Source organism: Ammospiza nelsoni, chromosome 5 (assembly GCF_027579445.1).
Source record: "Ammospiza nelsoni isolate bAmmNel1 chromosome 5, bAmmNel1.pri, whole genome shotgun sequence".
NCBI lineage: Eukaryota > Metazoa > Chordata > Aves > Passeriformes > Passerellidae > Ammospiza > Ammospiza nelsoni.
The window spans coordinates 60,827,075-60,964,999 of record NC_080637.1 but is presented as its reverse complement, the minus strand read 5'-3'; the positions used below and the strand labels follow the sequence as shown (position 1 = coordinate 60,964,999).

At 42.8% G+C, this 137,925-nt stretch overlaps 1 protein-coding gene across 1 annotated transcript; it reads right to left on the bottom strand.

Annotated features, from left to right (window-relative positions):
* Positions 1-35,173: 35,173 nt before the first annotated feature.
* AKR1D1 (aldo-keto reductase family 1 member D1) lies at positions 35,174-69,892 on the bottom strand. The gene is made up of 9 exons (XM_059472093.1): positions 69,664-69,892; positions 53,421-53,588; positions 48,943-49,059; positions 44,477-44,554; positions 42,006-42,128; positions 40,171-40,280; positions 39,530-39,695; positions 38,672-38,754; positions 35,174-35,335 (listed from the first exon to the last, which is right to left on the bottom strand). The coding sequence occupies exons 1-9, from the start codon at positions 69,754-69,756 to the stop codon at positions 35,293-35,295; spliced, it is 981 nt and encodes a 326-aa protein (XP_059328076.1). The 5' UTR covers positions 69,757-69,892; the 3' UTR covers positions 35,174-35,292.
* Positions 69,893-137,925: the final 68,033 nt, after the last annotated feature.

Sequence of the window (137,925 nt, the reverse complement as noted above, 5' to 3'; positions counted from 1 at the left end):
TTTAAAAATTCCCTTTTTGTTTGTTTATTTTGTGGTGTTTTCTGGTCAGTTGGTTGGTTTGGTTGGGTTTTTTTTTCACTGAGCAAGTCAAATTTCTTACTAACAGACTGTCTTCTGTACATTTCCCTAGAAATGTGATTAGTTTTACTGTAGGCTACTAACGAGACCTGAACTTTGAGAAAATAGTTTTCCTATCAGGATCTTCTCCACCTGCTGCTATGCCTAAACAGTCTGAGTAACTCAAGGACATGTCTTGATCACTGGCTTTTCTTTTCCTTCCCAGACTGACCTTTGGATGGTTTTTCTTTTCTTCCCCTCAACTTACAGTTCTATTTTTCCTGTAAACATGTGGCATCTAGGCAGTTTCCTGAGCTGAAACATAATTAATGACACTCATAAGTAAAAAAGCTGCATTACATAACTGGGAAGACAACTTGCAGGACTCTTCTCTATCTAAATGCCATCAAGCAACATAAAAATTAACATAATCCTCTAATGACTGTTAGTTCAAGATGATTGTGAAAGTTGTTGTTCATCAAGAGAAGCAGCTCTTTGCAGTGGCATGAGCTACATGGATTGGATAGCCAGGTGATCTATTCCCACACTTGTGGAGGTTTAATTGGGAAACTTATAAATAAAAACTTGCCTTTTTCATTAGGCAAATTCAGAAATATTGACTTCTACAGGCAAAACATGGATAACAAGCAAATAATACTATTGTTAAGTAACCAAGCTCGGGTGTCAGCTCAGTGCATGTTCTGTGGGCTGGCACACTCAGAGGGCAGAAAATGGCATGCCTGGGTTTGAGCACAGGCAAAAAGAAAATCCAAACCTTTTAGGACTTGTTTTCTTCCCTGAGGATTTGGAGGATGGACAGATTTTGGGTTTCCCTCTCAAGACTACCGTTAAGCAAGTTGCCAGAAGCTGATAAACTTTTTCTTCTCACTCCCTGTCTGTGTGCTCTCTGCAGGTCTTGTGCCTTGCCTCAGATTCTCCCTACATGCATTTTGATGTATTCTGCAGCGTCTCATATTTTTACTTATATCACTCATGAGGGGACCTTCAGAGGCTGAGGCCTGAATGTTATTTATTTTCTTAACCAAACCAGAGCATTCCAAATTTATTTTATTATTTTTTAATATGTGTGCATCTATGAGGAGAGTGTAAATCCTAACTTACAGCAGAAAACAGTGCCAGAAAGCTCTCCTGTGTACTGACAATTGGATCATTTGGAGACCATTTTGAGAGCTGTGGTGATGTTCTCTAACCCTCTCTGGAAGGGCTGAGGAGAAAGCAGCAAGCAGCACAGACTGCAGAGATGGATGGGACTCTGGGGAGGCACCACCCCACCAGTCCCCAGCCATGTGTGCTGTGATGGGAGGTGGGGTTCAGCTGGAATGCACTGGGAAACTCCAAGTTGTAGGCAATCGCATCTGGTTAGCAAATAAAATGCTGTTCTGCAGGTCCTTTAAGCTAATTGTTTTTCTGATTGATTATTTTATTTTATTTTATTTTATTTTATTTTATTTTATTTTATTTTATTTTATTTTATTTTATTTTATTTTATTTTATTTTATTTCTAACTCTCCAAACTACTGTGCTCCTACTTTAACCTCTTCACAGTCAGAGAAGGTATTTCAGGCTGACCAGACTGGCACTCTCCAGTTTCAAGCAAATTATTGGAAGTAGGAAATCAACTTCAAAGGTGAAGCATCTGTTTACTTGATCTCTGATGCAGGTGGGATGTGACTGGTGCTGCAATGTAGCACGTCCTGCACAGGCAAGGCTTGCAGGCCAGGACATAAGAGGAGTGAAAAGCTCTTCATTGATTTTAAGCAGTCAGTGCTACAGCAGCATGGAGGGGAGTGTGGAAAGAAGGGGATTCTCTGCTAAGCAGGCACAAGGATAAATGCAGATGTTGGTGCAAGGAAGGATACAGCCCAAGCAGAGAGAGATGTACAGGATGGGAGCTGAGGGTGGTTTTAGGAAGCCCCTGACCATGGCTGCAGGACTGACTGTGCCGGGTCCCTTACCTTTTGGTCTGGGTATCTCCAAGAAGCAAACAGCTCCTTGAAACAGAGCAAAACAAGGCGACGATCTGTTCTTCGGCTGTCAGACAGGTCTTGATGTGTGCGTTCAGAGTCATCGCGATCGACACTGAAAGTGGAGATGGCACATGACAAAAGGAGAATTTAAGCGTGCCCCAAAAAGGTGAGCCGAATTTCCCTGCATTTCCGCCGGTGCCGGGCGGAGAAGGAGCCCCTGGAGCGCTGTCCGGGACCATTCCCGGGGCCCTGTCCCTAGGTGGCGGTGCCCGCCCAGCCCGGAGCCGCCGCCGGGCGGACAGGCCGGAGGAGCCGGCCCAGCTCCGGCGCCCTGCGGCGGGGCCGGCTGAGGGCGAACTGAGAGCAGGGCAGCATTTTCGGGGTCCCGTCCCTCACGGGCATCTCCCCGGAAGGTCCCGCTTTAATCGCTGCTGCTGAGCACCAGGTGCGGATTCGTGCGGAGCGGGGCCCTCAGCGGGCAGAGCTGCCAGAGGGTCTGTGAGGGAGGGCGCTCTGCAGAGCGCACCGGAGGGCTGCCGGCTTACTGCCAAGGCTTTTGGCACTGCCAGAACAGCATCTGCCTCTGTCATTGCCCGTGCCCATCGTTCTGCACTTCTTTCATTGCCCATGCCCATCGTTCTGCACTATCGGCCCATCTCTGACGGCCCTCTGTGTGGGCAGGATGGAAAGCTGCCCGATGGGCACAGCCACTGGGTTGAATACAGAGAGCAAGTGAACATCTCCCTCTCACACCCAGCACCCACTTTCCTTTCCTCCTCTTCTTACCCCACAATGTAGGAAAGACTGTCTCACATCAGGACAAGAGGTGTACCAGAGCCTGTCCCTATCACTGGATTACAGAGGTGCCCAAACAAAATTAGAAGCTCAAGGCAGACTTGTAGCAATCCTTTCCAAACTGCTCTGCCTGCCTGAGGCAAATTTTGGCTTGGAGATCTCTTGCACCAGAGTTGGTATCTATATATGTAATAACTCTGGATGTGTCTTTGTTTCAGTGATTATTCCATAATTTTTTAAATTGATATAAAATTTTACCTTCTGCAACATCTTGTAGCAAATATTCCCACAGCTGAACGGGATATTGCTTGAGGGAGCCTCTCCTTTGCCTTGCTTTGAACTTAGCACCTGCCAGCTTTGTTTAATAAAAGGGGTGCCGATATTCTCCCAGTGCTTTTTCATCACCTCACACATTTTTGCTTTTTTTAAAAATTTTCCTCAATGCTCCCAGGAAGCACAGCTCTGAGAACAGGCTGCCTTTACAGATGGCTTGGGAATTTGCTGAAAACTCATTTTAATTTGAAAGTTCTGGTGTGTGAGAAGAGCTCACTTTCTGCATACTTCTGCTGAAAAACAAATCCCAGAAAATCACCTGCTTTTCCCATCAAAACTATCAAACCAGGAGCCATAACCATCTATAAGCTGACTTGGAAATAGCTCCAGAGCCTCTATTCCACCTCTGAGAGCAGTCAGAGGAGAGTGAAGGGCATCAGGGAGCAAAGAGGGTGGCACTGCAGGGGTGAAGGGAGGTGATATGCACAAGTAATCACATGGCACTGCAGCCACAAGTGGTCCTTGGTTGGGGGACACAGAGAGAAGAGATGGACACTCCAACCTGCTTTAAACTGAAAGAGGGTAAGCCAAAATTAGATGTTAGGAAGAGATTCTTTCCTGTGATGGTGGGGAGGCACAGGTTGCCCAGGGAAACTGTGGATGCCCCATCCCTGGAAGTGCTCAAGGCCAGATTGAGCAGAGCTTTGAGCAGTCTGTGGAAGGTGTTTCTGCTCACCGCAGGAGGACTGGAACTAGATGATCTTTGTGGTCCCTTCCAACTCAAACTATTCTAAAATAGTTTCTAAAATTCTATTCTATTCTAAATATTTCTAAAGTTCCATGAAACACATCAGAGGAACCCTGACACAGCTAAGAGACAAGCCCATGATCTGACTGGTTTAAATCACTGGTTCTCCCTGTAACTTGTGTAGATACTAAATCCAAGATGCTGTCTGTGACACCTCTGTGGCCCAAAGCCAACTGCTAACAAATATCTCTCTTCTTTGTCCAGAACAAGGTGCTGCCCCTATAACTTCTGCAGATGTGGTGCCATGGTTTCAGGTTCATCTGCACACTTTTGAATTTCAAGTGGATTCACAGAAATACGAGAGACTTCAGGTAAAAAAAAAATGGTAAAAAAAAATCTGTGTACTTACCTCTTGACATACTTATGGGAGAACTAACTTTCATGCAGCTTCTTTTCCAAAATGCCATTGAAAATCTTTTTGTGCTTGAATGTGAAAGCAATGAGGGAACATTTCATCTATTAACACTGGAAGAAGGGAAGGAGAAGGAAGTGAAACATAAAGAGAATGGAAGCAGTTTTTGTGAACTCATCAAAACTGGTGGCTCTGTTTAAAGTGGAGACTTTTTAAAGTAATGTCTCTGTCTCCTCGATATTATGATAGGCTGAGCTAAGATTGTAAATATGGGAGCCTTCCTTATATGTTTGTAATTAGGACATAAAGGGCTGAAATAAGGATACAAGTATGTTGAAGGGAATGAAACTGGATAATCCAAGATGGATACGGTGTCCCTCTTGTGCACACATGTTGTGGGTGGTTGTTGGCTCCACTGTAATTTGACTTTCTATATGAATTCATTTTGTCCTGGCGCACAGTGAGCATGACATGCTGGTGACTCTGCCTTCCCTTGAGTGTGACTGTACCATGCAGATAGGCCTTTTCCAAGCAGAAACCTTCTCTCCTCCTCCCCCCACCCCAAACTGCTGTGACCATTGCAGCCAGGGAGAGGAACAGGGAAGGAAAAAGTTCAGGGGCATAGTAGCTTAAGCCAATTATGAGATGTATTTGAGTTTCTCTGGTACATACACATCCTGTGCAGAGCTTAAAGAGAAGTTGTGTGCAGTGATGGTTGCTCATGGTATGTTATATTTGAAGGAGGCTGTAAGCTGTGGAAGGAAGCCTTGATTAAAACATTAAAAAGTGTGTATGTCATTCACATCTAGAGGAGATGGTGTGCATTGCCCTGTAGTATCTCCCAAAACCAGTCCAAGGGAGCAAGAGGTAGGTAGGATGTCTCTTCCTCAGGTCTGGAGCTGGAAGAAGCACGTGGCTTCTCTGGTGGCCTTGTTCAGCAGCTGGAAATAAAGAGAAGTTTATTACAGCAAGTGAGCTGTAAGCAGAGCAGGGAATCAATGCTCAGACAGTGACCAAGCACTACCTCAGCAGCTCCTTCTGGCTTTTATCTTCTCACAGCTCTGCTCCATCACTGTGCTCTTGTACATGAGTGTGTGGAGTTCTTATCCTTACATCTTCCCTGGTGCTAAAGCTGAGCCTGAGTCATCCAGCATAATCTGGGCACATCACTGCATGGGAGCTGGTGAGTCTGGCATTCACTGGAGAGACTGCCAGGCCTCTGCAGGCTCTGGGCTTCCCCAGCCTCTGAGGCATCATCTGGTGCTGCTGTCTGGTGGGCAGCACCAGCTGCCAGGTTGTGAGGAGAGGCAGGAATTTTCCTGAGCATCTTTGGCAAGCAGCAAAGCAGTGAGAGCACCTGGGAGGAGGACTGAAACACGAGGTGCTATGTCTCATCAGTGGAAAACAGAAAAGATGTAGTGTGAGTAAGGCAGAGGCTAGAGGCCTGGAGAGGGGTTCTGCAGCTCAAAGAGGTCTGGTTTTGTCATAGGCATTTACACCACTATGAAGGGATCCAAATGTTTGCTCTGTATCACCACTTGGAGTGAGGCACAGTTAAAAAGACGCCCACAATCCTCCCCAAAACTTTCACAGGCAGCACTTCAGGTAGTCAGTGAGTGTTTTTTCCTGTGCTACCATCACAAGATCACAAAAGAGAGGGTCTCTTCTTTCAACACCACAAGAAGAGCTTGTGCTGGTTGGAAGTCAGGTCAGAAACCCTCTAAGGCTTGGTGGCTTTGGAGACAGATTCCATGTGAAGGGAAGAAAACATGAAGTTGGGATAATCAGCTCCTCAGGCAGTCAGCACAGCAGGAGAAGGCTGCACAGATACCTCCTTACTGACCTGAAGCAGGAGCAGCAGGGAGCAGAGGAGGGGCTGGATGTAGGAGCAGCACAGGAGGCTAATCCCCCTGTGTTTCACAATGACATCTGCTCTCCTGGGAAGCATTCCCAGGGAACAAAAACCTCCTTTCTCATTCACAGTGCATTTATCTTCTCTTTCAAAAAATGGTCCAGACACCTGAATCTTCATTCTGTGATAAAAACCTGCAGAAGTCCTAGCACTAAGCCCATGCAGTAAGTGGCAGTAGGAAACAGAACAAGAAAAGGTATGGGGTGTTATGCTCATTATTTTCCTGACTGTGGAAAATAATGTGTGTTTATTGAGTCCTCTCCTGCTTCAGGGTGACTCATGGATCTGCTGATGTAGCCTGGGTGCAGGTAGGCTGGGTGGTGGGTTTGACAGCGTTGGCAGGCTGTCACTGTGGCAGGCATGCTGCGAGGGGAGTGCACTGAGGAGACATCCCAGCGGCCTGGGGACTGCCAGGGCAGCTTCCCACTTTCTGCTGATGACAAGTTACGTGGCTGGGGTTGATCAAAAAAGTCGGCTGGAGATGGAAAAACACCATAATGGCATTTCTAGAGTTGTGGTTTATATTCTTCTGTTAAGGCTGGTGCTGGTGACAAGGTAGAAGGGCAGGTCCAGCTGAGGCAGCCTGCTGGTCAGCTGGGAAGATCAGGGAATAATGCTGACATCCTGTTTTTTGAATGCTGTAGCCTAGAGCAAGCAGAAGAGTGGGACTGGAAAAGCAGACATATCAGGAAGGGGGAATTTTTGCAGAGTTGTTGGAACAGGAAGAGTCAAGAAAAGTAAAAGAGAAGAAAATGAGTCTTCCAGTGGGAGCAAAAGCAGATGTTGATAATCTGTTGTGGTTTAGGTGATCTTTTCCTTCTCTGACTCCTCTCCCAGTTCAGGAAAGGGATAGTTTTAATAATTTCTTAGGGTCTCAGCAGGTGTTGTGTGAACAATTTGTGCCACATTTTCTTTTTAATCTTTTGGCCTGAAGAGGCCAGTATGGCCTGGCTGTGGTTAGGGGAGGTAATGCAGGGATCATGCTTGAAGAGCTGTTGGTAATTTCTTCCTAGATAGGTCTAGGTTATGATATTGTTAGGCATATTTAAAAGCACATAGCCAAGCAAAGAAGGAAAAGCTGACACTTAGCTGAAAGCCCAATGTGATGCCTCTTGCTGCAGAGCTGCACTATAACAATGGACATTTACTTGTAGCTTGTAAAAGAGAACAGTCTATACAGAATATAAAGACAGAAGTTTTCTGAGGCAGTCCCCGAAACATGACCAGGAGCTCTCTTGTGGAAATCCCTTGAGTTTTTTAGTCTTGGTCAAACTTGTTTCAAACAGTCAATCAGATGCTCCCTCACACAAGTTTCCTTCAGACTGGGACCATCCAGCACTGCCTGAAATAGGATATGAGGTACATAAATATCTCTTCACATCTGCACACTAGGTTGGGAAAAGTTGTAGTTCGTAACAGCTTGCATCAAGTAAATTTAAAATACATGCCTGGGTCCAGGAACTGGTTTTGTTAGTTTGCAAAACTGTTACTCCAAAATCTGCAGCTACAAGAGGGACAAGGATGGTTGAGCAGAAGAGCTTTGTAGGGGACACAGTTTTGTCCATTCACACCATGGTAATGTGTATCTAAACAACCAGTGCACAGAAATGTTTGTTTATCCATTGTACCTTTAGTTTGACCTAAATGACAGCTGATGATCTGATCTGGAGGTTGAGCCTCAGTGCTCACTATTCACAGGACTGTTTCTCCTTTAAAACTCTGTGTCATGCTCTTGAATTTCAAATCAAAGCATGAGCTTTGGGAGACCATCAACTCATTTAGTATTGCTATAATAAGGTTTAGGTCTTGTGTGTTTTTGAAACATCAGGCAGAGTGATTATAAATAAAGTTGCTTTGATGACTCACTACAGTAACACCAGGGCTTGTCTATGAGGATGAGTCAGTGCACAAGAAAGATAAATGTGCACTTGATAAAGAACAACAATTTCACCTTCTCTTTTCCAGCTGGACACCTGTTCTTAAATCCCAGTGTCACAGCACAGCTTTGCTTCAGCTTGCTTAGGACTGTAGATGTTCTCTGGGCAGAAGAAATTTGCTCCTCAGAATCCAATAGCTCCTTCATATTAATGGAAAGCTCTCAGAGGAGGAGTTTAGAGTGTGCTGGGACACGGGGGGAGGACCGTGAAAAAGTGAGAGGGCTCTGAAAAATCCAGGCCACGATTGCATCCCCAGTGGGTGTTGGCCAGGTCCTTTGGGAGTGACCAGGGAGGTACAACCAAAAGTGTTGTAACACCTTGGTCTGTGTTGCATTCAGGTTTTTTTTTCCCAGCCAGTAGCAAATTGAGGCATATTGAAGCCCTACTTCAGCAGACAAGGATTACAGAATCCGCAGGCTCTGGAGGACCCTGACACTTCGGCAACATTTCCAGCTGTTTGTGTCCGCTTTACCTCACTCCCCTGGGCGGCAGCGGAGCCATTGGGATGCTGGCTGGCCCCCGTGCCGCTCCTGCAGCGTGTGGGTGGCTCCCCCTTGGCAGAAGGCAAACCCTCCGCGGCGCAGCCCCGATCCCAGGCGCATTCCTCGGGAGCCGGCCGCTCCGACTCCCTGATTTACGATGGAAAGAAAGAGAACCAAATCCAAAAGTGGGAGGGGACATGAAGTAAAAGGGTTGGGGCCCTGTGGAATTACATCTCGGTTTATAGAAAATTTATGTTTTAATTAGGAAAACCCAGCAACTGGGAAGATTTTTATTATAATGATGGCTATTATAAACCTGGGGTTTATGCTTGGGATGTATTCAAATTTCGTTTTGTAAGTCTGGTTTTATATAAGCTGTTTTTAAAACTATCGGATTCTGTGACCTTTTTTAGGAAAAAACCAGCAAACCATTTTAAGTTCAAGTTGTACATACACTCCTTGTTGGTAGAACAACATGAGTTGGGGGAATGTTTTCTTTGCTGTTTGGCTTCTTGCAACTGTAATGTTCTCATTCACAATGGTGAAGGCCAATTTTTTTTTTTTTCATGAAATCTGAGAGGTTGATTAACCACAACCAGAGGGAGTGAGTGGACTGTTTCCCTAGGGTATGGAAGACCTAGATTTAATCATGTCCTTGAACTGAACCTAAAGCTGCCTGTTTTGGGTACCTACCACTATAATTTCACAAATGGAGAGAGAGAACAGGACAGGATCACTTGGGCTCAAGGGAAGTAACTAGAGATGCCAGTCCAGATATGAAGTTTTCCAAGGAACAAAACAGCACCAAAACAGAATGTTCCTGGAAAAAAATAAGTGGTTCCAGTTGGCATGAGCATTGTCTACAAATTCAGAAAAAGCATTTAGTCAAAACCCTGGTGGGTTAGCTCTTTGTTTTGAAGGTGTAATGTGTGGTTTACACATTTCCTTCTGTCTGACTTGGTCGCAATTGAACAGACCATGAGAAATTAGTAGATAGGTTTGATTTAAAGGCCAGTGATGGAATGGGTATAACTGATTAAATTAATTTTACCCCTCTGATAGAGAGGAACTGCGAATGTTTCAATACATCTAAACAAGTGACCCCTTCAGTTCTTCTCTGAAAACAAATATACTGCATTTGTAGAAAATGTGGTCTGCTTGCTGGCCAGTGTTTTGTCAGAAAAAACCTGCAGTCTGAGACTAAACCTTAGTGTTATTGCTATTGAGACTTAGAGTTCAGGGCTGCAGAAGAGCATGAGAGAGCAATATTTGACTTGTGATCTATTTTCTTTATCCCTGGATGAGATGTGACTACCATCTAGCATATCCTTTTAATTCTCTTCTTCCACATCAAGACAATCTTGTATTTTTGCATTAGGTCCTATTGTGCTAGCAAAGTTTTGGTTAAATCTGTTTGAAACATGGTGTTTTCATGTATGTAGAAAGAGCACATGGAAAAGAGGTGCCTGGGCAGGAGGTGAATGAGTGCTTCCTGTTCTACAGTGTGAATCTATCTGATATGTCTGCTGTCTGCAAGCAGCATTTTGACTGAAGGATCTCTGTGGGACTCATGGGAGACTATGGAAAAGCTACAAGGGTGTAGGATGTGTCTGCATCAAAATCCCTGGGGGGTTTCCAGAGTGCAGGGAAAATGCTGTGCTTCCTACTGGGTCTGATCCTAGATCTTTTGTAAGCAATAAAGCAACAAAAATCAGTGATGGAAGCTGCTAGATCAGCTCCATGTGTTGGTGCCTTAAAACAAGCTCAAGCAGAAGCACCTGGCAAGGATGGTTTTGGAGCTACCTGGGAAGGAAAGAGAAGAAGGTGCCTGTGGAGGAGTTGGCTGTCAAAAGGCTGATAATGGATATTTGTTGCTTTAGTTAGGTGCTTTCTTACCCAAGTTTTTAAATGATTCTTAGGAAGCTGCTTTGCTAGAGATGCCACTTTTTCACATCAATGCTGTCCATCCAGCACAGACCACCACAGCATGTTTGTAAGTGAAGTTCTTGTTGGAGATTTTGTTCAGGGAAACCATGACAACTATTGCCTTCCAACCAGACCTGAAACTTCAGACTTTTGAACAGCTGTGTAGATAATGGAAGAAATCGTTCCATCTTTGTCATCTTTGAGAAGAACCAGATTTACCTGGCATATATCTTGGAGGATACACGTTCATCCTGATAAAGGTGATGCCAGAGGTAACAATGTCTTGCCTGAAAATAGCACTTCAAGGTTCACGTTTTTGGAACTCTCTTGCATATAAGAACCACAGATTCAGCTATACTGCAGCTGTTTCACTTACAGGAAGGAAACTTAAGTATAACTTATGGAATGGCTGGGTCCACTATGAGAGTTGTTTTCCTTCTAAACAGGCTGGTAGCAGTTAAATCATAATAAATAATGTAACCATCACAACGTGGTGATGATTTGGATACAAGTGCAATATAAATTTAAATGTGCCTTGTGGTTAATTTCTAAAGCTAATTGCTTCCATGTAAGGTAAGGTACATAAGTAGATGTTTTTTAGGACATACTTGGGGAAATTTATATAGAAATGGGGGAAATAGAGTACAAAAAGCATGTTTGAGGGGTGACTCTCTGGACTTGTTTTTTCCATGGAGAGAAGATCCATCAGCATTTGTCAGTGTAAGAAAAGTAGACAATAGGCTCTGAGCTGTTTTTGTCCTGTGGTTTGGCTGCCTTGAATTTTGTGGCAAGAAAAGGCTTTTAGATCATATCCTAAAGGACTGTTACATCATGTTTCCCTAATTTCTCTGCTGGTCCCATTTGGTTATCTTGCAATAAGAATCATAAGGGCTTTAATTCATATGGAAAAAAAAATATTCCTGGATAACAAAGAAGCAAATGACTCCTTGGTCTTCTTCAGTTTACCTTGGCTATTGATCGTGTCCTGAAGCCAGAATGATGAGATCCTTCTTCACATAACATGTCTGAGAGAACAGGGAGATGCCACAGACTGTAATGGGGTCCAGTCATACCACAAATCAAAACAACAGTCATCTCCTGCTCTTCTAGGAAAGAGTGAAGTTATTTTGAGCTGTCAGTGCCCTCCTGATCCCAGGCTGGGCTGGGATCATGCCTTAAGGTGCTTAGACAAGCTCCCTCTCAAAATTTGAAGGATGACTGCAAAACCTTCCTTGGATTCACAGCAGGATATTCAAGTGGAGTTCTGCCTGGTGTTGCCACACAGGTGTGCAGCAGCTGCTGTGTGCCTGGCCCTCCCGTGTAGTGGGCAGTGTTGGGATGTTAAAGTGGATCTGCTGGGGAGCAGGGGTGTGGCATTGCAGGCAACTGCTGCTCAGCTTTTGCTCACAGTTAGGGAAGAGGAAATAATTTAGGACTGAGGTAACAGAGAGTTCTCCTGTGCTTGCCTGAGGATTGGTCATGGGCCAGCTCCCTAAAGTTCTGCCCTGGTGCCAGCCTGTATGCTCAGCCATCCCCCATGGGCAGCCCTGGCCCTGTGGGTGTAGGAGCACTTCAGCAGGGCACCACAGCTGCTTTGGGTCATGATCACTTTGACTTCAGCAGCTGCCATATCCCTGCTGGGAATGAGGTCTCCCACTCTTGCCCAGAGCTGAGTTTGGGGTCCTAATGCTGGAAACACCTGAGTGTTGGTGGCCCCATCGTGGCTGGCCACTGGGAAACACTGAGGAGTTCTGCAGCCTCTGCCAGTGGGAAACCCTGGGAATATAGGAAATTGATACTAGAAAACATCATGGGAAGCCCATAACTAATGCTGGGGATGGAGTTTGCTTTATTTCCTGATTGCTCTCAGGACTTCTCACCCTGTTTTACTGTATGAAGTCTGCCTTGTCCCAGTGGTGACACTCAGTCCCAGAACAGAGTTTCCCTGGGCTTAGGTCAGGAAAAGCAGAGATATGGCAGCTGCTGAAGTCAGATCCCCACCATGCCATTTGGGAAGTCCATGGTGAGCTGAATAATGGCCCACAGCAGTGTCCCACCAGGGCTGCAGAGCCAGCTCCTGCAGCAGTGAGCAGTGAGACACAGGGGCTTTGTGAGGGCATGGCCACCTCCTTGCCACCCTGCAGGCTGGCACTGGTGGTGGCTGTTCTGGATTACCCTGCTGCTGCTGCCTAAAACTTCTCTGGGGGATGGAGAAGTGCCCCAGTGGTGTGGGCTGCAACTGGGTTGGATGAGAGGTTTTTCTGCCATCTGAACTTTAAGCTCTTTTCAGATATTCTGTAGGAAATCCCCAAAGTCAGTTAGCCCCTGGACTGCACTGTTGCATTTTGTTTAATTCCGTTGTCTTATATTTTTGAGGGGAGTTGGGGAGATTTGAGCAGAAACTGAAAGTTTTTCTTATGCCAACTTGTGAGCTCATTGGGAGCTTTGTGTACAGAATGGATGTGGATCTTGTTTGCCATGCTTAAGGACAGGGCTTTTTTGAAATCTGTAGGTAAAGATGCATTGGAAGGGGTGATATTTACTAGACAACTCTTCCAGTTGTTGGTAGGATTGTTCTTTTAACTTTCCAATAGTTATCATGCCAAATCCAAATCTGTTCTTGCTCCTCTAGCCCACCTGTCCTGCTTGGTGATGTTGGGGTTTGCTGGCGTGTAGGTGCTTTGTGTTGCACTGTTATCAAACCTGCTGTTCCTCCCCATGAAGTGCTCCTGTCTGTTTGGCTAGCCAGGATTTCAGTTCTGTGCAGTGACAGCCTGAGCACCCCATGTCACTGAGTAGTTTCTGACCGAGGGCTGGAGCTGCCTGTGTGGGTGTCTGAGATGGACTCATGCCATTACTGGGTACAAATATTTTCTCTGCAACACAGAACACCCCTAAGGGTTTTAGTTAACTGCTTCCTGTCACTGACTGTGCACACACACACATGAGGGTCTGCTGGTAAGTTTTTTATGGAAGTAACTTTTCAGATTTCCAGTTTAACAGAAACACCCAACTTTGACAGGCTTGTAACAGGGCAAACACTGTTAGTGAAAGCACATGTATGCAAACAACTCCCTTCCTTCCTGCTCCGTTGTTAAACCTGGTAACTCAAAATCCAGCCCCCTCATTTCAAGCTTTTCTGAAGGTGAGGAGGGAGGTGACTGTACTTTAATTTCCCCAAATGTTATTGTGCAGAGCATTTTGCATCTTTGAATGTTTGAACACTTCTTTGCTAATGAAGTGCTGGAGGACTGAATGTAATATCTTGCTGTTTGCATCTTCCTTGCTGTCTGATAAACTTTCACATCAGGGGTATCACACCACTAGAGCACACTGTCCCTTCACATGGTCAAGTCCCAAAGGCACTGTTATAAATTTACTGTTGTGTATTGATTCAATTATTGTGTGACAAAGATTAAAAGTGACTTCTGTTCTTTGTGGTGGAGAAGGAAGTGAAGGAGGTGGACATGGACCATAAGAGGGGAATGAATACCTGCTGGGCATGCATAGATGGCACAGCTGGCTGCAGTGTATTTACTGAGAGAGGATTTGGTGTCTGACAAGTAGGTAAGATGTTGTTTAACTACCAGGAAAGCTCCATGTGTCCTACAATGATTACTTATTTACCCAGCCCACAATTAACTCACAGTGTCCCTATACACAAAGAAATTACTGTGATTAATGTAACTGTTCTCACTGCATGGGATTTGCAACTCTTATGGGAAAAAATAAGAGTTGGTTCGTGTGAGTCTAAGTAAGCTTTCTTCAGGTTTAGGTAACGTTCATAGAAAATGGTCCAGTTTAGTACTGGGGTCTCATATCATGGTGTTCCTTTTCTGGCATGAAGTATGGATTGAAAATTCAAAAAACCTTTGAACAATTAAAATTTCCCTTGAAATATTTCTGGGGAAAAAAAAAAAAGAAGAAAAGAAAGATACTTAACCAGAAAGCAAAGCAGAAAGAGAAAGAAAACCAGTGGCCTTTATGTGGATTTCAGAATCCCCTTTTCATTTTTTGAATTGACTTAATTTTTTTTTCTAAAGCATGCCTTGATCTCAAAGCCACATAATCAAGAGTCCTCCATCATCTTTTATAGTGAAGTGTCAGTCATAGCAAGATTAAGGTAGTTTATGTTATCCCTTTTTAATTTGATCACTATTCATTATCAAATATTCTGTTGTTTAAAACAGAATGGTAGCTCTGATCCATATTTTTCTCTTGAATGGGGTTAACTGTTCAGGGTGAAATTAAGCCCCACTGGTTGATAGTTTTGTACTTTACATTACAACAGGAAAGAGCATCACTAAATCCCCTCAAACTTTTGCCCTCTCAAAATTGCTGGCAGGTTAGACAGCTGACTCAAATGTTGAGTTTGATCCAGAAAGCTGACTCAGGTGGAATTGCTGAAGGTCAAAGCCTTTGCCAGGATGCCACCTGCATGAACAGCACCAATTAGATGTTCTGTCTTGTGTGAATTACTCAACTCATTTGCTGGTATTAAAATGTAGATGTGGAGATGGCTATCACTGATACCACCATCGTGGGAAGATCATTGAATATAAAGGCTGGATCTGCAAAATTGGAATTTACAGCAGCAAATTTTACATTTCCAACAACCCTCCCTAGTTTTCAGGAAATAAGGAATCAAGTTTTTTAAAGCTGAAATTTAGTAGGAAAAAAGTTCTTATGAAGCAGCCAGGAGCATTTATTTGTGTGGCTCCTTGACACTTATTATTTACAGCTGGTCCCCTCCAAAGCAGCTTGGAGACAGCAGATACCTAAATGTGAGCTGGGCTCTGAGGTACATCAAGCACATTCATAATTATGTCATTGTGACTGTTTTCTATGAGTTTGTTTCACCATCAGGTACTGTAATATGATCACAAAACACCACTTATATTCAGAAGGTACAGGGTGTGTGAAGGCAAGCACCTAAGATAAGCAAGACAATCTAAATGTCAATATTTAGAAAATGCATCTCCATCAAATACACCAACATAATATTGTTCTTTAAAGTGCACCTCTCAGTCTCTACTGTTGTTCAGCTTGGTTCATTGTTCAGAAATCCTTGAATATTCCACAGACCAGAGCCTGAGATTCCACTGACCATTGCACAGAAAGGAGTGCAGGGTCTAGATAAATCTCAAATGCAAGGATCTAATCATGCTTTGTTTCCTTTAGTACATACTGGAAATTTTCTTTCCCATCTCACTGGTTCCAGTATTCCTCTCTGTTCTTGGTGTGAATATTCTCTGTACCCTGTTTATTTCTTTACACAACTTTTACTGCATCAGAGTTGTTATGAGAGGAAGGATATTTCAACACACACTAAAAAAAGAGTTGGGTTTTTTTCAAATTTGAACATATTGCAAAGACACTGCAATTTACTAAATTACTAGGAGTTAATTCTAAAAAAAAATTATTTGAAGAAATTCTGGAACTACTTTAGTTTTATAGTAGCATACTATGAACACTGAGTACATAAGCATGTGAAATTCTTCAGCCCTGACAGGACAACCCCTTTAGCTGAAGAAATTGATCGTTCTATTTTTATTTTTTTCCCCACTCTTCTTACTAAGCATTTAACAACATGCAGACCTTAATAAATGATAGAGACAAACATCTGTCCTTAAATAGCAGCAATTTCTTCTGCCAGTAAAACTGGTTTTCTTCCCCTGCATTGAGCCATGAGTTGGCAACACAAGGGCTGGGCAAGCAGAAGACAGCACACAGAGAGACCCCCATTTATTGAGGCTGGGGATTACCATCTGGTTTTCTGCTCCTGCCACAAAATGAGTCCTAATAATAGTAGGGCTGGGGTGGGGGGTGTGCTCAAAACACAGAAAGAACACAATGTCCTTTCTCCAGCTGATCAGGTCTTGTAATTTTTTTTTAATAGTATTTTTAAATACTCAATCCCTTTTTAGGAGGATGTATGTTCTATGCCTCTTTAATTGCTCTTATTTTGCAATGTTGAGTGAGAACAAGTCCTATGGCTTAGGTCACACTCATCTGGATATTATTTCTTAATGCTTCTGACAAAAAAATTAGGGAGTGCCCCCCTAGCAAACGAATTAACGAGGATTCCCAGTTCACTAGGCATTTATTGAATTAATGTCTATGTTTGGTTTGGGTTTCTTAGTTTGAACAAGGCTTTCTAAAGTGATACTACTGATCTGAATTCTGTGTGCCATTGAAGTGATGGCTCTGGCCACTTCACTTGCCAGTTGTTTCAGCTGCTTAGCAACTGTGACCATGGTCCATTAGATCCTTGGTGTCTCTGAAGGGTTTTGAAACCATAGTGGTTCATGCCTGTCAGCCATACCAGACATGCTTTAGTACCTGCTGGTCTTTCTAGTTTAATATCCTTTAAAAGCACACAAGAGATTATCTTTGTGTTTCCAAAAGCCTAGCCTGTAGTGCACCTAGTCTGTCTTCCATAGGCATGTTTTGGATTTTAGCATCTTAGCAGAGAACTCTTCCTTTTATTTTAGCTCCTCTCTAATCTCTACAATTTGTCACATTCTTACCTGTTGTCCTCCCTCCATTCCACTCACCACTGTTTTATTTTCTATATTTTATGACCACTGAAAATGCCAGTTTTATTAGATTAATTCTAAGACTTTGTGTGCAATGATAGGTAGTTTTCTTTCCGAACAGTTTTGAGTAAACTTGTATTAGGTAAGTACACATGTGATGTGAATGTTAGTATATATTAACACAAACTTTTCTCCAAATGAAGCCTGATCAATTTTGATTTGCAGTTTTATCAGTGAAAAATACATTTACTGATAGGCTGTTATGATTTTACCTTTCTGTGTGAATGAACCTGAGAGTACGTTAGAACTTAGGATAAATCTTGAGATACAGGCATAAGTCAGAGCATATTTCCTTTAAAGCCTAGAAGGGGTTGATGAATATCCTAACATGAGTAAGGGGACTGTGACATACTTGGCCTGGTTTGGGAAACAGGTGGGTTTTGCTTATAGCTCAGGATCATCAAAAGCATATTTTCCATCCAAGCCTTCCTTGTGCTCTGTTATCTTTCCCAGAGAATGGTGGGGGAAGAAATTTGCATTGTAACTGGGGACCAGCTCCTACAGTGCAGCTACATCATCTAATTTTCTTGGTCAGAGCCAGAGCCAAACCCATTGCTCCCTTCCTCAGTGGGGCAGGAACTCTGTTTGCTGCCATCCCTATCCATAGCAGTCTGGTAGTAGCAACATTTTTCCGGGGAAACCTCTGTGGTGCAAGCAGGGCTGTCCAAGTGGAAACAAGGCTGCCCAGCCATGAGGTGTGGAGCTGGGTGCAGGGAACCAACCCTTCAGGCCTGGGGGCTGTGTTAATGAAATAGCCAAGGAGGGCATACAGAAAACACCTTTCTCAGTGCTTCTTTCTGTACTACCTCCCCAGGGCTGGCATCCTGGAAGCAGCAGGAAAGGGTACACCAAGGGATTGTCCTGCTGTAGTGTGTTTTGTAGGAAAAGAAGGATAAGACAAAACAGACAACAATAATTGCAAAATATCCTCACTCTGAAATGAGGCAAAGTGCCAGAGAGCTCTTATGCAAAAAAAAAAAAAAAAAAAAAAAAATCTGGAGATTCAGCTGTCCCACATAAACAGCTTCCTTTCAAAGTCAGAGTCCAGGCTGAACAGGCCCACAATTCATATACATTCTGCTCCCTGCTGCTCTTGCCCAGAAGCCTTTAGAAATCAAGTATGTGCCACTCAATCAGTGTCAACATAATTTCTATCATAACCACCACCAAACAGTGCAAACTTGAAATTTAGCAGAATTCAGCACAACCTGTTTGCTTTGAGTAATTAGTTACTCTTCCCTGGTTCTGCCTTCCCATGCAGGAGGGAAGGAATTGTTATCAGAAGGTGATGCTTGCCAGAACACAGGGTGCCCTCTGAAAAGCAGGACTTCAGCTCCATTAAACATCCCCACGCCCTCTGAACAGAAAACTCAGTGTTCTGTATTCTTATGGCTTGGAACAAGTAAATATTTCCTCACAAGCAAATATTTCCTCCTGTACATTTCTAAAGCGATCTCTCTTGCACAACAGCAGTATGCGTTCAGGCGGTTCACTCTAATTATCGCTTTGTAACATTTTGCATCGGCTTCTGTGAAGTCACTGAAGTTGCTAGTATGTTTTCTTGAGTTTTTTAAATTTTTAAACAACTTGTTTCTGTGTCTGTCTGTCAACAGCTGTACTCTTCATTTTATGCACTTTGAATGCATTTCTAGATACTGCAGCTGTCTTGATACTGCAGCTCAGCTCCAAGCTGGAACCCACAGCAATCCTTTGACAGGCTGTCTGTTAGGCTTTCAGGTCATCCCTAATTTCAGGTTTTCTTCCAGACTCATAGATTTTATTGTTAAATAACAAATAATACAATTTAAGCTGTCACAGAAGTGTAAGAGCTGCTAGTTCTATTCTCTCCAGCTGCAGCCAGAAGCAGGCTGGAACACATGGGTGAGATGTTTGGATCCTTGGAGTTGGCTGGTGTCACCCACTCCATCAAGGTGGGTGTCAGTCTCTCCTCCCAGGTAATAAGCAATAGCACGAGAGGAAAGGACCACAAGTTGTACCAGGGGAGGTTTAAATTGGATATTAGGAAAAATTTCTTCACTGAAAGGGTGGTCAAGCACTGCAACAGGCTGCCTGGGGAAGTGGAGGCATTTAAGAGTTGGGTAGATCTGGCACTCAGGGATGTGGTTTAGAGGTAGACTTAGCACTGCTGCTTTAACAGTTGGACTCAGTGGTCTCAGAGGTTGTTTCCAACCTTAATGATTCTCTTGTGGGTTCCATCCCATTTGTAGTAAAATAATGGAATTCAAAAAAACCCTCAGAATAAAAGTATAGTACTTTAAAAAGTGTATTTTAAGTTTGTTTTTATAGTTCCAAATTAAATGCATTTTCTATTAAATGTTTAAGTCACTTTAAAAAATAACAGATTTTTATCCAGTGGAAAAACTGTTGTCTAATATAACTGTGAGGCAATCTCTCTTGGAAACAGTCTACTGCAAAATTATAGATGTTTGTGTTCATAGATCTCGTCCCGATTTTTTTCTTTCTGTGGTTCATCAGTGCATTTTCTGAAGTGTGAATTTGTTAGATTTAGTGAGTTCTTTCCTTTCTAAGTTGTACCAGTTACAATCTCAGATGGTGCTACACTGCCACAAGCCCAGGCAGACTGGCAAGCAGTAGCAGTGGCGTGCTGAGACTGGTTGAGGTGCACAAATGGATGAGGACACCTGTACATTCCATTATTCTTCTCTTGGTGTTTGAGAACATTCAAGTCACCAATTAAGCAATTAGATGCATATCAGTGTTTGCTTGGCCTTATCTTCCTCATAAAATACCTGGGCAGCACCAGTTTGGACAGAACTCAGGGATTAAGTAGCTCAGGTGAAAAAGCTGAAGTTGGTATAACTGAGGCAGTGACGTTCTTTCAGGTTGCTCTGTGTGGCTGTGTTATTGCTGATGGCAGCAGCCAGCACTGTTACTGTGCTCCAAGCAGTAAGGCACACTAAGCAAAACTTCAGTGATGTTACTGTGCTTCATAATTTTCTGCCACAAGCAGGACATACCTTAATTTTAAGATTGAGCTTTGGTAAAGTATGACTTTGAGACTGCTAAACAGCAAACGTGTGAGTTGCCATGTATTGGTGGGATTCCATACTCTTCATGACCAGGGAGTGACAAAACTTGCCCTGTCCCTGACAGGTGGTGTGCCCAGGCTGTGTCTCTGGGGCAGAGAGGGTTAAACCACTTTGAACAAAGGCTTGATTCATGTCTTTCTTTCCTTGAAGGGAATGAGAGAAAGAAACAAAAGCAAGATAGAGAAAAAGCTGTTGTGAAACAAGCCCATTGCTGTTCTCTGGAAAACAAGTATGTGAGGATTCATTTTTTGAGGCATGCTGAAGCAGCGGGGCACCGGAGGGTGGCCACAGCCACTCTTCCTCCAGGGGCTGTCACTGCCCTGCCAGTGCCAAGGACTAAAATTGTCTGGCTTCTTAGAAGAGGACATGGTCCTGACTGTGTGCCACAAAAAATGTCTGCTGTACAAAACCACAAGATATTTCCCACTCCAGAGCAAAATCTTTAGTCGTAGCTGTTGCTGCTGTAGTTGGGGGATGGCTGCTGTGTGAAGAGGACTCCTTTCTGTCAGCATATCAAGGGGCTGGGAGGTGTCTGCCATCTCACACAGGTGTTTGCCTGTGTAAACGAACATTCTTTTCGTGGCCAACTGAAAGGTCAATTTTCAGCTGACAATTGAAAAGTTTAAATAAGCACATGCATCTAGGGAAAACAGCTAATTATATGGTTCATAGCAGTGTTGGCAAATTTTACCACAGAAAATGAGTCTATTGATTCTGCACTCCTTGACCATCAAGAAAGTAGTTATTACAGAAAATTTTTTGCATTGATTTATTAAGGGATGGTTATTTAGTGTTTGGACATCCAGAAAAGCAAGGGACTGCACTTCCTGAAGCAGGAGGAATGGTATGAAACTGCAGTGTGTGGCTCTCACATGGTTGCCAGTGTGTGCATCTTAGCACCCAGCTCCAGCAGCTCATTGCAAATACACCAGAGCATGCTCCTAAATGGAAGTCTAGAAATAGTAATTACAGATCTCAAATGTTCCCAGGTAAGACCACTAAAAAGAATTTGGGACATAGGGAGCTGTGGACTTTTATGTTTCCTTGTATGTAGATATAGATATGTATTTTTAAAACTATTAAATGTAATCACACTCCATTAGGCAAATTCTCTGAGAATACAGAGGAATATATGTCTTTGAAAATATGTGTTTGTGAGCTTGATACATCACAGCATTTTAAATTACTTTTATTCTGAAAGTGCTAAACCCTATAAACTTTAAATGAGACTTTTCAAAACAGGATTAAACCTTTTCAATCCAATTGCAACACATTTTATTTGAATACACAAACTGAAACATAAAATGATGACAACAATTATTCCTGGAAGGTATTAAAAAGTTGATCTGTATGCATAAATTGAATTATGGCTCTGGCAAGCGTGCTCTATAAGCAAACAGACACAGTATAAACACTTCATACTCCTCTAACATCTACTGCCAAGGTCCTCTAATCATTTTAAATCAGTTCAGACTGTTGCTGTGAGATAGCCTGCCTGTACTCGATTACATATGCACAAAATAGGAAGATTAAAGAAAATATCATGGGGACAAAAGAAATTTCTTCAAAAACTTAGGGAGGGAAGGCCGGAAATGAAGGTAGTGAAGATGGCACCATCTGCAGTCTCGAGGACTGGTTGTTCAAATTCCTGAGTGATACAGAGAAACCATAGGGGAGCCCAGCTGCCAAGAACTCTAAAGGCATTTCAACAGCACATTTGTGAAGTGCAATTTTGCAAAAGACTTATAAACTGACCACACTGGGCAGATTTTCCTGGGATTAGGAAAAAACATGGTCTTGCCATGAAAACCACTGCTCTGCCAGACCTGATGTTCTGCTACAAAGTGTAGTTTTCCTCATGGAATTGATGTTATAGTGTTCCTTGGATATTAGCGTTGTTAAATAACAACAATAACCACAAGGAAGCAGCTCTCCTACATGGAAAATTTCAATATTTGCACAATATTTGCTTGCTGCAGTGAAAATCAGTGTTAGAATACCAGGGATGAAGCAACCCAGCAATAGTGTGTGTTGTGTCCTCCAGCCACCCCAGGGACAGAGGAGTACGTGTTTTGTTGCTTTGCCAGCTAAAAGTCAGCACTGACAACTCATTGCCTATCCACAACTGTGTGCTTCTAGTAAGTAACAACAATTTAAAAAACTAATGGGAAGGTGTGTCATAAAGTGGGGTTGCTGTTTTGACCCAGATGAATGCTCTGGGGATAAATGCACTCAAGACTTGGAGATGCATCCATCTTGCAGTAATGAGGAACCACCCAACCTAGTGGCCTGGATTGTTAAAGCCTCTTTGCTTCTGTAAAAGTTACTGTGTCATGTAACTCAGTGTTGATCTTGTTGCTGAACTCCAGGACTTGATCAGAAAATAGGGACTATTGCCCAGACATTGAATTTTAATAGCATTGTTAAGAATAAGGCAAATGACCTAACACAACTTTTCACCTTCAGTCTGTATGAGGTTTGCCCAGGGTCCCTGTGTTGGCCGCAAAGGTAGGATGCACTGTGAAGGTCCTGAGCTGGGGAAGAGGTTTTAGCTCCATTTTCTCCTATGTCTTTGGAGGCTTTTTCTCTAGGACATCTTCCACAAACCCTGTCCAGAGTGCTTGCTATATTTAAAAGAAGGGAGATCCTTGGAAACCATGTGCAGATAGCCTAAACCAAGCTAAAAGTGCAGAGAAAGAACAGACAGCCTGGGTAGGTGATGAAGCATATGTTCTACAAACCCAGACTGCCTTAAGCTAAAGCAAACAAAGCAAGCTGGGGAAAGTTATAATGGCTTAGATTTCCTAAGTACAACAATTTTTATTTTATTTTGAAACAATTTTCCCTTAAGGAATGTCCTTTCATTTTAAGTTGGAGAAGGCTGACAACTCATCCTATGATTTTTTTTCCTTTTGCTGGAAAGAATTAATTTTTTTTGGCTAAACCAAAACATAATTTTCCCCCCTGATGTTCATCACCCACCTTTCAGTATGACTCCCTCACCATTTCAGCCCAGTACTTGCTGGTTACTTAGAAAAAAAGTAGATTTTCCATAATAGTTCTCTTATTATTTTTGCTAAATAACCTGATGTGACAGTTTGTATGCTTTAGAATTACAACTTTCTCAAGTACTCAGGTGGCATGAAATGGAAATGATGCCAAACTTAAGCTACTCATTGCCAAAACATGATGCTGGACAGAGAATGGGCATCCCCTTGAGACCTAACCCCCCTGTGCTAGTAAGGTGTAAATGTCCAGTTCAAGAGTCTGCACTCCAACAGCTCAGAAAGCTTCCCAATGGCCCCAAGAAAACCTGGAGGTCCGTGGTAAAACACTTGGTACCTTTGTGTGTTATTTGATGGGAAGAGGAGAGAGTGAGTGCATCCTGACTTGGAGAGTCGTGTCCCTGTTGGTCAGAGCAGGAGGCAGAGACTGTGATGGGCAGTAAAAGAAGATTTGCTTTACACTTGGGTGAAATGTTTTGTGCTAATAAGGACAATTCAGCCTTGCTACAGATTGCTGGAGAGTGAGGATCCCATTCAGAAAAGTCTTTATGAATACCTGTCAAAATGGTATGGCTGCTTCATCCTGGGGTTGGATGTCTTTCTCTGGTCCTGTCCAGATTGTTCTCTGTATTTTTTCTATGATTCATAAAATATTTGTTGGCTGTTTTGTTCTCTTCTGCCATGACTTATCTACAGTGGTAAAATTCAGATTCACTTCTGAAGCAATTTTCCACTATTTCTTTGGAAACAGCATTCCCTGCCTGTTAGCACTCTAAGCCCCTAATCAGAGGAAAAAATAACAGCTGGAAAATTACCTATCTAAGATCATATCCACAGGCAGAGGAAATCCTCAGAAGTAATAAGCACCTTGGGGATCTCCTGAAACTATGGCTTTCAAAGAGTTTAGCAGAACCATGTCTTCACACCTCTTTGTAACCTTCCCAAATTAGCCTGTGCGCCACCTTTTCCATTTCTGGGAGCACATCTGTTCCAGCCATGCTCAAACCGATCCCACTATCCACACACAGAGTCTCCAGAACCTTCCATTGATTAGTAATTCTCATGAAGGTGGAAACTCCCTGTGATGCTTGATCCAGGAGTTTGCTGGTGGACATCAGGTCAATGCACAGGGACTCATGAGTGCCAGTGACACAGAAGTGACTCCAAGAGGATTTGGACATCCACATGGTGGTGGAGGTCAGTGCAGGCAGGGCCACAACATTGGCTGCAGCTTTGAGAGGGACATTAGAGTATTTTGCTCTTCTGACACCAGCAAAATGAATCACTGTGGTAAAGTTTGAGATCCATTTGTGCCTATTGCTGGGAACAGGAAGAGGAGCAAGTAAATAAGACTGGATGTGTTATGGCTAGCTGTCTTTCGTTCTGTTTGATCATTTGAAAAGACAGATGACTGCTTACTTTAGGCTATTAGGCATGTTTGTTATACATAAGGATTCATGAACTTTCAGTTATGCTTTTTTAAAAAAAAAACTTGCTAGAATTACAGTGAGTATTAATTAAATTTCTGTGACTGTTCTGAATGAAGATAGCAGTAAGTATCGAGGCACTGGGTAAATGCACTGCTCTCTACATTGTGCTAGTAAAATGTTTCCTTATCTTAAAAGACAGCACAAATTCACAGAGGAGAAATGTGGGTAAATAACATGTTAATCAGTGACAAATTTATGCATAGACACATACATAAATAAAATTTCATAACTTTATGATGATTTATTACCAAAGCCAAAATATTTCCAGAGGAGTAGTTTTCCACTGGAGGAGAAAATTCTGTGAAGCTAGGAACATAGTGACAACTTCTACATATTGTTTGGAAGAGGAAAATTTTATTAAAACATGAAAGGCCAAGTAATTTTATTTTGTGAACTACTAGAAATCCAGAAAACAATTAACTGTGGGCAAATCCTAAGGAATTACTTGTCTCTGAACTTGTTTAGAGAAATTTATTCACAGACAGTTCACATTGAACATCACCCTCAGTAACCAGCAAAATACATTGTTTAATGGTGATCACTTATGGCATAGAAAAAGAAACCAGTAAAAAAAAATGTTGCTTTGCAAAATCTGTTTTGTGTAGCTCCTTCTGTCAAAACCTTTGTGGGTAGACTGATCCCAGCAGGAAAGCAATCTTCTGGAAATTACAGCAAAGTGGAGTGTTTCCCAGATGGGTGGAAAGTTCCATCTTAATGCGTAATAGTAGCTCCAAATAGGTGAGAGCCATGCTTGTGGGATCCTGGGAGTGTTCTTGGGGTCTTCTGCTATAAACAGTAGGCAATAAAGACAAGCAAAGTTTAACTTTCCTCATAAACTGAAGGCTGCAAGAGTTCTCTGGCAGAGGCTGTTGTCATTTGTCTGAACTGTATAAAGTGAAAAAGCTGTGAAAGCACTGGTTGAACAGAGCTCCTGAAACCTTGTGCTAGGACACCTCCTCCAAAAATGTCAAGGAGAGCAGATATTTTAAGTTTAAAAAAGGGTGGAAACTGAGACGTTCTAGAGTCTTGCTTAATGCTCTGCTCTGCTTATTGACTAGAGAAGTGATTTGGTTAAAAGGCGGTGGAATTTCTTTTTGTTCTTCTCACTGAGGTTCTGAAAGGCCAAATACTTAGCCTGTGGATTTTTAGAGGGAAAACCTTAATGTTTTTCTCAAGAAGCAAAGTAAATTGGAAATAGGAGCCTTCCTACAACCAAAACATGAATGTTTAATTCACTCTGAAAGTCGGCTGAGCCTTACAGCTCTCTGAACTTTCTTCTGACAGCTGTGCCCTTTGAGGACTCTTTGAGGTCCTGCTGCCCACCACAGTCCCAGATGCAATCTTAGACAGTCACAAACCTGTGGGATCAAATGTCAGCCCTGCAATGGTTGGTTCTACAACATCCAAGGCCCTCACCCTGCAAATAGAGATTGTAACAGATCTCCTTCCACCTACTGCTCTCCTGCATTGGGGAGGATAACTCACAAAACTGTGTGTGAACAGCCCAGTGCAGAGCATGGATTTGAGCCCCCTGGGACCCACATGTAGGAGGAATTTGGAGTGTTAAATGTCATTTATCTCAAGCTTCTCTTTTTGCTTTTCCTTGCCTGCCTGCTTTAATTTTCAAGGTATGAGGAAACTGTATATGTAGACATCCCAGCCCAGAGGCAGGGGATCTGTGTGAGGTGCTCCTGTAGTGTGCAGCCCTTACAGGATGAATTCTCCCACTGTCTCCTGGTTCAGTGTGGGCATATCCAGGCCCCTGCCCAGGTGTTGGGGGTGCCACTGCCCATGAGCACGAGCTGCTCCTGAAGGCAGGGGCAGCAGAGCTGTGCACAGTTTGCTTTCCTGCAAAGCTGCCTTGGTGACCCAGTCCCTGACCCCGGCACACTCACAGCTATGGGCTTCAGCTTCCTCTGCTTGGGAAATACAGGAAAGGCAAGGGGGGAGGGAGGGAGTTCACAGCAATTCCTGCAAGACTGTGATTCAGTTATTTGTTCTTCTACGAACACCTTAGCCAGATGACTAAGGCAGATCTGCTGACCCAGAAACAGTCAAGCTAAATTTCACATGTGGTGGAAAGGCAAAGTGAGTTAAAAGCCATATACAGACTGTTATCTTCCTACTTTCAGTGGTTTACCTCCCAGTACAAGCCCCGGCCTACACCAAAGATATAACACAGAAATTTGCTCAGGGGCTTTTCTCTTTTTTTCTACCTCTTCCTCATCTCAGGAATCTGGGCTATCTGAGGTTACCTACACCTGTGATTTTTGAATTAGCAGCACATAAGCTCACCACAGCTGTTGGGTCTCTCAGATGGGAGGGTTGGGGTGGCCTATTTCCTTTTTTGTTGACGTTCAAGCTGCTGGGATAGGGGCTGCTGGGTCTACTGCACCTTTTCTTTCCCTTAGGTAAGACATTTTTCCTTGCAGGGCAGGTGGAAAGGAGAAGGAAGAGTGTCAAGTGTAATAAATCTGTTCTGGTAGCTTGGGCTGCTGAGCTCCTGCTGGGGAGGCAGGAACCTGTCTCTGCCTTATCAAAGCATGGGTCTGTGAGATTTCTGAGGAATTGAAGATAGACAGGATAAATTTAGGGGGGAAAGTGCTTCCTGTTTTTGCTTCAGATGTCTGTTTGTGAAAGACCTTTCTGCAAACAGAAAGCATCAACCTACTCTGCAAAGTGGGTGTGAAACAGTCTACTGCAGACAAACTGGTTAAACCATGCCTAATATCAACCTCGTGCTGAGACAATGCAAAGGGCTTAAGTATTTTGTTTGAATTTTTACATTTCTTTTGACGGCAGTGATATTTCCTGGGAGGTTGTCTCTGGTGCCACTGCTTGGTTTGGGCTGTTGGGTTGCTCTCAACCTGTGATTCCTTAGTGCCAGAGAAGCGTTGTACTTCTTGGGGTGCTCTGGGTGCCTATGGAACCTGATGTGCCTCATCCCAGCACCTGCTTGTGGGAACATGTGGCAGGACTCTGTAGAGGGCAGGATTCCCAACCTGTGTGTGGGCATAACTGTAGGAGCCTGCAATCATAAATACATTGAAACTCTTGGCTGAAAATCTCCAAATATATCTGTTTTCTGGTCTTCCTTTTGGAACACTAGCTTTTTTTTTAAAGGTACTTTAATAAAATACAACTTGAAAGTATTAAGCCCCAAGCAGCACATGACCCCAGCACTGCAGAAATCCCTTTAGAGTCCTCGGTCATGTAATCCTGTGTGCAGCATGCAGGGCAAGATGGGAAAGTTATTCTCTTGTCATCACGTTCCTCTGTCCAGGTGACTAGGCAGCATCTGACATGGAGGTGGTGTGCACTGGCCATTACAGGAGCCACTACCTTCAAACCCCAATACTCTTTAATAAGTGTAGCCATGATTTCCAGAAAGTGGCCCTGCATGGTTAAAAATTAATTCAAAAGATGAATATTTATGAAAACACTATTACCTTTGATTTCTTCAATTTTTTTGAATATTTTGTCAAATATATGAATACTTTCTCATTCCTATACCATGATATAATCTATAAATGTAGAGGCTAGTGCAGCTCCCTTTGCAAAAGGAGAATATTTGTTGCTCTCCATACCACACTAAACAGGTCAGTCTCCACAATCCATCAGCTGGCTTCCTCACCACCATTTTAACCCTTTTCCTGTCTTGATTCTGCCAGAGAATGAATTCTGTTGGGCATGTCAGACTTTTATTCCACACCCAGTTAATAAACCTTCACAGGGTCAAAATTACTAAAAAGTAGTCTTTTCCATGTGTTTCCTTGTGCTTTTTCTCTCCTGATTACTTTTGGTTTGTAATTTCTCATGGTTAGCACAGCATGTCCACACTTCCATCGTAAATGCTACTGGAAAGATGTACTTCACACTCAATACTGTTTTTAAATGCTGGGTTTTCCTAGACCTGGGAAATACCTTAGGTGAGTAACCTTTCCCTGGAGGTGGGCCATGTCAAGGCCTCTTTCCTCAATGAAAGGAAGAATCCAGAAAAATGAAGGCAAGCATCCGAGTAATCTTTGCAGGGAGTGAGAGTGTGTGAAGCGAACCCTCACTCAGCAGCCAAGTTTGATTTAGTTGTTCATTCATGTGGCAAAAGGAAACTTGTGAAAGGGGAGAGAACAAGAATGGATGTGTTTAGCTGCAAAGAAGGTCAAGGAATAAGATTTGGAGGCAGCAAAGAAAGTCACAGAAGGTCAATCACTAATGCCTGTGGAGTGCTGGAGCTATTGGGTGAGAAAGAGGTGCAAATCAATTCAGTTGTTTCTGTAGTATCTCTGCAGCCTGCTAGGGCATGTGTTTCCTTGAGGGATGCTGCAGGGCTTGCTGTCACTGTGGTAATAAATGCCAGAAAATTTGCAGTGAAATTCACATTTACTCATATTGTGATGGAATTGGTACTCATATCATCCGTTCCAGCTCAGAGGATCCTCTCTGATGACATAACTGGTGTTGAGTCCAAAAGAAACAGCAAAGAGAGCAACTTGCATAGTACTGGGATGAGCCATAGTACAAAGGGGGAAAGGTTTGGTCCCTGTTTTGTGTTTTCCCATCACCAGTGACCAGGGTGAGGTCTGGACTGTGAGTGCCCTCCTTCCCAAGAAAGTACATTATGTTTCTCAGCTATTTCCCCCTTTTACCCTGATGAGTGGCTCATGCAAAGTTGAAAAGTTCAGTGTAGGTGGAGCCAGATGCCTTCCATGAGACTGTAGGGCTTGGTAACTGGATAAGGTGAGGTATGTTGGTTAAAACCCCCATAAGGATTTGAAGCTGACTTCCTGTGGCACTTCTCAGTGTTCTGAGTGCTGAGGAAAGGGAACTGCAGTGCCCCCCTTTCTCCTACCATGCACTCTGAAATTGCTCTTACAGCCTCAAACTCTTGCACACTCAAAGACTAATTCTGGAAGCACAGGGCTGTGAGCCAAGAAACTTGGTGGGCTTGGGCCTGGAGAGGTGTAGATTGCTGAGGAAATTCATGACTCGTGGTGTGCTCTAAATGCCATGATTAGAAAAAAACTAGTAGAAATCCTAAATCAGTGCTTAACTTTTCTGCTTTTCTCTCCTGCTTTGTTCTGGAAGGACTGTGCTTCACAGGGGACCAGAGAGATAGTATGTTGGATTTCTGATCCACAGAGAAGAACCTTTCTCAATGTTGGAGGTTCCTCTTTGAAGTGCCTCAAGCTGAAATCAATATGGCTAACACCTGGTAAAGGCAATCTTCTCATAATCCTGTAGAAAGAAAAAAGCAGGACTGCAGTCTCCCCACAGTGGAAAGGCAGGGATTGACTGCAAGGGATGCTGCCAAACAGCTGGTTTGGGCTGTTCTGGACTGTCTGAATCCACTGCTGAACGTGTGGGATGGTGGGATCACTTTTCTGGGAAACCTCCCTGTTTCACACGCAGGGCAGGGTGTCACCCTATAGATGGAAGCTGAGGTAGTGGCATGAGGAGCAAAATAGTTTTCTCAAGAGGTCACAAAGCAAAATACCCTTGGCTAGCTTTCCCAAGGGGCTGTCCTGGCTTGGCAGAACAACCCTGGTCTGGTTAATTGGGGGAAGAGAAAACTTGGGATGAGTTTCCTTGCAGTGAGGACATGGGGCCTCTGGTTTGTGCATCTGTACCTTGTGTCAGCAGAGTCACTCCTGATCTTTATGTGCTCCAATGTCAGCAGGATCCTACCCAAAGTCCTCAGCACCCTGCCCTAGCACGGACTTTTGTTATGTGCAGGGGTTCTCTGAGACATATTCTGGGTCAGCATGAGCTCTCATTTATCTTTAATTGAGTGTACATTTGTCCTGATGCAAAATTTTGTCTTTGCTGCGTTCAGTGATCTTGGACTGATCTGAGCCCTCCACCCAGGTAGCTTTGCAGTCTACAGAGCAGGAATTGAGCAGCTTCCTCCAGTGGTGCCCCTGGTGTCCATGTGTAAGTGTTTATACACACGTGTTGTCTTCCTTTCCAGCTCCTTCTTTCTGTCCTCTTTTTCCATTTGGTTCTGCTTTGCATTTTATTTGCAATGTGTTGTCCTGTTGTGAGTATTGCTCATGCATGTTGAGTTAGGGTTCCCCAAGGAGTCTGTCTGGCATTGGAAAATTAAGTTTTTTTGGCTTTTGCACTCTCAAAGCCCTTTATTATAAGCTGGGGGTTTTGCTCTGGGGTAGTAGGATGTTGGGAAGAGCTGAAATATGGCACTGCTGAGAATCAATTAGTGTAAAAACTGCTCTAGTACCCAACTACGTGCTGATTACTCTACCCCCAAAGGCAAATGTGTTTGCAGTTTAGGTCACAAGTGAAATAAGCCTGCTGAATCTCATTCTAACATGTCACTCTCTTATGGACTTTCTTTTCCACCCCAGTGCTTACCTCTAGACATGTGAATTTTCTTGTTGAGGGCTGGGAAAAATGTTCTGGAACAGCAGATCCCTTCCTTCTTCTTCCCCCAGAAAATAAGGAAATCATCTTGCAAATACGAAACTGATTTATTTCAAAGTGTTTTGGTCTGGCAGATAGCAACAGAGACACTGGTTTTAGTCAGAGTAGAAAGGTTGTCATCTCATCTTAAACCTTCAAATTTGACTTGCTCTACACAAGGGATCTGAGTTTGTCCTCACTGCTTGCTGTGGGGATTTGAGATATGTCTTGCACATCCCAGGCATGTGATTTCTTTTCCTTCAAGACTCCCTGTAACACTGGCTTTGCTTCCACACTTAAACAATTCACACACCAAATTGACACATCAACTCTGATTCTAGTTCCAAGATGATCTTAATTAGCTAAGGAATGTACCAGCCTCTCTGCTGTTGAATACCTTTGCACTTCCCAAGAAAGTGGTAATGGTTAAATATTCTGCCAGTCTGATGGTGAGCAGCTTTTGGGCTTTGTTTGATACCAGAAAAGAATGAAATGAAGTGTTATTAAATGAGGATCCTCCTGCATGCAGCCAAAGGCATGACCTTTTGTGGTCACCCATCCTCTCTGACTGTTTGCCAAACTCACTATCTGCCCTCAGTTATCATTACACTTTGACCAGGAGAAGAGATCTCATTGTTGCACCCAGGCCTTACTGGCAGGCAACAGGTGAAAAAATACAGTACTACAGGTACTTCCTTCCTTTCCCTGTGTCCATTTCTGTCTACCCAAAATTGCATCCTAATTGTGGCTCATGGCTTGATATGGCTATTTGCATTTTCCTCCACACTCTTGTAAGTCTCTTGGCAGCTTTGTGGTATGAAAATATGATATAAATCCAAGGGGCATTCTTCAATGTAAGACTGTCAAAATGTACGGCGCCCATCCCACTTTGCCTCTTACTATTTTCCCTATTTCTCTCGCACAACTTTAGGGAAAATTGGATGCATGTCCTTTCTGAAACAGACTCCTATTCCACATGCTTAGTCTTGGGGGAGAGGAAGCTCTGCCTGCCCGTGGGGGAACAAATTCCTGTCCCTGTGCAGTGCAGGGTGGGGTGGCTGCACGATGGCTGTGCCAGTGCTTTCCTGTTGCTTCACCTGCTGAACGTGAGCATGCTCATGCTGCATCCAAAGCCCTGAGCTTGTTTAACAGCAGGGAATGCCAGGTAAGCCCGGGCTCTAATCAACTGCTGTGGTAGCTGCTATGCTGCTAGGGATGTTAGCACATCACCTGGGTTCCTGCTGACCCCACCAGCTCTTAGCCTGTTGAAAGAATCTGAAGTGCTGCATAGTTTGTTCTCTTTGCTGTAAAGTAACTTGTGCGTAGCTGATGCAAATATCTTTTGGATTTCAGTTTGCTTTACAGCTATACAAGAAGTCACAAGCAATTCAGGTTATTTACCATAAAAGTGAGTAAATTTTCCAGTACATGATTTGGTCTATTCTTGTCATGTGTCAGTCCTGTCAGAGCAGGAGGTGCTGAAGGCCCCTCTGTCCACGCTGGACCCTTCCAGTTGGAGCATTCCGTTGGAGCATTCCGTTGGAGCATGTATGTGACCATTCCAAGTGATGTGTTTCATACCAGGCAGTGGGGCCAGTAAGACTCTAGAATGTGCTAGATGGAAGCAAATCATACTTGGAGCTGCAGTTTGGGCTTTCCTCTCTCCTTGTCCAGCTGCTGGTAGAATGGGTTTCCCAAGCTCCCACCTGCAGGCCCATTTATATTCCTCATCTAAACCTTTATTGGGCAAGTTGGGGAGCAATGGTCTGAAAGCAATGGTCTGAAACTGAGCAGAGTTGGGGGAAGCAGTTTCATAACTGATGGAAACCAGTATGGGAGCATTTGCCCCTGGGAAGAGACTGAATCTTTTTTCATCAGATACAAATGAGGCAATGCAAAGGAGGAGGAGGAGGATTCTATTAAAATGAGAGGGGGGAGGAATTTGATGGCATGACTTGGGCAGGATGAACTCTCACAATCTGTCCTGCATTATTTAATCAGTATAGGTTATTTGATTATATGGTATTCCCTGTTAGAGAGGTTTCACTGTATTGTCTTCCTTACTCAAAAAGTACAAGGTCACCTGCTTAACTAGAATTGCCAGTGCTGCCTGACCTCAGGGAGGAGGATGCCTGGAAAGAGTAGTGAGCTGTAAAAGGGACCGGTGTGAGCATTTAAGCTAAGCACTAGTTGACATTTGCAGTTGTAGACAACAAGAGCTTTGCCAAACCTGGCCTGAATGTTGGCTGTGATTGGAGAATGGCACCTGGTCAAGTTACAGTGCAAAAATTTGTACAGTGCTACTGTTAAGCAGTTGAGCCTTGTGAGCTCTATTTAGGGCTTGTACTTATGAAGCAACTGGAATAACATGTTGGGTATGGTGGTAACTCCTCCTCTCTGGCACTTGAATTTAGACTTGGATTTTATTCAGTTTTTTGACCAGGACCTCAGCTGTTTGCAAAGGGGCAAAGCAGGACTTGTGACAGTGGTTCTGAACACCCCTGGGTGCAGAGTTCCACCTGACCTTGGGATTGTCCTTAGATCTACACCAGGAGATATCTAATGTATCTGAGGAGAAAGAAGAGACATCTGCCCCACTTCTGGTTTTTATATTCCCCTCTGGTCTCAGTGGGTAATAGAATAAAATGGGAATTGCCCTTGGGTAACTGCCAGGAAGCAGAATTCTTCTTTGTTGGCATAGATTTATGAATGGATTTATAAATGCTACGTGAAGGCCACCCCTGCTGAAGGGGCCTGACTTCTCCAGTGGTGCCCACTGAGTTCATCCAGGGATGCATTTGCACTTGACCCTGTTGGGAGCCTTCCCTGCTGCTCCTGTGAAGTGCTCATCCCTGTCCCTGTTTGTCTCAGCTCTGAGGAGCCCACCATGACCATACAGAAGAGTTTCCGTGAAATGTACGCTCTGGCATTTTCCTGCTCCAGTCACTCCAGGGATAATAAATAGCAATGGTAATAAATGTATGACACATTTTCCAATGTACATACATTCTGGTACATGAAGTAGTCTCTCTCTATGAGTGTATGGTTTCATTTCTTCTCTGATACCTCCCCAGTGTACTCCTTCAGTGGCAGGAAACTGGGGTTCTTGGGCTCAGGAGGGAGGCAAAGCAGCCCTCTGCAGGTGTGGGTAAGGGCAGGTGCACCTATAGGCTGCAAACAAGTGGTCTGAAAAAGAAGTTCATGCTGAAGGAGTTGGTCTTCCTTACCCCGGTGTACATGCTTCTGCCTTCATGCTTGTAAGAATTTTTAAGTGAACAGAAATTTTCTTGGTTTAGTATCAGTTAGGGGAGCATGAAAGAAGTTTAAGGGATTTTTAATCTCATGAGATGAGGACCTCCCTAGTTGTAGCTGCAGGTTATGTATGCAATGCTAGCTAATGCCACCCTTGAATAACGAGTACAGTGCAATACAAGTGTCATACACTGACTTGTGTTTTACTGAGGTCCTCAGCTGAGGGGGTGTGTGTGTGTGGGAATGCAAACGTGCTTGTAATGCTCTAGGGCTTGAACTAGTTCCATGTGGAACCAGCTGGGATGTACCTATGGAATAAAGCTCAATTTGTGAGCTGCATTGTGAGCTTTAATGTGCGGCTGCAGAACACTCTGGTCAGAGTTAAATGTGAAGCAATGCACATATCTAGGTCATATCAGCAAAAATATGTGCATATATATCAGATTCAGTTAGTTCACCACTCCTGATTTTCTCTTACTCAAGCTGCAAGAGAAAATGGTACTGGTTTGGACTACACGACCCCTCTGTGGCCTCTTCAAACTTTGCCCATTCTGTAATTCTGATTCTGCCTCACACCTACTGAAGTGGAAGGTTTTATTTCAGATTAAGTGGAGAATATTCCATTAAGTGAAACTGATTTGGCTTGAACTAGTGAGGTTGTTTTTAGGAGAAATCTTCAGTTTCATCAGCAGTCAGTCTTGAATGTTCTGTGTTCAGCATTAAAGCCTGATATGCCAAAACCAGAAATTCAATTAATTAAATAGATTTGGTCACCAATAACAAGAAGAGACTGACAAGACAAAAAGAAATAAATGTCATGTTTTTAATGCTGGTTTGAACAGCCTTACATGAAGACAAAGCACCAGACGTTGAGTGTCTCTCAGCAAAGCCTGACAGCATTGGTTGGCTGTCCAGAGCCACCTCTTTTTCAGTACTCATCATTGAAGGGGTACTCTGGATGGTCACGCCACCTGTGGAAAGGTCAGATTGGACAAGTGAGCTCCTTGGGTGAAGCAAGACATCAAATCACTGCAATCGACCTGTGCCCAGCAAACCTCTTCCTTGCAATATATGTGTGGCCTTCATGGAAGGCTCTCCTGCTTATCCACAAGCTGTTGTGCTCTGAATGACTGACCCTGCAGAGTTGGAAGCAAGCCTGTGTATTTAAGTAGAGGACAGTGAAGGACCATTTTTCAGGCCTACAGACTGCATATCTTAAGGAGAGATGAGGGAAATCAACAGGACTCTGGATGTCAACTATTCCCACTATTTAACTCAGGTGAGTAGAAGTGTTTTAGGAAAGGGGGCTGGTTTCACCATGTGTGCTGTACTGTGGAAGGGGAAATCTTTGTTCAGATGTCTAGAAAGACACCTAGAAATAAGGGCTATGTGTGAAGAAGAGGTAGAGACACCAGACTGTTCTGCTTTGCTTTATGCCCTTAGAGCTGGCATGAACAGGTCTGGGTCTAGGGTGGTGCTTTCCCCAAGCAGCTGCCATACCTAAACTAGGTCTGGCTGTCCTGTAGCTTTGCCTACACATAGATATTCTGCCAGTATCTACTGTGGCAGAGAATTTACAAATAAGATTTGGGAATGACCCTGTTCAGGGGAGAAAGGGATGGTCATGGGTGCACCCTAACAAAGAGACATTTCAGGCTTTGTTTTAGAAACTGCATCTCAGGGAAGATGCACAATTCAGGATCATTGTAAAAGGCAAGAAGAAAATTCCCAGGGTCAACTTCAGGTGAAAAAAATAACGCTGTGTTTGCCCATTATTGGCAGACTTGAGAGAGAGGTAGCTGTTTTCTGTTGTGGGTTTTCTTGTTTGTTTGAGAAGCTGATGCTAAATCACAAGCCCTGGCTTGACAAACACTTTCCATTAGCTAAATGAAAAATTTCTGAAGAGCATTCTCAGGTGCACCATGACAGCTGGCTGCCTTGCCTTACAGCACAGCACAATAAATACTGGCATTTACCCAGCTGTGAACCGTTCCAGTCTGGGAAGGACACATTTCACAATATTGAAGGTAACTAACTGGAAGGCATCAAACATTTTGAATTGGTTGTGTCAAAACATTTCATTCCGATATTCAGCCAAGATCAAGTGTTTACACATTAACAGATTGAGTTGGTTGAAAAAAAATCCCAAAAAACAAAACAAGCCACAACACTTTGGCTTGTTTGACTTCAGTATAATTTAATGATGTCTGAGTTGCCAGTATCATTATCTCTACTTTTCATCTATTGAGCATGCTTGCTAATCAGATCTCACATATTCAAAAGTCTGAGTCCTTTGAGTGAAAATGATTCACTTGGAGAAGTCAGTGCAGCTTGGCATAGCTGGTAGGGAAAAACATCCATAGCAGAGAATGGGAGCATAAGATAAATCAAGCAGATACATTAATATAAAACTTGCCCTGCACAATGCTTCCAGATTTCTCCAAGAGGAGAAGAAACAACTTCAGATTAAGATTTCCTGAAGTACTCATATTTTTATAAAACCTCCATTTTCTTCTCAGATGCTCAACTTGCTAATTCATTCCACTGATTGCGTTATCCTGTTTGCATGGGCTTACTCATACCATCGGAACAACAGGTTTGCACACAGTACCCTTTATGGTAGCTGATAAGGGGAAAAACCAGAGAAAAGCTGGATTTTTCCATTCCTGCTGGCATGTGTATCACAGCAGTCAAAGGTTTTGCATGAAATTGACTAACCAAAAGTCTTTCTGTAGTGTGGTTTGACTTTTTCAGCTACAGATTGCTGGATGAAATAAGAAATGTATTTAGGCTGGTAATTTGTCTGATGCAGTGTCAATTCCAGACACTTCAGTGTGGTAACGCAGAGTAGGCATATATATCTATATATATCAATCTATATATCTGCTCCTTACGTGGCAACATCACTTTTCCAATAAGGCTTTTTTCATAGCTGAGATCAGATTGTACTTAAACATTTTTCCCCAAACACGGAGCTCTTGTGAAAACTAGAGCTGCAATGCCCCTCCTATGCATCCTGTTTTCCTTATATCCTTGGAGGCCTCCTATGACCAAATTCAGTCTAATAAAGCAAAGCATTTAACTTATTAGTTTTTTAGATTGGTAGCTTAGAAAGTTCTTCCCCTGTGGGCATTTGCAGCCTTTGACTTTGATTCTGGGAAAGGCTCTTGACTTTGCACCAAGGTTACATTTGGTGTATATAATCTTCAAGATTTAAATGATGCTATAACTCAATTTTGCTATATAAAACCAAACTGTGTCAGATACCCAAACACACTTAAGAATCTCCGAGGCCATTTGCGAGAAGCCTTCTGGATCTAAGTACTGCTAATTGATGGAAGGCTATTTTAAGTTTTAAGAAACAAAAGCTTCAGAGCACCTGGCTGAGCTTAAATGTGAAAAATGAACTCCATTATGATGCTTTTAACTCAGTGCATATTTTTGATCATATTTATGCAGCACAGTAAGTGGTTTGTTTGTTTCTTTGCAACATTTCCCTGTATCTTTTGAGCAATGGTCAACATTTTAGAGTGCTATTGATGCTGTTATCAATGCTTTTCATTTCACGCTACAATTTAGCAGGACACAGATAATCTAAGGTAAAAGGAGAAATGCATGGAAATTAATCTCTAGCATTTGGCTACTTACTGAGTGCCCTGAAAAGGGGAAAACAAAGTTTGGCCATAAGCTGTAGATGCTTTTGAGGTGAAGGATAAACAAACAGCCTCATCCTCTGGAAGAGAGGTGTTTTTGGCTAGGTCAGAGCTTTCGGGTGAAGCAAGAATATACTGGGTGGTGACAAGCTTTAGGTGACAAGCAGCAAGAGATCAAGCCGGGATAGGTCTCAGAAGAGATAGTTAGGAAGTGGTCTAGCAGTCAAACAAGCTTTCTGTTCTTCTGTTTTTCTTAGAAGAAGATAAAATTCAATTTTATTTGAATTTCCGCTCCAATATCCACACCTCTAGACAGGGATGATGCTATGCCTTATCAGTGTCTGAGACGCCCATTCACCACATAGCAGAAGGAGTTAAAGAAATGGAGGAGAGATGGAATATTAATATACACTAACTTTCTACTGGGTGGGCTTTGAGAACCTGAGCTGCAGGCAAATATTGTACACTTATTTTTGCAATGGGTCCAGGAGCATATTCAGGCTGCATTAAAAGTCTCTCATGTTCAAGCCTTACCTTAGAATAGGGTTGTTTATGCAAAAGTTAATATTAAAAGGAAGTGATGTTTTTTTCCTTTATGATTCTCTGAAAGAACAGGAATGCCCTATGAGGATCTAGGATTTCTTCTGTACTTACATTAACAGTTCCACATAACGAACATTTTTGTTCAGGGCTTCAATTTCTTTCATCTCTTGCTCAGTGAGGGAGAAGTCAAAGATCTAATGGAAGAGATGTTAGGAATGTGTTAGTTAGCATTTCTTCTCATGATCAACCTTCATATGTTCCAGATTCCAGAAATTCAATCCCTCCTTCTCCCTGTATCTCTCCCACAAACCCATGCTTACTTGCATTTTCAGGAGTCTCGAGGACATGAATAAGCCCAGTCACATTTGCCTACACCTGTTTTGCAAAATGTGGAAGGTAGTCTGGCAATACTGAGACACCAGCTTTGAAAGCAATGTATTTCCAGGGGAAGCTGGGAGCAGTGTGAGTACTGAGTGCTGCAAGGGATGCAAGAACAAAATAATCTTATTTTTGGGTGGTAGTCAAACCAAATGTTTTCTGGTGGCGTGGTTGTGAACCTTTCTGTCACACTTGTGTGCAGCTATCCTTCCCTAGCAGAGCTGTCCCATACCTGAAGACTGGGCAGAACAATCAGTCCTTCCTGAGTTCTTGCAGCCTTGGGCTGCTCAGCTACTGAGTTGCCTCATCTTGCTTGTCCTGCTCACTGCAGCAGCAGCTGCTCTGGGACACACCACCAGCTGGAGCTTTAGCTGCTCCAGAGAGTAAAAAGGCACCAAAATTTCCTCTATGCCCTGTTATTGTCATACCTTGTTACCATTTAGTGGTGGGGACAAGAAGCATCAAATGTGGCAAAGTTTGCCACTGATCAAGCCTTACATATGTCTACAGAAAAAACAGGAATATTACCTTATATAGGGGCTAAGCCAATGTAAGTGGATTTGTCCATGTACTACTGGGGTATGAATTTACCTGGAAATTCTCTCTGATGCGTTGTGGATTGAAACTTTTTGGAATCACCACCACCCCTCGCTGGACGTTGAAACGCAAAGCGATCTGTGCCGCAGTCTTGTTGTACTTCTTGCCAATGGCATTCAGCACAGGATCCTTCAGTAAAGGAGGGGAGGACACATTTACCCTGGAAAAAAAGTGGGAAAAAAAAGAAAACCTCCTCATCTTTAATGTCAAAACATAGGGGCATCTACTTGTTTGTGGACAGAACACTGCACCTTTTGACAAATAGGGTGAAAGACAGGAGAAAAGCTTTGGCTCTTAGGTTGGCGCATTGTCAAAGGCAACTTCCTGTGTGATGTCCTAACCTTGACTTTGTTTCTCCTTCCTCACCTAAGCCCCACACCTTCCCCATTCCAAACACTTGCCTGTTGTTAGAGGAGACCTTAGGCAACCTCCTATGCGGACACCTAGCGTTCTGTTTATGACAGCATGCAGCAGGAGTGTTGAAAGTTTACACTCACAACAGTAATATTTAGACACTGAGGTTCAAAACCACTTTAAAAAATGGGGGCAGAGGTATTTTGCACAGAGATCCAGCAGTGGAGAACTATGTTTCCCTGAATATTACTCCTCTATTTGAAAGTAATATGGGGACTTACCATGATTCATCCCTTGAGGTTCCCAATGGGCTGTACCCAACAATAACGATGTCATGTTGTCTGCAAAATTCTAGGAGTTTGGGTTGGGTGAAGTAGGGATGGCATTCTACCTGCAAGTGTAGCACAGAAAGGATGACTAATCAACAGGACCAGACACAGAGGCAGATATTCCAATATCTGTGAGAGCTACAGACCAGGTGATGCTTTCAGGAGGGGATAGATGTAAGTTAAGGAATAGGGAGAAACACCATCTGCGGCTACTATTCTGATTGTACATTGCTGGGTGATTGATTTTTTTATTAATTTTTTTTGGAGGACAGCAGATTAACATCTGCAACCATAATTTGGCTGCAGGGAATTTTTATTGGCCTGCAGTGGAAAGGTGGCAATAAGTGGGGATTCTGGAGGTGAGGCAAGCTCACTAGACAAGTAGACCGAGAAGAAAACCCATCTCATGTGGGTCAGCTCTCCCTTTCTCTGCCTCTTGCATTCAGGATGACCAATCTGATGTTGTTTTTAGGGAAGTGGTGGCATAAAGTGTTCCAGTTAGAAAGGTGGGGGGAGTATTCAAAAGGTGAGATTATGACCTTGTTGCGAGCTGTGCCCTCCCACGTTGCAAACACTGTTCCCTCACAGGCATGGATATTCTGGCTGTGATCTCAGACTCTGGGAAATGGTTGTCTCAAAGGTGACAGAGCAGCCACTGTTTGCAGTGGTTGCTATCTGGCAAGTCTGAAGCTATCTGGCACTTCTCTGCTTGCTGGCCAGCTGCCCTAAGCTGAGCTTAATCTTTTGCCTGGTTTTCCTCGACCCCAGGAAGCATCAGCAATGCTCAGTGCAGTCTTAGGGGCACGCCAGAAACAGCAATTGCATTTTGCACCCGCTGGGCATGTTAATACCAGGGAAGGGTGCTGGAATTTCCTATTCTCGCAGGCAGCCTTTTCCTCCAGGCCAAGTACAGAAATGAAAGCCGTGGCCTGCCTCTTTGCCCTGCCTCATGGCCATTCCAGCCCTCCAGGCCACGCGCTGGGAGTGGGAAGTTGGTCCTGGTTGGTCCCTGGCCTCATCTCGATTACTGCTAATGTGGATATTTGTGCCAGACTAGTCAGAAGGGCTTCCCAGAGATTTCTAGGAAATGCAGAGACCTGCCAAATGCAAGAGCCAAAGGTACTGGGCACTCAGATGGGTCGCTGCCACTTGTCACCTTCTCAGAGTCCCGCTGCTGTAATTTAACTCGGATGTGCCTGTCATCTTCACGGGATTGTTCCACTAGGGCCAGTCACGTAACAGGGTCTCCTTTAATTAAACATTTTCTCTATCTCTTACAAATGTCTTATAGGAAAAGTACAAGAGAGGCAAGTACAGGGAATTTAAGAGTTGTTTCTAATGGCTTTTACCCTTGAGAAGCCTGGAGTGACTCAGGGCCTGTAGCGTTGTGCTGGTGTTAACTAAGGTAGACATGGCTTCACTGAGCACTGGTTAGCTCTGAATGGCTTTCTTGGGAATTTTTGGACTTGAAGTAAGGTACATGGCAGAAATCTAAGATCTGCTTTGACTCAGCATTCAATCTTGTTATGGAGCTTTGGCACAGAGGCACCGGTTTTATAGTCCTGGAGCAGAAACTGAGGAAAGCGATTGCTCCAGAGCCTTCAAATATTGATCTTTAGCCTAGATAGGAAGAGTAATATTTTCAAGCTAGAAATGGAAGCATGGAGGGCAGCATCTGTGGCAAAGTACACATCACCTTTGTGTACATGGAGGCTTAGGCTGTGTGTTTGCATTCCCCAAAGGGCAGTGGCACCGTGGCAGGCACTGCCCTTGGCTTGCAGTCATACCTGGTTGCTGACAGGTTTGTACTTAAGTCCTGGCTTGTTCATGATCATCTCCAGTTGCCTGCGGTTGAAATTGGATACTCCAATAGACTTTGCCAAGCCAGCATCTTTGCATGCCTCCAGAGCCTATAAAGAAAGCAAAGACAAGAGGAATCCCACAGGTTGGCTTGATTTCTTGGAGCATTTTAGAGAGAGGTGGAAGATAGACCATTATTGAGAACCTTTGCTGCAGCAGAGCTAACAGCTCTATTACCATGAGGGGTGGTGTTGTCCAGACAAACCAAACTCTATTCCTGTGTTGACCTTCTTTCCAGACCAAGCCCTAATGTTTTTACCTCCTGTGAGGGTAGAAATTGTCTGGAGAGCAGAAAGATTTAACCTGAGATATAGATACTTAAGTGTCAGGGAACTGCTTTTAGAGAGTTTTGCTTACTTTATGCTGCTTTAGCAGTGCCTCAAAGCTGGAGAGGGCAAAGCGAACAAAACAGATTCCTTTCCTGATAAGTCATTTCACTCCTTTTGATTGTAAGACAGTTTTTCATATGAAGTCTTTATCCAGTGAAATCCCCAAAATATCTGGCAAGGCACATCACAAAACCTGCACAGAAAACTTCAGTACAATATCAAGCAGGAAAAAAAATTGTGGATGGGAGAGAGGCATTCTGGATATTTTGTGCTTTAGACAAACCCTAGTAGCTGAGAAACTCTTATGAATACTGGACATTAATATATTTGCTTCATTTGCTTCATTTGCTTCATCTGCTGGGTTGTTAAGGGGAAAGGGGGTCCTTTCCTATAGTCTTCCCCTTTTCTGCCTGAAACTCTGCACACAAACAATTCAGTGACTGTTTGAGGCAGAGCAGACCCCACCATGGAGCTGGATGCCCTTCTGGGTTTTGTTATTCTTTCTGTCTTACAGGAGCTGAAAGCAGGGAGGTAAGAGGCACTCTGTTTGATGACCTCTAGTTGGCCTCATATGCCTTCTATCACTCAGTGACAAGTCAGCAAATACAGTCATCTGAATTAATTTTTGCCAGCTAGCTTTATTTCACTGAGAGAGTGAAATTATCTGGATTGAGTTGAGCCATTTTAATTCAGATTAATGCTGCTATTTGCAGGCACTCCCCTGCACCTATTTTTCTCTTGGCTTATCAGCTGAAGAGAGTGGCCTGCTATAGAATAACCTTTATATTAAACACCACTCAAAGATAAAAATATAGCAGTGCTGGGTGAGCTATTGCTTTTAATATCTGAGCAACCATTCTGTGAAAAGAGGGGAATGAACTGCATCAGCCAAATTCAAATGTAACATAAACAGCCAACAGGGAAGTCCCCCTTCCCTCTGAGACCCAGCCTGGATGGCTCAGCTGCCAAGGGAAAGTTCAGGCCCCCTCTGGGCTCTCTCCCCCTTCAAAATTTCACTCAGAATTTCACCATTCTTCATCTTTATCTGCTGTACCTCAAGTAGAGCTAAACTGGGACATGACTGTCCAGATCTGGACAGTGCAAGCTGAAGTGGAGCACGTAGTAGCACCTCTTATCTGTCTTGGTGTGAACTGGATGTAATTAGTGATGCTATTTCATCAGGCCTGGTGCAGAGGGAGAGCTGAGAACTAAAGAGGTGTCCATGGCTTTGAGAGGCAGAAATGTGAGGAGATTGCTAGTCTATTTTCTCTCTCACCCGAGATCCTGAAGCCAAGTGACACTAGGCTTAGTGAGACATCTGCCTAAAGGGGTAGAGAACATCACAAACAAATCTAGGGTGCAATCTTTCAGGCAAATGCTACTTCCCTCCAAGTTTTCTTACCACAAAAATCTTCTGTTCCCATCTGATAAGTAAATTTAGAAGTGAGTGAACTTGTTCTCATGGCAAGTGATGGCAAGGTCTTGGGTTTTGGTTTTTTGGGGGGGGTGTTGGGGTTTGAGTGGGGAGATGTTGGTTCTTTTTTTTTTAATAGGATTTTTGGGTTGATTGTTTGGTGGGGTTTTGTGGGGTGTTTTTTGTTGGGGTTTTTTTGTTTGTTTTTGCTTTTGTTTTTTATGGTAAGCTTTAGGGCAAAATCTGTTTTTTTTCCTGCAAGTGAAAAAGATTTTATTTTTTTCAAGATGACCTAGTCTCTCCTGAGGGCTCCAACTTTCTCTTTCTGTGAAGATCTGATAAAGGGGAAGGATTGGTAAAAACCTAATGATAAAAGCTTCAAGTAGTGAATGTAGAGTGCACTCTCTTAAAGAAGGAATGTGGATGTCTGATGTTTCAACAGTGTTTTGCTATAAAAATAATTAAATGACAGCAAAAAGAAACATGCTTAAAGGATGTTTAAGGACAGAAGTGAAATTTATGCATGGAGCTAGTAGAATTCGATCCATTTGCCCTGGCAATTTGCTTCAGTTATGTTTATGAAAACCACAAGTAAAAATGAGAATGAATATCTGTGGGTTTAAAGCATATATGGATGGATGTTGTGTTTGCTTACCTCCCAAGTGGCACATAAATCTGTCTCATGGTAGATAAATTTTCCATTTTCATCTTTTGGGTAGAGTGCATCTCCAGGCTGAAACGTAAAACCATACTGCTGTGCTTTAAAGAAAAATTTTTCAGTCCTTAGAGCAAAATTTTTTTCATGGACTCTGTTTCTACTAGTAAACAACAAAAAAAAATTGAGTAGTTTTCTGAAACACCCTAAGTTCAGCAGGTCACTCATGCTGGGCTTACCACATCCTCGTCTGCTAGATCGTCCTTGGACACGCTCCTGAACTGTCACATGAGAGTGCACTCAGGAGTTCCTGGATGGCCTTGTTTTGCAGCAAACTTTTGACCTTTATGTTATGGCATCCAGAAGACTCAACTCCTTCCAAAGGGCTGGGTTAGAGTACCAGCTTGTGTTCTCTTCTACTTCTTTCCTCTTCGCTTTGGCCCTTCCCTTGCTTCCTGCTTGTGTCACCTGGGAACTGGACTGAGCTGGTACTGTCCCCAACAGCTGGAGGGTCCAGGAGCTGCTGGCAGTAATGGGCTATTGGCATAGCTAACCTCTTAAGTACATTATCCACCTTTCTTTGGGCACTAGAAACTCTTTCCTCCAGTCTCTGTACTCTGTAGGCTTCAGAGATGATTTATGAGCTGGTATCTCACAAGCACAGCTTTCTCTTATTTGCTGGCTGTTTCACTGCTGTTGCAGGCAATGCATTAACACCTCCCTCCCTTGTGTCTGATCACAATTTCACTTTTGTGTTTTGCTGGAGTTTGGTTTTTCTTTTTTTTTGAGCAAAACCCTTCACTGATGTTTGACATTTGATCTGACTTCAAACCGCTACATTTCATAGGCCTGGGTACAAGATGTTGACGTGGTAACTCCTTGGGAACATGCAGCTGTGACTAATATGATCAGTAACTATCACCTCCCAATTCAGTTGAGTTCAAATCCAAGGCATTTAATGGGAAAAGTGAGCCTAAGGAAAACACAGAGTCAGGTTTCAGAGGGCCAAGGTCTCAGTTACAGGCATAAGCCTCTCTCCTCCAAATGTGCTGATTTTCCTCAGAGAATTCCACAAAGACAACTTGTTGCTTTTGTTGCTCTGTCTTGCTGGAAAAAGAGAATACCTTGACTAGAAGGAGGTAGATGGCTGTTGGGTACATTCTTTTTCTATTAGAAGGCAAAGTGTTTGCCATCATAGCGTGAGGTGGAAAAACTTAACTTGCAAAACCACCCTGTGGTATTTTGGAACAAACCATTCATCCCATGATACCCCAGCACACTTTCCAAGGACTGCAAGTTCAACATATTAAACAGTTGGACCTGTTTAATTTTAGTAAATGAGTCTGAATTCAGGATCTTTTTACTCTGCCCCACTTTTAATTTACTCACTTCTGTTTGATTTTTTTTTTATAGTAGTCAATAGGCACCAATTATATCAGCTAATTTACCATCCTCCTATTTTCCTCTATCTTTTGTGTTTTAAAAATGAACCAAGTCAGGAGGAATGGTGCTTGAAGATTAACTTCTCTTGACTGAGATGTGGTGTGAGCTACTGTGGATTTCTACAGTGATCAATTCCTCCTCCTACATGCAGAGAATTCTGCAAGGTGTTGAAGTGCAGTTGTTTCTGCTCAAGAGTTTCCAGGCAAAACTTCTCTACCAAGCTATCTTTTTATGAAAGGGAATTTCTGAATGGAAGAACTGCCTGCAGATGGATAAAGTGCTGAGAGAAAGGCAGTGTTTTGATGGTGACAGGGTGGTGACAAGGTCTTTCGGAAGCTGGTCACGTGTTTTAGCTCTGGGTTCTCATGAACTACACCGCACCAGTGATCCTAGAAATGCTGATGTCTTCTCTTGCAGTTCTCTTGGAGATAGTTTTGTGTTTGACACTGGATAAAAGGCATGCTGCATGAGCACTGAAATTAGTGTGGCAACACTGTACAGTCACTGCCATTGTGTGGGATCACATCTTATCATGTCATGTCCCAAGTCTGGAGGCACTCCAAAAGATACCGTACTTGCTGGTTTAAAACCCAGTAACTCTTAACCACTGAGAGGAAAAGTCCTGCTCCCATATAATTTTATAACAAACACGCAGGCAGGAAGACAATTCTGCACATCCCCTTGCTTTCATAAAATGGTCTTTGACAAGCAGGCTTTCTTAAGAAAGCAATTTTAACAACCTGTGAATGCCTGTCCTATAAACAGAAGGGCAACAGGAAGTCAAATAGTGATGCCAATGGTCTGTTTTGAGTTATTCTTTTAAATTTACAAGATACTTAAATGAGACTTGTTCAGTGTAACACTAAAATATCTGCTTTCCTATCAGATGACAGAATCATTAGTTTGGGAGAGATTTGCAGGTCATTTAGTGCACAAGTTGATGCTTACTGATAAATCAGTCATCTGAGAAGAGTCCCCCCAAAACCTGCTGGTTTTTTACCCCCAAAATACCTGTGGGGTATGAGCTCCCCAGGCAGAGGGAGGGCATGTGGGGGTCTGAAGAGACCTGTTTCTGCTGGTTACTCCCTTGCTAGGGTGGAGGGGCCGAGCAACACTGCAGGGGGCTAAAGGCAGGAAGGACAGAAGTCCTGAATGGGGAATCTATGTGGGGAAAAAATACAGGGAGGTGTAGGCTAATGTTGGTAGGTCAGTGAATAATTGCATCCCACGTGGTGGCTATTCATGAGCTCTTGAAAAGCAGAGGGGCTTTGCTGAGTGGTGCTCTCTGAAACCATAGTGCTCTTGCTCTGCCTGAAAGCCCTGTGACAAATTGCTGCCTGGGCTCTGCCGGGGCATGCTTCTTACTGTTTTCAGGGTGGTGCTGTAAGTTCTGTCTTAGGTACATCACTGCTTCCCACCAGAGACTGCTTTTGCTGGACTTTTGGGGAGGAAAGCACCCATGCTTGCAGACTAGAGGGGAGCAGTAGTTTCTTAGAGTTACACCTGCATGCTCCTCATCAAAGGCAAGCATCACAGGCAGGATGGGTGTATTTGTGAGAGAGAGAGAGCAAAGAAAGGAAACCTGTCACCACTGCAAAAGGATGGGTTTTTTTCATTTTGTATTTGACATAGAAAAGTGTATATTTTTCAGGAAGAAAGTGACTTATTTTTTTCTCCTCTCTCATGAGAAACATGAATGAATCTCTAGGTCTGCTACTCCTTTAACTACTCAAGATTGTTGATACAAGCCTCAGGGAGTCAGATGTATATTACTTTAAAGCCAGCTGTCTATATCTTTATATTGTGAGACAGTGACCTTCACTATGTGGGAGAATGAACTACTAAAGAATACAAACACAAGAAAAGGGAAACAGGAAATTGCAAGTGGTGGGAAATTTTCAGAAATGTACCCAAAAGGATTCCATAAGTGTGACTCTATAAATAAAATTTTAATATCAGAGTCTGGTTACTCCTATACAGGTCTTAATAGGATATGGCCTCCTCAGGGGGAAGAAAAGGGCTGCAAGTGTAATGTGATAGCCTCATTGGTAAATTACTTCCTATCTGATAGTTCTCATAATTTGGAGTCTGCAGCAAAATATTATTTTAATAATCAGAGATTTACCTTTCTTGCAAAAAGAGGCCAGTTTAGAGCTCAAACCTTGATCAGAAACAATTAACCAACTAATTGCCTGACCCTATTCTCTCTTAGAAGAAAGATTTAGTTAGTTCAAAACCACTTAAATGTTTTGAATATAATTCTCTTCATTTCATTTGCCTTGGTATCATGTACTTGTAGAGGAAAATTGTAAAGCAAGGTAGAAACAGCTGTGAAAACAGAAAGTTTGTGGACTTGCAAGAGGGAGGCATGCAACTATGATGTGAGCTCCCTGCATTCAAAGGTTTTGCCTACAAGTTGCCCAGAGCCAGTAGTATGAGGGAATATCAGACTCTACACTGGCATTTAAGAATGAGAGATGGACAACCCAAGTTTGGCACCACTTGTGATCTAGTGAAGCTGAGTGCTGCAGTTACAGTGATTAAGATCATAAACACAATTTTCCCAGCAGCTTTAATTTAGGACAGAATAAGGAAACCAAACTTGGTGACTTTCTACCTTTCTCCCTCTCTGAACTTTGCCCCTGGCCTGTTGCTGCTTTGTATGAGCTCTTTCCTCCAGCGGCTCTCTCCTCATGGCTCAGAGGGAATTCAGACACAGGTACTGCCCAGCTGTGCAATTTTTCAGAGTAGGAACTGCTCAACCACAGCTGGGAGACCTGTCCTTCCAGCAGAAACGCTCCAAGCAACATCTCTCCTGGCCTGTTCTCACACCACCTGATAAATGGCTCTCTTTGGGTGGGCAATGCACAGAAATACATGTATGCAGTATATATCAAAATATATATGTTATCTGCTCAAAATGCTATTGACAACCTAGGTTGGAAGCTGCAAGGAATATACTAGATGGAGGTCTTGGTTCAAGTTAAGTTAATGCACTTTTTCCAAGCAATTTTTCTTTTTACCTTGAAAGCCATTGGCAGCTCAATAATGTAGAGGTCAACATAGTCCAGCTGCAGGATCTTCAGGGTTTTCTCCAGTGTGGGACGCACCAGCTCCGGGGGGTGGCAGGTATTCCACAGCTGGGGAGGAAAGCACAGGCTTTCTTTGGGTGCCAGGAGGAACAGAGAGCCAGCTGAAGACCCCCAGCACATACTCCCTCCCTCTTGTCCTTGTGACAGAGCCCACTATGCAGAGAGCAAAGGCATCGTGGGCTCCATCCCTGCAAGGCAGAGGTGAGTGCCTTACCTTGCCTTCTGGCAGAGCCAGGTGCAGAGGTTAAGACAGCAGTTCTTGCCCAGGACTGATGAAGTGTTGACCCAGTAAAGCCATTACATAATTTTTTATTACAAAACAGGTTATTCTGAGCTGAGTATATTACAAACTCTTGCTCAATGAACTTAGATTCCTTTTGTTTTCCAAGCATATGCTTTCACTGAAAAATTTTGTTCCCACAAGGAATCTGTGGTCAGTTTTATGCTTGAAGGCAGAAGCCTGGATCATGTGAGTTAGCTATTGAGCAGCCAAGCACCCAGCACTAAGAGAATCTTCTGGTTTTTCTCCTGTGGTCAGGGAGCCTGAGAGACTTCCTGGCCTAGGAAAGTTTTCTCTTATTTGCCAGTCCTCACAGAAAAATGTGTATGTGATTAGTCACTGCAGTGCAGGTGTGAGTAGTTAAAGTACAGTCTTCTGTACCTCTTTAATGCAAACTGCTTCCTTTCAGGGTTATGCCCTGAGGTTGCTATGGAGTGTGCTCAGCTGGTGGGTGTTCAGCACTATCTCTAACTGAACTGTGCTGATACAAGTCTCTTGCAAGGATAAAACCATAGCATGGTAATTAGTAACCACGAGCTCTTTGTAAACTGATTGAGTTTTGTGATTTTAACTGCAGCAGAATTAACACACAATAGAAGGTTTTGAGTACCATTTGAATGCACACAATAAGTTGGGCTCTTTTTTTTTTTTTTCAACTCACAAAACTAACGTGAGGAGTCGCATTTAGGTTTTTGTCACTTTTGCTGGTTGGAAAAACCTGCTGTTTGCTCGTATGGTCATTGTGTAGTCAGTTCTGCCACCAAAGCTGACAGCCACTACATGCAGAGGTATAGAATAAATTTGTTCTACAGACACAAAACTTGAATTGTGACTTATGGGAGAAGAGGTTGATTATAGGTGTTAAAGGGCATAGCCTGTGTAAGTTTTAAGTTATTTTAGATGCTTGGTTTTTTTCTTTTAACTATGTTATAGTTATTCCCTGGGAAAACAATCTGCTCTGTTCTGCCCTCAGAAGCAAGGACATGTTAAGCTGTACTGAGAACAGGACATCTGACCCTGCCCTAAGGTGACAAACCAAAACACCTGGAAATTCATCCTAGGTCATTCTCAGCTGTATGCTGCAAGATGTGAAGAGTTTATGATCAGCAGACAGTGGTAAGCGGCTGAGGTGTACTGCAGTAAGGGACCAAGGTCCTGTTCTCAAGAGTTTAAGTTGTTCCACTGGATTTACTGAAAAGCTTTGGTCTATCTGTTTTTTAAGCATTTTACCTGCAAAATGAGCTTAAGTTGTGTTTAAGTAAGGAAATTACTTTCGAGACCCTTCATGTCCAGGTTGTTACTGTGTTTTAGAAATTTGGTGACCTGAGATATATTGCCTAGAAGTAGTTTTTCTGAGTGCCCTTTCGAGCCCAGTTCTATTGAGCTCAGCATTTGCCAGTGAATATACTTCCCTCTAAAAACTGCAGAGGTTCTGAAGAATCAGCCTTTAAAAACAGCTGTACTATGTTTAAAAACATTTGTACTATGTCAATACATCGATGCCATGGAAACTTGAGAGTTTTATAACTGTTCTCATGATTTGTACAAGTTATTGTATTATCTACCTAAGTAGAACCCATGTTTGAGCAGTCAAAGCTGCCAACTGGCTTTGGCATTTTAGGACACCACATTTCCTGGAAATGTTACTTCTAGTTTAATGAAAGAAATATCCTGGGATGAAAGAGGAGACCAAAAAGGTCTTGCTGTATAAGCCAAGTGAGATGTTGGCAGTTGATATAAAACCTCTAAAATTTCTGGATGCTGAGCTGCTCTGCCTGATCAGGCAGCCAGCAGCGAGAGCCAAGTGCAAGTGCTGATGATTTCAACTGGCAGATGCAGCGCGATCACACCAGGTCACTGTTCCAGCAATGCTGCCACTCAGCAGGGCTGCTCTCGTCAGTCCCTGCTGATGGATCAGCCCTCCATCTGCACCATCTTTGCTTCAGGAAAGATCTGCACGAGGGGCTTGAGTCTGAAGGCTCTTGGGAATTCCCAGTACTTCTGATGTCAGTAAGGAAGAAAACATAACTAACTTCCATAGTGCCTGGTGCTTCCAAGAATGGTCTGTGTATCTACCATGTTTCCTAGAAGATGCAACAGTTCATATCAATCAGTTATTGATCAATGCCCCAAGTATCTACTGGGTTGAGATTTGCCTGTACTTTGTAAGCTACCTAAGTTTGTGAGGCGCATTAAACTAAAGATACATAAGGTGAGGGAGATCCCCTCCCACTCCTTCTGGGAAGTTCAGAGCTGCTGTGAGAGCTTTGAGTGAAACCTGTGAAAATCCTTGATTGTGATGGATTGAATTAGTTGCAGAGTATTTTCTGTTTCTGCCTTTGAACTCTTTTAAAGGTTGTAGGAATGTTATGATGGACTACCACCCTGAGCAGCTGACGTTTTGTCAAGCACAAAGAGGACACGACTGTAAGAGAAATCCATGTGTGTGTCATGTCACAGACACACCTGTGTCTGCAGGCTGGGAGCACAGGCATTGGCTGTTGTGGTACCATGTGTTGCAGCCCTGTGGCTTGCAGGAACTGCAGTTTTCCAAATGACTCAGTGTTTAAGTAGTGATTATCGACTAGGAAAATCATCTGGTGATGAGATCAGACAACTGAATACAGAAAGGCTTAATAAATAAAGGAAGTTTGGAAATTTTACCAGGAGATCTGCTTTCATAGAGCCTAAAAGTTGATATAGGCAAATAAACTGCAGGGGAAGCAGTTGAGAAAGTTAAAATACTCAAAATTGTTAGGACATCTGGTTCTAACCTTTTGGCACAACTTGGTGGTTTTGATTTGTAATATTACTGATAATTTGCAGTAATGAAACTGTAAAACTGTTGAAACCAAATATTTTAACTGATCCAAATCAACATATTTGGCATATAAGAGACTGAGAAATTCCCCTGATAAAGCCAGAGAATTTGAGAACGTGAGGCTTTTCTCAGAATGGCAAGGTTGTTATCAGTAGAACCAAGCAGGAAACTTGGAAAAGAGGTGCATATTTTACAGATTGGAAATTGCTGTGCTTGGAAATTGGTCTATAGCTGCTGAAAATCCACTTGGTCTGCAAACTATCCAATATGTAGTTTAATTTCCCCAGATCATAGAACTTACTAAATTGCTCACAGTAATCCAGACCTCTCGTCCCATGGGATCTTTCACTCTAGGAACAGTGGTGTTTATTTGCAAGTCTGTTGAGTAATTGTGGATTACGTGTTATTTGGGAAAGGAGAAAGGGAAAATATTAGGCTGATGTGTTCAAAGAATCACTGCAGAAAGGACTATTTGAGGCCATAAACTCCCTTAGAAACTGGACAGGCACCATTGCACTACAATGTGCAATGACCTCTCTTATACCTGGGTAATTCATCGTTGTTGTGACAGCTTCTGTCAGACACTTCATTCGACAAGGGATTTCATTATTTTAGGAGAGAGTCAAGTCATAGAGTTAAGACTTGAATGTATAAAATAGCTCATGCATTACTCCAGCCTCATTGCTCTAGAACAGAAGTGTAATGACATCTTCTGTCCAAGTAAGTTGATTCATCATCCTAGAACTTTTTAATTACAAGTGATACAGTAACTAAGGGTGTAGCTTGATGAGTAATTTTCTGGCAGTAGTACCAATCTAGGCACTTGCTGTTCTCCCATACACAGACACTGGCATGCACGTGCTTGCTCCCACCCCTTTCATTGTGCAACCTCATGGCAAACCTGTGCAGGGAATTGCTCTAACAGAAAATAGCTCAGTTGCAGGATCATTGTCCAGCTGGGGCTCTGTGTGTGACAACACAACGTGTGGCACAGTAACAGGTTAGGCAGCACTTTAGGCTGAACTTAGCCATGGTCTTCACTTGCAGGTGCCTAGAATACTAAGCAAAAGGGATGTTGCATGGCTCCCACTGTTATCAGAGATTTACACAGAGAACAGTGATTCCTGTGCCTCACAGCAAACCTAGTGTTCATAAAGATCTGCAGCATTCTGGTAATGCTAGGAGAGAAAAATAAAGGATGTTGCATCTGGAAGGAAACATTCCAGATGTTGACTGCCGGCACTCTTAAGAAAGACCATTCACAGAAATCCTGAATTTAGTGTAAATAATCTGAGTGCAGGTTCTCACCTTGCCACAGTAAAATATGTCCTCTCGCTTGATCTTCCCTTCAGCAATCTTCTCGCGGATGGCTTGTCCCACTTCATGCTCATTGAAGTAGACAAAGGCTCCATCAATGTGGCGGTAGCCAGCATCAATGGCAATCTTCACTGCCTCCAGACAGGAACCTTTGGGAGTCTGATGGGAGAAGGAAAAGAATGAACATCGTGTCAGCCTAGTGCTTACCTCTCCTTCAGTGATGGAGGGTCCCTGAGATCTGTGCGAGATTCGTGGTGTAATTCATCCTGAGTGACCATCCCTTTCCTCCCAGGCAATCACATTCCAACTTCTAAATAAGAGAGGGCTGTGCGCTTTTTCTCAAACCTGTTGAGCGTGTGGGATTAGACTGGAAAAGGCAGCAAAACAAAAAATTGTCTATCTATGAAAGAGAAAATACTAGTGTCCTCAGGATGTAGAATCTAATGCATTCGATATGAAAATAATTTCAGAATTTCTTATCTAGCGAGCAAGGGCTTACCTACAACACCCATTTGATTAAATGTCTTACTCAAGGGGAAGATGACTTTTTGGTTGAGCAGAACTGGTCAACCACCTGCTGACCAGAGGCTCTTTGAGTAGCTTGGACCTTTCAGCAGTGCAGAAATTTGGATTTGACTTCTTTCCCCTCAAATCAACTTACAGTTGTTAGTATCATAATCTGAAGGTCAGGACTATCTACTGGTATTCCCAGTTCTGAATAGCTGTTTTACTGTGTGGTTAAAAAACCGTAGTTGCTTTAGTGTATATTAATGTATATTTTACTGCCTCAGTTTAAGATGATCCCAAGAAACCTCCTAATAAGTGACATTTTTGTACTGTTTACTCATCATTGCCAAAATTCAGAGTAAGCTTGTTTTTTCAGAACAGTCATATTTTCCATATTTTCCATAAGCCAATATGGCAAGCAAAATTACACGTAGGCCAAACTAAGCAAAAAAAGCACAAAACTGGTTACTGAAATTATTTGTCTGGTCACTAAAATTGTACTGAAAACAACTTATGGTTCCTACACTTTTTATAATGACAGAGCAGCCCTAAGTCGTGGTGGCCAAGGGCGTGCAGCAATGCTATTCTCCCTTCCTTTTCATGGGCTTTGTTCTGGTGCAACAGGGATATCTGATTCACTTTAAGAAAAACTGAATAGGGCAAGTCAAACTGCTCTGCTGTGCTGCTGTCTGTCAACAAAAATGGCAAGAGTTGGATTCTGCTATCTGCAAGTGCAGGGCCAAGACCACACTGCTTCTCCTGTGAAGAAAACAGATGCCAGAGGCATCTGGAAATGAGGTAGTATGAAGAGAGGATGTCAAATTTGTTGGTTTTGACAATGCCAAAGGAAGAAGAGAAGCAGGACTGGCAGTAAGTGTTGTTGGGAAGGACCATTTTACACCGTAGCAATAGCTCTCCTTCCTATCTCTCCTTGCTGTACGTTTACAGCTGCCATTGGCTGTTCATGAGTTTGTCATGAAAGAAACAGCTTCTCTTCCACCACCTGCTGAACTAGAAGGTATGAAACTCATAGCTGCTATAGGATGCTTTAATGATTAGGGACATTGCTCTTCCCTTCTATGCATATGAAAAAAAAGTCTTTGAAGGACTGCTGAAGACACCTGGGGATGTCTTCATCCCTGCCTTTCAGTCTCAGAGCTGTGGGCTGGTGGCAGATCATTCTGGGGTAATGGGACCATATTCTAGCCTGCTTGCTCAGTGCCCCATCTTGGCTGACTCTGAGGGACACAAAATGGACCAACTTCTGTTTGGGCTAGGGAGGAACTTTCTGCTCCAGCATGCAGTGCCTAAAGGTTACTTAAAATACAAAGGTGCTCACACGTGCCCTGATTTATTATAGACCTGAATGAGGGCCTAGAAGCAAAACAGCACAATTTGGCACTCTAGAGTATTTACAGCAGTGATGGTGCAATACTCTGTGCTTAATTGAGGAAGACAATGTAGCACTTGTTTCAGTGCTTTGCTGCTTTCATTGTGGAAGCGTCCCAAAAGCACGCCCGGCCCCTGGCAGGGCCCTTTCCTGGTTGTTAGTGGGATGTAACAAAGACCACGGCAGCTACCAGCTTTTCAGGCACACTCAATGGTTGCTTTTCACTTGAGGCATGCCGGGCAGCGTTACAGAAGCGCGAGGCATGGAGCAATGACAACCTCCAACATGTTCTCTGCTTTGTCCCTGCCTGAACCTGCAGGACAGGATTTGAGAGAGGCATCAGGATGAAAGCTCTGACACGAGTATTACAAGCCTGTGGTGACTGATGACAGTAACCTCAGACCTCTGCCCCAGCAGTGAGCCGCCGCACGAGGTTGGAGCCGCTGTTGCAAAGCTCAGGCTGACTGGCACAGAGAAGCAGGGCTTAGCTGAAAGGTCTGGGGAGCTCAAGCCTAAGTCATTATTAGTTATCTGAAAGACAAGTATATTTCCAAAAGTGTTATCAGTGTTTTTTCTCTCTGAAATATGATTTTGTAAACAATGTGTATTCTAGATTTCTTCAGCCTGTTTGACTTTTGCCATTCAAGTGTATGAAACCGGATCTTTTAGAGGACAGTGATGCATTACCACAATATACATTTTGAGAAAAAAAAAATTCTTTTTTTTTTTACTTTTTCCATTTGTTGAAGAGACTGAAAATGGAATGTGAACCCAGTACTAAAATTTCCCCTCTTTACACTCTTGAGAGATTGCACAAACACGGCTCCCTATTATTTCCTGATGCTGTAAACTAAACTCAACCAGGCAAGGAAATGTTGATTATTGGGTTGTGTCTTTTCTCAGTCACCAGGGCCAGTTTGGTCAGTGAGAAAAGCAGAAGGAATAGATGAGGAAAGGTAGAGTCTCACAGGTAAGGGACCAGCAGAATTTCAGACATGGAAGGAGGGTAGGATAGAGGAAAATGCTTGCAGTCATTGCATCTGCTTTTGGCTGAATCAGTTGACTTCTGTTAGAGCTGAACTTCTGTGTATTTCTTAATTTTTTTATATGGGACTTACATCTGTACAAATAATCTTTTGAAAGACTCCTCCATCTCAAGGAATAACCTTATTCTTTAGGGGCTCGGGGTGGCTTTTTTTGGATCAGGTCTTGATTACCAATGGCCGGAGATGGGTTTACATTATATATGTATGTTTTTATTGCACTAGTCCATTTCATCTGATGTGGTATATTAGTTCTGACAGATTCTGGTCTAAGGTGCTTCATATAAAAATGCAAAGCAATCTAGGGAATAGTTTTTGGAAAATATTGCCTCTATTGAACCATCCCAGCTGAAGGTCTGAGACATCTGTGAGTCTGGAAACTTTATACCATATGTTTATTTTCATTCTAATGGAGAAACTATCATTTCTGGCATTGCACATATTTAATCCTTCCAAATGCTGCAATAATGGGCTGTGGTAAACTGTGCTGATGAGTTGCACAGGCTAGTCATGTTGTGGTATTGCCACTTTTTAGAAGTGTTGCTTTAGGTATCGTATCTTATTCCATTGTTTCCTGACAGACTGTACCAAAGTTGGGTGACTCAAACCACCACTGCTCATCCATCTTTCCATCAGAGAAGGCACAAACCCGGATCTTTCCCCTCTACTTCGCTGCTCAGCTTGAGGTGTTTTAATCTCTTCTGTCTTTCATAGGTTTTCAGTAGTGACCAGATCAAAGGCTACCAACTGAAAACCGGCTTTTATTCAAGTGCAGATAGAAATTTGTGATATGTCTATGTTGTATAAGGGTTGGCACCACTAATCACAGCAGCTGATGGAACAGCACTTCCCAGGCTGTTTGGCCATGGGCCTTATTCTACTCAGACCCTCAGACCTCTTCCCCCTCCTTCCTGCAGGTTATACTCACTTTAGTACATTACTTAAAATGCAGCTGCCTGTGCTGCCTGCTCACTCCAGACAGGGCTTTATTCTTGCACCATTCCTGAATGAACAGGGTTCACTTTTAGAGTAGTACAACTATTAAATGAGGTACTGAAATGTCATAAACCTTTGTGCTTTGTTAGTAATAATTCAGGACTCTCTAGCTTTGGCCTTAGGACAAATCTCTGCTTCTTTATTACTTCTTATTTAAGCATAGATGAGAGGTTTCTTGATCCTTCACCATAATTAATGTTTCAGTTTCTAATCAGCGTGCCTTGCAACTATGCTACTTTGATCAAAGACTTGTTTTAGAATGGGAGTTTTATAACCACTTGTGCACTATAAGCCAGACATTTATCTTCAGTGCTTTTTCAGACAGTCACTAATTTGTGCCAAAGAACCATATTAAATTTATTGCACATTTTATGATAAAAGAATAACTGCTTGACTAGGAGGACTTGCTCAATCACTAATAAATTTCTTCAATCGCATCTGTGTTATTGTTAAGATCATAAACTTTAAAGAAACAAGAGACACAATTATTCCCTCTATCAATCTGTAGCTTGTAAACCAGCTGATTTACCATCATGCCTGACAGATTTAACTGGTATCTGTTTCCTTCAGGCTCCATGATAAATAAATCCAGCAGAAGGGCTGGGAGAGCAGACTCAGATATGCACCTTCACTGAAAGAAAGGAAGCAGCAATTTGGCCCCTTCTCCACAGATGAAGTAGCCAACTGGCCAGTTACCACTTTCTGTGAGTCTGAAAAAGCAATGTGCTGTCTGTCTGAAAGGGTCTGCTCTCTTTTTCCTCTGAAGCCATAAACTTCCCTAATTTTTAATGTTTATTCCAGACATCTTCTGTCACATCCCATTTTGTCAAAAACTATTCTCCCTACCATAGCAAATGGTTCAGCTTCAATTTCTTTTGTGAGTACACATGACCAAGCCACAGGAGAATATTTTTTTGCAGGCATACCCATGAGTTTTTCTCTTCCCACTCAAGTACAGTATTTGCTCAGCAGTGTTAGTGGTTGTCTGACTTATTACTGTTATTTAGTGTCACAGTTCAGCTGCCCTCCAATTCCTTTGCTTTTTCTATAGCATCTTTCTCTAGTCAGCAATTTCCATTGGTTTTCCAGCTGATTAAGAGGGTTATCTCCAAAGACAAAGCTAACAGGACACACTGCCAGTCGATTGTAATCTTGCAAAGCCATGTGAACTGCTACTCTGGTCGTTGCTTTTATGTCTTAACACCAGTATCGCCATTTATTCTTTATTAGTGCGTACGGTAAAGGAAAACATTCTGACTCAGGCTCCCAGATTCTGCTCTGCCCTGTTTTACAGGAGCAGCTCTACAGAGTTGCACCAGTATCAGCAGCATATGAGAGCAGAGGGAGCAGCACTTCAGGGAAGAAGCCCCTTACCTTAGTTCTGAGCATCTCACCTGTTTAGTGCATTGCTTTGCAGTCTCTTAGCTGGGAATAATGATCCTGGGGGAAAAAGCCTGAAGTGTTAGGAGACACAGGGCCATCTTCTGGAAAAATCTGAGTTTAGCTGCAGCAGAATTACACAAGATATCCAAGCCATGGGCCAAGTGCTCCAGTCCAAACCTGTAATTTAGGATGTGGAGCCGCTGTTTAGGAATCTTAGTCAGCTAAATACAGGAAGGAGAAAGTAGGTACATTCCTGGGCTCAGAGCCTCCTTCATCAGAGCTCGGCACTCACACACAGATTCTTATGCAAGTTTCTAGAAGCCCAGTTGCTTATTTCCATTTGCCTGTTTTCTGGACAAACTGGCAAAAAGGATTGGCTTAAGATGTTAGGAACAGAGCATAGAAAGCATGTGTACTGAAGGCCCTGCAGGAAAGCACAGGTTGAGTTTACAAAGCCAGAGGATATGAGCCACACAAGGGTACATTCTTAGAATTGTTTAATCTTGTAAAAGAGAAGCTGTACTGTACACCTCTTTCTTGGAAAATGCAACCGCCAGCACATCCCTCTCTCTTGTACACATGAAAATCTGGCTTTCATCCCCCGGAAGCACTGGCAGCCACCATCCAGGAAGCAAAACCCAGCAAAGGGTTCTCTGCAAAAGCAGGTAGAGCTGGGAATGGAGGCAGAGAACACAGATAAGAACCACAGGCTGCTGTGCCAGCCCAGAACTTTGCTTTATGTCATTTAGTTTGTTGCATCGAGAGGTGGAGGACAGCAAATAAGCTCAGAGAAGATGGGGAGAATGGTGTCCTTGTGTCACACCATGAATGAAGGTGGAAAAGGGGCGCCTTTCTCCTCTAACTTGATGCGCTATCAGTGGCCTGAAGTGTGGGGTTTGTCCATACAACAGCCATTAGATTGCATAACTGCAGATTTAGCATTTCTAGAATTCCTGTGACATTGTTATTCTAGGATTTAGCCAAAGCTGTCTTCAGGAAAACCTTATTATTGTAGCTGGCAGAGGGTGCTGGAGTTATTTTTAACACTTGATGGCAGAATCCTCAGTTTTAGGAACTCTGCAACTTTTCACTCGACACAAAGTCAGTTAATGCAAGGTGAAGCTGAAGAGCTGCCATACCTTTCTGCTGGCAGCTAGAGGATTAAAGCAAACCAAGAACATGATGTGCACACCTGGGTCCCTGTGCTCACAGTGCTAGGGGGGTGGACTGGGAAAGTTTCCTGAAGACCTGGAGAACACAGCAGCCATCTGGCTGCCCTGGAAAGCATGGATCTATCTGGGAGGGTGGGTGCTATCAAAATACCCTTCAGACAAGCAATGCAATCAAAGGGATGCGTGAGGTACAAGTGGAAGATAAAGCAGCAGCTTGTGCAATAAAGGAGAAGAAAAGGTTGCCAGTAGCTCTTCTGCTTCATTCCCTAGAGTTAAAGGGGAGAGGTTTCTGGCGCCAGTTCGAAGAAGTGTTTGCAAAAGCAAATGTAAAACTTGGGGAATTCCACCACCTAGTTAGCTGAACCAACATGAGTTGGCTTCCAAGCCTAGAGAGGCATTTTCTGCACAGTGCTTTCAAGTTTTGACAAATCTGGCCTCCTAGGTCAACCAAAGAGACAATCCAGATGTTAGCCTCCCACATGAGCTGCAAGAACATGCTTACACTGTTTTTTGGAGAACTGTGAGGAATCAGGGGCACATAGGAGTGCACAGCCATGTCTAACGTACGGAGTCGGTCAGGGACATTTTAAAAATGGAGCTTTGCCTGGAAAATTGGGCTCTAAATGTTCTTGCCAAAAAGCGTATCTTTCAGTTGTGGTAATCCCTATTACTCACTCGTAGGGGTTCAGTTTTTCCCCTCTTCAACAATACCAGTGATTCCCTGTCTTATCTTCTGTAAAACAATCTTCTTAACTTTTATTTAGATAGATAGGCTTTCCCTGTGGCTTTTGATCAGGCTTTAAAAAACCCCAGCATATTTAGAAAGCCATAGGAAAAGAGAAGAATAAAAGTACTATTTTTTGGGTGTCAATATTTGGCTTAGTATTATTGCACTGGTAACAGCTAACTTTGTAGTTTTTGGAAGAGGAGTATATTTAAACAGCTAGTGCTTGTCACTGCAGCATGCAGCTATGGAAAAGGTCTGTTTTCTGTTTGGTTACTTTTCAAAGAAGAATCCCTGGTGACTGGTTCTGAGTAGTGCTACTGTCCTAAAAGCTTATCTGGATTAACCCTCTATTAGTTTTGGATCTGGACTGATTAAACATGATTCTACCCTGTGTTATAGACAGACATGTAGTTTGGTGGGTCATGCTGGTACCTGATACCCGCCATTCAAAAGTTGTCCTGACTCCCAGACAAAGTTGTCACCCTCTAAAGGCGCCCTTGTTCCAGGAGCATTTTCCTGTGGAGCGCTCCTGCCGTGTCCAAGTCTGCGCGTGTTGGTACTGTGTTTGGGAGCCAAATGACACGGTGCCAGGGTGGCTGCAAGAGCCAGCCCCACTGCTTGGATGAGGCAGGCATCACTGCACAAGGCCAGGCAATTATCTGGCTATCAATGGATTCATTAGTGCAAGTCCTCGCCTCTCATTTTAAGAGGAAGGGTTTTTGTTTTAGGCTTGCTGAAGTGGCCAGGGAGAGGGGAAGAAGTTGTTCTGACGACAATCTGCTCCTTATAGCAAACTAAAAAATTCAGCGTTTTCCAGGACCAGCAATTTTGTGTCCATTTTACTCAGAAGTCCTCCCTTTGTTAATGAGCATTGTAGCTAGAAAGTTAGTCTTTCATTCACACTCATCTACAAGGCTGGGCTCTTTCTCATTAGGAATTTTACATGTTGACCACTTCAGTAAACACAGCTTTTAATCTGCTACACATGATTAGACACTAATTGTGTTCACAACTGGAAACAGAAGCCATTAGCACAAAGTAGAGATTAGTAATTCTATCAATCTGTTTTCTATTAAACTTCAGGTTTCATGGAAATGAAGAGCCAGAGAGATTTCATCAGCAAAGATACATGGAGGTAAAAGAGCATTTTGCAAATTCAACATTGTCTTAGAACCATGGGTTTGGTGCAAATCAAAGTATTAGGAGCAAAGCTCGTGTCTCCAAAAAAGTTGCATGTAAGAATCTTTCCTCCAGATTGACAGAGTGTGGTAAGTCATTTTATCAAATCCAAATTTTAAATCTGGTTTAAATACAATTCTTATACAAAAGCTAGGACTTTCTGAGTCTGCCACATTTCAGGGAAAAAAGCATCTACCTCTTCTAATTACATGATTTTTCTAATTAAATGACTTAGGTTTCATTTCTTAATGAGGTAAAGATGCAATCTTGCATTTATGAAAGCCAAAAATGTTCCATTGTATAACACAAGATTACAGGGAGCTAGCAGGAACTGAGGCATCTAGAGGCAGAAGGAGGCAGAGGAGGAGAGGTCAAGGCTAAACATGAAGAAGGAAGTGTTAAAGACGAAATGGAGGAAGACTGCTCCAGTGGCAGAACAGAAATGTTGTACAGTTGAGGAAAAAAGGAGAACGCAAGATAAATCACAGGTAGTAAACCTGCCACTTGAGCATATAAAAAGGGAATTTTAAAATGTGTCACACAACAGTAAGCTTTTAGCAAAAGTCACCAATGAAATCAGAACTTGTTCTGAGACCCTTTTGATTTAGTTTAACCTTCTGGTGTGTACCCTCACCTCTTTGTTGTAAGGAGCTTGAAAGAGTGAAAGCACTCTTTCATGTGTGAAACCACTTATTACCTGGAATATTTGCCACCTCTGTAGCAAACAGCAAGGTTGAATTAAGGCAATACTAGAGCCCAATACTAGAGCTACCCAACTCTAATACTAGAGTTAAGAGCTGCAGCTTCTTAACTCCTCACACAAGCTCTTGCCCAAGAGTCAAGTTGGTCTGTTGCCTGCTAAAAGCTGATGCCTGCTGCTGCACTTCCTTAAGGCATCTGGGCAGCAAATATCAAGAAATCCTGCCTTTATCTGCTCTTGGCAACTGGGTCTTGCCAGTAACTGGCTTAGTTAAGGAATAAAATCTGAGCAATTAATCAATGGGGGCATCACTCAACACCAGGATACCAGCCACTGAAGGAAAGGCATGCCATCTGCAGTCTGTGCAAGCAGAATTGCCTCAGTATAGCTTAGTCCTTCAAGCACGAGACTAACTGAGTCACGACTCCGTGAGCGATCCGGCTGCAGATATTGGGTTTCAGGATAAATATTGTTCAGTGGGAAGGCTAGGCTAAGAGTTTACTAACAGGCAGGCAAGGAGCCCTCCAGCACATGTAGCAGATCAGGCACAGTTGTCTTTCTGGGCTGCAGTCATGTGTCTCCTTCCTTTAACCCCTACTCAAGCATCCAAATCTCCACTTGGACTATGATTTTAGGATATCCTCAGAGACTGAGGGAGCATGGGGCTGCCCTCTGAAACACCTCAGAAATCCCAACCCTGAGAGACCTCATGTTGCTATGTGTTAACCAGCTGTGGCTGTGCCACTCCAAACAACTCCCTGAAGACAAGAAGAACTAGTACTGCATGAAGTAATGCTGCTGCTTAAAAAGCAAAGAGCTTGAGAAAGCTCTTGGTGGTACCAAAAGGGAATATGAAGGGACACAATATCTTTTGGAAATGCTGGTTAGGAGATATAACCCAATAACCTTTAAAAATTTTATTTTGTTTCAGGAATTTTATTTACTTCTTAAATTCAAGGCATAAATAAGAGGTTTTATAACCAAATATCCCAGCTGATTCCCCCTGCTCTGTTCAAGTCGGGTTCCCAATATTTTACATCTGAAAAAAATAATTCCCTAGTAATTTCATGTAGGTTCATAAAGAGCACTTCATTAGAGGGCTAACTTCATACTCAATACTTGCTGAGTTCAAAAACATAATCATGTGTAATACTTTAAAAGGACTGAGGTATTTTCTTTACGTATTTAATAGCATGTCATGGGAAATAAGATAAGGCTGTAAGAACACTTGGATGTTAGAACAGTTCCTGCTCTTGTCGCTGCCTCTCTCATCTCTTTCAAGAAAAAAAATCCAGAAGCCAAGTTTACCTCAAGAGGAAGACAGTTGTCTGAGTCAGAGTAAATTTACAGGTAAGAAGTCAAGAAGCTGAAGCCTTTAAGCTCAACAGTGTCTGCAGTGTTACTTCACCCAGGAACGTTCAATACATGATTAATTTTGTTGCTTTGGGTCAGGCCAGGTGACTTTCTTTACGAGTCACCTGAAATCATTGCTGTCTCCAGACAATCCTGTTTCAGGAGCCAGTGGTGGCTTTCTAGGAGGAAAACAGGGGGATTAAGTTGTGTGTAATTCCTCCCTTACTGCAGCTCAGAGATCCAGATCCCATCATGGGGACAAATCACTTATTACCTCTTTTGACTTAATAGCAGCCTATGACAGCTCCAAAGACAGGCAGCCTGCAGCAGGGGTGCAGCCAGCACTGTTCAGAGTGATTGAAAAAGTTTGTGCCTGCACATCCTCGTGCAAGGAACTTGGCATAAATGATCCTATGAGAGCATTAGAAGCTGTTAGACCTGTACAATGAAAAATTACTCTGTTCAGCTTCTAGCTTGGGTGTAAAAAGTAATTCAGAGTGCCAAAACAGTGTTTTTACTTATCCAAACCAGATTTTTTTTTAACTTGGTCACTCAGACTGGATCTGGGAGCCCTGGATGAACTTTTCCTCTCCCTGATTCAAACCAGCAATTTCTTCTTAAACAAAACCCAGACTGTCTGGGCACTTTGGGCACAAGGGTTACTTTGTGGTAGTTAAAGATTTGGGGAAATGGGTTTCTCTTCCTCCTGGCTGGATGCCATACCAAGTTCTTCAGCATCCAGCGCTATGGGGCTGGTGGGCAGTGCGCTTTCCCATGGGCAGGGTGCTCCTCCTGCTCCAGCCTGTGCTTGTTTCTTCTTGCCTCTCTCCAGCTATCACCTACCCCACAATCACGTTATTTCCCTGAGCTGTCTGATATGAGTTTAATCCCCAGAGGGTGAGAGGAGGACTGAATCTGGTTTCCCACCGCCCATGTGGATTGCCTTACCAGCGGGCTATTCAGGAAAAGGCAACTGCTACCTCCAAGTGCTTTAATAATTCTTTGATTGCTCAGCTTGTACTGCCAGTGCCCAAAATGAAATGCTTTGCCATTTGTTTTGCCTGAAACTATTCCACAAAACTGCTTCCAATTTATGAATGGATTTGGCTACCTCAGAACCTCATTTTTAGCTAAGTTGCAACTTGCCAACAGCCCTCACCCAGTGCTATTCTTGAGCACTTTGCCCAATCTTATGTTTCAGAAGCAGCGCCTGTGTACAGTGCGGTTGCTACAACCTTCTCTCCAAGCCCTGTCCTCCCTCAGTCAAAACAGGAAGGCAGGAGAGGAGCTGTGGCCAAGGCCCCTTGACCTTCCAGGGAAACAGCAAGTATTTATGTGGAGACACTGGACTGATGATCTTAGCTGTGTTGACAGGGATGAGTTATAAAGTGAAGCAGGCATAAGTGCAGTTTTAACGAGGCATAGGATTTCCAGGATTTAGGAGTGTTTTTAGCACCTTTCCCCTCTAAGACTGCTTGTCCCCACACCTCATCTGCTTCCAGATGGGTACCAGTACCACTCAATGGGCTGTGCTGGAAGCTAAGAATCAGTGCTGGGAGGCGGTGGGAGCCTGCCATGGACTGGTCTGGTTCTGCTGTTGCACAGGGCAATGCCAGGGGCTCATCCAGGGGCCTGTCCTGTCTACCACCCTCCCGTGTGGGACTGCCCTCTCCCTCCTCCCACCCATCTATTTAATACCCTGGAGAATTGGGTCAACGGCTTGGGGGCCCTCAGGGAGGGGGAGCTGGACACGGTGCATCGCTGGAGCCTTGGCAGAGCCACTCCTGCACTCGCAGGGCTGTGCCAGAGGGATCCACACAGCCAAACAGAGGTAGAATTGGCCTCAAATTTTAAAGCTGTCTGGAGTGCACTGGTAGTCCTGATTCACAGTTCCCACTGTGGTTCCCACCCAAACTCATGAGGAGAAGGAATATTTGGGGAAGGGAAGAAAGAGCAGTGGAAGGAGTCAGTGACTGAGATTTCCACTTTTTCACTTGTGTCCATCCTTTGGTAGGATAAACAGCCTAATTTTTTTATGTAGGCAAGAATCTAATACAAATCATACATTTCCTTCCCTGCATGAAGGAGAATGCAAAACCAACTTCAACACACTGAAATCTGCCTGCAAAAGAAAATTAAGCTTAATAGTTATGCAATTATTGCATTCCTTTATTTTCAAAGAAGCACAGGAAACATGAATTAAACCTGTAAATTTTTTATGTGCTTCTCTTGATAAATAACCCAAGTTTATGACTAATTCTATTCTGTGACCTAGTGAAGACTCCTTCCTGTTAGCAGATGAACTGATAGCCAATGGATTCCTTGTACTTTCTTGCTGTGGTAGGAGAGTAAGGTGAAAAGAAACCCCCAATGTTGCACTTTTCAGTCTCAAAGAATTAGCTGAATTGTCATCCCAACCTCTACCCAGTCAGAAGAAAGGCACTCTTACATCTAGGGGGAAAGAGCATTCAATTAAAATTAGTCTGATTATCAAACAGACCTTTTCCACAGTGGTCCAGCTCTGCTCCTGTTGAGTGATGTACTACTTTGAGTCAGTAAACTTGTATAGGGGGGCTTTCTGTCAATAGATGTATTTTTTGTTGAGTATTTCACAACCAGAGAAGCATGACTTATCTCCCAAAGTTGTCTTTGGGAGAACAATTAAGTTATTTAAGATGAGCAAGGCAATCTGCTGACACATTTCAGTTTTGAAGGCACTGCTGATCAGTTTATGCAGACAAAGCCTGAAATGTGAAAGCTGCCTCCTGCCTTTGTTTTCTTCTAACCGACTGCTGGAGAAGCAGATTTCCCTGTTCCATGGCTAACTAGATCTGCCTGGTTGGCTTAACCAGCAAGCACATTCCTGCACTTCAGGAAGAACACTCCGGGCTCATTATGAGCTACTGGGCTACAGCCTGACATTAAGAAAACAGATTTGTTTTGGACAAGTTGCTCTGACATGGAGGTGCCAGGGTGAATAACCTTTGGGGAAAAAAAAAAAAAAATCAAAACAAACCAGCTTAAATCAAAAACCTGCCTCCAAGAGCAAGATGAATAATCTGACAAATGAATGGCTCTGTATTTTATATCAAAGCACAAAATAGCTAGAAGTTGCAAGGATCTGACTCATGAGCAGAAATAGAGTGCTGGGGCTGGCTTGAGCTGTCGCTACCACCAGCTGCCTGCCCCCACCGCTGGAGAATGGGTGGCTCAGATGCTGCTTCTTAAGCAATTCAGCCACAAAAGGCTACAGCTAAGCATTTTAAGGGAAACGTGTCAGCGCTAGTTTGTAGCCTCACTCCTCAAGATAAACCTTGAAACGGTCCTGGGTTGCCACAAAGCCTTTCAGCTGTTGAGGCAGGAGGAGCAGGACAGACACCTCGCCAGGCATCCCGTTGGAAGTTGCAACAGGCGCGGCTCAGCGCTCGGCAAAGCAGCTTGTCCCAGCCAAGCAGCACTCTGCTGCCACAGCAAGGAGTTGACAGGAGCCCCCACTCCCCACCCCCCTTATCAGCAAAGCAGCCTTTTTGAAACGGGCAAATTTTAAGCCGTGACCTATTTAAACATCCTGCCCCATCACCGAGCGGCAGCACAATTCTGCAACAAATCCCAGAGCACGCTGCCGCCGCTGCGTTTCCCCAGCTGCTCTCTGTGACAAGTTCTTCGACTCAAATAGCGCTCCTAATCCTAGCGTAAAGCCCCAGCCCAGCTCCGCCAGATAAACACACATTGTTTCACCTGGTCTTCTGTGAAAATGAGACTGTGGCAAGTGCCTTATCACTGCTATTTTCTCTACCTCTCCTCAGCTCCTCCTTCCACCCGTAACTTTCTAACGTGTTTATCGCGCAGAAGGAGAAAGCTCAGAAAATCAAACTCCTACAAACGCTGGGGGAAGGAGAAAGGGTGATTGTATATATGCACCCATCCCCACTGAGGGTACAGTTACACAGCGGCTTCGATCGCTCTAAATTGGAGTTGCCGTAGCAATGCCTGCCCTGCCTGCATTATCCTGTCCTCCCTACCTTCTGTTAGCAGAAAACAAGGGACGTATATGCAAAGAGCAAAAAGCCACTGCCTGGGGCTGATTCTGCTGAAAACCAGCACTCCCTAAAAATGATTCATTTTGGCTCATTGAGCTCCATGCAAACGCTCGCTGTACACCTCAAACCACGGGAGGGCAAAGGAAGGAACCGTCAGGATTTTGCAGGACGGGGGGAGAAGAAGCAGATCTGTTGCTCTGTTGATTTTGGGGCAGCTGAATTCCTGCGGAATGAATTCTTAGCAGGGTAACAGCAGTGCCGAGAAGCTGCCTCTGGCAAGGGGAATCCCATCCAGCTCCCCTCTCAGCTGTCAGGTTACTTGCTACTCTGGACTCCCTGCCTGATTCCACCGTAATGGGCCACTGATTGTCCAGGCTGCAGGCAGGAAGTGCAGCAAGGTAGGAGCTCTTGTGCTGGCAGCTGCATTTTTCTCAAAACTAGGGCAAAAATTGCAACTTGAGGGTTGGGGGCATGATGTAGACGTCTGGAAAAAGATGCTTCAAGTTCACTCAGAGCTATTTTGTCACTCTATTATGCAACATTCTGCTTTGCTATATCAAAACTCCTGTTAGAGACCTTAATTTTGTTTCACTAGCCATTATTCAAAGAATGCACTAGCTGAAAATGTCTCCTGAAAGTTTAGAGATGTGGGGGACGATGCCCGGGCTCTGAAGTCATGAATTCCTATTGATTCTCCCCATGTAAACCAGCATTGTTAATCAGTGAGAACTGCACTCCTGGGGAAGTCTTACACCCTTTCTGCATCACTCATGCATTGCCTGCAGTAGTGTTTGTTGAAAAATCGACACCGTTATTGATGCACCGTGTACATTTAGTGCTTGGTAAACGGCTTTAATCAAGAGTTTTCTTTACAAAGGTACCTTTAAATACCTTGTTATATGTGGAGTCATACACATACATTGCATGGCAGCTATTACACAAGAGGGGTTCTGGCCACGATACCTCTTTTCCAACTCTTCAAACAAAAAAAAAAGAGAACTGATGAAAGATCAGGCAGTTTAGGAGAGCTTTAAAAGACAGTGGCTACTGAATGCCCTTTGCGCTCCCAGGTCCGCAGAGGGAAGAAGCATCAGGTGTGCTTCCCCATCCTCCACGGGTCCAGCCGATCGGCACGGTCAGACGGGATGCCTGCCCGGCGCAAAACCGAAGGATGCAGTATATCTGAGAGTGGTTTGGCCACTGGCAGTCAGCTGTGGGAACCGCAGGAATCAGGATGCAGGAATTTGGATCTTTGTTTCAGGAACATTACTTGGAAAGTATTGGGGGCAGCCGCAAGGCGGTCCGAAATCCCTCATCTTATCTACGCTTGTCGCAGGGGGCTAGGCAGGGGAGATGACGGCACCGTCCCTCCTGACTCCGGGGGTCCCATCCCTTCCCGACCCGGGCATTGCACGGCACCGTCCCGACTCCTGGTGCCCCGCGCCCCTGCCCGTGCGCCCAGCGGCGCGGGGCGGTGGGCGACAGTGGCAGCCGCCGCGCACCGCAAGCTGGGCGCGATTTTTTTCTTATTTCTTCCCACCTTTTCCTCATCTGCGGGCCGCGCACTGCCCGCGCTGCTCATGGTAGAGCTGGGTCTAACTTCGCACGGGGAAGGGGGCAAAGAGAGAAGTAGCCGGGACGGGAGGAGAGGAGGAGGGTGGCCGCGGCTCGGGGGGCTGCAGCGAGGGCAGCCGGCGCCTGCCCCCGCCCGCGGCGCGGGGCGTCCCGGCGCCCCCGGACTTACTTTCTGCGGGTCGGCGTAGGTGCCCAGCCCCAAGAGCGGGATGCTGTTGCCGTCGCTCAGCGGAATGCGGTGGCTCTCGGCGGTGAGGTTCATGGTGCCGGCAGGTAGGGCCGCCCCGGACCTGGGGCTGATTCCGCAGGGGGCGGGAGCCGCCGCTTCGCAGCCAACACAGCGGTCCCTGGCACCGGCGCCCACCGACGGCTGGACGGAGCGGACCGGCGGTGGCTCTGGGGGGACCGAGGGACGAACTGCCCTCTCCCGCCGCCGGAGAGCGCCTTTTTGGGGGGCTGAGCCACGTGTGCCCGCGGCTGCCCTGCACCGCGCCCCGCCGCGCACCGCCCCGGCCCCGCCCCGGCCCCGCGGCCACCGGCTCCCCGCGCACCGCCCCGCGCCGGCCCCGCCGCGACCCCCGCGGGGGCTCCGGCCGGGGCTGCTCCGAGCGCGCCTCAGGGCGGGCCCGGGGCCACCAGCACCTTGAGCGGCGTGGGGCGTTGCTGCCCAGGGGCCAGAGAGCCCTCGCGGGCTGCCCTACCCGGAGCTGCCGGCAGCAGGGCACCGGCTTCCCGTGGTTTGGGGTGGTAGGTCTTGGAAGTTTCCCCACAGAGGTGTAGAACAGTTTCCACCTCTCCACTCCAGTGGTTGAAACCCACTACTGTAGAGGCAAGCAGGGAAGGAGGGAAATCCCAGACTGGTGAGCAGTTTCTCTGCCTCAGTGTGAGTCCCGAATTACAGTGAATGGACTCAAGTTCCTCACGGTCTTGTATGTATTTCCTAACGCTGATAGCCCAGAAGGAGACAATATCCTTTATAAAATTCATCACATAGCTCTTACTTGTCTTTTCTGGTCCTCGTAAAACACTTGGGGCCATGCTTTTACACCACTCTGAGCCACCTGCTTTGTGACATCTGAGCTAAGTTCCCCCCATTTGATCTGGAAGTGCATGGTCTTTTATGCCTTCCTAGATCAACCTGTAATTAAGCCCTCAGGGAACATTATTCCTGAGCCGTAACAATGGTCTTTGCCTGGCAGTTTATTTTATCTCCTCTAATACCCTACTTGGCTTTCTGTGCATGGTAATAGTTCATCAGGTTATGCAATTCCAAGAGGGGTTAATGGATCCATCATGATAAGTTATCTCTGCAGTTTTTGAAATCAACAGGTGTGTACTAGTTTGCATTCAGGGAAAGGGTTAGTTGCTGCTAGGGCTGGGAAACTACCTGGGCAATTTCCTACCATGAGACCCTTTCAGTGTTACTGGTTAGATACCTCCAAGGGTCTCCTGAGAAGATGGGAAAAGTGCCACTTCCACATTTAGGAATGTTCCAAGAACTTCAGAACTAAGTGCAAGCTAACTAGATCCCAACCCAAAAATTTCTAGTTAGGATGTCCTGCAGGACAAAGGTGGTGTGTGTAAAACACTCCTTGGGAAGTGGACAGAGTGTGACTGAGGTTTTCTGAGAGCCTGTGCTTTACATGGACAGCGCAGTGCAAAGAGCTGCCTCTAAGGTGGCTGAGTTCCATCTCAAGGGGGGAAGCTGAGGCAGACTGCAGCCTGGCTGTAGTTACTGTGGGAGGCTCATCCTGCTAGACCCTGTCTGTGTGCTGCAGGGAGCTGTGGGTACCTGCAGGAGGAAGGAAAACCAGAGACCACCTCCATGCTCCCCTGTTGTTTCCATGTAACTGATTACCCCTTCCTTGCTACAGGAGCAGCTCCCATCTCCTCTCTCTGTGCCAAGCACACTCTGTAGAAGGAGAAGTCGATGCCGGCTGCATGTCTAAGCTATAGCCATCATTCTGCTGTATTTCCAACAGAGGAGCAAACACATGGAGAGATGGAAGTGGGGTGAGTAGAGAAGAGTCTGATGTGGCCGAGGACGTTCAGAGACCTACTTATTTCCCGTCCCATACTAGCATTCCATGAAGAGGCTCTGCTGCCCAGTGGCCGATTCCTATGCCTTAACTTCTATGCTCCAAATCCACTCCACAATCTGCTTTTCCATCATTCCTCTTATTCCAGTATCTTTTGGGGAGTTTTAAGGCACAGTTTTGGTTCATTTGCTTTGGGCTCAGACCCCATCAGTTTACTCCTGTGCTCTGGCAAGAGAGCAACGTGTGCCCAGAGCTGCGCGTGATCCCGAGCTAAGCAAAGCACGGCTGTGTCTGCGGAGCCTGTCCTGGGGAGAGGAGCAAGTGCAAGGAGCCTCTCTGGCAGGAGTACAGGAGCCTGATATGTGATAGCCTTCAACAGCAACTGTGAAAGAAAGATTGATAGATTTGCCATAATTCACAGAATGGGGGAGCTTGGGCAGGAGAAGGAGCTTCTAGGAGCAGGCAGGCAAAGTGGTCCATCACTGGCGAGGCAAGCCAGCCACACCAGGCATTCCTGCCCTGCCACATGCATGAGCTCCCAGCACTCATCAGGGTAACAGGCAAAAGTCACCTCACTTCCAGCTTCACTGCTAGACTGGTCCTTACAAGACTAGCCAATGTGCTTGCCCCAGAAATTGGAGAGAGGCAGATGGTTTTACAAGTCCTTCCCTCCACTCCTACACCATAGCTGACAGCAAATAGTGTGAACACGTCTTACACATGAGACTTTTAAAGTCCCATAGCTGCTCTAGCTCCCTACCCTATTGTTCTAGTGCCTTTGCAGATTTTATATGAAACCCCACAAAACAGATAAGAAAATGCATTTTCCCCCCTTTACATCCAAGCTACTAACTCAAAAAAACGCTTATTGCATAGAAGCTAGAAATATTAGCAGGTTTTCAGTTGATAATGAATATCCTTTAAAGAACAAAGGAAGCTGAATATTAGAGCCTGGAGCCTGTCACATGTAATTCTTGTTAGTAATAATTTCTGTTAGCTGCTCAGGGAAGCACAGTTCTCGATTTCAGACCATAAATGACTTAACCAGGCTTTTTACAAAGACACGGTATCTAGCAACTCTGACTGCAAAACAATGTAAGTTTCTAGAGGCAAAGCATTGTCTGCTGGTTGTTGTCGATCAGTAACAATTCAGGAGCTTTTATAAAATGCAGATGTGATCTCAATTCTTTCTCTAGGAAACAAAAACAATAAGTTTCAGCCTGGCCTGACTAGGAAGAAATGAGTGCTGCCATCCTATCAACACAAGTTTGCCTTCTCTAGTGAAGCTCTTAAATCACACATAAACACCTTCAGAAACCAACTAAGGTAGGTTTGTGATTCATGTCTTGGTGGTGCAGGATTTTAGAATTGCATTAGTCATCTCAGACCTAAGTAAAGAGCAGGGATTTCAAAAGCAACATCTTATATGTGTTCTGTTCCCCACCCCCTGAATCTCCACACAAATAAGGTAGATTAAAAAAATAAAAAGAAAAATTAGATCTAAGTTTTTTGCAGGAAAAGTAGGTCAGACATTTGAGGATTCTTGCTATTTTTGCTGTTAAAAACTTGCTGAAATCTCAGGTAAAGAAAGTACTTAACGGCCTCCTTACCTGGGCAAAACTGGTAAAGGATCTTTTAAAGAAGTAAAGAGGTCACCTTTTTACTCATTTTATCTCAAATTGCTAAGTATCCTGGGAACAGGAGAAAATGTGTGAAGCCTTTAAATATAGAATCCCCAGTTCTTGGAAGGAAGGAGAAAGAGTCATTGATTGAGAAGGACTGGCCTTGTCATCATTCAGATTTCATGTTTCCTTGGACATTCATGGGTTGCCCCCCTCCCCCCCCCTTTTTTTTAAATTGTTCTCCACAAGAGAACATGTTTAAAAAAAATTCTCCTGAATCTTCTTGATCTAGGTGTGTTACACATTGTAGATTAGATCAGTGAGATTCTAGAGGTGGGTGACCCGTACTGCCTAAAAATGAACTTTTTTTAAAAAGGAAAATTGAAAGTACCTTTATAACACTTGTATTTGTTCGATAAAAAATGCATATTGCTACAGTTTCTATTTTCTCTATGAGTCGTGCTCCACTCTGTGTAATTATCTGCTAGAATGCATACCCTGCATGTGTTTTTAGTTAAAATTTCTTAAAACACGGTCTAAAGTCTGCATATTTTCAGCCTAGTCCTTTAATAACTCACATAAAATAGCATGTGTCCATCCTGCATGTGGAATATCTGCTGATGTATTTTCAACTATTTAGCTTAGAGATTTTGATTGCATGTGTCAAGACTAATATTTATTTTCTATTTTGCCATTACCTGAAATAAACTAACACACATAAAGGAAAACTTCTATTTTAAACTCTAAGAAATAAGGTCTGTGTATGCTTAGTAGAGGGCCCATACATGAAGTGAGATTGCTTTTTTAGTTCTTGCTACTTCTGCCACAAGTGATATAAGCTGACCTGGAGAACACTTCTCTGGTTTAAAAAAAAATCTTGTAGAGTCTTTTTATTCTATTTTCACAAATTATCACAATAATCATCACATATATCCCAATATACTTCTCGAGGGCAGCTGATGAGTGGTACTTTACACTGCCTGCATGATTCCTTCATTTAGTGATGAAGGGATTCCTCATATGGAAGCATTTTTGATCTTTTCCCTTTGGTGATGTTTGTTGCACAATGAGGCTGATCACTGCCAGGATAACAGCCTGGGCTTTGTTGGGAAGTGTGATGTAATGGGCATTCCTAGCAGTTTTTATGCAAACACCTTTTTTTCCCTAGCTCCCACTGGTCCATATAAATTTCGTGGAAACAATGAAACATTTAAGTGATGTGTTCTTTTTTTATTTCAATAACTAATTACATTCTTGATAAATTCTTCTTTGAAAGACCAAAGATTGCTTTCAAATTTTCAAGACTTACAGCTTGGCAGTGAATATGATATATGTACACTTTTAGTGAAACTCTTCATTGCAAGTTCTGCAAAGCAGTATTTGTCCTCCAAAGACCTCACCTGACCTGACTTTTCCAGCACTGGTACAGCACTTCTGCTGGATCCCTAAGGAGATCATGAGGACAGGGAGAAAATGTGCCTACCACTTGTACCTGTGGAGAGATTTAGGAAAATACTTGATGGCTGGGTCACTTATCCCTTCTGCTTCCTATAAATGCTCTGTGGCTACAGCTGCGATAAAAGGGAAATTCTGATGTATCCTTGATGCTGTTCCATTGCATCTAGTAACACTGGAAAAGTGAAGCCTCTGCAAGCCTTTGATCGCTCCTGGGGTACAAGAAGAATGCCAGCAGCTGCTCCAGATTATGCTCTCCCCATTCCTGTGGGGATGTGCTCACACTGCACCAAGGCACAGGGGCTTCCCCAGGGATCAGCTTCCTGTGGCCATCCAGGTCTGTCCCTGTCCCTGTGCCACCTTGGGACAGGTGCAGGCCACCGGGCTGTGGCCTCAGCCAGAATGCCACAGCCACAGCCCTTGTGCTGGGTGCTGTGGGGTGCTCCTCCAAGGGGGGTGGCTGTGCAAATAGCCAGAGCCTGCTCAGCAGTTGGACCTCCCTCTGGTTTGGGTGTTGGTCCCTGGGTGAAGCTGTGGTGGATGCTGTACCAGAAGCAGCAGCCACATGGACAGTAGAGGAAGTAAAATCTCACAACACAGGAGCCAAATTAGCTAGGCTGTTTATACAGCACCATCATGTTTCCCATGGCACAGCAGGAGAGGGGGCAGCACTAGCAGTACAACCCCTAAAATGCACCTTTTCCCCTTTTGGTGTCCACTTCAGGAGCTTGTGTTGCTCCATTAGCATGCAGGGAGTGTTACTTATGGGCTGAAAATCCCTGTGGAGGATCAGAAACTGCTGGGAAAGGGAAAGAGATGCTCAGTTTGTAAAGGTAATCCTCTTAACCCTTTGGAAAGGTAATGCTCTAGTCCTTTGCCAGTGTTATTTATACAGGCACTGTCTCGTGAGCTTGCTCTCTTTTGGGCGCTGTCCTGCCCAGAAGTTTGGTGTTAGCAGGGCTTGTGGCAAACTCAGCCAGAAGCCAGCTTTATTTCCTCTCCCTGACACTCTCTTTACTGATTTATCACTTTCTTCTAGCACCAGTGTCTTAGTTTTTGCTGCTGACTCTCTGCTCTGGCATGTGACCAACCTGGGAGCTGGTGAGCCCTGCCTCTCAGACCCCCAGCCAAAGGTCAGTAGCTGCATGGTGGCCTCTGGAATCCTTGGATACTGACACTTGTCATGTGGGGAGGCATTAACCTTTGGCCCTGAGTAAGTGTCCTCATATCTCACCTCAATTAGTCTGGCCTGCTATTTGATCCTGCCCAGTATAAACCCCTTTTCTTTGGCATCCTGCAAATCTAAGCTCTGTCTTGATGATTTCCATTCACCTGATGCTGGTGGGAGATACCCTATGTGTTGCACCCAGGGCTGAGTAATCAGTGGCATAAGGGGCAGCTCAGGAAGAGCTGATTGTCTGTTCAACAGCCCCTCCTGCATCCCAAAGGAGCAGTGGTGGTGGCTACCTCTGTTCAACCTCTCTTTCTCATCCAGAGTAAGGATAGGTACTGTGGGAGGATACTGCCTGTATCATGCAACTCAGGTATTTTGAGAGTTTGAGGTTTGGGGTTTTTTTAACTCCCGATTCTCGAGGAGGGAGTCACTGAGAGTGCCTTACTTTGAATCAGGCTCTTGGGCCAGAGTCACACTCACCACCAGATCTTAGCATGTTCCAAAAATTTGAGCTTTCTCTTGCCTCTTTTTAATGCAGAACTTAGTCAGGGGTTCACCTCAGTGCACTCACTATTCCTGCCAGCTCCCATGATTACTTGACATGTAACCTCACACAGGTCCCTTGGGTCCATCTCGGGGCTGTACAGGCGTTCTTAGTTCAGCTCTGATGAATGATCGTTTTACCTCCTTGCACTGGGTAAACAGCTGTTTTCCATGTTACCTGCTTTAGGAGCCTCACTGGCACGTTGTTTCTTTCCTTGCCTCCAGCAACAAGCAGACACAAGTGACTAATTGCAGCAGGGCTGCACCAGCACCTTCTTGCAGTCAGGACAGCATGAAAAACACACAATTTTCATGCAGCACACCACATGTCAATTGGCTGCAAGATGAAATAACAGGGAGCGGGCACTTGCAAGTCTGTTTTCTGTATCTTTTACTAGTCAAAAGAACAAAAGCAACACAGGCTTGGAGATGAGTGTCCCAAAGTGGCCAGTCCCCTTTGGTCACAGCACTTCCAGCTTCAAGTCCCTACTGGGGAATCTCTCCCTCTGAAGTACATCTCACTTGGGCAGGAGCCAATGCCAGGAGGAGGAAGCTATTAGCTTGTAAAGAGAACCCCACAGGTGAAGTCTGACCTCCTGCTGGTTTCTTTGCTTGCAGGTATTTTCTGTGGATGCTTTAAAAACAGATGGTATTGTGGGGTTTGCTCGTGCCACCTGCTAGTGGGCAATGCTCTGTGTCAAAAGGAACAGGGAATTTAGAAGAGTAGACTTTAAAACATCACACTGATTTGTTTTAGCCTGCCTGCATGCTTTTAAAATTGTGCCAGTGTGTTTTAAAAGGCCAGATAAGCTCATCTTTGTGTGGGTTAGTCCTTGTCCTGAAGCTGGCAGCCCAGGAGGAGGGCAGTGATGGTGGGAGCAGAGTCATGCTGCCAAGGGTGTGAAGCCCCACTTGAGCACCCTTGCTTTATGAGCAGAGGTTGTATCAGGGCTGGTGGGATTTACAGCTGTGTGCAGCTCTTCATTCCACATTTCCTACCAAGGTGCTGCATGCAGACCGCAGGGCACGTTTTTCCTCTCAGTATGTTCTCAGTTTTGCAGTGGCCATTTCTTTTGTCTGCTTTGCAGACAGATATATTTTTTTTTCCATCTTCTTCTTTTCTTTTCCCAAATTGCCACTGAATTTTTGATGTTTGTATGTACTTTGGCAGATTGAGAAATCTCCTCATGTGTTGTGAGATGTCCTTATCATATTCTGCCAAGCTCTACCAGCCTATCACTTCCATATCACCTTCCCTGCCACCTTCTTTTGCAACTTTATTGTAAGGTCTACTCAAGCCTGTGCCCAAATATCTACATTTTATGAGAACCTCATCCCTCTGCCCTACCACTTTTCAATGCCTTTTGTCATCTTGTGCAATGAGGCTACATGATGTTAACCTTCTCTCTCCAAGGCATTGTGTAGCATCTCTGCAAATCAAATGGTGGTGATCCAGTTTGGGATTAGGAAATAGAAAGAGGTGAACAATTCCTTGTTTGCATAAAACTGCAAGAACTGTTGGGGCAGAGCTGGGGCTAGAACCCAGAATAAGTAATGGCACTGCCTGTCGTAACAAGAAAGGGAACTTGCAGCAGCTTCTTTTTCTGAGAAGGTTTGTTAAATCTCCTGTAATTGGTTTAGTAAACACTAAAAGATGGGAAACAAAACAGAATGTTCTCTTCCAGCTTTTGTAGGCTGCATGGTATCTCTCACTGCCATATGGGATTAATGGTGGCTGTAGGGTAGGATTGTATCATAAAACTTTTATTAAATGTTTTAAAGCCAATTAAAGAGACACTGCCAATTTGAGCTTTCTAAGATTTTACAAAGTAAATTTTTCCATTGTTGTAGTAAAAGTGCCTTTGAAGTGCTAGATCCTGAAATTTTTAACCATTTAAGAAGTAAATTGCTACATACTCTCTGCTGATGCTGAGCCTATTCAACTAGTTATGCACAGTACTGTTGTGGGCAGACAAGGAATAAAATGCTCCTAAAGCAGAAATTAATTTTTCCTATCTTCCTTCAGTTACAGAAGTATTTTAAATCTTAATTGAAGCCTCATTAAGTGACATTTTGGACAGGAAAGTTTGGGTTCTCCTACCAATTTGATGATGTGTCTTTCAGATAAGCATTTCTTAAAACCTTCATGTCTCCAAACAGAGAAGCGAGACCTTTTCTGAGTGTTATACTGATTATTAGAAAATCCATATGTCTGAATTCTTGAATTTCATTAAAAACCAAGCTTCCATTTCAGGTATATAGTTCCCCTTATCATAAGATGTAAAATGTCCTTTTTTTTCCCAATGAAGAGCATTCAGCCTACATTTCAAGGAGCAAGCAGCCCATGACAGGAAAACGATCTGCAGGGCTCAGTGTCCAGGGTAGAAAGGAGATGGGTGAATGTAGATGCAGTCACAGTTTGCTTCCCTAGGTAGCATTGTACTTGCATTCATGTGAGAAATATGAATCTTTTGATGGAGCTCAGGATGCACTTGGGTTTCTGGGCTGCAAGCTCACACTGCTGGGTCATGTCCATCCTTTCATCCTTCAGTATGCCAAAGTCCTCCTCAGGGCTGCTCCCTATCCCTTCATCCACCAGCCTTTGTTCATACCAGGGGCAATTCCTTTTCAGTTGTTACTATGATTAAAACTTCAGAATCCTTGATCTTTAGATGAGCCTGTCAGGGCACCTCTTGGCCCTGTTGTAGCATCCTCTGAGCGACAGAAGCATCTCTTTGTTACCCTTGTGCCTTGGATGTGGTCTGCCTCTGTCTGTGAGAGGGCAGCAGAGGCTGGGGCAGCAACACCTTCCCCTCCTGCCCGATCCATTTGCAGGGTGCTCTTGGTGCACATGCTGAGCTCTGTGTGTTGCAGAAGGCTGGCACGTCCCTGCAGCATGCCTGCTGATTCCCTGCACACTCGCAGGGCTGATGTTTGAGCCTTGGGGAGCCCATCGGGGCTGGGGGTGAGCGGGGCTTGGCACAATGTCACCTCCCTGGTCTCACAGCTCATTGCTCACCCGCAGCTGGGACCTGACAGGCTTTTTTTGTCTCTGTTTTGTATAAATCTTCGTCACTGTAGCACTTCATCTGATGTGACTAACACGCATGGTTTTTCTCTGCTCTCTCCCCTGAGGAAGGTGGGGGGAGAATTAGTGTGGGCAGTGCAGTATTTCTGCTTCGGTCTGGTTATTTTAGAAACAAACTTAAAAACATATGTTCATTTCAGTTCGTTTATGTGACAGAGACAAGGTCGAAGAGATATGCCTGGAAAGTGTAGCTGAAACCTCCCTAAGAGCTGGGCTGTGTGCAGGGATCATGTTACACGGAGTTTATTGCAGGCTGGTATTTAAATTCACTGTAGCCTGCCCCATCATTGCATTTTAAAGGTCCCTTTCCTTTACCAATCTCTTCATTTTGTCTCCTTCTCCTATTTGTACTTTTCCATTTATTGTTCTTTTCAGGACAATTTCATTTTTTGAAATATTCTCTGCAGGAATCTTCTGTAGGAATCATCATCTGTACTATAGAAACCCATTTGTATAAACCTTCAAAGCCCAAATTTTCTCCTCACCTAGATCCTCATTGTGTTGCATGTTGTGTCCTTGCACCACAACTCCTACATATATTTCCAGTGCTGGTGAGACAGACTGTACCCTTGAAGCGCTTGCTTGTTAATAAAGCAACAATTGGAATTGGCAGGACATGGTGATGGAAGATTTCCTCATGAAAAAGTGAGGATTGGCACGTCTGGTTTTCATTTTTCATCAAAGCAAAAGCAGAGTTTTGTAAACGATGGTGGGAAGAAACCCGAGGAGGGGAGATTTCAGGAGATGAAAGCCTGTCTGCTGGGGAGGGAGGTGAGGGGGCAACTGACTTCAATCCTCAGCTCAGCTGGACCTGGATGTATACCTGAAGCTCCTGCCTCTGTGAGATTGTTGGCTTGGGCTGCTCCCCTCCTGACCAGTGTTTAAAGATGTATAAAGTGAGAGGAAAAATGAGAAAACAAATGGTGATTAACTTAATCATGGGAGGAGAGCACCTGAGTGTGATGTAGGAGACAGAAGTTCAAGCCTTTGCTGAAATCTGTGACAAAAAATAATTAAACTGTCTCTTTCATGTTCTCCTCCAGTGCTGTAATCCCTGTGACTGCCAAAGCTCATCCTGTTTCTCACCAGCCAGACTTTCCTTGGGGCTGGGAACTTGCAGCCACTCGAGTCCTTCTTCTGGGAAAAAGGTCCCATAAAGTGCTTCCCAACACTTGCAAGAATGCAAATAGTATTTGAAGAAGATGGTTCTCATTTGATTATGCCTCTAACCAACATCTTCTGGTCTTTTGCACAAGTATAGTTAAAAGTTTCTATTAAAAATGGAGGGGGGGGGAGGCAAATTGGGATTTTTGGAGGGATTTTGGTAAAGTCTTGCACTTTGTTACTGTGGTGATACCATGGAAACTAGATTTGTGAGTCCAGGGAGAATCTAAGTTGTGAAGAAAAAAGCTGAGATTTTTGGTAGGAACACATAGTTCTGAGCGCTCTTTTTGACTTTTCCCCCAAGTCATATTGGTGGGGATGTGGTTAATTTTAGTGGGAACAGGATCAGTGTATAAACCATGATAAGCCTTCACTAAATGAAAACTGGAACATGTCTGCTGAACTGCTTTTGGAATGTCTGGATGTAAGTAAAAGGGATCAGAGGCCTGTTTGTAGCTCAGAGAATATATTTGACTCTGGACTAATAAATTTTCCCAAATTTTCTTTAAGAAGTTAGTTAACTGAAAGGTCAGTCCCATTTGTAAACAAAGCTGTCTGAATTTATTGTTAAGTAAAAGCATCAGGGGCTTTTGCAGTGCTTTCCTCTGTGGCTGAGTGCCAGCACAGTTGCTTTTTAGAAAGCTTAGTGCATATGATTCTTTTTTATTAGAAAATAAACAGAAAAGACATGACAATCAGTAGCTTCAAAAGGTCCTTGCTGCAATATCAGTGTAAGAACTGTGCAAGAGCCTCCTGATGAAATGGGAAAGCATACAAGTTGTTTTCAGGCACTGTGGTAGAGAGTTGAAGCTCTGGCCAGCTTAGTGAAAAGTTTATGGACCTTCTGGGGAGCCTCTGCTACATTTGTTCAGCCTACACTGATTTTTTTTTCACTGATTCTTTGGAACCAGGTGAAAATCAGTAGTTTGAGCATTCAGACCAAACAGAAAAGAGAAGGACACTGAGGATGTGAAATCTTGTACAGACACCTGCAAAAACCAGAACAGCTGTTTGCTGTGTTGCACTGGTAGGAGTGCTGTGCAGAGCAGGAGGAGTGGTTTCCTCACAAATTTTTGGGTAAGGACAACCTACTCACTCTCCCCCTACCCTGTGGCTGATGTTGACAGTGCTGCCTCGTTCTGTTATCATTATCTGCCCAAACTAGAGGTCTGTGAGGCATGTGAGCACCCTGCAATACAGCAGGGGAGATCAGCTCTGCATAGGGACCCAGGCTGCATGAGATCAGCAGCAGCAGAAGTGGGGTTGCCTCTCCAGCTATCCCTAATTATTTTGCTGTGGCAGTTCCAAGTTCAGCATGGGCTAAGATTCTGCTTTTGGGCAGTGGTCACATCATTTCAGTGTAGTGTGTGAAGTGCTTTGTATCCCATGCCTGTGCCTCCTTCACTTTTTATATAATGTGGCTTGTGCATGGTGTCATTTTACTAGAACAACGCTCCTGAGGCACTGCTGTAACCAGAGATACCCTGACCTTACTGTCACATGCTGGATGTTTCTTGTGCCAAAACAAAAAGGTGAGAAAATAGAAACTAAAAGGATAGAGCAATTGCCATGCATGTATTTGCATTTCTCTCTCCTGAGCCTGTAAATAATCTAGTTGGTGGCAATGTTTCTGTTTGGGGTTTCTGCCTCATTTCTGCTTGGCAAATGGCTTTGGAGAGGCTTGGGAGGTTTTATTTGCTTTTTCAAGGGAGAGAGAAAAAAGATAAGGAGGGTTTGACTGAGGCTGTTGTGAGGTCAGTGAAGCTGCAGCACACCAGCTGGGAGCATGGCTCACTCTTCACGTGTGCTTAGGGAGGCAGCCAGGTTCCCAGAGAGGATGGACAGCTAGCTGGGAGAAAAATGACAGCTCCAAAGGTCATGTGGTCACATGGCTAGGTTTTCCTTGGGCTGGCCTTCAACCACTGTCCCCATCACCATTCCTAGACAAGGCTGTCTCTTGAGGCTTGTGTAAAAAAAGAGCTACACCCTTTTAATTGAAGCTCGGTGTTTAAGCAGGTTTCCAGTAAACTAGTGCATGTGCCTGGACTCTTATTTCAGCATGAAGCGGGTTTTTTAAATTTGTTTTGGTTTGGTTTTCCTTTGTTTTGTTTGACTTCTGTGTTATCTTAGCTTAAGAAAAGCAATTAAGAGAAGACTGCAATTAATATACCATTTTCATGCCTCCTCCAAAAAAAATGTGTGATACAGTGTTTAAATTTGTAGAAAATCATGGTAGACAAGGCTTGATAAACTTTGGCTCCTTTCCAGAAAGGTGAAGAGGAAAAGATTTCTCGTCCTGGTTTTCCAAAGTGAGCCCCAGGCAGTCTCTGCTGTGCCTCACTGAACCCAGACTCCCTCCTATTATATCAGTGTGTGGTGCCTTATAGCAGTTCCCAAGACTTTAGCCTGTGACCCCTTAAGGAACAAATGCATGCTTCTCCTTGAGTTTCTCTATGAGAGAAACTCAAGGATGTGAACATGAAAATTTCTGGCATTTAAAATTTCATTTCAGTGTTCAAATTTTAGAAATGTATTTCTATTAAGTAATTAAGAGTTTGTTGACACTAAATGAAAATCAATTAGGTTGTTGTATGGGAGAGTGACTTCTTGTGTGTCCTACCAGATGAGGAGACTTCATAATAGCCCAAAAGCTCTTCTGGAATCCCCAAATGAAGGGACACAGCTTTTGTGATGGCCACATCTTGGCTATTAGAGAGCTCATTTATGTGAAAGGCAGAGCCTTTTTCTTGCCCACTTTGAACTAAGAAGCATGAAGCCTAAGGGACACTGTATGACTTCCTGAGTTTTGTGTTATGCATGGATGGTTGAGCATTGCTCATGCTGAGCGTTCAGATAACAGGGGAGACTTTGCATGCGGTGCGTCCCCTCTGAATTGTCCCACAGCCGCCCGTCCCACCGGACCACCTCGATGGCTGAATGAACAGCAGCTGTTCATTAACAGGGAACAGAGATCCGGTGCTGGCCATAGGAAGTAAAAGCCCTAGAGCACACTGCAGTAGCCTTGTTCTCCCTTTACAAAGCTGCTCTCTGTTAAACTGCAGTATCAACCCTCACTGGCGTACAAATGCCCTTCGTTAGGGTTTGCACGCTGTGTTATATGAGTCCGCAGTTAAAAAGCAAACGAACAAAACCTGCTTGTGGTAATTTACTGTAATGGCACTGGAAGTCAGTTTAATCAGCAAAAAAAAGTGATTGAGGGGATTATGGTCAACTGAAGGAGCAGGACAGCCGGACGCTGAGGTGGTGACTTCACTGGGGACTGTGGAGGAGATGGATTATTTGCAAAATCTCAGCCTGACATGGCTCTCCCAGAATGCAGCCTGTTCCTAAGACACACATCCGTATATGTTTAATAAGGTGTTAGAACAGAACCTGAAATGTTCGTTCACATTCCCCTGTTGTGGATCGTTTCAGTGACCATCTGGTGCCCCTCTGATTTTTTTTTAAGACTCTCTTGCATCCTGCACATTACTTTCTGTTTACCCTTTGGGGCCCTGCTTGGCAGAGTGCCATGGAATGTGCTTGGTGTCCTGTCCTTTCCTAACTCAGCAAAGCACCGAAGACAGTGCGGAACGATAAACCCTCGTTTCCGCTCCCACCTCACCAGGAGAGCCTCATCTTACCAGCTGCGAGAGCAGCCTTTGCTTGGAAGGTGGGAGAAGGATGTGAGAGTTTGTACAAACAGTACTTTTATTCCCAGGGAGATTTTTAACGCTTGTTTTGGTGGCTTGCTCAGATTTGCATACTTGAGTAGAGACAGCAGCCTGGTATCCAAGTGGTAGGAGAGAGATGTGGTGAAAGAAAAAAATAATTCCTTTCATGTATCCAAGAGTTACTCTCTGACACCACAAGCTGGAAGGCTTCCCAGCTGAGCCCCTGTTTTCCATGTGTTAGTGCTACACTTGCAAACCTACCTGGGGTTTGTAGTGTGCAAATTCAGTTAATTTCCTTAGCTGGAGGGAAAGCAGTAACTCCACCCTTTCTGGGCTGACCAGCATGGAAGTTTGCATTTTAACCTTAAGAAGGGCTTGAGGAATGCCAGTAGGAAGTGGAACTCAAGCAATCACACTGAACAAACAATGAATTGCATATATTCCTAGTGTGTCTGTTGGCATGGATGTGATTGAGAGAGGGGAAGGAAGAGGAAGGATGGACCTGACACAAACCATATTCAGTTTAGGAGGCAATGCAGAGAAGACCGTGGTTACAGACTGATTTAGGAGTTCATTGAGTCCATTGAAGGAACCTGGTGTAAGTGGCTGTGGGTTGATATTTTTCACAAAATGGTGGCAGCGGCCCAGCTGTGCTGTGCTGTGGGCACATTAAGCCAGCAAAGCTGCATCACCTCCAAGAGACACAGGCTGAGACAGCTGAGCCCATTTCCACCTGCACCACTGCATCCCTGCCCCAGCTGCTGCCAGGAGAGGTATTTTGTTGAGGGGATGATTCCCAGACATGGCAGGCCTTGTTCTGCTGGCACAACACTGCTCTATGAATCCTCTGACAAGATAGAAGAGCTGAACTGTTTTACATTTATTTGTTTAAGTGGCCTTGTGCAGTGGCGTGAGTACACTGAACATTTTAGTTGTCCTTCTCTGGATATCTTTTGCTTTGTCATGTTGATGATGTTCTTACTCAATTTATTTAGCCAGCACATTTTGGCTCACACTATGTTGAACTCTGCTCCAGGCAGCCTCTTTGGTTCAGGTGCCTCCACAACTTCTCTAGGAAGCAAGTCAGGATTTTTCTGGTCAACAGGAGCGCATTTGCATTTGTTCACTGTTGCTCCTCTTCCCTTATCTCTGTTTGTATTACAACTCAGGGTGTTCCTGCACTCGTCTCATGTTGGTATGGTGCCCAAAAGCTGACACTTCTGTGAGCTCGTAGTCTGTGTGTGGTACAAAAAGTACCAGAGAGAGTGGCTAGGGATTGCTATAAAAATCTCAATGTTGTATTTCGTTCTCCTAAATGAAATTCCTGCTGTAGATCCTCCTACACACCAAAGTAAGGAATCTGTGTGAAAGTGTCTTCACTCCATGTGTGTTTATTGTCAAAGTCCTTCAGGCTTTGTTTGCCTATTTTGATGTCTCCAGTTTCTTATCTGATGCTTTCTGGTTACCTTTCCAATTCAGGGACAAAGTCCAAAGAGAGATTGGCATATGCTCATGGAGGGTGGAGTTGGCAGAGAAATAGTTTAGCTCTGCCCCCTTTTTGATTGGAAAGCTGTCCTTGTAAAATAACCCCAGCTGGGGTCTGAAAGAGAGAGAGTTTCTGCATCTCCCTGAAGTGCTACTGTCACAGTACCCAGAGGAATATATCTCATTTTAAATTTGAGGAGCATGACTGTTCCCTCTGTGACATTTAGGTATCACAGACAGGTGATGGGGCTGGGGGATGTGTTCAGAAGGAGAATCAACTGCAGGCAGATGTCTCTCATGACTGTTTTCATGAGCTGTCCTCGAGGATATCCAGGGTTCAAGGTCCCACACCACCCCAGGTTCTCTGCTTCATCATCCCACCTGCTGGAAAGCAGGCCCTTACACCCCTCCTGAACCTCCCTTCCTGTGGTTTAAAGATTATTACTTTTTGCTCTAACCCCCCAAAAACTCCATTGTGTATACTTTATATATGCTCTAATGTAGAATGTTTGCATTCCTGAGAGAGCACAGAAGAAAGCCAACTTTCTCAATGCCTCAGAAGGTGACTCAGAGGTCTTTCTGGCCAAAGACAAAAAACTCTGCTCTTACCATACCAGGCCAGATTAGAAGCACCTAAGAGTGTCCTGACTGATGGTATTTAATAGGTGGCAAGGCTTGGACGCTCTGTGAGAATGGAAGGAATCTTAGAAGGTTTATTACAAACAAATTTTGTTTTCTTAGTGGGTGCTTGTGATCTGCCATTCATCCAGAGCAGGAGCAGCAGTGATTCTGCAGCCTCACTCAGGTCAGGGTGAGCAATTATGGGTGTGGGCCAGAGTCAACCATGGAACACCTGAGCAGAGCAAGACAGCAGGAGATCTTGTAGAGGTTATTAATGAAATATTTGTAACTATGTCCAGGCAATTTACATGATGGGTAATGTAAACATAGAGGTTTTTGAAAGGGGAGTGAAAACTATCAGGCAGGAGGTTAGTGGTTGTTGCTTTAACTGGGGGCCAGAAAGAAAATCCTCCCTGGGGTCATTAACTGTATTCTCCTGACACTCTGCTAGAGCAGAACTTACCTCAGCTCTCAGCTGTCCTTCTATCTCAGCTTGAAATGCCTGAAGTGGTGGTGATGATTTCGTTCTGTGAGCTATGACATAAGCTGCAAGTGGGTGTCAGTCTCAGAAGATGACTGCATTTCTCAGGGAAGTTTCCTTGAGAACCTTTGCTGGTAGCTAATCAACCCACTTCAAGCTGATTTTTCCATGTTTCACCAAAGCTGCAGAAAAATCAGTGGCTTTGAACAGTGTTCCACAGCCATTGCTTTGATTTTTGAAAATTGATTAAGAAGAACAATTACAACAACAATAAAAAAAATCATTCTAGTGAGCTGAATAAAGCTGAACTGGCAAATCCCAGATACCCAGAAGAAACTGTGTCCTGTTTATAAGGAAAGAGTGTGGTTGCTGTGGTCAGACAGCTGGGCTACAGGCCAGGCCATGCCTCCTAAACATATTTTATCTAACCTCATGTCACAGGCAGGATGTGGGGAATGTAAGATTTTCTCTTCTGAAAGGTGAGGGCCATTCACAGAGAGCATACACAGGCATTGCTCCCTTTACAGCTGCTTTGCCTTACATGCATTGAACCTCTATTCCTTTATTAGGGAATCAGAGGAAATTTCTAGACCTGATGGAATCAGGATTGGGACAGATCCATCTTGGTGGCTTTCCCAGGCACTCAAAAAGGCAATGACAGTCTGCAGCCAGGCCTGAATGGACCCATTCTCCTCAGCCAGCTGTGAACACTTGAGGTATGTCTCACCTAAGCATGGGCTGTGATTGTAGCACATAAATAATGGGTGCAGCTAATGTGGTCCAGAAACTATAAAATTGTAGATTTCCTGGAGAGTCCTTGCTCCTTCCCTGGCTGCTGGTGTTGCATAGGGTGGCTGGAAGAAGCCATCAGGGCTACAGGAGCACCTCTGCTTGGTTGGCTGAAGCTAAGGGGACATCCAGTGGTGGTATTTTAGGGTCCAGGTTTCCCTGTAACTAGAGTTTTTCCACAAAGAAAACTGATGCAGCTTCCTTGAAAGTGATGGGCAGAGTCAGAAATGAGGATAAATGCATCTTGTGTAATTTTTCCCTTGTGAAACAAGCTGCCAAATTTTATTACTGGATACAGGCAAAGTCATCTCAGTCTGTACAGCAAACCCTGTGATGGTAGTGGGGCTTCAATGGACAAAGCTGGCATGAAATTGATGCAGTCTTCCTGACAGGCCTGATGGGTTTCATTCTGCCTCTCTCTCTGCAAGTGGAGACCCCAGAAAATAACCACAAGGAATTTAAGCCTTGTTGTTTGAATTTTTTTTATGTGAATGCCAAGAATATGTGAAGCATTCATAGCTTAGACAATGCTGTGTGACACAGACATGCAGAAGTCAGCTGCTGGTTTCTCAATGCAGGGCATTTATTTTTTCAATAATATATCACCTCCCCTCAGACAATAACTGGGGCCTTGGTGTCAGGTAAAACTAAAAGAGACAAAACTACCACCTTTATCTAGATGCTCATGTGCTGCTGTGACTAAGGAGAATGTATATAACTATAGGTAGCAGTGTGAGACAATTCAGTAACTAAGTACTGAAGGGAGATTAAAGGAGGATCATTAATATAATCCTATTTTCTTTTAGAATTTACAAAATAGCAAAAATTATATGGTTGGCGGTAAGCTTGCTCTGTGAGGGAATGTAGTCACACAAAGCCAACTCTCTGGCAAAATTATCTTGGAGGCTGTGCCAATAGCAGGTAGAGAAACTCAGGTGCAGCTCCCAAAGGGCTGCTCCTCCCTGATGAGGATCACTGCAACAGGCACACATGGTAATGTATTGCTAAACTGCCTCCTTTTATTTTCCTCTCTAGGAAATGCATAGTTTTCTCAATATAAGGGAACTAATTACTTATTTTTCAGGCTTTTTAACCAAATGCAGTGTATACATGTCCCCCTGGAATGTGCTCTGGAATTGCTGCTGCTGCAATCACAGCAGGGAGGGATTTTGCTGCTCCTGTTGTCAAGTTTTTCTTGTGGTGCAGTATTAGACAAAGCTGTTTCTTGTTCTTGGATGGTTTCTTTAATGCACTGGGAAATTTCTGCTCTGGCACCTTTGCCAATTTTCTTTTTGGAAATCCAGATTAATTTATTTGGATGTTTCTTTGCTATTTCTCAACAATTCTTTGTCTTCTTTGTATCTTTCTCTCTTTCCTATCATGAAGTCTTTTTTCCCTCCTCAAACCAGTGACCAGCATAAAGACTAAGAACCTCTTGCCCTTAACCATCTAATCCATTTAGACCAGACTTTTGTCTGCCTGCCTGTCTTGTGTGTTCAAGGCCAATCATAACCTTGATTTCAGAGCAACCCTCAGTGATGAAATAGTTCTGGTGCTGAGCAGGGAGCTGAGGCAGAGCTCAGACACCTACACTTTCTTCAGACAAGCTTTCATGCTCCTGCACTTGGAGATGGATAAAATGCCCAGTGTGAAGTACTGAAGTGGTTTCCTTTTCCATAGATTCACAATGAAATGTGGTTGGGTTTGTTTTAGTTTGGTTTTTTAAGTCCCTTTCTTCTCACCTCCCAGATGTTTCCAACTGATTATCTTCTCATATTTTTAAATTTGACTTGTTCCTATTTAATTCTTCATATATTCTTTGTTATTTAATGTTTTTGCTAAGACATGTACTACATGTACTGAAATCCAGGAGGAGCAGTTCTGTGGATGGAGGTAGTATTTTTCCCCAGTAAGGTTCTCCCATCCCTGCCATACAGGTGTAAGTAGTTTAATTGCCTTTTTTGTTTAGTTGCTCATTTGGAGATTTTTTTGCTTGTTTTTTATGTTTTTGGAAGGAGGCAGGGGGAGCAGGTAAGGTAGTTGTAAAGCCACAAGATTTAATTTTACATTTTGCTGCTCTGTGACTTTTCCAAGGCTTGTGAGGTACTGAAGGGCTGTGTGATGGGGACAACTACCAAAAGCCTTTTTATTCATATCAGCATGTTCTGCAAGGGCTGTCTTTCCATTGTGACATCCCCTCTTCTGGCCTTGCCTCACTCATTCACACCACCTGTCGCCACTGTGGGCAGTGCTGCAAACTGCAAATCCCTGGAGGAGAGGGAATAAAAGAAGGCTTCTATTTTCTGGTCTTGCAGTGAGTTTGGAAGTATGTTGTTGCTTTTGTAAAGGACTTTGTCATTGGCTGTTTTGTGACACATCAATCTGGATTTCCCAACTCTTTTGAATAGCAGTGCTGCTTTCCCAGCTGCCCTGACCAACAGATTAGATTGAGATTTGCACTTGCAGTGTCTGAGCGAGCAAGGGTGGTGTTTGTATGCACGATGGAAATCTTTCCTCCTTTCTTGTGACATGTCCGCACAGAGCGTGTGTTTCACGTGGGTGTGCTCGTGTGCAGGCAGCGTGTGCCATGGCTGTGTCTGCAGGTGATGCTCTTTGGGACATCTGTCCCCGGGCTGCGCTCCTGGGGCTGCTGCCCATCCCTTCTGCAGTGGAGCAACAGTGCCAACTGCTGGCTGCCATTCCCTAAACTTCATTCTGAGCCCTGCCTAAAACACACCAGCGTCCCCTCTGCTGACCGTCTGGCTACTTAGCAATAATATCTCCGTTTGTTAGTCCTTTTTTCCATACCGAAATAATATTCTGTTGAGCTCAGGTAAGCCTCAGGTTACCTTTGCTCCGACATTTCTAATTGTTTCATGTTGGTTTAAAGCTGTGTGTCTCTCCTGGGCTGGCTGCTTGAAGAGGGGAGGAGGTTTCTGCTCTGAGCAGTGGAGTGCCATGAAGTGCTGCCTGAAAGTTCTTTAATCATTCACTTGTGGCAATTTGCCAGCTATGTATTTGGGACACTCTTATTGTTATAGCCACAATGGGCTCTGGGCAAAACAAGATGGTGATTTACATATTTCTGCACAGAGTACACACAGCACTTTTACTCAGTAAAAAAAAAAAAAAGGAGGGGGGTAATAAAAAGGAGATAATCTACTGCTGTACATATAAGCATCGTTTTATTTGAATTTCAGTGAAATATTTTAATAGAAAAAATAATTTGTGTTTTTGTTTTTCTTTTCCCAAGAGGAATAGGAAATGGAAAAGACAAGTTTGTTTCTTTAAATGTTTCCTGTAAGAAGGGAGTTACAATGTTTGCAGGAGGTGATGGTAGAGGGGACGTATATATGGGGAGCAGGAAACCGGGGAAGAAAAAAAGTATAAAAGGAAACAATTAAAAGAGCTTTTCAGAAGAAGGAGAAACACAGTGAATGGGTAAAGCAATAAACCTGGCAGAGATGATCAGGGGAATTTTGCAGAGGGGAAAATAAAAGGAGGGATAGGAGGCAGCCAAACAAACTGAAAGTGAGTTTGATGAGTCAGGGTTTCTGTGGGTTTCTTGCATCTCCCAAAAGGCCAGTTTTTTACTTCTTCTCAGCCACAAATGTTCTTCATTATTTTTGGAACAGAACATGAAAGGAAAACTAATAAATCAGCTATTCTTAAACATATGTGACAAGTCCGGGCTGAGGCACAGGTGGACCACAACCACAGGAGGTCTCTTAAATCAAAGTCGCAGAACTTTGGATAGCCAGCAGGTTTAGCGCTGCTTCCAGCCCTCTCTTACTCTTTCAATCATGTAGTGTTTTGGGATTTGGATAGAGAAATCTAAACCAAGCAAAAAGAATAAATAAAAGCAGCATTTTGATGCAGCCTTGATAGACAGGACCATCAAAACTACTCCTGTGCAACTGAAACCTCAGTAAACAATTTCTTCTTCTTACCTAATCTAAACCCACATCTTTCAGTATGTACTGATCTGTTCCAACGACAATATCTTGACTTTTTATTACTGATGTAAATACTTAAGCTGGATGTAATGCCATTATTTACTATTTTCTTTAATTCAACAAAATATTTTTTTCCAGGAGATGTGGTTGCAATTTTCAAGAGTCACAGAGAGATATTCTTCTGAAGCAGAATAAAGGGAGTAGGCTCCACGCTTTCTTATCCACAGCAGGCCTTTGCCACTGAGATAACCAGCCTCTTACTGAAAATAAATTGTTAAATGTATAATATATGATTATGTTATTAGGGAAAATTAATGGGAGCAGGGCTGCAAAAGCTGGGCAGAGCTGATGGAGAGAGGAGGATGCACCGGAGTGTAGCCCTGCACACAGAGGTGGGATGTGAGGCTGGGGAAGGCAGAGGGCTGTCACTCCCTGTACCAGCCGTGGGTTTTCCCTACACTGGGCTGGGATATCGTGGGGGACAGGTGAGGTGTCTGCTGTCCCTACAGGCCGAGCAGGGACAGTGGTGCTGGGAGCCAAGATGCCACTAGATGTCCCTTGTCACCCGAGTGAGGCAGGCAGCTCGTCCCCATCTCTGCACTTCAAGCATGAGCGGTGTAGTGTTATAAAGAAGCCTGCTCTTTAAGTGTTAAATATGGAGAAAAGTTCAGTCTGTATTTAAAAAATAAGTCCTGTATCATCCTGTCATGAATAGCAAGGAGAAAGTTACTTCCTTAGCCACTTTCATTTTTATTGGAAGATAGGGAGGGGTTTTTTTTTGAGGAGGTATTTACATGACAGTTCAATATTTCCTGGAGAAGTCATGCTAGAAAGTGCTGGTTTGGTGACCTAACACTGTGGTTTCAGCTAACCCCTCCCTGCTGACACAGGCTTGTCCCTGGTGCAAGGTGGGGGCCTGGCAGTCTGCACCAGCTGAGCTGGTTGGGGGGAAGAGACCTGTGGGATTTCCTTCCTGTCTTCTGAGTGACTCTTGTAGCCATGATATTTTCTGAAAAATTACTTTGGCAGGATTTTTTCTCCTGAGGCCTCAGGAGCAAAATGTAAACAATGATTATCTGCTGCTGTGGAATGCAACAGGTGCATCTGTAATTGGTCTCATGTGGTTGTTTCTAATTAATGGCCAATCACAGTCAGCTGTCTCACACTGTCTGGTCAGTCACAAGATTTTATTATCATTCCTTCTATTGCTTGCTAGCCTCCTGATGAAATCCTTTCTTCTATTCTTTTAGTATAGTTTTAATATATCATTTACTTTTAATATAATATATATCATAAAATGATAAATCAGCCTTCTGAAACGTGGAGTCGAGATTCTCATCTCTTCCCTTGTCCTGGAACCCCCACAGACTCTGCCATTTTAGGCATGCTGATGTTGCAAAAGGAAGGTAAAAAAGGTCACTTCTGTGAAGAACTCAGCCCTTCCACCTCACTGGTGCAGCCATACAGCCAAAGGCTCAGCGTGCCCCTGCAGAGGGGGAAAAGGCTGGTGGAAAAGGAAGCAGCTGCTGAGGAGGTGGATTGGTGCAGTCATGTAGAGTGAAGGGCAGGAGTGTCTAAAGGGGTCACAGGGAAACCTCCCAGCCCAAACCTGCTTAGACCTGGCCCCTCTAAAACCTCTTCTCACACTTCCCAGCCCCTGTGTCACTCAGCACACGCAGAGCCATGTGGAACTCACACTGCCCAGACACATGGCTCGTGTTTGTCCCTCCAGCCAGCTGTGCTGGTCCTGCCTTGCCAGTGGTGCCCGTGCCTCTCCACACCAGTTTGACAGCTGGGTTTGAAGAGTGGCCTCCAACAACAGGAAAGTGCCTACCTCATAGCAGTCCCTTAAGAGTTAATTCCTCCCTGTGCCCTAGGCAGGTGGCCATGTTTTCTCCACAGTGGAAGCTGTGTTTCCATATGTCCCTACCTCCCATGGCTGGCACCTCGGCGTGGGCATCTGTGCCGCTCTGCATGCCTGTGCCCTTGTGAAGGCTGCTCTGAGCTGCCATGGGCAGCTCCTGCAGCACCCTGTGCCCTCTGCACACACCATGGCTGTGTGAGCAGTGGGGAGGGATGCCCTAAACTGCCCTGACAGCAGCTGCAGGGCTTTACCTGCCCAGACAGTGCCATGGACTTTGCTCCAAGGTATGGAATACCTGACTGACTGTCGCCCATTTCTCAGGGCGTGCTGCTGCCGTGCGTGGCTTCACGGACCAAGCTGTTGAGTATTCAGAGTCATATCTGCCTGCCTGAATGACAGAAATGAAACATTTGCTGCTTTCTATTTCATTTAAACCCCTGGGAGCTGGTTGAGCTCATCCTCCTCATGCACCAAGGTATCCATGTGTGCCACTTACCAATCAGGGGCTTCTTCACCAGTAATGTCTGGGCAAATCTCTTGATAACAGAGGGACTACACACAGATTATTGTGATCATAATTTGGCCAACATAGCCTTTATTACTAATGGTGATGTTGGAGATGGAAAACCCAGCTTGATCCTCAGATCCCTGCTGAAAAGTAATAAAATAAAGAGGAACAAAATCTGTGTGTGAATTTGCTACCAAACCTTTGAAAAACACAAAAGTGGAACCCTGCCAATGCTATTGCTGGCAATTTTTCATCTTGAGGTAGGATTAGAAGTGGAAGTGCATTTTTTGTCTCTGACATTAGTATCATGTTGTTGTCTGCAAATGGAGGGCTTACAATTATTTGACATTTGTTGTATTGTAATTATTGTGTGCCCCTCTTAGACCTACAGAGTATTTTTTAATATCATCTGATAATAGAGTAATTAGAAAATTACTTCAGCTGTCATAAGAAAAAGGTGTCTATTTTATTAACACAAAGAACAGACAAAGGAAGCACATCAGTGGAAGTGCTCTGTTAAAAATGGAGCCATGTTTCTTTTTGCTTTGTTGAGAAGATAGATGAAGGCAGGCTGGCTTTGTGTAGTCTTTTTTTTCATCCATGAGCAATGGCAGAACTCACAGCTAAATTCTGTTGTCAGAAAATTCTATGATGGTAGCTGAGAATGATATAATATCATGCATACTCATTTCAACAACAAGAAAAAAAATTCCTAACCCATAACTTGGATTTTGAATATCAGAAATAGCCTTCACTACCAAGAAATGAGCCTTCAGTACTAAGAATACAGAAAAAGCAGCTAAAATTTTTTAAACATAAGAAGAGCCACTTGATATAACCAGTAGCAAATAAAAAAGGAATGTAAATGTAATTTTAAATTATTTATTTCACTCTCTTTTTTTCATGTTAATATATCCTTGGCTCTAGTTCAGAATGACATGCTAATTATGGATGTAAGAAACCTAACTTTTTATTGTGCTAATTAAACTGTGTGTCACATAGTCATTTGGGGAGAATTTCCCATGCTTTCTTGTGTGAATGGAAGGAAAGAGCAGCAGTGCTCATTTAAAACTGGAATTTTTTTCCTAGTACCTTGCAAAAAGGCATCCTTGTATTTTGATTAATCCATGCTTGGTCCACCTTGGATGTTTCTATGGAAACAGAATTTTTTCCTTGTTGGAAATTGTTAGGCTCAGGAAAGCTCCTCACTGCACAAAACCATTTGAGCTCCTGAAGAACTACTTGTAGGAAATTTAATGTGCATAAACAGAACTCCCAAATTCCTCCTTAGTGTTATTGTTGTCAATGCTAATACAGAACTGTTTTCTTAATGATACACAGTGGTGGTTTTCCAATCCACAAGAAAATAGGGTGAGAGTGGTATTATTTCCATTGCAAGAGAGCACTTTTCCTGGTCCAGAAAGAATTAGCCTGCAAACCATCCAAAATTAAATTTTATGAATTCTGATGTGTGTATGTTATTTAGTTCTGGATCCAAATATTTCGGCTTGATGGCTGTTAAAATTTAATTAATTTTGTTTTGTAGATTGGCAGTAATTTACACATATTCTTCTTGTGTGCCTCAATTTTGTATATGGAGTTTTGTTGAGGTTTGGTTTGTTTTGGTTTTGCTTTTTTCCTCCCAAAGAAAATACACTCTCTAACTGGATGCTACTGTGATATTTGGAACACCTTTTCAAAGTAAACCGACAGAGGGAGCATTTGTTTGTTATTATTAATTTAACCAAATGGTTGGAAACATGACTCTCATTTTTCCCGTCATTTCTGGACAGCATATTTATTGTGTAAAATTATAGGATTTCTTGACCATTAAAATATCTTGGTTTGGAATGTTTCAGTTTTTAAAAAGTCTGATCTTGAATTTAGCTGACAGTGCAAGTAGCTATTTTAAATTGATTGTCAGGTTTATATTTTTTTGTTTCATCTCTGTTCATCATGGCAAGGAATCTGCCAAGTGGAAAAAGGAAAATCACTTTGAAACCAACCACACTTTTCAAACTTCTTCCAGAGACATACTGAAAGCAGAAATTAAATGTCAACCAGAGAAAGCCTCGGTATTTTTTGGTACCTCTTTTATGTGCTCACTCTTAGAATGTGAATAATAAGGATGATGGTGATGTGCGCAGCATTAGAATGTGGGTGATGATGATAATAAAAAGAATAATGATACAAATGTTTTGCACCTGCATTCTCCCAAAATCTTTCTATAGTAAAAACAGGTGACCCCAATGTCTGGGAGAAATGACAAGGAAGACTCCATGGATATGAGAAGGCTAATTAATTAGTTTATTATACTATATTATTCTATATTACATTACACTATATTACACTGAATCTGCACTCAACTGCCCAGAATCTTGTGACTGTCAGCCAACAGTCCCAACACACATATGGATTCAATTGGCCAATGAATCAAAACACTCACACCAGAATCCAATTACCAATTCCCTTCAGGTAAACAATCTTCCACAATGCATTCCACTTGTGAACAACAAGAGGCACAGCAATTAAGATAAGAATTGTTTTTTCTTTCTCTGAGGTTCAGAGAATGTGAATCCCAGAAATATCCTTGGGAAGTTGTGTCTTGCTTTCCTCTGTGAAGAGAAATGCAGCCACATCTTTCCTCTTCAGCTTTTGGGGCACTGTTATTTTTAGCCACTCTCACTGCAATTCTGTGTTGCCCTCATGAGGAGTGAAGCAATTGCTGCCCTTTGTGGTGTCTCAGCAGATCAGAGCCAGGAGCCCAAGTGAATGATGTGGGAGGCTGTGCAACACTTTAGAACTATGAAATAACTGGGAGGCACCAGGACTTGGCTGCAGAAACTGGAGAGAGACTTGATGCAGCATCGGAGCTGAGCATCCCTCTTGGCCGGGAAATGTGACACTGCCCAAAACGGTTCTGTAGTCAGGGTCTGGTGGTGATGTAGCACCAGGGTGACTTTGAAGAACTGTGCTGCCCAAACCCAGGGCTTCTTTGCAGACAATACCTCTCCTTTACAGGTGAGACTGCTTTAATGACTGCAGTTCATTTTGAACTTCAAGGGAATGATATGTTAGATACTCTGAGTTAGTAAGGTCTTTCAGTTAGGAAGCCTTTTTTTTCCCCCCTTCATTCTGCTTTCCCTGATGATTAAATTAGGATGCAACTCTTTGCCTAAGCCCTGAGAATGAGCAAATCCAGGAACCTGTAATGCCTCTGCCTCTTGGGGACTGGAAGACAAGGAACTATTTTAATGGCATTAACAGCACCTTATAATTAAGTGGAGAGCAGTACAGTTGCAGCACTGCCATGTGCAGCAGAGGGAGAACCCTATTTATACGCCAGCAGGCTATTCTGGGAGTGCTAACACTGGGAGTGAGCAGCTGTGAGAAAAACAGAGAATAAGTGCTAGTACACTCTGAAATGGAAATCACAGCACAGCGCCATATGTGTTGACTAAGTAGTCCCGCCAGTGCCCTCGTTTCAGGGCTCTGAAGTGATAGTTTCCAACTTGCTTGATGAATTTCCACAAAATTGCTATTCCAAGCAGCAGTCTCCAGAAATGTAGCCATTCCATTTATACAGCACATGGGATAACACGAGTCTGCAAGCTTCAGTCTAACACTGCTGGAAGAGCAGAGCAGGCAAGAACTGAAATATTTGCCTTCCTCACTGCAGAGCTCATTAACCCACGTACATATCATCCCCTGGGAATGCAGTTTCCTGATCCTGATGTTCTCCTGTGAGCCCCACGCAGATGGCTTCCTGTATGCAGGGCTCATGCATTCCAATGTTTACCTTCACCTCTTAAAGATTTAAAACAAATATGAGAACAGAATATGAATTCCCTTGGCAAGGCTGCTTTTCTACATGGTTTTGTTATTTATTTGCCTACCATGACACTGGTTACTCTCAATAGTTTCCTTTTAATTTTGTTCTCAGGCTCTCTAAAGATTTGAGAAGATCCTGTGAAACTGCGTTTGTGCAATGGGAGTAACTTGTGCCAACCTGTGGCACCTGTATGCAGCAAAGGTCAAGCCAAAACTTGTGATAGTGGGGACCTGGGATGGATTTCCTAAAATTCATGAAAAGCCAGTCTATTAAAAGCAGTCATGTCTCTGTTATAGCCTCATCTCTCAAATCCCTCTGCACTTAACATTGTAAAGCACTGAAAATCTGGTGGTTCTTGAACACTTTGGCTCCATCACAGGTGTTAAGCCCTTCTCAGGTGTTAAGCCCTTCTCAGCATGGCAGCTCCAGGCACCAGCTTGGAGTCACTTTCTGCAGTCCTTGGTGTAAGTGCAGCCATGTGCCCACCCTAGCATGGCCTTCCAGACCCAGAGGTCTGTGCCACCTGTGGCCCCCCCCCCACTTCTGTTCCCTCCCTCCTTCCAGCTGCAAATCCTGGTGGAATTCCTCCTCAGATCATGCATTGCTCCCAGGACATCAAAGTTCCCTGTCCTTGCTGTATGTGTGTTGCTCTGCTGGCACACCTGGTGGTGTCTCAAAAATGCCACCGTGTTTTCTGATATTTCCCATGAGGGAAATACACTGCTCCCTGCCCAAAAAGCTTGGGACCACATGGACATTCTCACTTCCTGTGTGCTCAAGTCCTGGAGTGATCTAGGCCAGGCAGTGTGTGATAGCTTCAGTACTCCCCACCTAAAATCTTCCTTAATGTTCCTTTTCTATCTCAGATTTGTGTACATGGGCATAATAGCAATGAATCCAATACCAGAGGTTTTCCAAGTAACTCTTTTAATTAACCCTGGAAGTTTTGCAGTTTATTAGCTTCTCAGAAAATGTATGCATTTGTCTTACGGGAAACACCAGATAGATGCCAGAGGAACTCACTCTGCCAATTTATTATTCTGGATTATTTGAAAGAAAGAAAAAAGCAGTTTGTGGTTTGGTTACAGAATAAGGTGTGAGTCAAATACAGAGTCTCAGCAAATCTGAGATTTATAGAGAGAAATTCAACTCTGTGTGCCTCACTGAAAATCTTGAGGATGCAAGTACACAGTAAAATATGTAACAAATCCGATGATCTAACAGTGCTGTGAGCAACCCAAGAGATTTCCAATTCTGTAATCACTGTAGGCATCCAACTCCCACTAGCTGTTGAGGTTATGTCTTACTATGACTCTTTAAAGGTCATGCTTAAAGATTAAACACAAGAGGTTTCTTGCTGGTGTTGATGAACAGGAATAATTTGCTGTCGTGATGCAACAGCAGCTGTACATGAGAAGATTGTCAATGGGAAGGTGCCCTGGATTAAGTTAAACACAGGTTTCAGGGCCACAGTGTTGTAGAACTCTGCAACATCTGCTTTCATCTTAATTGACTTCTTATTTGGGATTGTCCTCTTACAGCTGTAAGCTCAGGGATTGTGGAAGCCCAGGGTGAAAAGGAGGGCAGTGAAACCAGCTCCTGACCAGAATTCCTCTCGTGGCTCAGATTCCTCTCACCTCTCTGCGGGTGCAGGATGCTGATGTGAGAGCAGCAGGTCCCACGAAGGAGCGCAGTTCAGAGAACAGAATTTTAGGCACATGCACACAGTTGTGTGGTTAATCATGAATGAGTGGAGTGTGTTTTGGAAATGCTGCATAATGTAATTACTCACTTCTGAGCTGCAAACTCCTCGGGGAAATTACTGTTGTATGACTGTACGTGTTAAACCATACAGCCATTGTATATAATGTTCAGGCAAAAAAAATAGGTCAGTCAATAATTTGATCTAAGTTCTTCTTATGGGTCATCAAATTAGTCAGAAACTTACTTCCTGAACTTTAAAGTCTAGCTATTTTAGGACCCATGGGATTTGAATGTTCTGAGTCGAGGGAACAAGCTCCATAACTTTTTTTATTGACAATAGTTAAATATCCTTTCCTAGCACCTTTAAATGCAGTAATGCTTTTGCATGCCTGAAATACAAGAAATTTAATCATTAGTTTTTCTAAACATTCATCATTTGAAAACTGGCTACTTAAAAGAGCTGTGAGCTAAGTAGAAACATGGCTTCAAATAGAAGAACTGAGACCAGGAGTGACATTTGGAACCATCATTCTTCAAAAATTGTTGCCATGCCAGGGGAAGGGAAATAGCCGAGAGAACTTGCGGTAATAGCGTTTAAAAATGCAGAGTGTGAGAAGAAGAGAGACAGTGTAACAAAAAAAAACAAAACAAAACAACAAAATTTAAACATGATATATATATATGTATCAAGTGGTCGTTGATCTGCTTTATTCCAATCTTTCTTCAGAGTTGTCCTATTCCGTATTCAGACTTTTTGACCTTGTTTTGCCACATGGGTTTAAGTGTAAGTACTGACACCTGGAAAGGTTCCAGAAGTTCACAGATGCAGAGCCTTATAAACTGTACTGTGCTTGGGGCCTTTCCCAGCCTCAGGGACCATCTGTGGAAATCCCTAACGGGCCGAATGATGCCATTGACCAGCCTCAGCTGGACCCTCCAACCACACCATGGCCTGGGGTCAGTTCAGTTCAGCCTGGTGCTGCTGCTCCTTTCCTGAGCCTCTGTGGGGCCGTGCTCTCCTGCTGCCCCTCCTGGGTGGCTCCTGGCTCATCCTTGGCTGTGCTGCAGACCACCAATGGATACCATTACCTGTCCTCCATGTTCAGCACTGTAGGTCCCTGCCTCTCAGTGAGGCCCTGGATGGTGGGATGTGACCTTCTCCTGCTAAGTCCCTGCTGTGGGGAAGCCAGGCCTGTGTCCTCCTGATGGTGAGGCTGATTCCCAATCTCCAGGAAGATGATGAGGTTGTTGTTGCCTGGATGCAGGTCAGTAGCTATTTTTATGCCTTGCATCCGAAAAATTTTTAATATTGTCTATTCTAAATTCCAACCCATATTGTTTAGTGTTCATTCTTGTTTATCGTAACTTGTGTGTTTTATTATGTTTTGCTATTATTTGCTGCTGCCTTTGCTGATGTGAAAATTTTCATCCAGTTGTGATGAACATTAAACAGGTTAGCTCTGTACCATCTGAAAGACCATAAATTGAGGGGTTTAATTCATTTTAAGTAAGCCTCGTTTCATCTTTGGCAGCCCTAAAATTGCAGACTTCAAAACTATGTTCTATGTCTATCTTTAGTTTCAAAAAATATTGTAATTTAACTTGAATTCCAGGTTTTATTTTGCTTCTCATTAAGCTGGAAAATGTTATTGTGTGCCTGTAATTCGGAGTCTTTGATCTCAAGACAGTCACAAGCCACATGAGGGTAAATAGTCTTTCATGTGAAGCATTCCTGTTTGCACTTGACAAAAAAAAAAAAAAACACAAACAAAAAAAAATCACCAAACAAAAAAAAGGCCTCAAAACCATCACCTTTTATTATAGAAGGCAGCCACAAAATAAAGGAGGGGTTGCCAGAGGCTCTTGGCAGGACCAAGCAGACCTTTGTAGCCTACACAACTTCCTTGACTGAAGGTACAGTGCTTATGTAGATGGTTTTGCAGGCTTGAGATGTGTCCACACAATCTTCTGCAAACCTGGGCTTGTTCAGGGCTCCTGGACAGAGCCAGCTCTGGAGTGAAATTGCTGTATCCTGCTAGATATGGCACTTGCTAGAGATGCAAATCTCTGTCTCAAGGCCCACCTGGTGAATTGAAGTGCTCCTTTTGGTGGATTTAATTTACAACAGTTAAATATCCTATCTGGGGAGGGGGGAGCCAATCAGCTCTATGGGGATCTGGAGAAAGAAGCCTCCTGACAAAAGGTCTAAGTCACAGTGTGCCCCTCTGTCTTGTGGGGCTGCTGTGTCTCAGCACTTTCAAGCCACAGAGGGTGTGTGTTTCTCAGCTGTCCTATGGACTGGAGATGAATTTTTTGTGCATGTCAACCTTGTATGTACTTAGTGACCCTTGAAACAATGTGTGTGGTAGGTCTGGTTGGTATTGTGAGGGAATGGGGTGATGGGGCACTCTTGTGGTGGGGGAGAGAGGAGCACACCCAAAAGCTGGTATAGGATGAGCTCACTACAGAAACTCAAGGCCTGTGCCGAAAATGTAGCTGCTAACAGTGACAAAGTGTGATTGCAGATGAACTCTGATGTTTCAAGGGATATGCTTCCCCCCTTCCTTTGTGGTTTGTCATTGGCTTGGCAAGAGGTAGACCTCCCAGCTGAAGGCTATTTTCCAATCTAACTCCTGGTATCTCCTCCAAGGCCTAAGAGCCCTAGGCAACTCATATTAAAGATCAGTATGTTTTTGTTGAATAGAAATTTATCTTTATGTAACTGCTGAAGTAGGGAAAAAGCAGAGCAAAATCTCCCCAAATCTGATTCTTACATCCAATGCTTATAAACCTTGCTCTTGTGTGACAAGTGATTTGGTTTCTTGAACAAAAGAACCCCTTTGTAAATGAAATTGTTTTCATAACAGCTAAAGATCCTTTTGCATTTTTGGTTGTGATTATTTTTTTTTTCAAGTAAGGAAAAGTTTATTGAATTTCTCACATGATCTATATACTCTTTCTGGCACTGATAGAACATTGCTGAGCTATTAAAACATGTGTGACCAGAGCCCAGGCATGGCCTGGCTGGCACTGACTTCAGCAGCACAAGCAGCCCTGCTGCTCTACCTGTGTTCTGTCCCTTGTCTGTTTGGGAATTTTGGCCATGCAGGGCATGAGGTGGAAGAAAAGCACTGGTGTGCTGAGGAACCTTGTGTGCAGGGGCAACAAGTGTGCTGGGAATTGCTGAATCTGATATTGCCCCAAAAAGGAAATTTTAGTCAAGCTACAGCCTCAACTCATGTATGCAAAGAGGGTTTAGCTTGGGTGGTGGAGTGGTCAGAACCATTTATCCTGCAGCACATAAACAGTGTTTGTGCTCTTGCCTCTGTTGACACAAAGAGATGCAGAAGTGCTCCCAGTGCTGAAGGCTGGGTAAATTATTATGCTGGCTGATGAGGAGGTTTGTATTCCAATTCCAGTGGTAAGTTTCTGGGAAAATCAGTTTAGCTTCATTTTAGGCCTATTTACTTCCACCACACTTGGACTGAATATCTTTCAGGGACACTTAAGAATATTTGTGTTCTATAAAATGGCACAAGTAGTGAATTTTCTGAAGGTATAATACATTGGTTTGAGGCTTTCAGTGGCTCACATGCCTTATGACAGTCTTCTACATAAAGCATTCATAAAATAAAATCTGGTGTAGTTCATTTCCCACATCTTACCAATAGCGTGAAACCACAGTCATCCAAAATGCAAAGTATTTCTTATGGCACATACGGTTCCCCCTTTGTCCTGTGATTTGGATCTCCCTTCTTTCTGACTATAATAACTATCCATCACTCTGAATTATTTCTTGTTAATGATGTGTTTGTTTCTTTGATTAAAGGGTTTAATGCCAATATATGTTACAGTCACTGTTTATCTCAGTCTTCCTGATCACCATAACAGCCACCACAATGTCTGGTCAAGTAAATTCCATTTTGACCTTTTTTTCCCTGAGGGAATGCATTTTTAATTAAATTGTTCTTTTAAAATGTTGGACTACATTAATGTGGCTTATCATTCTCCCTAGCATAAAATAGTTTCTAGCAGTCCTCAGATCACCAGTTTGTTCTTGATAATGCCACTGGACATGAGGCTAAAGGTAGGAAAGTTGGGCATTTGTCGGTGTATTGTGCAAGCCTCCCAAAACAAAGATTCTGCAACTTGAAAGCAGCTCTCCTGTTCATTTTATGGTCTCCCTGCGCCTCCCAAATTCAGATCTGCTCTGGCACTGCAGGGCTGACCCTCTGAAAAATGTCACAGTTATCTACTTTTCCATTCGAGCTTGTCTACAGGGAAAAATAGTGCTGCTTAAAATCTCCAGCCCTCCAGCGAGGGGTGTACGTGATCTGCATGCTCTGTTCTGGCGCACAGCTAGGGAGGGCACCAAGGGCAGTTCTTTTTCATGTTAAGCAGAGGGGAAGGAGGTTGGTGGTATTTCTGGGTTCCTTAGTGAGCACTTGTAGCAATGTCTCCATATCCAGCATGGGAGTCAGCAGCTTTGTAAGTGGGACCAGGACAGAGAGAATGGGTGGATTTTTAGACATGTCTAAAGCTAATTTAACCTGAAACTTGCTTGGCTATTTGTAGCAGCCCATTCATCACAACCTGTAATGCTTACCAAAGGTGACAGATCAACATCTGGCGTACTGGTGGTGATTCCCCCAATTTTTGCGGTTAAATTGCTTTTAGTGCCTGTTTTGCTACCATAAAAATAATTTGGACAGGTCAAAGTGAAATGCAGTTGAGATCTACTTTCTCATATAACATGGAAAAAATTATCTTCCACAATTCACTTATGAAAATTGCTTTAAATGTACTTATTCCTGTGTTAGCAGCATACTGATAACAGATGGAAAAAGCCAGGGTATGTGAAACTGTTACCATGGTCAATCAGGATATAAGCATAGAGAGAAAGGTAAATAGGGCCCATGTTCCTTACAGCAGAGTGTCTGGGCCTCAAGCTCCTACCATAACTGACGAGCATTCAATGGATAATCCATAATTCAGAAATCAAATTTTTTGTGCATTTAATAGATAGCAAAACACTTGGTAATTTGTGTCTTGTACTTTTTATTTGCTTTATATAGGAATTATCTTTACAAGAGTGGGCTTGCAAGGCTTGTTTCCCACTCACAGTCATCAGGGGATGGTGTGGCAGGTATAAAAGGATGTAACTGTGCAGCCCCCTGCTTAGAGGGGCCACAGACTTCTCTTTGGCAAAAAGGCAAGAACATCTCTAGTTGTCATTTCCAGGCAGCAAGCTCTTCTCCCTGCACAGTTTTCTACATCAAAAGCACATGGGTCAGTTATTCAGTGAACATTTATCTCTGAATGCTAATATGAGAGGTGTCTTTACTCGCTCTCTGCTATTTTCCCCCATCTACTTTTTAAACTTTTACTCTTTCATGAAAATATTGTGCAGGAAAAACCCTCTGCATGTTTCTGTTCTGTCTCCTTACCCTTCACCACCTCTAGAGTTCTGCCCTCTACAGATCCCATCCTGACTCAGCCAAGTTATCTGCAGTACAGCCCCTCACTGCTTCCCTGCTATGGTCATTTTTTATTCTTATGACCACCTCCCCTTAATTTCAGCTGGCCTGGATTAGATATCTTTAGTGGAAAATTGAAGTTTTTAAAAAAAATCACAAAATTGTTGTTCTGTCTTTGTCAAAGGCTCAGTAAATTATATCAGTTTTGCTCTGTCTCTGGTTCAAATAATTCAGCCTTCATTTACCATCCTCACCCAATGAAGCAATTCAGGGGCTTAAGTTTTCCTGGGTGTCTTCTCCCTAAAAGCCACACAGAGCATTGTGAGCCTGTGGATCACCCAGGAGTTTGGAACACCATTTGTAAATGGCATCTCCAGGGAGATGCTGGGAGCACCCTGCTTCCCTGGGGTCATTCAGAGCTGTTCTCCCAGTTCTTTCCCAAACTTTTGCAGTATACCTTCTTTGGGCTAGACTTTGGGGTCCCAGTGATCATGTCCTTTTCTGCTCAGCTCCAGGAGAGGAGATACTGCAGTGCTTTCCATCTGTGCCCTTTTGTGTCCCCTCTTCCTTCGCCCATCTGGGAAGGGACCTATGCACTGAAGAGCTGTTCTGCTTCCTTGCTCCAGACATTCTGGGATGAGCCCTAGCTGCCATTGGCATCTGTGTGATACTATTCCCTGCAGTGGTTACTGCTCCGCCCATGTGGCTCCTTGAAAAAAACCCCAAAAAATAGATATTGTAGGTAAGGGAAGGGTTAAATCCCTTTGGCCTCTATCCCATCTATGATCATTTGCAGCTCAGCCCATTTGCCAGGGTCAGTGTTTCTTAATTCTGATTAAGCCTTCCAGAGACATCTCCATCTGGACTCAGTCTAGGTATGAGAACCATTGCTAAGTACTCTCTTCCGCATGGTAACCACAGTCTCCATGATAACATTCTTCAATTGATACAAATAGAATCTTGATTTTTGTTTTCTGGTGGGTCTCTTTGGTGTGGGTATGTGTTTTGGCTGGTCGGTTATTAGGTTTGATTGTTTTCATTTGAGGTTTCTTGTGGTTTTGTTTGATTGGTTTTTGTTTGGGTTTTGGGGATGTTGAGTTTGTTTGATTTTTTTTAATTTTATTTTTTAGGGTTTTTTGATTGGGATTTTGTGGGGGTTGGTTGGGTTTTTTGTTTGTTTTGGATTTTGGGTTTTGTTGGGTTTTTTTTTTTAGAGTTTTTTATTACACCTTAAATATTTATATTTATTGGTTATAAGTAGATTAGTTCTTTGAAATTAGAACAGACCTAACAACAACTTTATGTTCACTGTCAGAGTTGCCCAGGGGCAGCTCTTACTGTATGGATGCTGTGGTTCATGATCACTAGAGCTCCACAAGTCTGGGTAAATTCTGCCTGAATCTGTTCTTATTACACTAAGCGTGAATGTTTCATGCACAGTCAGCAAGGCTGGTGTTGCATCAGAAATTGAAACCCTTTGTGACAATACTGTATACACAAACTCTATTTACACTAACCAAAGTGTAACAGCAGACCCACTACTGTAATTTTGTTACAATCAGTAACAATTCTTTCTTGCTTTTATAGCATATTGTTCTATAAGGTACATGCAGGACATTAAGATGGAAACACTATCATAGTTTTCATTCTTCTCTCTCCGTGTCTTTGTTACCCACCATCAGATTTTTTAATAATTGATCTATAGGATAAGTTTCTACTTTTTTTTACAGTTCTGTAATAGATATCAGTTATTAATTTGTCAGTCTGGCAGGAATTGACATGTTCCTATTTCATAATTATCAGGACTTCTGTGGTGATGGTCAGGTCATTGGCCAATTGTCCAAGTTCCCTTTAGTGTTGCATTCCAGCTATGAATTCCAAGGGTATTGGATTCACATTTCTGGTTCAGTTCTAAATTCTTGCCTGGTATTTTGCAGAAGTTCAAGACTGGATTAAAAAGTTTCTATGGTTGCTAATGACTCAGTTGTCTGAAGAAAATGGAATTCATTGCCCACAATTTCACTTTCACAGGAATCCCAGATGGAATCTGAATTCCTGAGATTTCTGAAAGATCTCATAAAAGCTCCCTTGTTTGCCTAGCTTGGGAAAGATTTGCTGATAATTTCATTCCCTTTGCTGAAGCTTCACAGCTTACAGCTACTCTTTTCCTGCAGAAGTTTTAGTAGCATTGCAGAACAAAACCTTGCACAAACCAATTGCTGTTCAGCACAAATCAATTCCAAGGCAACCAGTTACTTTGTCAACATCAGTAAATCTTCTCTGGGTTTACCTTCCAACTTTTTGAATATACTGCAAGATATATTATTGCTGAACCTATTGCTAGGAGTTCCTAAATCCTAAATTCTCTGATAGGAAATAGGCTGCCAAAATTCCATCCCCAAAGGTCTGGTTAGCTGTGGAGCTGGCCATGTATTCCCAATAGATGTGTAGATGACACACTCACATGTACACAGCCCTGGGTCTCAGGGCTGAGCACAGACAGAAACACTCATTGCTCATGCACAAGGGGACATCTCCTCCAAAATATAGTGCATGCTGAATACAGAAAAGCTCCTGTTTATATACTATATTGTACATACATATTCATTGATTTTCCCAGAGTAAACACATGCATGATAATGATTTCCCTGAAATTATTAACATATTTTCCTCCCCCTCTTATGCATGCATTCTTCTGTCCTGGTGGTCTCTTTGGTGGTCTTTGGTGGTTGACCCCAAAGTGATGCCCAACTGCCCAGTGAGCTGGTGAAAGCTGGCACAGTTGGGGTGGTTGCTTTCCAGTTCTTCTTCCTGCAGAATGGGCATTGTGCAGTTTCACAGGTCAGTGGTTTTTGAAGAAAAAGCATTGTGTTACCTCACCAGGTGCAGGCAATTTTTCATCTGGCAACTGTCTCCACCCTTAGGTCTGGATTTCCTGAGCCAGCTGTTTGTGTCTCAGGAGCACAGCTGTGTGCACCCTGGCTCCCAGCCCACTCACCTCCCTCTCTGGCTGTCTGGCCTGATGCTCACCAGAATCACACGCTGACAAGTGCACCCTTGCTTGCTGCAGTTGCAGGTGCTGCCATGGTGAAGATGTGATGAAGTGAGGCCAGACAAGATGCCAGCTCTGCTCACACATATCTGGCCCCCTTTTCCCCCTCCTATCCTCTGTTATACTGAGCATATTTTTCTGCAAAACATCCTGCATCCTCTCTTCTTTCACTGTTCAGTTCCTCTGTTAAAAATCCTTTTATAAATCCTTTTATAAAGGGGAATGCTCTTCCTCTCTGTTCCATAACGGGTCTTATGCTTTCATGGGTGGTATCCCACCCCTGCCTGGTGCAGGGTGTCCTCCCGACCTCTGGGGTTGAGTCTCCCTTGAATCAGCCCCGAGAGGGACCAGAGCTGGGGCTTCTCTTTCTGTTATCATGTTACTGAGGTTTCCTCGGTGCTCCTTTTGTGTTCGTGGAAATGAGCCTTGCATTGCACAGCCTAACACCTAGCACAGTTTAAAGGCTTCATTAATTGCTGTGACTAGTTGAGATGCCTCCTTGGAGGCACTGAATTGTGCAGTAGCTTCATAGCAATTAGCATGTTCCTCATGACAATAGTATCTGAATTCACCCTAACAATTCTTTTTCTGTTGTAAACCAGTTTTACATTCTTTGAGACAGTGTTTCCTCAACTGGGTGCTTGCTAGCTCAAAGCAGAGGGATTTGGTGTAGTAGGGCACACTCTGTGGCATAATGTAATCTGTCTTGGTTTGCTGTTACAAGAGATTTTCTGTGAATAACAAAAAAACTTTCTGAAAGGTAAAATATGTAAATGTTGGTTTTGTCTGTTAAAATTTTAGATAATGAATCTTCCTTTCCTGGCTGAAGTGCTGCACCTTGCACTTACTCATATAATTAACAAGCATAACAGAAAAGTTCAGCAGTAATTAGGTAAGTAATGAAGCAGTTGTTCAGGAAGGGTTGCAATTAAAGCCGAACTAGATACTTTACTTGATTTCACAGCCTGCTTACCAATTTGTGGAGAAGAAGCCTGAGGGCAGAGTTTCCCATCAACTGAGAATGACATGTCCCTTTACTGGCAAAACCAGGGATTTTTCTGTTCATCTTCATTACTGGAACACTTTATACTACCCCTCTGCACGTGGCATCTTTTACTTACCCAGCATTTCGGGAGTTCTTTGGGTATTTTTTAAGGTACTTGTTTTTATTTCAGCAAAAGATATATTCTGCCTTGCAGTATAACACTGTTATCCTATGTAGAGCCAGGTGGCTTCTTGGAAATTTCTCTCTTGTTCTTCATCAGGGTCGTTGCTGTCCTTTTATTTCAAAACAGTGGCATCAAAAAATGTGGGCTTTTTGCATATGCTGCAGAGTTTTTGATGGCATTGATCCATGGCATTTGGCAATGACCTGTAGTCAATTGAGAGCAGACCTGAGTTTGTAGGTGGAGAATACTCCTTCGTTTATGTCCTTAGGTGACACCAGACTGGCACCGGGGCTTTCTGAAGAGATGTGACTCATAGCTCTCCCATCATTGTTAGGAAAGGCATTGACTTGCTTATTCTTTTCTCCAGAGCTTCACAGCTATTGCTTACACTTCAAGTTTGCGATGAGTCTGTACATTATTCTGAAATAATTGGCTTTGCTGAGATCAGAGAAGTGCTAATAGATATGCAAGCCAAACTCATATTGTGACATTTTTACTTTTTTGAGTTGGCCATCTGAGAAAAGCAGTGTACCCAATCATATCAGTAAATCTCCCTGCCTTAATTTTTTTTCCTATTTTTTAAAATTTCTTTTTACTTTAGAGGATGCTACCAGGGACTAAATGCAAGAAATTATCCTAATTGCTGTGTGAAAAAGGACAATTTTTTTTGTGTCTTCTGGTTTATACCTTTTTAAACTTTTAGCAGTAGGCATGTGAAATATGATTGAGGCTTTTTCCATCTTGGCAAATGAATAAAGTTGAAAATCAAAATGCAGAACGACTGGAGTGGATAGCATCTCAGGAAATATTTCTACAGAATCTGACTTCCCACAATAAATTTCTTCAGTCTAATAGTGATTAGGTGTGTCCTGCAGTCTTTCTTTAAACCCTGAGGAACACTCTTGTTTGTGCTGCATTTTTGAATAATTTCAGTTGTCTAGGCTCGGGTTTGAAAAGCTTACAAAAATGCTTTCTTGATGGGCTAAGTAAGACTTCAGTTGGCCTTTGTCAGCTCAATACACTTGAAAAATCTCTTTTTGTTTAAACTGTTTCTTACAACATTGCTCAGTTTCTTATAATCCAAGAGCAATGCTACAGAATATGCAGAAAATAAATAATGAGAAATCCTGCAAGGGCATTTGAATTTGATACTGAAAAATATTGTGGTGGTATAGGATGGGTTGCCAAACTGCAGACACCTTTAACATTTCCAAGTTTGAAAGATGAGTATCTACAAATCTGTATCCATCCTGCAGCAGAAATGCAGTCTTCCCTTAGGTTATAAAGCAGAAACAATTATTATATTGATTGCCATCATCCTGGACTTAACAACATCTAGTTACCAAAACCCAGTAGCTTCTGCAATGACTTCTACTGATGAAGGTATAATTGCTTCTCCATAATGAATAGTACAGCATTGTCTTCATGCAGGAGGTTGCAGAGTGGGTAAGACAGCCCTCCTCCCCATGCTGACAGACTGACATTCTTCTTCTAATTCTGGTGGTGCAGATGCCTTTGGTACTGACCAGAAAAACAGTTCTGGTCCTGTGAAGGTGCAGGTACTAGTGTGGGTGGTGGTTGAGCTGTTTTTCCCTTTCATTGAGAAGAGACACAAGCATGCTCAGGACGGAACTAATCAGAGAATTTATTTTCTCATATTATCTCTGTGCAAAATGGAGCTGCAGCCCAGTGCACGAAGGAGCCTGACAACAGGGTGAGGTGCCCATCAGATACCAGGGCCATGGTAATATATATTTGGTCTCCTTAGACAAATCTTTTATTGTGCTATTGTCCATCTGTGGTGTTCTCAGCCACTGAGAGCCTCCTTGGGCTGGGCCTTCAGGTCATGCTGCCCCTGAGGCTGGAAGCTCCTAGTATATTCCAGGTAGTGTTTGCTGTCCTAAGCAGGTCATGCAGCTGTTAGTGCCTTGCATTTCCTTTGTGACTGCACACTAATGCAATTCTTGCTCTTTACCCCCTAAATGGCCATTTCTAAGGTTTGTTGTGCTGCATTAATTGCTAATATCTTTCTGTCCTGTTGAGTAACTGCAGTGCTGCTCTTATTTTCCACTGTGAATCATGCTGAAATTATCTCCTTTGGAAGAAATCAGTAGAAGGCCTCCTGCACAGACTTGCCTTGGCAGTGTCAAAAATCTGATGTCTTAATTTCTGTGAAAATAAATTAAATAAATTTAAGAGAAGCTGCTAATAAAGAAAGAAAACAAAAACTAAAATTTATTTCCACATGTCTGTAAAGTGCTCTGTGAGCACGCAGAGGTTAGCCACGACTGCTGGCAACCTGACCCCAACTTTCCAGAGGGTCATCACTGTGGTTTGTAGTAGGTCATGTGAGAAATTTCTCCCTTAGTCCAGACTTGCAGGACACTTTCCACATCTGTGGTCTCAAGCTGGTGCCAATGTACTGGTCAGATTGTGGAGAGAGGTAAATCTTCTCAGTGGGTAGCCCTCTATGCACTGAGACATCAAATGAGTCAGTAGAGTGCTAAAAATAACCAATGGTGGTGTCTGAAGATCTTGGAAAGTAGGTCAATGATGCTCACATGGAAGAATTATGGATGCTGCTGACAATGATCAAGGGAAATCTTCACAGATACTGAAGGTGCAGGGGAGAGTGTGCAGCAGATCAGTGTTTTATCCAATGATTCTTGTGTGTAGTGGAGGTGAGTCACTTGTGGACTTAACCTTAAGCGTGTTCTGAACTATTTTGTTAAAAGAAGTCTGGCTTCTTTTCAACAGTGTGGGTTTTTCCTCTCTCCTCTTTTCCTGGAGCAGAAATAGGAAGAAGTACAAACAATCTCTTGGTAGTTCTTAATTATTTAGCACAGAGGAGTGCAGAGCAATGAAGAGAAGCAAAATTTTTGTTGAAGTGAACTGTTCAGGTCACAGTCTCTACTACCTCCCTTGTGCTTAATTTTATTTTGTAGTGTGTTGTCTAGATTTGTGTCTTGTGGAATTGGCATGGTCTTTTTGGAGGAAATGTATTAGCAGAGATAAGGTAAAACCAGAAAAACCTTTTAAAGATATCTCACTTGATTAATATGCCTTCAATCTAAAAGATGTTCAATTGAAAAGCAAATCAGTTTGGTGTTGTGATGTACAGATAATAATTTCTTGTGTCTGCCCTTGGTCTTCTTTATTGCCTGTGACAAGAGGAGCCCAAATAGAATAAAAGTGAATTTTGGATGTTTTACTTGCCACTCATTTAACATGAATTGATGGCTGTTTGGGTTATTAATCTGTTTGTATAAATAGATGAGCAATTGCATTTCATTGTAGGAAAGCTTAAAACTCAATGTAAATGCAGCTTTCATTGGTGAAAGACAATCTAAGGAAAAAAAGAAAGAAAATTAAGAAAATATTAAGTAAACATCGTGTAAAAAATCACAACCAGGTGAAGATAGTTGAATGACATTCAATATAAAGGACATATCAATGTGAATAAATCCATGAGAAAGCCACAACAGAAGATAAATACATATACTCAGATTTTTCATATTTTTCTGAAAGAAACATGTTGTAATGAATAATGAAAACTGGTTCTTTAGGATTTGTCCACAAAGGAAGATAACGCTTCCAAAACATTCAGTTGTTTATTTAATAACCGAAGCAAGTCAGGTTAAGAATCAGGAAAATTGTTCACTTGTAATGAAATATTTAAATAACTTAGGAGCAAAGGGCTCAGTCCTGTATTTATTTAGCTTTAAAATATATATAATGCCTTTGAGATCATCACCTTAAATAAAGCCACTGAGGAGAACCCAAAATGAAAAGCAGCATGAGCTGATAAAAATGGAGTAAATGAACAGAAGAAAAAAGCACATGAGCTTGTTAAATTGAGAAGGAAGAAAATCAACGTATAATCAATATGAATGAGCTAATGGATAAACCAGAATTATTGCTTATAAAAAAAGATTTACTAAAGAGCTTACTGCAATAATATGACAAATCTGAACCCTCTGGGTCATTGGTGGACACAGAAAAAATATTTAATATAAATTACTGCAGTTCAAGAGCAATTATGTCCAGGTAAAACTGCTTCCAGAAACATGTGAGATAGGAAGGAAAAAGTAATGTACAAATCCTGTTTAGACACTATATACACACACACACACATCTATATATATATACATACATATATACATATATATATATATATATATATATATATATGCATATTTAAAATGAAAGTACCTGTGTACTCAATCATATGCTCTTTTAGGGAGCATATAAAGTACCAGTGAAAATCTGTCTTTATTTTGCTTATTTTTGTGATTGTTCTAAGCCAGCCATTGAGATGATTGAGTTTCACCTGAGAAGTGAATGTGTGTTTGATCTTTGAACCAAGATGGATGAATAAGCATTTGTACATACTTGTGTATGTCAGTTTTAATCAAACATACCTGAGTTGCTTCAAGTGTTCTTTTCTTTTTTTCATCAGTTCCTCAGTATGCAGAGGAATGTCAATGATTTTAAATCCATTTAATCACTTTATTAATAGAAACTGTGACAGCGAAATCAAACTTACAGGGTGGAGCTTGGGTTTGTGCACCTAGTATGTAGTGTGAGGTGGTTAATTGTGGCTGCAGAATACACAATTTCATTTGATTTTATTTAGTGATGACATATCTGTCTGAGGAGAATAGCAAGTTTGAGATGAGAATTACATTCAAGGTCCACGTTATATTCTGTAAGAATCACTATAGGTTTAAATTAGCATGTTGTCTCTTTTCTAGTATTTAGCTCAGGTTTTTTTACCACCTTGGAGTCCTTAGCCATTATTTTAAGAAAAGAGGAAATGAGCTCTGTCTGATCACTCAACCCTAAAGAAGCTTATGGCTGGTAAAGAATAGTATGTCTTTCAACCTTTTGTGGTTTATTTTTTGCAGGGTGGAGGTGGTGTTTGTGTGTTTGTTTTTGTCAAATTTCATGGATCCCAATTTAGAAATTTCAAAGAGGCAGTGCATTTCACATGGCCCTAAACTGTGATGACAAATCAGTGCAAGGAGTAGCATGTCAACCACCAAGTTAATAATTGCCAGAGATTTGAATGTATTTTGTGTTGGAAGTGACAGCTTAAAAGCTCTCTGTATGGCAAAGAGTCATTTCCTATGTGAAGTGATAATCAAATTCTAGTCCCAGATCATGGAGAAACCATCTCCAAAACAAGATTAAAATAAAACTTTTTCTTTTTTTTTTGTCAAAGAGACTAAATCCATGGCATTAAATTCAACATACAAAGTTTATCCTTGTAAAAGGAACAGTAACAACAATGAAAGCAATCTGTAGTAAGAAATTAATCACTGAAGGGTTTTCCTCAAGCTTTGTGACAAAGACTAACTGCCTAAAATTTCCACTGTTTTATGGAACCCTAATGATTGAAAAGTGGGTATAGGGGATTTAGTGAGATTCAGGATGACAACAAATTTTTTTTGAGGCTTCAAATGTTCAGTGAAAAACAGCATGTAAAGATTTATTTGTTGTTAAAAAGTGCATTCAGTTGGAGTTGTCTACTTTGAGCAGCCTTCCTACAACCCCTAAGCCATATTGGTGCGATAATGCTGAAGTTCTTACAGAAGTGGGAACATGTTTTAATAATAAAAATATTATTTTATTGCTGAAAATATTTTTAAAGATAATCCATTACATTAATCAAAATAATTTAGTAATTTGGTATGAAAAAGGTTGGAATCTATTTTCCAGTGCTTGAGGCTAGACTAGATTAAATTTATTCAAAACAAAAATAATTTATTTGTGTATATGAAAATGAATTTTAAAACTTTCAATCAACTAACTTAGAGTGCTGAATGTGGAAAGCAGAGTCAGACAAGAAGTCACTCTAATTGCTGGGTGCTATGAGCAGAATTGAGGACAAGAAGTGGTGCCAGAACAGCTGCGTTCATTTTGTTACCAGGATATTTTTTATGTAATTTTAATTAACATGACATAATTTTAATTTCAGGGTTATCCAGAACCAAAAAAAGGGAAAGATTCATAAGAGGTGTGCTAAGATTAGCAGGTCAAGATCCCAACCCAGCCATAAGGTTTGGTCAGAGACACCCCAATTAAGAAAACAAGGGTCAGCCAAAACACAAGGCCAGTCTGCAGCCATGAAAAGATATAATGGGAAGATAAAAACCTTGGAGATAAAGCACCTTTTTAAGAAGGAGCAGTGAGGAAATAATATTGATTGGCAGAGGTGAGACACAGAGAAGAGAGAGAGAATCACAATTGCTATTCCTGAAGGGGACGTATATCCAAAAATAGCTTTTGAAGAGCCCTGAAGAGGTGGTGAGGATTTGATAACTGTACACCTTGTCCTCCTACACAGCAACTAATCATGGCCAGATACCTTGAAGACGTGAGCCTGGTGCTCAAATGCCAAACTTGGACCGGTGCATCTTAGCCCTTATAGCTACAACAGTGTCAGTGGTGAAATCTGTTCTGCTTTGAAATAGACTTGCGCCCTGACTCCTCCAGTACAGTCTAGAATTGAGGTTTATTACATTGATACCCTTGTGTTGCAGCATTACTCATGTTCCTTCAGCTGTGTGAATGGAAAAGGTGATGTTTGCAGAGCTTTCAGACACAATGGCTACTCCCTGTTTGTGCTGGGATTTGACTCCAGCCAGTGGCTGAGCCCCACACATCCACTTGCTCACTTCCCCCATTGTGGGATGAGAATCAGAAGACTGAGAAAAATAATGGGCCAGAATAAAGAAAGTTTAATAGATAAAACAAAAGCCATGCACACAAGCAAAGTAAAACAAGGAATTAATTCACCACTTCCTGTGGACAGGTGGATGTTCAGCCACCTCCAGGAAAGCAGGGCTACTCTATCCCAAGCAAAACCAGGGCAGTTTGAAAGCACAGCCACTGCAGATTTAGAAAAATCTGCAATTAGTTTTCATTCTGGCATGGCTAGGCCATAAAAGCAGCGAGCGGACAGCAGAAATTTCAGCCTGTTTTAGCCACCCAAGATACATTACCTGTCTTCAATGGTAGTGGAAGTGATAATTGAGAGGTTCATCTTCAAAATGTTTTGGACGGTGGTAACAAAATTAACATTAGAAGCTAGTTCCAAGATAGTTTTTTTGGGGCTTTTTATTCTTAAGAAAATACATCAAAAACATCAATCCATCTGAGCTGGAAAATTATGCAAAAAAAGTGAGAAAACAAGCTGATACATTCTAGCAAATGGGAAGTTAAACAGCCTTACCTGAGTCTTGGTCCTGATTTGGAAACTGTGTGCATTCTCCCATTCAGGTAGTCCTAGGAAGTAAGCATCTTATCCATGGAGATACAAAGGAGTGTCTTTAACTGAGCTCTTCATAGAATCTTCTGTGAAACAGACAGTTTTTAATCAAACTTGCTTAGGAAGGTATATTTCTGACAAAACTCAGAGAGCTTTGAGCCTCATCTAAGCTCTGCAAATTTCAGGAACTGATTGCGCTGTCTGTTGAAGCGAAGGGAGTCGACCCATCCTCTGATCAGCATCGAACTCCGATTTATTGATCCACCAAGCACATTTTATAACAGTGTTAATTAAGTTCATACATATTGCAAAACCCGAGCTCATCATAGGTTACAGATTAAACATTAACCCCTCCTTTTGTTTTCAATACCTGTGGTTTGTTATTGAAACCAAGATTTATTTTCTCACCCTGTTATCAAAGTTCTCAAGGCCTCCATGTTTGTCAACTTTTGCTTTCCCAAAACTTATCCAAGGACAAGATGTTTACTTGTTATTAAAAAACAACCTGAGAACTTCTGCTGTTTACATAAACGTGCCTGAGAACTTTTGTTGTTTACAGAAACAGGCTGTGAGAATTTGCTCCTCACAGCTGCCTTTTACTTTTCCATCAGCTGTATATGATTATGGCATGTCTGAACAAAACTCTGTAAGCCATTTCTGAGCAAAATTCTCCAACAACTGTCCTAAATCAATGGAATTTAAACAAGTCCTGAATGTTGCCCAGGTGCCATCAGACAGCCCCATGCTCTGAACAAAGAAATATTTATCCCACTAGAGTTGTAAGTGTTGTTTTTCTGTAAAGCAAGGAAAATGGGGACAAAAACCTTTGTGACATAAATCTTCACCCTTTGTGATGATGGGATTCAGATTCTCTATGGAGCATATTCCATAACCTCAGCAAAAGCCACACAGATTATATAAATATTCTTCTTCAATTAATGAAAGGAGTACTGCAATAAAGGACACAAAGAAAACCATGTATTCAAAAATACTAAACCCAAAAACATGTACTTGTGTAGAAGGAAAATTTTGCCACACCCTTACAGGAAAACTACTGAGGATCTCTAATTCTGCTTTGGTGCAGAATTTCCTTATCTTCTTGGCATAATTTACAGCCAGATTGAAGGGCAAAATCTGATTATAAAGTAAGTAAATTATCTTTAAATTGTAGTGTGAGGTGTCATGATGTTTTGGTAGGAGTGTGATGCAGGGTTGTGTTTTATTTCTGTTTGTCATCACGTTAAATTGGCTGAGTTGGGAATTGCAGTAAGGACATTAGCATTCACAGCCATTACTGCCTTGAACACTGTCCAGCCTTTTCACTTCCCTCTCCCTCTCCCCACTCGTTCAGTAATTCTGCTTTGTGCCTTTTTTGAATGCAAAATAGATTCTATCAGATTTCCTCTCCTCTCCTGACTGCCTTTGCTGGGAGCTGCTGTAGAGAGGAAAACTTTCTTTAAATTCTCCACCTTCTTTCAGATTTGTCATCATGGGTGACCAATTGTTTTTTGCTCCTTTGAGTTTTGTTCATTTTCTGTATTGGTGAGCTGTAAAAGCCCTTACAAACAACAAAAGTTTGAGCACTTCAATTTTCACTTATTATTTGCATGTGCTGGAGAATCTGGGCACTCAATCTTAAAAATTAATAATTTTACTTCCACAAATGCATGTACTAATAGAGATTAGAAAAGTCAGGGGTTTCAACACATCTAGAATTGGACTAACAAAAAAAATTGTGTTGGGAAATTTTTAAGTAACATGTTTCATCCTTTCTGAATATTTTTTAAATATATGTATCAAACTTGTTTTCCATTTAAAGTGTGGATTTTATCCTAATTTTCCAGTGGTAGTGAAATAGAAATGATAGAAAACCCACTCTGAGGTTGGTAGAGGTCTGAATTGGACTTAGTGGAAGCTGAGTGAGCCCTGAGTTGCACAGAGACTTGTGGAAGGAACCTTCTGGTTTCATCCAGCTCTACCTCCTGCCAATGGCATGAGGAGCTGGGTCAGCTTGTCATGGTCTTGTCCTGCTGAGCCCTAAGCTCAAAGACATTGACTTTGCAGCTTCTCTCAGTAACTTTGCCAACAGGTGACCACATCTGATGGAGAAAAGTGTTTGTTAAGATCCAACTGGAATTTCTCTTGTTACAACTTGTGTCTGTTGCCTGTAGCACTGCTCTGACTCTTGTGCTTTTGCTGTGTATGTCCAAGCAGGTTTCTCTGCCTTCTCTGCTAACTACCATCAGTTTGTTGAAGACAGCCATCAGATCTCCCCTGAGATCCCTGTTTTCCTCCTCTTATGGCTGAACAAGCCCAGGGTCTCACTTCTTACACTTGTGTGAGCCAGCACACCAGTGGTCCCATGTTCCTGGTCTTTTGGTCTCATTCCAGTTTGACAATGTCTGTCCTCTACTGGAGATTCCAAAACTGGACATGGTACTCCACTTGTGGGTCTAATGAGTGCCAAATAGAAGAGAAGGAAGATAAAATTATTTAAGTTGCTGGGTCAAGTCTTGCTAATGCAGCTTGGTACCTGGTTATTGATCTCAATCTTGAGGGCTCACAGCTAAACCACAATGGCCAAATGTGCCAGAGAAGACAAAAAGATGGTCAGGGTGACTAAAGCCTGTCAGTGCCACTGGGGATTGACGGTTGTGTACCATCCTACATAGACTTCAAAAGTTGCCCTGGGTAAATCTGATGAAGATTCACCATCAGTCCAGACCCACCTCTAGCTACCAAAAAAAGGTATAATTTCTAGGTGTTCCAAATAGGTGGATTGAATCACTCCCCCAAAATGTTTTTGTCTGTGTGCAGACACCAGGGGAGAGACTTAGACACTGAGCTGAAATTTTGCTTTTAGGCAGCTAAATTCATATGAGCTGACAGTTCAGATGGGATCACACCATCAGATGATACTCTTGCACCCTTGGAGTAGAAAACAAATGTTTACACTGTTTCACTTCAATGTAGAAATTTCTTCCTCAGCTTCAAGCCTCAAGGTCATGTCTTCAGACTGTCTGGTTGCAAATCATGGTTGTGTCTTGTCTGTGTTAGGGCATGGTAGAGTTTTTTTCATTTACTGATGTGGTTTCCTGTGCTTTCGACAGACTTTTAGAAGTCTCTGCAGTTATTCTTCAGGGGTTTTCCAGCTGAATCTATGTAAAGCATGGCTTGCTACTGTACCAAATAATGCTCAGGTTTGAATGAGATTTTGCAGCTAGTAAATACTGGTAATGGGAGTGTGCCCAGGATGCTGGAGGCATCTAAACAGATGCTATTCAATATCCACCTAACCTGCTTTTGGATGTATGGTTTTAAAACCACTGGTGAAAGAAAAGCTTGGTGAAAAGCACAACTTGCTAAGCAAGGCTAGATGGCAGGGTTGAAGGAGAAGGAATTTCATCTTCTGAAGTATTTCAGCATTGCTTTTTCCTGAAAGCAAATCCAGGAGACTCCGAGTATAGATGAAATTGAAAAATCAGAGCTATGACAGTCTTACATCATGCACATGATCTGTAAAGTCAAAACAGTCTTAAAACTAGAAGTGATGCATCAGACTATGGAGAAAGAAAAGGACTCTTTCCACAGGTATCTCTTCAATGTTTTGCCTATTACCCTGGCCTTCAAAATCTCAGATTTCCAGCTGTTGACATTATTACTGTAAAACTACTTCTCTGTTTTCATGAAGTGCTGAGAATTAGCAGATCAGGAATTGCTCTGGAAGCACCAGCAAATGAGACTAACCATTACCACCTGTGAGAGAGCAAGTGTACTTGGTTCCATTAACAGCTATTATGAAATTTGGGAAAGAAGGGAAAGAATTACAGATGGTTAACAACTTTGTAGAGGGTGTTGATGTGGATGAGTTTCTTCCTAAACTTTGTGGGGAAGGGGGACCACTGTCACAAAATCACTGAGGCTGCAGGGTGCTGGCAGTCCTCACCAGTGTCCTGCTGCTGGGGAAGGACTTTGCTGTTGTGCAAACACCATGAGGGGCTGGCACCAGCCCTGACCCCTCTGATTTCCACCAGAGCACAGCTTTTCTTTCTGAGAACCTGGGAATGGCATCACACCAGCCAGCACAGAGAGATTCAAGGCTTACTACACCCAAGCCTGATTGCTTTCTAGCTCTCTTGAAATCACATTTAGCAGAAGTAAAGATGAAAGCAAATGTAAATGAGAATTTGTTTACATAGCACAAATGCTGGTGATGCAATTACAATGAATTTAGAGACAGAACTAAGAAGAAAACTCTTCTTTTATCCACCCATACTTTAATGAACTTAAAGAGGAATTTTCTATGCAGGGAAAAAAGTGTTTAACCAAATTTGTTGCCTGGGATCCTTTCTGGATATAATGTTCACACCTAATTTATTCTCTAAGGCTTCATTTAAATGTAGTTTAATCAAAATGCTGATTTCAATCTTTTCCCAAGGATTTGCCTCCCATCTGCCATCTCACTTTCAGAAACTCTTAGTTTCACATAGCCATGCCCAAAACTCATATCTTCTTCCTTGATGGTAAACAGTTTCTGCTAGCAGACTTTCTTCTCCATAAAGAAACCCCAAATTTACTCTAAGCAAAATACTCTTGTTGGCTTGGTACAGTTGTATTCACAGCTCAAGGTAAAAAACTTTTTTCACATGCTGAAAATCACATTTGCATCAATGCTAAGCTTTGCCTCCAACTCTGCAAGCCTATTTCAAATAAACTGGTACAGGCAGTTGTGTGTACATGCAGCACACTTAGTGCTTGTTTTTGGCTGGTGTGGCTGCCAGCCATGTGGTGTGGCCCTGCCCTTGAGAGACCTGTCATGTGATTTAATGAATATTCAGATTTAATTTGAGTTTTTACTTAGATTTAAGTACAACATTCTAGCAAACATGGTGTCTCCCAGAGACCATCAGAAAGAACTGAATATGGAGAGTGATTTGGTTGTTTTGGGGTTAGAGGTTTTTTTGTGTGTGTTTTGGTTTTTTTTTATTCTTTCTTCTTTTTTTTTTTTTTTTTCCTGATTACACAATTTTCATGGAAATAAGCTCATTGTTAGTTTAGCATTAATCTGTTCCTGGTACTTAGTGTTTATTCGCTTCAGAAGCTCAGTCATAATATTTTATTTGCAGATTTAATTATCTCCATAGCAACTAATTTTGATTTATTAATAATAATACTAGTAGTAATTGAAACAGAGAGATTGGTACATAGTATGCTTCTCCTAACATGCTGATAAAATAATTTCCAAATAAAACATCTTTCAAATTATTTTTAAGAAACAATGGGTGAACTTAAGGCAGCTATTGTATAGGGAGATGGGAGCTTTTCTAGACTCTTCCTGAACAAAAAAATGTGTTTAGATATTTGTACAAAATTTGTGTTGTGCAGCAACTGATCCAAAACTCATTGAAAATTTTGCTTTCAGTGGTCATGGGATCAATCCCTTGTTTAAGTAATTTCTGAACCCCTTGTCAAGCAATCTTTCAGATTTTGCATCTTTCATGTGAGAACAATTAAATTAAAAATAAACTAATTAGAATTTAATCTGCTGTTGCAGTGAGGATCAGGAAATTAAGGATTAAGATTAAGGATTGTGTTTGACTGTGGAATTTATTCAGTAGTCCTAAATTCATGGAGAAACAGATTTCTTTCCCACATTGAATAATCAGGCTTTCCTAATTTAAAGAACTTACTCCTAGAGCCACAAATCCAGGCTCATACATTTTTTTTAGAGAGGAATAATGCAGAGCTAACCAGGATTGGATTTTTACATGTAAATCCCAGGGGTTACAGGAGCCCTTCCTGCCTCTGTGCTTTACACCACTCTCCCAAGTAAGCCTTCAGAGTGGGGCAGAAAGCCTAGAAAACATTTCAACAGTCACCTTGAAATGTTTTTTCCTGCTTATGTCTTGGTTGTGGGTTAGAACAAAAGTCTTCTGGGGCCCCTGGATAGGAAAGCATGAAGTTCCTGAGAACACAGACACACCACAAAGGCTATGATGATGAATCTGCCCCTGAGTTTGCAGGTATTGTCTGCTCCAGAAGGATGCAGACCCTTCTCCTGTGGGGTACTGAGCAGGTTTTCTCAGCAGCAATAGGGCAAAGCATGTGGGACTGCTGCTGTGTGAAAGGCTTGCTCTGCCTCGCCTTGAGGAGTCACCACTGTGGCTTCTGGCAGAGCCATGCTAGCACTGAGATCTCTGACACTGGTATGGGGAAAAAGATTTCAAACAAACAAAAATACCAAAACCAAACCAAACGCCCCAAGGTGAATTAGTGATATTTGTTGCAGCAGTGAATACCCATGCAAGTGACTCCGAGCAATAAGATCCTACAATAAATATTTACTCCATATAGAAATATATATCTATATCCTGTCCTCCTCTCATAGCTTGCCCCAGGAAGTCCCATGGATCTTTTGTGTTATGGCAAGATCAAAGACTCAACCAAGGGACAGAACGTGGCTTCTTTTCCAGGCTGTTGTTTTAACACACAGAAGAGGGAATCTGTCCAGAGATTAGGTTGCCAGCCTTGAACTTGGAAAATTGGATTCTGTTTTCTCTTCTGCACTGATTACTTGTAAGACGCGAGGAAAATAATTTTGTGTCAGATTCTTCAAGGTATGATGCCCATTTTTTTTCCATGGAAATTGGTTAAGGTTAGATGCTAAGTACCTTGACGTTCTCTGTGGGGCCTTTGAATTTGTACTGAGAAATGGAGATGGGATGATTCATATACTTGATAAATGTGCTAACAATTGTGAAGTTCTTATACCTAATAGATACAGATGTCATAAATTTACTGCAGGTAGAGCTAAATAATTCCAGATGCTAATTTAACCTTTCCATCTTGTTTGAAAGGATATTTTTGGCTGTAAAGATGAACTTCTTGTAATATTCAGATCAGTGGTAAATTTTATTATTGACTTCTGTGAATCCACCAACTCTTTAAGGATTTTATTCTTATTTATATTTCTTTTCCCATGATAATTGAAATAATACCTTCATCACTAGGCCTGTAAATGAGCCATACAAAAGAAACATTCAGCATCAGTCATGGCAATTAACAATTTGTCTAGATAGAAAAATACTGTACCTTGCAGATGGCGCACAAGAAGCCAAGGCTACATTTTCACTGGAGCTTGAGAGATTTATATTCAATCATCCTCTCAGGACTAGACACAGACTAACCAGGATAAAGTGATATTCTTGTTCTTAATGCACTTCTCAGAAGGGCTTTAGTTACTTTAGTTCTTTGAGCAAGTTCATTCAGGGTCTCTGTGTGGCCTGATATTGTGCCATGAAGAGTATCCTGGGACAATGGACAGAGTTCAGAGGTGAAAATAAGGATTGCACATGGCCACAAGCTAATCTTGGAGCTTAACTGATAGAGAGCTTCTGCCTCTGAAACACCTCAGAATGTGTTGGCTGCTCTATTCATTTGACCTCTGCTTTTTGCCACCTTTTCCTTACGTGGTTGTCTTCTTCTACCTCTTAGGTGTTAATTTTTTGGCACAAACCTGCATTGTTTCTTTTCATTTCATGGTGCACAAATACTTCAGGGAACATCATTAGTATGAAAATTTACAACAGTGTACAGAACACTTCTTATTCTTTACTTGCTGATGGAGAATCAGTAGAAGAAAAGTGGTATAAGATTTTCCCCCCCCCCCTATATATTTTGGGGTTTTTTTCTACTGAATATTTTTTTAAAAAGGTTGATTCATGCCTCTTCCACCCAAGATGCATTGACTTAAATTAATGCACTTGTCAGAATAGAATTAACTTCCTGGTCACGATGAACCAAGAGGATCCTCAACTTCATCTTCCATGAATTTTAAGAAAGGAATATTTATTTTTCTTGTGTACCTTCAGTCTAGGAAAGAATGGAAAATGTTCCTTTGCATTGTGCTGAATCAATCTCAGGAAATAAATAGTGGTGTCAAACTGCCTTTTAGAGGACCTTTGGTACTTTATCTCACCTTACAGACGTGAGCAGTTTTTGGGCAAGTGACAGATTGATACAGACTGGTCAGCACAGGATCCAGGGACCCAAAAGGATAGCACAGTCCAATGGTAGCAAATAAAACAGGTCAGTTCTCAGAGCTCATTTTTGTAAGAATTTTCATCATCAAGCAAATAGAATCTGCTAATAGCAGACAGGCAGTCGTTCTAATGAAGAAATCCTGATTTAACCATTTTGCTGCTATTAACTTTAATGCTCTTTGTGTTCAGAGTTGATCAGACTCTGACTTACAAGGGGTGACAGGGACACTCAGTTACACCTTTTTTGTCTGCAAGACTGTGAGGAGAGAGAGAAATGAGCAGACCACAGGACTGATCTTATCATGATGTGATAAAAATCTGTACAAAAAAGAAAAATGCCTCTGTGCAGACTTTACCAGACTGCCTTAACATTGTACACATTCAATATTCAGAATTATTCTGTGAATAATTTATGCAAACATATTCCAGTGGTACAACCGTTTCAGTGGGTATTTGCTATTTTGGGACTTGTGGTTGGTCAGCTATTTCCGTGTGACAATTACCACTTTCTGCATGCCTGATTCTTACATGTGGCTCTTTAGGGTGAATATATTTAACTATTTGCTTTCCTTATATGCAAATAAATTTTGCTTTCAGGAGTGTACAGGAAAAAAAAAAAAAAAAGAGAGAGAGAACTAAAACCAAACAGAGATAAGGGGTTGCAAATATTTGAGGGGGAACATGAGTACCAATGAAATGAAACTCTACAGAAATTTTCAGTGTTATGATGTTCCAGTTGTAAAAACTGCATTTCCAAGGGTTTTAGGGTTTACCCCTAAAAGCTACGCCCGAGGTGAATTTAGGGAGTGCTTGAAGGTGTGCCTGGAGCCTCAGGCAGCTCTGATCCATAAACTCATAGGAGAGCTGGGGTGGAAGGGTGGAATTTAAGCATCATTTCATCCAACCCTCTGCAATGAGCAGGAATATCTTCATCCAGGTTGCTCAGAGCCCCCTCCAGTCTGACCCTGCATGTTTCCAGGGAGCAGCCCAGCAAGACTGGGTCTCTTGCCCTTGCCAGCCCAAGAAGCAGAAAGCCATGGTGTGAAGTCCAAACTCTGGATCTCTGCACTGCATAACAGAGCCCACCTGGCTGCAGGGATGAAAATAATGATGGTGGTTTACTGTGATTTATGGAAACTTGTGAAAAATATATTGATTTTTCCTGCTTCTTTCCTCCCCATATATTATTTTATCCTTGCTTTTGGTTAGAACATCCATCTTGGGGAGGAAAAAAACCTTGGAAAAAAACTCCAAAATGCCAACACATCATATGGGCATAGATTTTCATTTTTATGCTCTATCATGTCCAGTTGCCATCCCCACATCTTGAAGACTTCTGTGGTGCAATTCTGTGCCTTGCAGCACGCAGACAACAAAGCTCCTGGTGCTCAGGGTGCAAGGTGCGGGAAAGGGACATGAATAAAGCCAGGGAAATTCCTGTGCAGGCTGGGCAGGAAAGGGACATGAATAAAGCCAGGGGAATTTCAGTTTTCTCTGGATGTGAATTTCGCTGTGTTCCCTCCTGCTGAGCGAATGATAATGAGGCGATCGATCGTAACCAGGTGCGGGAGGAGCTGCTCTGGGCACGGCAAAGCTTCGCACTCCAGCGCCGTGCTCGGCGTCTGAATCTTGCTATCAGTCAGGAGGAGTGACAGAATAATAATTCTCATCTCGTGTTAAGGTAGAAACTTGTTAAATTCAGAACCTTCTGGAATTAATGCCTTTTTTTTTTTTTTTTCCATAGGTTCTTTGTGTTTACCAAGCTTCATTTCAGGAATTCCTTGAGCAAGAAAATGCACCTTTAAGAATTATTTGTGTAATGAATTATTTATTCATTATCTGAAGCTTTATGGCATTTATAAACCCTTAAATACTTAGAGATTTTGTAGATTTCTAATTTTTTTAATAGTCTATATTTTAAATTAATTTTTAAAAATGGATTGAGTCCACCTTTATTCCGACCAGGTGCTGTGGTCTTTACCACCTTGCTTTGGAAAGCTAGAGCAGAAAATCCACACATGCACATGTGCACAGATCTTTATAGTCCTAGTTTATTTAACCCATGAACAAAAAGCTAACACTTGATGGATAGTTTCAGCAGAGCAGCATTCTTTCTCCACAGAAAGGGAGAGAGGACCTGCTGTGGATAAGTATTGACTAGGCACGATGCTGACATGAGGGGATGGCACAGTGCAAGGCACCTCCTCTCACCCTCCTCTTCCTGCAATCAGCATCTTGCAGAGGGTTTTTTTTTCTATTCCTCCTTTTTCATATTCTTTCATTTTTTCTCTATATATTAGATGTTTTATCTCTGTTCAAGATAAGTTCTTTGTTCCCTTTTTTTACAGCTTCTTTGTTGCACCCTGAAGCAAACCCTGCCCAGCTCTCAGGCTGCAATCCTTCACTGACCATCCTTGACAATTCCTACTTGTGCTTTTCCCTCTGAAGTCATCCTCTGCCTGCACTTTCAAGGCCTTTGCTGTCACTCTATGAGCATATTCTCGGGGACCCCCTGTGACATCCTGCTTAAGAACACCTAAAAGAAAAGCCACAATGCCTCATATTCATTTGTGTCTCAATCCAGGAAACTTCTGCTCAGCTTTAAATATATGCTGAAACAACTTTTCCAGTATTTGATTAATATATTTTAAGTTGTCACTGGAATGACATCTTTTCCTCTTCCTCTTTGAAAGGATTTTATCTGATCTTTTCACTCTTCTTTGTGCCTAGAAACTTCCATAGGAAGCTCTGCTGAGAAACATATGTACACATGACTTGAAAACCATCTGCTTCTCTGTCACCTGAAAGACTTTGCACAGAAAGCTAATGCATAATTTATCATACCCTTTTTTTTTTTTCACATTTGGAAGTGCTTTTTTACCTTAGCTTTATAAAGGGGAAGATGCTTTTCCTGGACCAAAAAGCTTGAAATCTTAGTACCACAGATAGCAATTTACATTCTTGGCTTGGGCAGCATCTGTTCTGTACCTAGCACAGTGATGTCCCTCTGTGGCTCCAGCAGTGCAACCCCAAGCCTGCAGGTTTCATCTACTTTTATTGGATGCAGTCTTCAGAAATCTGGTCTGCCTGATACACGTAACTAGTGACATGAATGGGAATATAAATCATCTTAATAACTATTTTCAAGACTTTTGTAAGGCAGTTTAAATACAGCCCATTGCTGTATCACTGGGGCTCCACACAGCATGCAGCCAGGTGAGGAAGCAGGTCCCTGGGTGAAGGATGCTGTCCTGTATGGAAAGCATCAGTGCCCTTGCAGTGACATCCTGTAAGCTGTGTGGAGCAAATACTGTGGGCAAAATGTACCTGGCAGACAAAAAGCTGCTTGCAGACAGAAGGATGCAGAGGTAATTTAGGCTTGACAAGCCTGCTGTCTAAAGAGAGGGTCTCCAGACTCGGTTCTCATTCTGATTCTTTCATGACATTGGGAATTGATACTAGTTCTGGTGATAAGGTTTTAAGACTTTAATCTATGTTAATTACCGAAGAATACAAGTGTCTTTGAAAATGGGTATTCGGGTATTATGATCTCTGAACAAGTGCATTTGGTTTTCTCTTTGAGTACCATATCAAGGATGTTGACTGTGACAGCTCAGATTCAAAAGAGAAAAGTTTAGTAGATATAAAAATAGTTGTATATTCCTTATTTAGGGTTTGTTGAAAAGCAGCTGCTGAGGGTACCAGACCACAATGGGTGAATCTGAGAAATGGCTTTACTGTAGAGTTTTGACTTATGCTTCAGCTATAAACCTGAAACACAGAAAATGAAACTCCCACCTGTTTGTGCCACGTGCTGAATAGTAATTTGACACAATATCATGTTTCTGAATCTGTGCTTGTTCTTTTGGGAACTGCTCACAGCAGTGTGGGAATAGGTGTGAGGATGCCACTGCATGCACATTACCTAGTTTTATGTAAGATCTTCTTTTAGGTACTTGTTTGAGCCAATGGCTGCAGTGCCTTTGCCTTTTGACAGTGGTATTTCTGCTTTATTGCTGCCTTACTATATATCACATGGAGAAATTTTATAAAATATGTCTGAACATAAATTGTACCATTACATATTTTAAAGTTATTCTGCCACCATGCTAAATATGAAAAAGCAAATGTTTCCCTCTTAAGTTCTCTTTCTCCTTGTTATATCTTTGGACATTTCTAGTAAACTGTAGCATAGTAATTTGAGTTTCACTGGACTATTAAATGTTGTTCTATCATCTCTATGTCCTCCTATGGTCTTAAGCAAGTTTTTATATAATTGTCAAGGTTCTTGGCTGTCATGTGTGCTGTGGAATGTGCTAATAACCACTGAAAATATCACTCCTTATTACATTATTCTACTCTCAGTTTTCATGACAGTACAAAAATGATACTCTTAAGCTCTTGCATGCATATCAAAGTGCTCTGCTCCCTGTCTTTACTTTGTCATTTCTGTTATTCTTCCATTACAAACAAATTCTCCTGTTTACTGTTCTGTCAGGAAGAATATTTCTGTTTTGGCTGTAGAACACACAGTGTGTTACTTGTTTTCTCATTAAACAATTAACCAGCAGGTTTGAGGGGGTACTAGCCAAAGGGGTCTCTTTTATTCATGTTTACATTGTTTATTAATTCCACATAAGGTAGAGGCATTCTGTGATGGAGCCATAGCAAAAAGTGTAAAAGGGGCATGAAACAACTCTTCACCTGGCAGCAAATGCTGCCCTCAATCCCCCAAGCCCCAGACACATCATTGATATAGGGGCACATCACTGGGGGTGATGCTGGAAGCTGAGTGCTGTCAGGACTCCTCCTGCACTTACTGTTCTGTTAGCTCCCATTCCTTATTCCTTATCTCTGCTCTGTCTCCATACATTTCCTGCTGAAGACAATATATTGTTTTGAGTTTTTTCCACTGAGAAATGAGCTCTAAAAATTTAGTTTTGCCAAATACACATGAAAGGAATTGAAAGATGCTGCTTTTCCTGATGCTGGCAGCAGTTCAGTGATCCCAGTGGTGGCAGAAATGGTCACAGGAGCTGCAGGACTGGGAGCACAGAGCAGCAGAAGGCTGTGCCTGTCTCATGAACCATCACATCTTGCCTACCAGAGGACATTCAGCATTACAAGTGAGAGCACACAAAAATTTAAGGGATTTTACAGCTAAATTGGGTTATGTCTTTTGAAATGAAGAATGTTACAACACAGCACAAATAAATAACCTCTGAAGGCCAAGACAATACCTGTGCTAGTAAAAGGCAGCCACTGTTTCTCAGTGAAGTCCATTTTTAAAAAAGTTTTAGGCAGCACCTGTCTGCCTCAGCAGCAGTATATCACTGGTGTGTTTGGCCAGCTGCCTAGGGAGAAATAGGAAGGGACAGAGGGTGACATCCTCCACCACATTTGGGCTCCAAACACATCCTCCTATTCCAGAATCCATCACGTGTAGCATTGCATTGTTCCTTTGTATTTCCTTCAGCAGTCAGCAAGCACAAACAGCACACATCTGCTTTGCATTAATCTGATGCTTCAGCATCTTAATTTTGGCTACTTTCAAATGATGTTACCTTTGCATGGTTTCATTCAATGACTCTAATAGATCCAGGCAAATACTGGTTTGGCTTTTTTTTTTATTCAGAAGCCAAACCAAAAAAACAGGAAAAAATGTCTTAAGTCGGAATTTTCTCAAGTTTTCTTTGGCAAAATGAAACTGAAAATGTATTATGCCAAAACCTTAAATGAACCAAAACATTTCATTCCCCCAAAACTGAATGTTTGTATTCTGATTACTCTTGCCTTTTTTTTTAATTGAATGACACTTTGAACAAAAAAAATCACAAAATTTTACTTGCAAATGGTTGGAATGGAAATATTTACCATCTTCAGGAACCTATAACTTAATCTTTTTTTCAGCCAAGGATTTAGCTGAATTCAACCTACATTTATTCATTGTTTCAATATTTTATTTTTCCTTTGTGTTGAATATGATCATGGAAAAATATCCCCCAGAACTTTTCTTCCTGCTACTGAATTGATTCTGGAATTTTCTTCCTGCCATTTCAGTGAGATATTCTCCTATTTTTACATGGTTTCTTTTGATTTTGCTTTTTCATGATGAAGAATATATCAGTTTTGTTTCTTAATTATCTGAAAATTCCTGTCATTTAGTGTGTGAAACTGATAAGACTTCATCAGCTGTGCCTTGGCCTTCCCCTGCTTATTCTGTAATAGAGTTATAGGCTAAGGAGGAGTAAGGTAAATTCTGCCTGTGCCTTTTTAGAGCAGATGTTGCTGTCAATACATTGCTCAAAATTCTTCCTAGGCTTGCTTTGATTTTTCTTTTTTTTTTTTTTTTTTTCCCAAACAGTTCATTTAAACACAAGTGTGAAACTGTGCAAGGAGAGAGGAATAAAAGGTTCATGTTTAGCTTGGCATGGTGCTCTTTAAACACTTCTTGCCTTGAGGATGCTTGGCTCTGCCAGGGAAGCCCACAGTCCTCCAGGCCAGAGTCCATCTCTGCCCAGAAATGTTCATGTTCCTGTTTGTTTGCTCCTTGGCCCTGAAGCCTGGAAATCTGGGCTTTTCCCAAAGTATATGTACTTGTGGCATAGGCCACTGTAGTGCATCCAGAGTGTTTGGAAGATGTCTGTTTTATTATTTTATTATGGAAATAAGAATTCTCAGCAAGAATTTCCAGTGAATTTCTGTACAAAGCTGCAAACTGATATCCTTCCATCCATTTACCTTTAATCTTCTGCATGTGATAAAAGTGTTATTATTTTTGGAGAATGAATGTTGTTTCAAAGGCTCATAATAAGCCCCTTCCAACTTTGAAAGCATCACCCTTTTGAAAGAGGTTTTCTAAGTCTGCTTTGTCTCCAAAAGTGAGTTTTAAATATCCCCATAAAACCTCTTCATTTCCTGTGCCATGTGCCTGAAAACATACTGTTAAGTTTGTTGGGAATTTGAGATTTGAAAATAATGCTGCATTTATATATAGAGTTAAATAGGCTTGGAAATAATCTTTTTAAGGACTTTATTTACATGACCAAAAATAATCAAGATCTGATTGTTTGAGAACTATAGGATAAAATGTCAGTAATACTTTAACAAGCAAACTAATCAACTGGTCCTCCTACTGCCTAGAACTGATGAAATAAAGAGATGCTTATTAATTCTGCTTGTAAATGCTTGGGAGCCATGCAAATTCTCACTGGTGAGAGCCAGATGGGTCCCTCGACAGTGAGATTCTTTTATAGGTTCATTGCTCATTTCTGTGGCTAATGCTTTCCTCCTGATGAGGAGATTGTCCCCACTCATCCTATTTCTGGTTGCACTGTTGTTCTCAGAGGCAACAGGAATACAAATCACAGCTGGCACCTCCTTCTGTGGCTGCACAGAGACTTGAGCTCACCTCTGAGCTGTTGTTGCTGCTGGGGATGAAACCCCACACTGGACTGAGGGTCTCCACTTGTGTCTGCTCTCTGGGGCCTTCCTGGCAGCTCAGCAGAAGAGAAAGGGGGCCAGGATGGGTTGTCCCATTGCCACTAAAAAAACCTCTCCAACAACATTTTTAGTATTAGAGAATCAAGGCATTACTTTATTCTGGCCAGGATGTGCAACAGAAATAATTTCATCCACACATTGTCCAGGTTGTACAGAGAAAATCATTCCATCACACATGACTCTGTACTAGATTTTTCTCATACTTACACAGTCAAAACACAGAAAACTCCTTGGTTCAATGTTCATTGACCCCAAGTTATGCAGTTTTTAGTATTTGATTTCCTATTGGTTATTGATCCCTTCACCTTCTGTGTTAATGTCTCATTCTTCCTTCTCTTATCTGTCTTTTCCCCAACCAGGTGTCTCCAACCATGCTGGGGTGATGTTTAGAGTTGATGTACATTAATAATCATTATCTTTTTTGTATCTTCTCTGTTGCTTCCAGTCTGTTGAGATGTTAAGCTCATCAGGCCTCAAATGGTGAAACAATCCTTTAAAAAGAAGCTTCAATTCCTTTCCCCTGGGCAAAAGTGAACAAAGCCCCTGACTAAAGTTATATAAATGAATTTCAAACTTTGTATCATTTCCAACACCATGCATTGACCTCTCTGAACTTGATTGCTGGGCTTTTTGTTTGGATGGAATCTTCCTCTGTAGCTCAACAAACCTAAAGTTTGCCTCATCTCTAACACATTTTAGATATAGTTACATCCTTTATGACTCTTCATGTTTGGGGGTTTTGTGACAATTTCCTTCCATCTGTGTTTATGTCCAGCATAAATATATCAGCATGCCTTGTGCAGAGTTGAGCCTGGTGAGATTGGCAGATTCACCTCTTGTAGATCCTTTTACTGAACAACCTCTTACAGTTGTCTCAGGCATCTTTAAAACCCAATTTCCCAAGGATTCTTTGAACTTTTGATTCAAAGTCATTATTTTGCACTTCCAACAGCACCACACACATCCTGGGCCCAGGGAAGTTGCAGACCAGCATTTTCTGCAGCCAAAATGCTTTCAGTGGTTGAAGGAGCAAAATCTCCTAGAAAAAGCACTATTATTAAGCTGCATGGAGGAGCCTTTCAGAAGGGAGAAAAGGCAGATTTGGGGTTACTGCCATCCCTTCAAAGGGAGGGATTTCAAGCCTGTGTGTCCCCAGTGGGTTAGAGCACTCCAAAATGTGCATTGGAGCTGCAGTGTGAGCTCTCCCAGCCTGGGCAATTGCCCTTAGGAAGAAACCCCACTGAGAAGCAGAGACTGTGGGAATCAGGTCAGCCTGATGAGCAGCAAAAGCCTGTTCAGGGATACAAACAGCCATATGGGACAGGCTGGCTGAGCCCCCTGGCCACGCAGACCTCATTGCTTATCAGCAGTGGGAGCCCTGCCCTGGACTTCAACCAGAACAAACCCATAGCTGGAAAGTGACAGATCCTGAGCTGGGGAGCTCAGAGCAGCAATGTGAGGAGGGAGGCAGGAGTGTAATTACAAATCTGCAGGAGGGCAGGGAAAGGGCCAGCTGGATGCTGGGGGCTTTCGTGGGAATGACAGTGAGTTCTCCTCCCTACAACCAGGGATGCTGAGATGAATTGTGCATCTCTTTGGTTAGAAATAGCGCCCTGACCAATGTTTGACATTAATTACTGAGGATTACATGAAATTTGAGAATGCTTTGGACAGCAGGCAATTTTGGAAACTGAGATTTTGACAAGGAGTGTATGCAGATTAGAGCTGAAATCAGGTGCAACCATGGCATGGGCTTTCACTTGTCAGTAAATTCTGGCCTCTGAGGTGACAGAGACCCACTACAGAGTAAGGGGTCCCAGCAGAGTTTATGGCAGGGATTTTGTGTTGCCTGGGGTATGTGGTTCTCCTGCTACACATTTCAAAATTCTCTCCCTTTGAGGGTAAGACTGCCAGTAATATATGTTGGATGCAGTAAACAGTTGTCAAACAAATTGCTCTGGGATTTTATGGTGACATGAGACTTTTGTCAAAGAACATAAATTGGGACTAATTTTCTCTGGTGAGGAACAGGATCTGTCTCAACAGATGCTCAAGGCTTGACACCTATTTGGGAAATGCATCCTTTAATTTTTGGCTGCTGGGGTATCTAAGGTACTTATAGGGGAGAGTATAGTGTTAAAAGCTGCAACAGATAAAGAATATTCCAGCCCAAATGAAAACATAGTAACTCAGAGCTAGAGATGCCTACAGAATGACTTTTTTTACAAGAAGGCAACACGTGCTGTTGACTTGCTGGTTTTTTTTAGCTATACTTTGCAAGATAGGATATTTAGTACGAGAACCTCAATACAGATGCTGCTAAACTAGGGAAGATCTTGTATTATTCTGTGGAGCAGGAAATACTTCATGAGAAGTGTAAGACAAGTGTTGGCCAGCCTCTCCCGTGGTGGTGCTGGGAAACCTGCGGGTCCCATCTCTGTGCTGCTCCAGGAGCATGGCATGGCACATCCTGTCTAACCAGGAGCAGGCATCCATGGTCAGCAGGTTGCACTTGGGTTGTCTCTTCTGCTTGTTTTAAACAAGCGTCTGCAAATTGCTTCCAGAGGTGGAGCATCTTAAGAGCTATAATGGTAATATGCACATTTGTGTGTGTGGGTGTGAATTTGCACAATTTGCTTCTTGTCCATCCAGGGTAAAGGTTATTAACAGCTCTAGAAAGTGAGCTGTTTCTGCTTCCTCTTCAGTGAGTCTGTTCATGTCTGCCTTACCCTGTCAGCGACTATTTGCTTCTGCTGCCCACCAGAAGCAGACCTGGCATGGGATTATACAGACAGCTATTCATTATTGCAAATCATGTGACAGACCTTCTGTTTAGTTTTCTCTTGCCACATTTCCTCTGCTCCATTCACGTGCGTGCAGGCAGCGTGTCTGCAAACAGTGTGGTTGCCATCCCCAGTGCCTCCTGTAAACCACTGCCTCTGTGCCACAGCTCCCAGTAGCACACTGGCTGCCACTTCCTTGGCTGTCTCACTTCACCAGCCCTGACAACACTCCTCTTCCACCCCAAGGCAGATTGGAAGCACAGCAGATCACCAGTGTTCCACATGGGATCCATGGCTGTGGCTGCTGGCATTGGTGTGCCTGGCCAGGGTTTCCCTCTTACCCTGCCTGCATTGCTTAGGGATACAGGAAGCTTTGAGGGCCAGGATCATCTTCTCCTCTGGCAACACAGCACCTAATGAGTTGGTCCACTGCTGAGAACACTCACAAGGAATGTCATAAACCACCAAGGATACAGACACAGCATTCAAAGGAAAAGCATCCTATCCTGGCATCTGAACCTTCTCTGGTAGCTCTCAGGGACTGCTTGATGTAAGAAAAGTCTGTTCTGTGACAGACACTAGTGGGATAGATCCCAGTTCTGTTTCCTCCCCTTTTTTTACTGTCAGAAGAACTCACCCTCAAACTCAGGGTATTTTTCTCAAGCATTTTACAGGGAATTAGTAATACAGACTATGTTCCTAGAGAAAGACCTACAATAATCTACAAATTCTTGGTCTGAGACCATGATTGTAAATAAATCACAGATGAAGAACTGAGTCTCCTTTAAAAAGTGCTCCCAGTGTGTTGCAATGATAATTATTGTGATCATAAGGGAAGCAGTTACAGACAAAAGGCTGGGGAAGAGGTTAATCGACATGGCTCACCCTAGTCTAATTGTATAAAGCACAAAGTGATATAATTAAATACAGAGTCTCCATAAGCAGCTGTGCTGTATAAGTTTTGATGTCTCTAGAAAAACGTGATAGAAGTTTGCTTGTGTCACATAGGAAACCATACAGTGAAACTTAGACCAGAAATTATTAGATTACAGGCTTTGATGGCAGATGTGTAGTAGAAAACAAAATATCTAGTCCAGTCTGGTTTTAAAATAAGTTTATTTGGAGTCTGTAATTCTTTGGTTTCGAGGGTATTTAATGTAATCAAAATAATGAATATGTGCATCTTTCTGGTTGTATAGGCATCTTAGGTGACCAAAATAGGGAATATGGCTTCCCAGGCTCACCTGTCTGTCTAGCTGTGGGCAAACTTTCATGAATTTCAGGCTTCAGCTGTTGGGGTTTCTGTAATTTTTTACTTTTTCACAATAAGGTGAAGTTAATTAATTAAAATTTTCATTAACTCCTCTGTGCTGTAATAGACCAAGTCATATTGAAATCAAATGACCTTTTAAGGACTGCTGTCATGGTCTGTTTGGGTATTTCAGATTTATAGGGCAAAGTACTCTGTAAATTAAGCTTTATTTTATAAGCTCATTGAGAAAGAAAGTGTCTTGGTTTCAAAAGACAAGTGTCTGCTAAGGAAGGCAGGAGCCTCCACTGAAATAAGAAATGTAAACCCCCTCCCTCCAAATTGCTATAAATTTTAAATTAAGGGGCTCTCAGGCAAAAATATGGGAGCAGGAATAACAGATCTTTATAAGGGAAGAAAATAAAATAAATGATGCAGTAAACTAAAACAACACTGACAGAGTCAGAACACAACCTGACACCCTGCTACCAGGGTGTTGGTAGCAGTCCAATTGGAATTGTGGCTGCAGCCCTCTTGGGGTGTCAGGTGTGGTTCTGTTGGAGCAGGGATCCTGTAGAAGGGTGGAATCTTCCTCTGAAACTCCAGTGGAACAGGCAGCTGCTGTTCCTCTGGGAAATCCAGTGGAGAAGCCGTGCTGGTGTTCCAGAATCTCAAGAGTATATCTGGGTAGGAATGCTTGGCTCTTCCCTCTGGGTGGAGCATCTCAGAATGGGATGCTGTAGTTCTTATCAGTCAGGCAGTGACATTCAATAGCCTGTTATCAGCAGGTGTCTCTCCAGAGGGAGGACTGGCTGTGGAAGAGATAAGGAAAACTGCCCACTTAACAGAAGACAGCTGCCATGCAGATGGCAAATAGAATACAATTTGCTTGCATATCCAGGGCAGAAAGGAAAAAACACAACAAACAAGGGCTCAATTGCCTTTGCACAGAGTAGTCTGCCATGTGAATTCACCAATTCATCACATAAGTTATGAGGTTTCTAATTCTTAACTAGTAATTGACAACTTGTAACTCAACTCATGCACCAATGTGCAGATCAGTTACCTAACTGGATGGGGAGATGCTCATCCTTCCTACTCTGTCCCTGCACAGGTATCCCTGGTATCACACCACGAATCACAGCAGCCCCAGTGCAACTGCTCTTGGATCAGCTTCCAAACCTTTTTGCTTAAACAGACATTTTTATACCTTCCAGCCAGGAAGCTTTGTCTGTGCCATTTCCATGAGTTAGCAGATTCTGACTAAACTGCCAGACAATCACCATGCCAAGACAATGACTGCAGGAGACAGCAATCTGCAGGTGATGATGGCCCTTTATCTCTTCCTGTCCCTACTACCCCACCTCTTAGATATTCTTCCTTTGAATTAAGGTCACAGCTCCCAACATACATCAGGCATGAGCTGTGTTAGCCAAAAAAACTGACCTTATTACTCTCTCCAAACACCTGAAAGGAAATTATAGTGATTTGGGGGTTGGCCTTTTCTCCCAGGTAGCAAGTGAAAAGAGGAAAAGGCCTTAAGTTGCACCAGGGGAGGTTTAGATTGAATATTAGGAAAAAAGTTCTTCACCAGAAATGTTGACAAGCACTGGAAAGGCTGCCCAGGTGAAAGCAGAGAATAACCATCCTTGGAGGTGTTTAATAGATGTGTAGACCTGGCACTTAGGAATATGGTTTAGTGGTGGACTTGGCAGTGGACTTGGCAGGTTAAGGACTGGATTTGATGATCTTAGAGGCCTTTTCAACCTAAATTATTCTAAGAGTTGATTAAACTTTGCCAGGAGCTGTAAGGTTGGTGAGTCTCCAAACTCTCAAAAAACCATCAGCTGGGTTTCATATGGTTTTGGAATCAAAGAGGATAAT

Bases quoted from the DNA above. Each gene is read 5' to 3' on its own strand.
- AKR1D1 (XM_059472093.1), bottom strand. From the start codon at position 69,756: ATGAACCTCACCGCCGAGAGCCACCGCATTCCGCTGAGCGACGGCAAC. The intron at 44,555-48,942 runs GTAAAAAGAAAA...TTTACGTTTCAG, and splicing joins AGCTGCCAATGGCTTTCAAG to CCTGGAGATGCACTCTACCC. The intron at 40,281-42,005 runs GTATGACTGCAA...CTACACTTGCAG, and splicing joins ACAAACCTGTCAGCAACCAG to GTAGAATGCCATCCCTACTT.